Source organism: Lynx rufus, unplaced genomic scaffold (assembly GCF_022079265.1).
Source record: "Lynx rufus isolate CCGP_SWC_20201006 ecotype Redwood Valley unplaced genomic scaffold, mLynRuf1.p SCAF_3, whole genome shotgun sequence".
NCBI lineage: Eukaryota > Metazoa > Chordata > Mammalia > Carnivora > Felidae > Lynx > Lynx rufus.
Window position 1 is genome coordinate 115,712,268 of NW_025814845.1, and position 144,179 is coordinate 115,856,446.

General features: G+C 38.1%; 1 protein-coding gene across 14 annotated transcripts; it reads right to left on the reverse strand.

The window, feature by feature from the left end:
- Positions 1 to 2,022: 2,022 nt before the first annotated feature.
- Positions 2,023 to 96,601, reverse strand: ELF2 (E74 like ETS transcription factor 2). 14 transcript variants are annotated; one of them, XM_047091182.1, is made up of 11 exons: positions 96,519 to 96,601; positions 68,047 to 68,134; positions 66,415 to 66,654; positions 55,463 to 55,628; positions 15,316 to 15,429; positions 13,289 to 13,426; positions 10,715 to 10,753; positions 10,274 to 10,360; positions 5,587 to 5,779; positions 4,629 to 4,976; positions 2,023 to 4,262 (listed from the first exon to the last, which is right to left on the reverse strand). In XM_047091182.1, exons 3-11 carry the CDS (start codon positions 66,484 to 66,486, stop codon positions 3,635 to 3,637), a joined length of 1,785 nt encoding a protein of 594 aa, XP_046947138.1. In that variant the 5' UTR covers positions 66,487 to 66,654; positions 68,047 to 68,134; positions 96,519 to 96,601; the 3' UTR covers positions 2,023 to 3,634. The 14 variants fall into 14 exon arrangements, with proteins under 14 accessions (XP_046947138.1, XP_046947135.1, XP_046947140.1 ...); XM_047091179.1 differs by having other exon boundaries at positions 13,289 to 13,462; XM_047091184.1 differs by lacking the exon at positions 10,715 to 10,753.
- Positions 96,602 to 144,179: the final 47,578 nt, after the last annotated feature.

The following is a 144,179-nucleotide window of genomic DNA, read 5'->3' on the forward strand; positions in this document are numbered from 1 at the left end:
AAGTAAGGTGTCTAGAATGGTTTCTTCTGGCCTGAGTAATGGGCTGCTGGTTATGTCATTTACTGAGCTGAGAACAGATTTCAGAACAGAGCTCAGCTGGACATTCAAGGAGTAAAATCGTAGGCATTTAGATAAACCCAACTGAGCCCGAAAACTCTAGGCCAGAACACATTTGGCAGTAAAAACAGGCATGGATGAAATTATCTTACAATTCAGTTGAAGTAAAATCATAATAGTAAGCACTTACTAGAGTGCTTGCTAGATGCCAGGCACTGACTCTAACAAATTAATTCATTTAATTCTTACAACTACTCTGAAGAAAAGAGCCCCATTGACAGAACCTTAGTGTTAACATTAAATGGGAAAACTGAAGGACAGCAAAGCAGACTAAGAAGACTGACTGGTCAGGTAGAAGGTTGTCATGGAAAACCAAAAGAGAATTTTTAAGAAGCAGGCTAAGGCACAAGGTCACATGAAAAAAACGAAGTGTCTGTTTCATTTTACTACTGTATTATTGGACCTCAGTGAGAACTGTTTCTAAGCCAGAATTCAGCCACTGAAGAAAAAGAGACAGAATGATAGGCTATTAAACTGCTGGAATAGGGGCGCCTGGGTGGCGCAGTCGGTTAAGCGTCCGACTTCAGCCAGGTCACGATCTCGCGGTCCGTGGGTTCGAGCCCCGCGTCGGGCTCTGGGCTGATGGCTCAGAGCCTGGAGCCTGTTTCCGAGTCTGTGTCTCCCTCTCTCTCTGCCCCTCGCCCGTTCATGCTCTGTCTCTCTCTGTCCCAAAAATAAATAAACGTTGAAAAAAAAATTAAAAAAAAAAAAAAACTGCTGGAACAAGGAGACCAAGGAGGTGTGAAAGGAGAGGAGAGGCAGAGTCCAGGAGGAGGGCACACCTGCCGCCTCCTTGAAACAGGTGGGTGAGGAAGGATGCCCGTATAAGTAGATACTCTTAAAGCAAAGGATCCAGATATGGAGGGAGTTCACAGCTCACGACAGACTGCTGATTATTGTTCAAAAGCCCTAGTGAGGCTGGAAAACATAGTGGCATCAAGCTATTGTTATGTGGTTCCTCAATATACCAGACACAAAAAAACAAATGTAAGTTACAGTGGTTTACAGTTTGGAAGGGTTGAGATTAAAAGCCATACCACTGGGGATTTTAATCAGCAGAAACACTCTGATCAGTAATACTGTCTACATACAGGTTTTCAGATCTAGACCTTAGGTGTACTTGTTCTGAGAGCTAGAAAAATGTCTAGGCAGAATGGTAGAGATAAGCTAGGTAGTTCTGGTTTGACCCAGTTAGAACCAATTAATAATATAGCGGGGAGGGGGGTATATTATTCATTGAAAATTTAAGTCTTATCTGTCATTCACAGTATGTGACTTAGATTCTTAGCAAATGTGTTACCAAAACCAATACGTGTCTGAGTGTCCAATATGCTTAGCACTTTGGGAGTGGTGAAGGTATGGTATAAGCTATATATGTACTCTTTGCCCTCAAAAAATATAGAAGATAGGACTCAACAAATGAAACTATAGTGCAAAAAAGAAAGTGCCAAAGAAAACTGAAATACTTAGGAAATGTTTTAAAAGTAGGCAGAATTTGAGCTTAACTCCCAAATGGGATAAGAAGCGAGTTTTTCTTTCAGCTTTTATTAAAAAGTACCATCAGGTAGGGGCGCCTGGGTGGCTCAGTCAGCTAAGCGTCCGACTTCGGCTCAGGTCATGATCTCGCAGTCCGTGAGTTCGAGCCCCGCATTGGGCTCTGTGCTGACAGCTCAGAGCCTGGAGCCTGTTTCCGATTCTGTGTCTCCCTCTCTCTCTCTCTCTGACCCTCCCCCGTTCATGCTCTGTCTCTGTCTCAAAAATAAATAAACGTTAAAAAAATTTAAAAAAAGTACCATCAGGTATATTTATGGAAAAGATCAATGCTTAACAAAGGGTTCGGTTATAAAAAATCTTTGTTGACCTAAGTAGTATCTGATCAAAAGCACAATTAAAGGCCACAAAATATTAAGTATCAGTTTATTTAAATTTCTAAAAGATGTAAAAATAGACAACTTTTCTTTGTAGTAGAAAGAACATGAAGATGTGGAGTCCTAGGACCTAGTTTGGTGTGAAATTAGGAAACTCCTGTAATCCCTCTGGTACCTACCTCCATTTCCTAATTTGCAAAAGGGCAAGAGTATTACTTGTTCATCCTAACCCTCAAAAGGTCTGTTTGAGAAATAACTGGTCTGATTTGAAATGGAAATTCTTTACGTGTGGCCAACATTAAAATAATAAACTCATCACGGTAAGTAGAACATTATAGTTCATGACAGTAATTAGAAATTAAGTGGCAACATGCAGATACTTGCGAATATTAATGTAATGAAACAAAACAGAAGGAATATTTCTTCACACGGTAGTTGGGAAGGAGAAATAAGACTTCTACTACTTAACTAAAACAGTGTCTCTATACTAGCTTTTGAATATTATAAATATCACCAGACACCAAACCACAACATAAATTTCATTTCTATATTTCAGAAAACCTACTTGAATACACTTTGAAACAAGAGTACAACAAAATAGAATATACTTCAAATGTTGAATATACAAACTATTATAGTTCAAATCTGAACACTGGTACTTTCCCTCTTAAACTTCAACTAAAAAAAAAGAAAGAAAGAAAGAAAGAAAAGAAAGGAAGGAAAAAAACAAAAACACCAGGTATTAGAGCTACCTGACAAAAATTCATGCTGAGCCTGAACTTCCAAGTGACAGTAGAACTGGAACTGATATGTCTGCACAGATGCCAGGGCTAAGTGAGTGACACAGGCAGGTTACAGCAAAAGGCCAGAGCAACTGTTAATTTGTCCACAATTAGGAAACTGACAGACTTAAACTACCATATAAAATGTTACATGTAAATTCTATAACAATACTGTGCTAGGTACAAGATTTTTAAAATTTTTCTTTTAATAAAAAAGCTTTACACAAACAAGCCATTAGCTTATTTCGATAAAGAAAACTGAAAATTAGTCTAAGGCCTTTGTTTTAAATCAGCTTAAGCTATATGATATAAAAAAAAAAAATCGCACTAGATCTTTTTTGCTATCTTTCTGAAAAGCTTTTGGATCCATTTTCAATTCACATTCTAAAATACCTATATTAGCAGTCTTCACGTAGCACCAGTTAAGTGAGTTCTGTGTGAACACAGTAATAATTGCTGGTATGCATATAAAATGCATCAAAAATTGCTGTATGTAACAATGAGATCACCCATCCCAACCCCTCCCCACTGAAAACTATATAACCTCTTACAGAATGTTAGTGTTCCAAGTCTTAGTGTAACTTGATATTGTAGTGAGTTGCTTGGTCCCTTTTCAATCCTTTTCCTTATTGATGGGTTCAGTTGTTTCCTACTGTAAGAGGCAGTTTTCTGTCAGCATCTCCGTATGTAGTTCATTTCCCACTGAAACATGGGATAGGTAATTTACTTCCAGTAAGTTTGATTGTTTTCTTATATGCATTAAAAATGTTTTAAAGTCTTCTTTTGACTCTTCTTGATGACCTCCCTTGCAAGTATTTATGTTAGTACTATCACTAACAGTCTTAAGTCCGTGGTAGGGCTGCTATTTTATTTCTCACACGTCACTAGTCCTTCCGTTTTCATAGTTACGGGAAGGGCAATAGCTGAAGGTGCACTGACAACCACTACGTGGGTCACTGTCTTATTTCCATCTGCTGGTTTTTCTTCTTGTACCAGCTGCAAAGTTTTCACGTCATGTTCCTGCTTTTTTGCCACTGCTTCTGATTTTACCTCTGGCCCTTTTATGACCGCACTGATAACTCGGGGAGGAGTCTGGCCAGATGCCTGCTGAGTAGGCACCGATAGTCTCATTACAGGTGTACCATGGGCTATGGAAACAGGAGTAAGTGCTCTCACAGCCAGCGGGGTTCCAACAATGTTAATGCTTCCCGATCCAGTCAGATTTGACTTTGTCTGAAGTTGACACTGTGCAAGTTGTGTAGCTGGGATGGTAATAATTTTGGCAGGCTGCATGGTGATTTTGTCTCCATTTTCAGAAGAGGCTGGCATCACAGTAGGGATTGTCTGAATAACTACCTTTGGAGAGGTTGCTGTTGTTGGACTAGTGCTGGTTATTAACGGTGCACCTGCATTAACTGACTGAACTGCCACAGTTGAAATTTTCTGACCCAACGATGTCATTACAACAGGTACTTGCATTGCGACACGAACTGTCCTAGTAAATTAAAAAAATTGATTTAATGTTAGACAATAGGTTTCTTGAGCAAAAAGATGAATGCAAATCTAAAATGTACAAAACTATTGCTCTCAAACTCTACAGGTGTACTGACAATTTACAGTATGAAATAAATACATTTTAAAAACAAAAGCCCACACTAAGTTCCATCTACAAAACCATAAAAACCAAGTCAAGTTAGTTGAGACATCTACTTTAACAACAACAAAATACATTTAAAAAAGATCAGGCAATTTTCCAAGTCTTGATGACAGTGGGTTCTTAGGCTGGTAACATTAAAAAGGGGACATATTTTTGCTAAGGCACTTTCTAAAATAAATACGAGTAATGGTTTCCTTCACTGACCTTGGAGCTGCCGTTGCTGACACAGATGTGGTAGTAGTAGGGGACCTGGATGGAGCATCGTGACCAGGGGAAGTGATATTCACAACTCTAGCTACACCCTTCTCTGCTCTGGAGCAGTTTAGAGAGGAGTTTTTTCCACCACGAACAGAGGTTGCTGCTTTTAGGAGACTTTCTGCAGACAGTGACACTCGTTCTAATGATTTTTCATCAGTAGCTGCTGCTAAGTCTTCATTACAAGTTTCACTTTTGTCGTCATCTATGACCACTATGTTTTTGGGCATATCCTTGAACTGATATACAAGCCTCTGTCCTTCAACCTTTGCAAGAATACCCCTTTGGTAATAATATCTGTAAGGGAAACAGTACTACATGAATCAAGTGCATTACATTTTTTTACCCCCCAAGAAACACCATGTAGAATGAATAGTAACAGAAACATTCACTTGTTCCTGTTAGAGACCAGAAGGAGCTCCTTTAAAAGGCTGAATCTGTGGAGTATGTGAATACTGTCACGTAAACTATATGTCCATTTACAAACACCCCTAATTACAAGAAGGCATGTATACTGAAAAGTTTTATGGGTTTCCCAAATTGACAAAACTTAGGGGAAATTTTCATATTAAGATAAATCCATTGTAACAAATTCACAGGAACTAAAAAGTAAATTAACGATTTGGAAATCATTTTGTTTGCGTTTTCTTAAAGGTCTTCAACTTTTCTATTAAAGAATGGTCCTAAAATTAAGCACATTTTTCTGCAAAGATGGGTTTCCAGTGATGCTGAAATTTTAGACATCTAGACCAAAATCTTTCTCCCTATCTACCTCCAAATCCAAGAAACTGCTCTAGAATATCCCCCAAATTGTTATAATAAGGGGCTTTTAGAGCTCTTTTTAAACCACTAAGACAATGTTCAGAGGTAATACGTTTTGTTTAAAAATTCACTCTTGTGTTCTTACCTCAGAGCTCGTCCCATAGTTTCATAGTTCATATCTGGCTTATTCTTATGCTTCCCCCAAAGCTTAGAGACAGCCTTGGAATCCACAAGCTTGAATATGCCTTTTTCTCTCTGAGTCCACTTAATATACCGAGGACAAGTATTTTTATCTTGAAGTAGATCTAAGAGAAACTCCCACAAATAGGTTGTGTTTCCTTTGAAAAAGTGATAAGACATTGGTGAAAAATTCTTTAATATAATTAAAAGCAAATATTTAATTATGCTGAATAAAAATTCATTTACTACTGGTAAAATAAATGTACTAAGAGTCTCTCAATAAGTACTTGACTATATGAGCAATCACTTATACAGTGTCAAATTGTGTCGCCCAATTACATATAAACTATCTTTCATTATAAAAGTCCTACATATACTTGTTTGCTGGTTTTCAAAAATAATATCCTATTTATAGTTATGATACTCCTATAATAGAGGTCCTGGGTTTTGTACTATTATACATCACCCTATCCTAAATTTTGAGTTCAGTAAAGGCAAATGCATAATGCATAGCACAAAGTGAACCTGAATTAAACATAATCTAATTTAATCTAATTTATTAATTTACAGATTTAAACCACGAATAAATATGCACCAGTATGTTTATCATATAAGCCCAAATTCCGAGATCAAAATTCATCAAAAGGCACTTATTTACTGAAAAGGCAAGTAGTACACAATGAAATATGCAAAACTTTTAGACATTAGTCCAAGGATCTTTTTATAAGATCTATATATATACTTTTATAAGATCTATACTATATACTATATAATGGCACACCCAACATGAGGCTCAAACCTACAACCCCGAGATCAGGAGTCGCACGCTCCACTGCCTAAGCCAGCCAAGCTCCCCGAAACGTATTTTTCTTTGGTTCACCTTTATGCATGAACTCTGAAGTACATGTCTTATAAAGTATAAATTACCCATGACCCTTTAAACATTCTTTTATCACTATCCTCTGGACTACCAATTTGGATTTGATTATCAATGAATGAGAGCTACTGCCTCTAAAAATAGGGTTGTTGTTTTTTTTTTTTCCTTAACTGCTAATCTCTTTCTACTGATGATACCCGATTCAGTGAAGATAAGCAGTATATCAGGATTTCATTATACACGAACAATTCAGTTAGTAAATACATTTGTGCTTCAGTCTTAAAATATGAACTCCTTAAATAGAAATACTAAGTAGTATTTCTAGCATTTCCTTTAACTGTCAAGTATTCATCAAATGTTAACTGTATACAACATTTGATCACATACTAACGAAATTTGAAAATGGGATATTTCTGCAGAGTAAAATACTTATTCATCACACACTACGTAGTAGGACACAAAAGAGCATTTAAAATGTGGTCCTTCAAGGAATTTACAATCTAGTCGGGAAGGGGGAAAAAGTAAATGACAAGTTAACAACAATACAAAAAAGAAGTAATGGTTTGAAATGACCTAAGATCTATCACAAGGCAATGCATAATTATATTCCAAATGATTGGCAAAGTTTCTGGGGTTTCAGGAATGAAAATAAAGTGGATCAGTAAAGCATGAAGACTTGGAAAATGACTAAGATGTGCATAGAGGAAAAGGAGAGAAACTGGGTAGGTAAGGTAAAGAACTTAATCCCCCAAAGAAGAGTCAATTTTTTTTTCCCCTTTGGAGAACTCTTGAGGGCGGACAAGTAGTGGATGGACAGTGTTTATAAGAAGATCAGGCTTTTCAGGCTGCTGACTTTCTTTTATTCCCCTCATAAGCCTCTAGGGCCAGAGGTTCTTAAGTTGATCAAAGAACAGAAAAGAACACTGAGAAGAAGAAAATTACACACACCACCACTGAGTCACTGGGTCATCTCTAGGCTCCTACTCACTATCCCCTTACTCTCATCAAATCTAGATCCAAATTACAGCCTTCATGAGAAGAACCTTTAAGGGTGGGAGGCTTCCAAATTAAGCCACTGCTACTCAATCTAAATGCTGATGCTCTTCCTCAGGCATTTCATTTTCATTCTGGAATTCTCTGAAAATTCAATAAATTTACTAAGCCATAGTTGAGACCAGTGTGCATCTCTTGACTTGAAAAGATTAACCTTCAACTTTAAAAGGTTATATTTATGGCTCTGAAACCCCACTGCACCAGCATCAACATGTATAAACTATAGGTAACCTTCAACCACATCAAGATGAGTACTTGGGACATTTTTATTTTCTTTGTGATCAGGTCCCAGAAGTGGATATAGTAAAAGTGCAGAGAACTTACTCTGTAAAAAAATGTTTGAATAACAGACAATGCCTTTTATATGGTAGGGATTTGAGTGCATCAATGTTTGTTGAACTAGACTCATAAACGTTCCTCAGGTTACCTTTAGGTACCACTCCACCCCAGTTCCCAACCACAAGTTAAAACTTAAAAGTCTTCATCTCATTTTAAGGAAAACAATTTGGAAAGGGAAGCCTTTATCAGACAAGGTAGTTCATTAAGCCTCTGACATACTGTCAGCATTTACAATGACATTTTACAGAGGAAACACTGAACTTCTTAAAATTTTTATTTTTATCTTTTTTTAATGTTTATTTTTGAGAGACAGGAACAGAATCTGAAGCAGGCTCCAGGCTCTGAGCTGTCAGTGCAGAACCTGATGCAGGGCTCAAACCCACAAACCGTGAGATCAAGACCTGAGCTGAAGTTGGACATTTAACCAACAAAGTCACCCAGGCACCCCTTAAGATTTTATTTTTATTTTTAAAAATTTTTTTAATGTTTATTCATTTTTGGAAGACGGAGAGAGAGCACAAGCAGGGGTGGGCGGAGAGAGAGGGAGACACAGAATCCGAAGCAGGCTCCAGGCTCTGAGCGGTCAGCACAGAGACCGACGCGGGGCTCGAACTCACAAACCGCGAGATCATGACCTTAGCCGAAGTCAGACGCTTAACTGACTGAGCCACCCAGGCGCCCCTCAAGATTTTATTTTTAAGTAATCTCTACACCCAGTGTGGGACTCAAACTTACAATCCCATGATCAAGAGTCACATGCTCTACCGACTGAGCCAGCCAGGTGCTCCCGACTGATTTTTAATCTTTAATCTTCACATTTACCATGCTGCCTCAAGTTTAATAATACAATATGGGAATTTTAACAAAAAGTGATTCTGACTGGCAAAAACAGGTCATCACAAAGGTTTTCTCCAGTGTTAAGCATAAGGTCTTTGAGTACAGGAGACTGCTGATGATGGGAATTATTTTAAAAACAGTAATAATTGTACACAATATAAATTAAAAGATAAAACCTAAGATGTTAGAAATGTAAAATGACCAAAGACAGACAAGGAAATAAGTATCCTAAATCCGTCCTAAATTGAATTATTATTGGTTCCTGAATAAATAACATTTCAATGTAACTTGATTTGTAACGGATTTTTTTTTTTGCCTTTATTTCCTGGCAAACTTATTAGAGAACTTTTTTTTTTTACTAGAGACTTAATTTTTGCTTTAATTATTTAAAATTAGATGTAAAACCACCTGTTGAAGATGGAATAAACTTGAATGTATTAAACCAAAATATATCCAGCTATTAAATATAGATCTGAAAACATTCGTGAAAGTGAGAAATTTTGGTTATCGGATAATCAGAACACACCTAAAACCATGATTAAAATTACCTGAAATCAACTTACTTAACATATTAAGACAACAGAATGTAGAAGTCTTGTTAAAGTTTGTTTTTAACGAAAATATGCCAACTCTAAAGCAAAAATATGGTAAGTTTTTGTTCTGACTCCTGACAGGACTGACACTGGTTGAGTAGGAAATTAAATCCAGTTTGCCTTGGGAATTCTTGCATTACCTCTATCAGTTAAAAATGATGTATCCGAAATAAGTCTTCATTATAAACTCTTTCAATTCTGAGTGGCTCTGTGTGAGGATGAGTGCTGTTACACATACCTCCCCATCAAGAACAATGGCCCTTAAGAAGGGTGTGCAGAAGCGCCTGGGTGGCGCAGTCGGTTAAGCGTCCGACTTCAGCCAGGTCACGATCTCGCGGTCCGTGAGTTCGAGCCCCGCGTCAGGCTCTGGGCTGATGGCTCAGAGCCTGGAGCCTGTTTCCGATTCTGTGTCTCCCTCTCTCTCTGCCCCTCCCCTGTTCATGCTCTGTCTCTCTCTGTCCCAAAAATAAATAAACGTTGGAAAAAAAAAAATTAAAAAAAAAAAAAAAAAGGGTGTGCATAAGACTGCACTTAAGGGGCACCTGAGTGGCTCAGTCAGTTAAGCTCCGACTCTTGATTTCGGCTCAGGTCGTGAGCTCACGGTTCGCGAGTTTGAGCCCTGCACTGGGCTCTGTGCTGAGGATGCAGAGTCTGTTTGGGATTCTCTCTCCCTCAAAGACTGCACTTAAGACAACCTTTCCCAAACATAAATTCCTACCTACTGCCTTTTACTCCCCCATAGCCTATCTCAGGCTACAGAATTTCAGTGGGGTAGGGACTGGGTACAAATTAAAAAAGCTCCCCAGGTGATGCTCATACATCCCTGATTAAGAACTACTACCAAAGACTGTACTTCCGCTTGTACTAGAAATAATTTTCTTACAAATGCAGAAATGTCGACTGGAAAAAAAAAAAAAATCATCTCACCTCCAAAACAGCCCTCCCCAAATTACCTTTGCCTTCTCTGGGTTTCTTCTTTATACCTAACTCAGGAGACCCATTGGAAATTGGTGATTGCTGGGTCTTTGGTTTACGGCCAACTGAAAAAATAAGATTGAAACCATACAGTGAAAACAAGAAAAACAGAAGCATGATCAGCAGACTCTGTGAGAACACATTATTCATGAAATTGACACTAATTTGTGTATTAATATAGTGCAGTGTATATAAAAACTGCATTTAAAATGACCATTAAAAGCACTTCTGCAATTTCAGATTACAGCAGTTAGTTGGCAGTAATTTCAGTGTATATGGCAAATCAGGTACTACCAACCTATTATTTATATGGTCAGAGCCTCAATTTGCTAACCTCTTCCAATAATGTAGCAATGGAAACAAATTCTAGTATTAACTTTTTTCTGTTCTACAGGATTGTTAGAAAAAGCTTTACCTACCTATTGCAGAGGATGTGGTAATCTGCGAAGCCCTTTCAGCTCAAATGAGGAAAAGTAAAAAGTGTTATTTTAAACACTCTATTGCTCTGAGCCAATCAATTCACCAGAATTTAAGCATATGTGTCCAGATTTCCCCACCTCAACGTGTAGGTACATTATAAGGATAAAAAAAAACCTTCCAAATAATTATTTAGTGTGTCTAATAAGGGTGCCCTTCCTCTTGCTTCTCACTTCTGCCATAAGGCTCTCTCAGACAGACTAGCATCCACCGTGAACAGAAAGAAAAGCAAGAGCTGCACTTTATACTAAAACGTGTAAGGCTGAAATGCATTGTTTCCAATCCTTAGCACTGACAGAAGAATTCTGGCAAATGAGGGGGAAGCCTCCACAAAGGCTGGGAGTAGCCAAGCATACTATATTTACAGATTATATTACTAATTTGGTGACTGTCATACATCTGGGATTTCTGATGTCACTCTGTTCTTCATTAGCAAGGATTATTTAGAGCTAAATAGAGACCTAAATTAAAGTATTTTATTTCAAACTACATAGCTTTTGTATTCTAGAATTCATCATGGTAAAACTAATAAATAAGAAGTATGCTCTGACAAAAATTAAAATGGAAAGTTCACTGGTCTTATTAGAACAGAGATTAATTTTTCAATTTAAATAATGTTTAGATGTATAAATCAATCAGTAATAAGTCTCAAGCAAAAACAAACAAAACAAAAAAAACAAAACCAACTTCCTTAATCAAAACGTTAGCCCAGGGATGCGGCCTGGGTGCCTTAGTCGGTTAAGCATCCGACTCTTGATCTCAGCCCAGGTCTCAATCTCAGGGTCATGAGTCAAACTCCATGTTGGGCTCCATGCTGGGTGTGGAGTTTACTTAAAAATAAATAATTTAAAAAGCCCAAAAAGGCTTAATTTGTTTTCATATAAAGTAGTATTTGTGAAATCATACTCCTTAAGAAATAGTTTATTCATCAGTAGAAAACAAGGTTCTCCAAATTAATTTTTAGAATTGCATGTAGTCGTCTCTTGGAGATTCATAACACACATTAGTATATCAGAAGGATCTGTTATTAAAAAACAACCTAATTGGGGCATCTGCCTGGCTCACTTGGTTAGGCATCCGACTTGATTTCGGCACAGGTCATGATCTCATGGGTTTGTGAGACTGATCCCCGTGTGTCCAGCTCTGCGCTGACAGAGCACCGCATGCTTGGGATTCTCTCTCTCCCTCTCTCTCTGCCCCTCCCCCCCACTCATGTGCGTGCACGTGCTCTCTCTCTCAAAACAAATAAACTTAAAAAAAAAAAAAAAAACCCTACCTAACTCTGTATGTCCCAAATGAACTTAAGCACAAAATACAAGGTATATATATTTACAAATACATTATTTATCTTTTAAATGGTCATTAAGACCATCTATTTTCAAATATGTAAAATTAGTGTTAAATTGGCAAATTATTTCCTGGTTTATATCATACCACATTTTGGTTCCCTAAATGATCCCATTTTTCATGGTCTTTTCCATCTTCTTTTAAATCCAAAAATTCCTTAAGTATTTTGTAATAATAGCTCCCATGTGAATACAGCCAGCCAAGGTACAATGGGAAGGTAGGTAAACAGGGCTATTTATATGTATGTCTTTTGTTTTTAAACATTTACAGCAGGAAATAATTCTTTCTAAATCCTCTCTCATTCATAGCTCTCGCAAGATACATGTAATCTACATGTAACACAGGACTGAAGGTACTCAAACTTATTCTTCACTGTGTCCCTCACAGTAATGAGCACAGACCTATAAATACCACAGCAATTTGAAATACCTCAAATAGATGAAAAAGCTACCATTATTTCTAACACAAGTTTTTCTTACTTTTGCCTTTGTTTTTTTCTACTCTAAAATGTGAAGAGATGCAGAAGAAAATGGAATTAGATGAGTACCCATTTATACAGATTTTTCATTTTTTTCAAGTTTTACCTTTGGACCGAAGAGGAAAGAAAAGGACCCAGTTGCTGCACATCCCTTAGGGATGCTGGAGGTGTGCTGGGGCTTTGTACCTCACCCACTGAGATCAGGTCAACAGAAGTTTCAGCAGGAGTCAAATAGTAAGTAGAAAGGCTCTTTATCCATTGGTGAGTTTATTCCACTTAAAAGTCCTTACTGGCAATCTTGGTGTTTTAAGACAGAAGGTAAATAGCATTGGGCTTTCTATTTTAATTCCCACAAAAGAGGGGAACATAAGATTATTAAAAATAGAGAAAATAAAAAATGTTTTTTTAAAAACAGAAAGCAAATAGGCAGTGAATCTCTGATCTTCCATTTTCCAACACTTGTTATTTGCAGGCAACTTACTTTACAGCTCAAATACACACTCCTTTTAAACAGTATGAATATGTTAAAACACTACTTTAATCTCAATTTGTTGATTCTTTGAGAATATCTAGTTAAAGATAACTTCAATCTTAAATCTACAGCATATATTTCCTATGTCCCTTGATGTGGGAAAAAAAATACCAGAAAAAATTTCACCCACTTTTCCAGAAATTTATAAATATACTCTACCTTTTTTCTTTTTCATTGGTTCATGGCTGTCTGGTGATGTGGGAATAGGAGAGGTATCCATTGGTTCGGATTCTTCAGTTGACACCTCCACTACAGTTTCTGTAATGACATCTGGCCTCATAGCAGCATGGATAAATTCTGGAGTTGATACACAAGGAGGGACAAACACTTCCACTATAAAGAAAAGTTGAAAAATTAAAATTTCCCACCCCCATTAACACTTTTTAATGCGGACAATTCAATATTTGATAGAGGTGAGACTTATTAACAATTCATCAAAACAGGATAAATGCCTGAAGTTAATTTGCTGAATATGCAATATGATCTCAAGTACGTAAGGAAATAAATGCAAAGAAAATCAGGCTGAAGGTAAGGTGGTAAAAAGGTGGGGATCATACGAGGTCACCCCCCTTCTTCACATTTTTACATGCTTTCAAGCTTACTGTAGAAGACTTTGAATTATTTTGACAATTGGGAAAACATCTGAAAATAAAATAATAGTATAATATAATAGTGAGTTCTTTAATAATTACTTTCCTTCCTGGTACCCATCATTATGCTCTAACTAGGTAATACATGCACATGGTATAAAACTAAAAACATTTAATAAAGGGACGCCTGGGTGGCTCAGTCAGTTAAGCGGTCAACTCTTGATTTTGACTCTGGTCATGATCTCACAGGTCTTGAGATCAAGCCCCACATCGTGCTCTGTGCTTACAGTGCAGAGCCTGCTTCAGGTTGTCTGTCTCCCTCTCTCTGCCCCTCCCCCACTTGTGCTCTCTTCTCTCTCAAAAATAAAATGTTACAAAAATATTTTAAAAACCATTTAATAAATGTGTCTGCAGTGAAAAGAAAGCACTTACAGATCATTTCAAAATATGAAGAAAAGGAAAACCTCATTACAGCCCAATTAATATCATCTTTCAGTATTTAAAATTTTATTTAATGTAACAGTCCTGATGTTTTGAGTCACTAAACCAATACATACAGACTGCCATTCAGTGTTCTATTACAGTAATGTTGCTCTGGTTTCCTTTCCATGTGCATGAATAATCAGAATAGGACATTTCTATTTCAATTAGGAGACAGTTAATACATACTATTGTGGATCAATACATTGACCAGCATGCCCTTTTTTCTCACATCTCTAAATAATACATGGGATTCCAATTATGAAAAAGGACATTTGCTCTTAGGATTTATTATAAATCCCTATAATAAGAAAGGCCAATATCATTGTATTAAGTCAAATTAACACTTGGACATTAAAACTGGAAGACAAAACGACTCTCAAAGGCAGTCTTAAAGAAAAAACGGGACCAAAAGAAAAAAAACTTGTAGCCTGAGGGAGTATAGGGAAATGGTGGAAGCTCTATCTCCTCTTTCCACCTCTGATGGTTCCCTGGAGCTACTGCCTATTTATCACTGAAGAAAGGATAGAAAGCAGTCTTGGGAGGCAACTCCACCACCCCATGTGCCATTCCCTTAAGGACTACAAAGGTTTCTAATTTACCCAGAACTAGGAAAATAAGACATGACAGGAGAGGTAAAAACTTAACGAACATTTATCTGTCTATAGTGGGCATTTTCTGTATCATTTATTATAAAAATCAAGTATTTCAAGTATTTAAGTCTTGGGAACTTTGACAAAGATCAATTATTGCTGTCACAGGTATTCGTGCATAATAAACCTTGAGAACAACAACAACCCCCATGTATTTAAGAAGAAACTTTCAGGGCACCTGGGTGTCCTAGTCAGTTAAGCCACCGACTCTTGGTTTTGGCTCAGATCACGATCTCGCAGTTCGTGGGTTCAAGCCCTGCGTCAGGCTCCACACTGACAGCACGGAGCACTCTTGGGATTCTCTCCCTCCCTCTCTGCCCCTCTCCAGCTCCCTGCTTGCTCACTCACTCTCTCAAAATAAAAACACATTTTTTTAAATTAAAGACAAAAACAGAAGAAACTTTTATTTTAGATACGTGGAGTGATGTGACATGTTTTATATAAAACAGAACAATTCACATACCAGGACTTCTTGAATCCCTTAAGCAGGTAGGAGATTCCATATGAAGCAGGGCTTCAGCAGCTTCAATGGTCTTATCTGTACAGTGTGCATTACTGCTATGAACTGATGCTTCCACTGGGGGGAAAATAAGTTCTACTCAATTAAAAATATACTGAATACATTACTAAATTAAAACATATTAGTCTATGAGAAACAAATTCACTCTCATATGAATAAATAAGTCATTGATACATATTAGTCCATATAAATTATTTACACAAATAATTTAAAAAAACAATCTGGTATCTATACTTTACAAAATAAGTGTTGAATTATAAAGCAACTATTGAGAATGATTAGAAATTACCAAGAAGTTTCTGAACCTTATCGAAAGGAAAACAAGGACAGACCCTTGAAATCTGAATCTTATATCAACTTTAGAACAAAACTAACTTGGGGGTAGGGGGGTGGATAGTTGTAGTTTAACAATTGGGGAAGTCAATTCTGTATCTTGACATACTGCTACTGAAATCAGGCGAGATACCTTGCAGAATCAGTGGGAAACACACATTTCTACATTAGTTTAATGAATTGGTTTCTTACAGACCCTCCTAGGTGAGTACTCTAACATAGCACCAGAACACTAGGAACTTTCTTCCCAATAACCTTGTCTCTTCTTCAGGACTTCACTGAGCTTTTCTGGGTTTTACCCAATAAATTTGTCTTTAACGTTTCTGTGTTTGTGGGGCGCCTGGGTGGCTCAGTTGGCTGAGCGTCTGACTTTGGCTCAGGTCACGATCTCACAGCTTGTGAGTTCGAGCCCCATGTTGGGCTCTGTGCTGACGGCTCAGAGACTGGAGCCTGCTTCGGATTCTGTGTCTCCCTCACTCTCTCACCCTAACCCACTCGCATTCTGTCTCTGTCTCTCTCAAAAATAAACAAACATTAAAAAAAATAATAAAGTTTCTGCGTTTGTTTTCCCATGAAGCCTTTTCTAATTCTGCCACCTTCTGTAACTCTTTTTTAGCACTGTCTGCTTTGCTGACTGAAATACCTGTGAAACAGTAAAACATAATACAGCAATCATTTGGGCTTTCAAGTCCAACAGCTTGGGTTCTGCCACTTATATGTTACCCTAGACTAGCTCAGTTTCCTCTTTCACAAAACAGGTGTATTACTTACCTCATATAGGTGTGAGAATTAAGTGACGTGCAATACCCATAAAAAACATGTACAGTGCCTGGCATATAGATAAGTATTTAATAAATGATAATTTCTTACCACTCCTATAAGATTATATGTTCCCTGAGGTCAGGAGGGCTATCTTAATTCATCTTTATATCTGCTATAATTTCCAATATAGACTTTAAATACAACAGACATGCAAGTATTTCTTTTATATATTAAAGTTAAAAACAACCCACAGACCTCACAGGGAAATTGGCCATTCAAAGCACAAACTTGCATTAATGACATATTAATTGAACACCCTGACTTAAAATGTTGAATATTCTACTTGGTAAGAGCTTCTGAAACATGAATATGCAACAGTTTCTAATTTGATAGATTTTTCTCAGTATGTCCTATAGAAAAACTGAAACGAAATATTTGTATAAACTGCATAAACCATATGACAGAGCCATACATTCTACACACTAAAGATATGAATCTTTTAAAACTGTTTTCAGGAAACTCTGAATTGAAAAAAAAAAATTCACTTAATCTCAAAATTCACCAAATGCTAAAGCTTTAGCCTTAAACAGTAGTCATTTGGAGAGCATTTATTTAAAGGAAAAAAAAAAAAAATCCAGCGACTATTTTACCACCTGTTGCACATCATCCACACTCTCAAGCAAGGTACTGAGTCTCTCCAGTTGCTCTTTCCATTTATGGAAATCTGCTCAAAGCTAAACAGTTCCAGAGAGGCAGCCAAACCTCTAAGTAAATCTATCTTTAGGTGACCCTGCTTACTCTTTATCTGCAGCTTCACTGAAGCAAAGGATTCAATCAGTCCCAGCTCAACTTTAAGAAACTTAGTAAGTATAAAATATATTACCATTCTCAAGTAGTTTTTTCAAAGTGCCTCCCCCAACACTCACATGTATTAAAGAACCTTGGAAAGCAATTTCTCAGGCTTTTAAAATTTATTCTAGGAACTACATTCTCTTTAGAGTCTGCTTGTGTTGCAATTTAGGTGTTGTCTTATGTGCTATTAATAAACTATCCTGGGTAAACTAATTCCTTATGTAATTGTATTAAGACACACCCTAAAAACCTTACCATATTAAAATGACAGCTTCGAAGCACTTGACAATAAACAGAATTTTACCCAATGTTTAATGTTTTCAGTTATAAACAATGAAATGTGCCTAATGGTTACATATAGTGCTGCTCTGAGTTTTAATGCAGTTTGAGGCACATTTCATGTTAGTCATGTTGCTATTTCTGACCTCAAACTCCCGTCTCCCCCAAATTCAACATATTATTTCCCAGAAATATTTTACATTTACAGAGTAAAACATTACATAACAAACTTTAAGAATTAAATTTACCAATTCATATTTTAAATTTAGGATAAGAATATAAAAAATGCAGATGTTCTTTATGAATTATCAAAGAGAAGATCTAATACTCTGTGTTCTGTCAACAAATGGTTCTTGAGCACTTATCATAGCCAGATCCTGTGCCACAAATCTGAAATACAAGTGTGAATAGATCTCTGGCCTCATGAAGCTTATACTAAGAGTTTAGAAACATAAATGGTAGTATCAAAAACATAAATGAAAATATTTCAAAACTAAAGAAAAGTACAAAATAAAGTTACTCTGTAAACTAACAGTTTATTAAGTAGAACACTGATTTCTTTTTTTTTTTTTGATGCTTACTAATTTTACCTTTTGTCATTTTTATTAACTGAAATAACCCTAAGCACTAGGAGCTCATGCTTAGATCAATTTGCAATATTGTACCCATCAGTATCCAAGAATACTTAACCATTTTGTAAAAGAAAGCACTATCTCCTTTTAATTTAATTTTCTTTTGTTGATACAAGTCTGTAAGTAGTTTCTGATAAAAGAAATTTAAGAAATATTTCTCAGGGTGCCTGGGTGGCTCAGTCGGTTAAGCTCAGGTCATGAGCTCCCAGTTCATGGGCTTGAGCCCTGTGTAGGGCTCTGTACTGATAGCAGCCTGCTTGGGATTCTTTCTTTCTCTCTCTGTCTCTGTCTCTGTCTCTGTCTCTCTCTCTCTCTCTCTCTCTCTCCCTCCCTCCCTCCCTTCCCTGTTTTCTCTCTCAAAATAAATAAAATAAACTTAAAAAAATAAATATTTCTCTTATTCAAGTTTCTGTAATTTTTAAAACCTTTCAATTCCTTTGGTTCAGCTCAGTAATTCAAATACAATTTAAACTAGAATTATGCACAATTCTTAAGGATAAACATGAATTTAACAGTGTTGTACAATCAAAGTAAGCAAATAACCAAACTACATGCAAGGGCTGAAAACTCCTTATCTCTTACTTAAAACTTGATTTACTGGCATCTTTCTAGACCTGTGTATGAAATTAATGGGAGGAAAAAATAAGCAACACATTTTAAAAATTGAAACAATGAAGACAAAAGTAATCTGAAAGGTATCATTTTCTACTTAAGACTAGTAGGTGGTGTTGCTGGTTAATCCCTCTTGAAGAAATAAATGTATCAAATAAACTTCAAAACAATTTCAACTTTAATCATTGTGCCAAAATCAAATTTGCTTTTTTATGCCCTCCTTTAGTATTGGTAAGAGTCTTGTTTCATTTCCAGCTTTCTAATCAACTGGTGTTTGTATGGCAGAGTACTCCAGACTCACTCAACAGCTGTTACAAAATACCAAACTTGGTAATTAAGTCTGACAAGAGACATACCTCTCAGCTTTGCAGAAGAGAATGCTGGCAATGGATCTAGTTCATAAGAAAGTTCTTAAGGTCAAAAATAAAAATTAACAGCAACTTAATTTGAGAGCAATGGGAAAAAACAACAACAACATTTCCTTAAATGATAGTAGTATGCCCCTACAAGCAAGACCATAAACTAGTATTCCAAGGTCATCACTCAAGTGTGCACCTGACTTACTACAGCTTATCTCCTAATGCCCCAAGGTGTCAACAGGTGAGTGAAGAATAAAAAGGAATGCAATAAAAAGGGGGGGAAAGGTAAAAATTTTGGGACACTCCATCTTTTCTTGTTCCTCTTTGACTTTCTAATTACTATAGTTACAATTTAAAAGTTTAAAAGGGAAAAAGAACTAAAATTATTTTTGTAAAATAGAGCTACTTGATGAAAACTTAACATGAGGCACGTTTAGTTTTTAAATTCCTGCAGCCAGCTTTTAAAAAGTAAAACTGAAATTAATGCCTTTCATTTAACCCAGTATATTCAATATATTGTCATTTCAACACGAAATCAATATAAAAGTTTTCCACAGTTTGTTTAAATTAGTTAAAATTTAAAAAAATTAAAAATTCAGTTTCTCAGTCACATTTCAAGTACTCAATGGCCGTATATGGCTAGTGGCTATGGTACTGAAAAGTGCGGACTAAATAAAACTGTAACACAGCTATTCTCAAACTTTTTGGTCAGGGAAACTTTTATACTCGAACTACTGAAGACCACAAAGAGATTTTGTTTATATAAGTCCTCTATTTTTATGAATTTTTTTATTTTATAAAAAAATTTTTTTTTTACTATTTATGGGGGAGGGGGGCAGAGCGATAGGAATACACAGACTCCAAAACAGGCTCTAGGCTCTGAGCTGTCAGCACAGAGCCGGATGCGGGGCTCGAACTCAGACCATCAGATCGTGACCTGAACCCAAGTCAATTGCTTAATTCACTGAGCCACCCAGGTGCCCCTATACAAGTCCTATTTTTAGATATTATTCTATTTGAAATTGAAATTAAGAAGACATTACAATATTTATAAGTTCATTGAAAATAATAAACCCAATACTTATAATATTTTTATGAAAACAGATTTTCTATCACAAACAAAAATCAGTAAGTAGCTTTGTTTTACATTGTAGCAACTTTTTGTTAATACATGATAGAAACACAGTTGAATTCATATTTGCTTCTTCATTCAATTTGTTGTGATATCAAGTCACATAGCCTCTAGAAAACTCTGAACACTTGTGAAAGTGAAAAGGCAAATGTCTTAGCATTATTATGAAAACAATTTTGACCTCACAGACTCCCTGAGCCTAGTTACTCCCCAGATCCTCAGATAAGAGATTTCAGTTTTTAAGAACTGCAACTGTAATTTGTTGCCAAACATAATATCCAAATTCTATCTTAGTGTTTCTGTAACTTTTAGCTTCTAGTGTGTATAGATGAAAAATTATATTCTATTTTCCGTAAGTGCAACAGCATTTTGTCCACTTACACATAAAGGACTTAGCAAGTTTTTCACAAATACTTCTTTGCATCCCTATGAACATTTAAGCTATAGATTAACACAGGGAGTTTAAATAATTATCAAGAACATTCTCCTGCCTGCCCTTTTCAACCAACCACATGTTTCTAAAGATTTTATGTTAAATTATCCTGGTTGAGTACTTAAACATTGATGTTACTCTTCAACTCAGTTTTTATATGAATTTTAGTACTTATGCTGCAATGAATTCTGAAGAGTAATTTCTTAAACACATTTCCAAATAAAAATTTTTTAATGAATGCCATTTTTCCAGGTTTATTTTAACACATGCTTCAGTTTTTCACATCCTAAATTGTTTCCAAATTGATCTTTTCAAGATTGATACCAGATATTTCAATTTACAGTAAACTGGAAATGATTTTCAAGTTCAAATTTCACAATGACCTTTGACAAACTAGACAGATTTGTTTTGTCAGTGAAAATACTTAAGCTAAATTTCAAGAACCCCCCCCTTCCTGCCCCCCCCCCATTTATTAACAGCATTAAAGTAGAGCAAAAGTTCTGGTGACCTTATCTCTCAATTCCAATTTCTTAATTCTCAATTTCTTAAAACAAGTAGAAACAAGTCAAGGGAAGTATAGAAGGTAGAATATTTTAAATTGAAAATCTTCCAGAAAGTCTATAGACCATACACACCCAGTGCTTTCACATAAATGTTAAGAAAGTAACATTCATTTTTCCTATAGACATTTATTTTTCCTATAATTAGCTATATACGTTTATGTGTGTGTATATATACATACTATGTATGTATGTATATATGTATACATAAAAATAAGCCTAAACTATATTATAGTCTCATTCAACATAAAGACCTGGCCTCAAGTTCCAATGTGGCACAAAGACTGGCTAGCAGAAATTAACCCAGTTATGTAATGACCTTACAGACATACTCATTCACATGGTGTAATGTAAAAAAAATCCCAAAAAAATCCTTCACTGTCCATTAAATATTTGAACCACTTATAATTTTAGAGCTTTAAAAATTATTAAAGATCCCCTAGTCAGTCTTGTTCTCTTACAGAAAGTGAAGCCTTAGAGAAGTCAAGTCACTAGCACACAATTAGGTTAGTGACAGTGAGATGCAGATCTTCATCTCCTGACTTCAGGGTCAAGGCTCTTTCTCATACATCACACTGTAAATGAAAGTTTTATAAAGTGTGTCAAGTCTTTACCACAAAAATATTTTCTATGTTAAAATAAAAGTGATTTTTAATAAGTAAGCTTATTTATTTCATTCTTAACTCAAACTCCTCTGACAGCATAAATGGTAATAACTAAAGCTGAAGTTGATAGCTAAAGTTGATAACTTCAAAAGGAGGAAAAGCAAAAGTGTATCCTCAGTACCTTAACATATAACAATATAGTAGTGGTAATATTAAGTGCTTTATAAACTTAGAAACAACAGTTTTGCTAACAATATTCAACTTAAAGCTTACCTCCTTCTACAAGTTTTCATTAGTATCAGTTATTATACACTAATCATCAACCTATTATAGCATTAACATTTATGTATTGCATAGATTTACATCTGTCTCCCCAATTAGACTGTAAAATCTTTATGAGGAAGAATTATGTCGAACACCCGATGACTTCCCCCAAGGGAATAAAAAAGTATCATTCTGTTTTACAAATACAAACTTCACAAACATTACTCCGCCAACATCACTGGAAATTGGCAGCAATCTAAATTTTTATTAATTTAGATCCATGATTCTTCATTTTATGGGTCACGTTTCCTCCCCAACTTTTAACTCACTGAATAATCCTTGGGTAAATCAGCAAACCTATCTCAAGTTTCCTTCTAAAACAGAGCTTGTAAAAGAGCTTCAGATTACGTGAAAATTATTGAGGAAATAATCTGAAAACAATTATATGTAAAACATATTCTTTACAGAATATTATACTCACAAGGAAACTTCAATTGTAAGATTCATAAATACTAAAGAAATGCAGTAAGACTAGAAAACAACATATAACTTAAAAACCTCTTATCAAAGGAGATAAAACTTGTGTTTTCAAATTGCAGACTGCCTATATGTTTCCACTCCAAACAAAATATCTACAGGTCTCGTTCAGCTTCGCTAATTCCAAAAGCTTATGAAAGAAATACCTTCCACTGGGAAAATTAAGCCCTCTAACATTAACAATGTTTTTCCAAATTCTGTGGGGGCTATGCTACCGTTCTCCTGGTATGTTCACAATCACTGAAAACATTTCTCGAAATGTTTCTCACAGAAATATCACTGACCCCCACAATTACAGGTATTGTTAGTACCAGTAACATGAGGCCTAAAATTCCATTCCTTCATATTATTAATGGACTGAACATACAGAAAAGGAACCAAGTTCTCGCTGTACTCTGCCTCTTATTTACTGATACTTAGGTTCTTGCTCTTACAAGAAAATAACTGTCAAATATGTTTTAATCATCACGCAGTAAACTGTGATTTTTCTTTGGGACTTTTGATATGTGTATTACATCTTACAGGATAAAAGGCTAGTCACTTATGTGTTATACAATACAGTTATATTATTCAAGACTTTATTTCAACTTAAAGCCCTTCCGTTAAATTTAGAGATACGCATTTATGTTCATGATTCTCCCCATCCGAACTACTAATTTCACACTCTCAAAGGGTAACATCTTTTTGCAACATTAGTCTTTGGTATTTCCCATCTTCCAACTCCCATAGCTGGCGATATGAAACAGAACCCGGGGAAAAGAAACATGTATGCTTTGTTGTTAGCATAAGTAAATAATATTCAAGCACTGCTACATCGATTCAGGGCCCTCACTGCGCTGTCTGCTATTAAGTAAAGCTGCTTTTTCTATGTAACTTAAGTCCGTGCCCTTCCGCTGCAGCAGTGGCGCTGCACATCCCCCACCCCCGCGGCCACTTCCGTGTTTACACTCCTCTTCCCTCCAATTCCATGCGTACATTGTCAGCTTCACTCCCGCCCAATCTTCATTGGCCCAGCGCGGGCCCAGAGTCCCGCCCCCAGAAATCAACGTTCTTATTTGGAACATCTTAGAGAGCAGATTGGAACCAAAGGCCTGTCAATCCCGCCCGTTCTGTCCTCTCCGAGGCGCTTCCGCTATGGTGGGAGGTTTGGGGGGGAGGGGAAAAGGGGGCAATTCCGTGCTGAGACTTCCCTAGGGCCAAGACTCCCTCTCGCCCGCCCCACTCCTTCACATTCACCCACTGTTTACAAAAATAACCGTTCTTCTCTGATGCCTCAACCGTCCAGGTCAGGGGTACAAAATATATTCCGTGCCCTTCCCATTCTTACCCCTAAAAAAACAACCCACGAGGGAAGGGGCATAAGCCTACTTCTTCACAGCCACCCATTAAATGAGGAAAGGGAGGCGGGCCCCTGAGAGCAACATCAACCCGGGCTATTCCACATTATTCAGTGACCCTTTCCAGAACCGTTACTCCTGAGACTGCACAAGGTGGGGACGTGAAGAGGAGGGGCAGAGCATTTTTTTGGCGGGTATCGGTCTACCGGACGTGGCCCGGGGCTGCATCGTCCACGCGGAAGTCACGGATTTGTGGACCAAGTCTCAAAGGAGAACGGAGCGGGGGTGGCGAGCGTTCACCGGAGAAGCCCGCCGCCCCCGACCGCGGGCAGTAGCGGCCTCTCCGGCCAGACAGCGTGGCAGGCGCAGCCGAGAGACAACAGCCTCACTCACTTCCTGGTTCCTCAGCAACTGGGGTGAAGCGCACAACTCGTCCGCCCCCGAGTCCCCAACTTAACTGCGGCTCGGTTCTCCGGCACCCGCTGCCTGCGCTCCGCCCGGCAGCTGCCGCCGCTGCTCGCCGAACACACCCTGAAGCGACAGCGCCAGATTCGAGGCAGGTTACTCTCCAAGGTGATCACTTCCTGATTCGTCGCCTCCATTACTTCATTCACTACCCCCCTTTCCCCCGGCCGCCCCGGTGACTGAGGTGGACACTGAACCCCCTGCACTGACCGCCACAGGGGAGTCACCCCGCCTTCTGTGCACCCCCTCTCCTGCTGCACCGATGCACAGGAGAAAAGTTCCCTGTCCTTACCAGCCCGGATGAGCAGATCCAGCTGGTTCGTGGGTCCCTCATGCAGAGACGTCGCCATGTTTATCCCGGGGCTGGAGCTGCTGCTTCACATTGACTTACACCGTGAGCAGCGGCAGCAGGGGAGGAGGCGGAACCCACGGCCGGAGATACACGCCGTGCGACCGACACACACTCACGCACTCGCACACACTCAGACGCCCGGATCCTTGCGCGTCCTCCGACAGGAAGCCGAGGCCGGCCCGCCTCCCGCCGCGGGGCTGAGAAACCCCACCACCTAACGGCAGGGGCGGCGGCGGCGGCGGCGGCGGCCGCCTCGGCTGGCAACGCGATCCTTCCGCCCCGCGTTCAGACAGGAAGTCCCGGACGCCCGCCCCGGAGAGCGGCCGCGGCCCACGGCGAGAGACACCTGAGGCTGGAAACCGCCCCGGTAGCCGCGGCTAGGACAAGGCCCCTCGGCAGGAAGAGGCACATTTCACGCTCTGCGGAAGAAAAGTCTGCAATTGTCCCCACTTTGGAAAAAAGCCATTAATCAAATTTTCTTCCTGGAAGAGATCTAATACCTAGTCCAACAGCTGTAAATAAAGGTGGCTATTTAACTTGTTTTGGCCGTTTCAAAGCTTATGCAACATGTAACCCGTCCACTTCAAAAAGCTACACTTTAAAACAGGAATACCAACAACAAAAAAGGCATACCTACAAAATATTCTAAAAGCTTTACTTGGAAAGTTAAGTAGTTTACAACTACTTTAAGAGGCTGGCTTCGTCTTTTTTCCTCTACAGCAGTGTTAAAGAGCACACTAAACAGGTATTTATTAGTAAACAACAGAATTTGCCAACCTCTGGGAGATTAGATTATCCTTCCCCAATTTGCTAGTCATGAAATTCTCTTCTTACCCTTTCATTTCTGTTTGGTTCATTTGGAAACAAACGTATTCATTTGTATCATCTCCTTTTAAAAATCTTTTTCATAGAAACAAATAAGTACATGCTAAAATACAATAGAAGAGCGAGATAAATTGCCATTTAGTGATTTTAAATTTATTGGCAACACAAAATCAAACCAATAAAATGACTCAGATGAATCTTCATTAAAACAACAAAAAATGCTTCCCTGGTTTCAAAATTTCAGAACCTAAGTTTGAAACAAAATGTTGCCCTGAAGTTGTTTCTACATAAAATTTACATAAAACAGTGCCTCCTACAGAGTAAGTGCTCAATAAGTATTGGCTAAATACACACCAAAAAAAAATTTGGCAGTTACAAATTTAAGGTACAATTTTTATGATCTGAATTGAATGAACTGTGCTGATAATCCAAGGGGAAAAAAAGTTTTCCAGTGGTAATATTAATGCAATATTTGGCAAAAGTTTGCCCAACATGTCAGTGCAATTTTAGAATAGACTTGCATAGCCCATGACTTTTTTTTTTTTTTTCATTTATATACTCATTTATTCTCTTGGAGCTTTGTCCTAGCCCTTCCACCATGATACCCACCCTCCCATAAAAGAACTTATATGCCATTTCCAGAGTACAACTCCCCTTAAACTCAATAAGGATCTTTCTTGCATTACGTAAACTTTCACCTGTTGGACAAAAGGGACTATATGAGTGGTAGCTTTTTAAATCTCTAGTCAATTTAAAACAAGGATCATCTACTGATAAGCAGCATCTTAAACTGAGACAGTTTCCAGGTGGGGGATGATAAGGAAAACCAAGAAGCAATTCCTGGCTTTAGGCAAATCACTGAAATTGATAATAAATTTGAATGTCTACTCCTATCAATCAGTAGTTTTTCATGTATTTAAAAAGAAAGAGAAGCTTATTTTTTCTGGAGGCAACAGGTTAACTTGGGCTCAAAGAGGAATACACAACAGAAGAGTCAGTTTGAAGTATGATATATAACTTTTACCTCACGATTTGCATCCTGAGATATATCTTAAGAAGTCAATAGCGTGTATTTTACTCTTTGTACATCTTAATTATATGTATTTACCTCGCCTTATATTTTAAGTTCCAAGAGAAGAGAAGCTGTATCTATTCCTACCTAATACTTCACAGTATTCCTGTGTGTGTGTGTGTGTGTGTGTGTGTGTGTGTGTGTGTGTGTGTGTAATAACAGAAATCAATTCAGAAAGACTGGAAAGTATTACTACATATTTAAAGTTCTTGTAAAAACACAATTCCTTGGGCTTTAATGCAATTCTGCCTTGCTACTGAAACCAGACTTTCAAGAGCCACCAATATTTTTTGCAAACTAAAAATACTATATTGGAAATAGCAAGTAAGGAAAAGCTGCTGCTGGAAATATAAATTGGTACAAACTTTCAGGAAAGCAGTGTGGCATTATATATCAAGAATCTAAAAGAGGTTCATGTATTCTGACCCAGGAGTTTCATTTCCAGGGCCTAGCCTGAAGAAATGGAAGACACTCAATGGATTGATTGCTCCATTAAAAATGATTTGAAGAATTTTTTTTTTTTTTTAAGGAATTGTCAAGCTGTTTTTCCTGGTGACTGTACCATTTTACATTTCCAAACCAGCACTGTATGAAGGTTCTAGTTTCTCCACATCTTGGCCAACACTTAACTATTTTTGGTCCATTTGTTTTTTCTTTTTTCTTTTTTTATTATTTTCTTTTTAAAATTTAGTACTTTTTTTTTTAAGTTTACTTATTTTGAGAGAGAGACAGAGAGAGACAGAGAACGTGCACAGGAGGGGCAGAGAGAGGGAAAGAGACAGAATCCCAAGCAGGCTCTCCACACTGTCAGCTCGGAGCCTGTTGCAGGGCTTGGACTCATAAACCATGAGATCATAACCTGAGCCGAAATCAAGAGCCAGATACCTAACCAACTGAGTCACGTTTGAAGAATTTTTAACAACACAGTAAAATAGTAAAAATATAAATGTGCCAAGATTTAATTACATATGTATTTGTTCCACACAATATGACCCAAACCATGTAGTACATGTGAATGTATGTATATATAATATGTATACGTATATAGTATACACACACATTCACACACATTCATCTGCATTTCTCAAGTCTTCAAGATTAAGCAGGTATTAATAAGCAGAATAAAAAACTGAGTAAGAATAGATAGGTTAGCATGGTAGACACTTTAGAGCAAATTCACATTCTGCTAATAACATTACAGAAAGGTATCTCCTACACTAAAGTTACTGCTCTATATTAGCAAGGGAAAAAAGATAAATAGCTAACTTTTTGGAAAAATTTTTTAATGTTTATTTTTTATATTGGGGGGGGGGGAGGGGACAGAATCTAAAGCAGGCTCCAGGCTCCAAGCTGTAAGTTGTCAGCACAGAGCCTGACAGCCTGCTGCAGGGCTTGAACTCACAACCAAGGACATCATGACCTGAGCTGAAGTTGGATGCTTAACCAACTGAGCCACCCAGGCCCCTGATAAATAGCTAACTCTTATTGAAATAAAAGCTAGTGGTTCCATGGTGTAATGGTTAGCACTCCGGACTCTGAAATAAAAGCTACTATGCTAAATGCTTTACCTTCGCTTTTTTCACATATTCCTCTCTACATTTCTGTGAAATGTATATTACCATTGTGCTCATTTTATAGATGTGGAATCTAAGGTTCCGTGAGCAAGGTCATCGAGTTAATGGGAGGCAGGGCCAGGATTTGAACCCAAACACTGACTCTAAGAGCCCTTACTCTCAAACGCTACCCAAGCACCAAAGTAACAAGGCCTTCTTATCTGTTACAATGCATTTAGTACCTGTCCATTTTCTTTCTTGTCTGAAAATTAGTTTATATTCCTCCCTTCAAAAGGTGGAACCTAATTCCCCTCTCCCTTTGTGTGTGGGCTGGACTTAATGACTCACTTATAACAAATAGCATAAAACTCAAGTGATGATGCAGAACTTCAGAAACTGTCTGCTTGATCTCTTCCTCTTGGGTCACTCTCTCCAAGGAAGCCAACCACCATGTTATAAGTACACTCAAGTAACTATGCAGAGAGGCCTTTCAGGCAAGAAAACAGGGCATCTTGCCAACAGTCTTGTGTCTGAGCTATCTAGAAGACAGACCCCTCCCCCCTACCCCCCAGCCCTAATCAAGCCTTCAGGGGACTGCAGCCTCACGAAAATCCCTGAGCTAGAACCATGCAAATAAGCCACTCCCCAATCCTTAACCTTAAAAACTACCCAGGCCCTTGGGCAGCTCAGTCGGTTAAACATCTGACTTCAGCTAAGGTCGTGATCTCACAGTTTGGCTGGAGAATTTGAGTCCCGCATCAGGCTCTATGCTGTCAGCACAGAGTCCACTTCAGATCCTCTGTCTCCCTCTCTCTCTGCCCCTCCCCTGCTCACGCTCTGTCTCTCTCTCAAAATAAATAAATAAACATCCATAAAGTATTATTAAAATGAAGGCGTTTGAACTCAAAGTCACATATTCATTTATTCAACAAAGAATTATCTAGCACTTACTTTGAGCAAGTTTCTATCATAAGTACCTATTATCACACCTGGTAACACTGCGTTATATTAACAAAAGAAAAGAATTAAGCCTTCCTAATTCACATAGAACTCCCACTAATGGTGAAGTCCTTAGAGACAGTATGATGTACAAAATTGCTTATACATGAAATTAGGGAAGAGTGAGTATATACTACATTTTTAACTACCACCCAGGAAAGTTAAATTATTTATATGTATAAAAGCCTTCATAAAGCATACATTTTTAATGAGGGGTTCACAAAGGCAAAATTTTGTTAGGACAATGTGCATTTTTCTAAGGAGAAGAGTCATGGCTATTTTTAGACTCTCAAAGAAATCTATGACTCCTAACAGTTATTTCATCATAAATTATCTTGCCGTATCCATTTAAGGACCACGAAAACCCTACAGTGAGTAAGGACTCAGTATGTACCGTTTTGAAGGCGGATGGTTTGGTTTAGGTTTTCTGCATTTTACTTAAGTTATTCCCGGGCCCGACTCTTCCTTGAGCTTACTGTCTCTACACTCTATAGTTTACACTGGGTGACACACAGCTTCGGATTCTTAGAAGCCACTCCTAAAAGACCGTCAATTGATTATTGTAGCTGGTTTTTTCTAATGGATATTAGAGAAACAACTCTTTCCAAATAGCATTTATTAAGTGCCCATATGTACAGGACACCCTGCAAAATGAATTTAAATAGTTAACGATCTCTGTATTTCAGATAACATTTATGACAGCTGATTTCAAGGGTTTGGGTTCTTTATTATCATTAAAGAATTTGTAGAATCTTGAATACTCTGTAAAAATCTTTTTCAATTCTTATGAAACTTTCTAAGAGCTAATACATAATTCCCATTTAGCATGTTTATGAAAAAATTAACAACGGAGTTCTTAACTAAGATCTATTGCAACTCTAGGTTAAATTCTATCTTGAGTGATTCCAAAAGGAATATTCGGATTAACTAATTTCTTCCCCTCTCACAATACAGCTTCTGCGTGCTACCTACCAAAAAATTCCTCAGAGGTCAACACTGAGCTTTTAATTGCCAAACCCAGCCAACTCCTCTTAGTCCTCCAAACGAATGACATTATTGGCCACCCCTTAATGAAATCCTTCCCTTCGTTTGATTTTCATGAGAATTAACTGCCTGGCTTTGTTTTTTTTCCTATTTGTTTCTTTTCAGTTGATTTCACCCATTTCTCCACAACCCTTAAAGGTGGCTGTCCTCCCAAAGTGTGATCCTTAACCATCTTCTCTCTTCATTCTTCACTCTCTCAAGAATGTTATTACCCATCCAACACTAGTGTTTTCAATATTATTTCTCTACTGATCAAAAATCAGTATCTCAAGGCCTGACTTATTATTTTTTTTAGCTCTAGGCTCTAATTTCCAATGTTATGGTAAACATCTTTATTGGGCTAACCCACTGGTACCTAAAGGTCTTTTTTTTTTTTTAATATTTATTTATTTTGAGAGAGGTGGGGCAGGGAGGCAGAGAGAGAGAGAAGGAGAGACAGAATCCCAAACAGGCTCCTCCACACTATCAGAACAGAGCTGGACGCAGGGCTCGAACTCACAAACTGTGAGATCATGACCTGAGCTGAAATCAAGAGTCAGATGGACGCTTAACCAACTGAGCCGCCCAAGCGCCCCTAAAGATCTTTTATCTACAAATCTCCTATCAACAACATTACCATCTTCCCAGGCTAGAAATCTGCATCATCTATGATCCTAGTTTAGGTATTCATGTATTATACAATTTTTGAGAAGGATTCAAAACCTACGTGAAATTATAAAACATAATGTAACAAACATTTATCTTTCCAACATCCAGAACAACAACTGTTAACATTTTGTTATTTATGCCTGAAGATGCTTTTTTCCCCCTAAGAAATAACACATTACAGGGTAAGATAACATCTTTCAGGCCTACTCTCAGTTCTCATTCACCATTTCATTTCCAAAGAAACCACTATCATTAAGTTTTATGTATATTCTTCTAGTCTATTTTTTACATTTGCGTGTGTGTGTGTGTGTGTCCCAGAATAATTTATACTATTATTTTGCATGCTTTGGGTACATAAATGACATTATTCTATATACACCATTCTAAAATTTACTTTTTTTCATTCAAGATTTACATTCTATCCATGCCGGCATAAATAAATATTGCTATCTTTTTAGATGCTGCAAAATATTCCAATGCATGAATTTACCCCATTTTATTCATCAAATTATCTACTGGTAGGCAAATAAATTTATTTCCATTTTCACTTTAATGAACAATGCTGCAAAAAATTCTTATCTAAACAAGTATGCTAGGGGTGTCTGGTGGCTCAGTCTGTTGGACATTCGACTTCGGCTCAGGTTATGATCTCATGGTTCGTGGGTTCAAGCCCCACATCGGCTCTGTGCTGACAGCTCAGAGCCTGGAGCCTGCTTCTGATTCTGTCTCCCTCTCTCTGCCCCTCCCTGGCTTGCACTCTCTGTCTCTCTCCCTCTCTCTCAAAACTAAACATTAAAAAAAAACATGTACGCTAGAGTTAGTTCACTGTATACACCTACAAATAGAATTTTTATAGAATAGAATAAGTACATTTTTAATTTTATATGTTACTCTATCCGAAGTATCTATGCAAGTCTAAAATCCCATCAGTGATGTGGTAAAAGTTTCCATTTTTCTCAAATTCTTGTCAATACAAGATATAATCAGACTTTAAAAAGTCTATTGGGTGACAAGAAAATTTTCATTGTTGTATTAATTTGCATATACTTAATAAGTACTGGGGATACTTTTTCATATACTTACTGGCCCCCTATAAATTGCCTAGTCATATCCATTGTCATTTTTCTAGGATACTTTTTGTCTTAATGAGGTATAGAATGTCAACATATCATAGATAATAATTCAGATATGTGTTGCAAATATCTTCTGCCAACCTGCTGTTTGACTTTTAATTTGGTTGGTCTATAGTATCCTTTGTCCTATAAAAACTTTACATTTTGATGTAGTAAAATTAATATGTGTTTTAATGTATGTTAAATAGTCCCTGGAATAAAAAGGAAATCATAAAGAACTTAAGAAATATTTAGAAATGAATTACAATTAAAATATAACATGTCAAACTAGGTGTGGCATAGCTAAAACAGTACTTCAGAGGTCAGGAGATGAAAAGGTTTAAAAATAAGCTAAGCATTCAACTCATAAAGATGGAAAAGTCAACAGAACAAAACCAAAGAAACAGAAGGAAAGACATAAAAAAGAGTAGGAAACATGAAATAGAGAACAATAATTTTAAAAAACAGAAAAGATTCACAAAACCAAAAGATGGTTTTGAAAAGATTAATAAAATAGACCTCAGCAAGAGTCATCAAGAAAAGAAGGTGCAAATATAAAACAAAATGGGAGAAATAACCATAAGTACAATAGATATAGAAAATAAGAAATCAGTATTCTAAACAATTGTATGTTAGGCTTAAATGTGGATGAATTATATAAAGAAACTGTATAAATTATATAAAGAAAAAATGAATAGTAAGTAGTAGAGAAATTAAAATGTAGTCCACAACCTCCTCTCCATATTATTTGTGAAAAGTCCTAAACTTAAAACAGAGCATGGAGAATCCATCAGTTAACTGACCACATCGAAAGATTAAAGGAGAAAAATTGTAACTTACCAAAAAATGCAGAAAAAGCATTGGATAAGACTCCATATTTATGTATAACTAATACAAAAATAAAACCAAAAGCACAGATGGGAATTCTTTATACACTAAAACCTACAACAAACATTACACTTTAGATTGCAACTTTAGGGGCGCCTGGGTGGCGCAGTCGGTTAAGCGTCCGACTTCAGCCAGGTCACGATCTCGCGGTCCGTGAGTTCGAGCCCCGCGTCAGGCTCTGGGCTGATGGCTCAGAGCCTGGAGCCTGTTTCCGATTCTGTGTCTCCCTCTCTCTCTGCCCCTCCCCCGTTCATGCTCTGTCTCTCTCTGTCCCAAAAATAAATAAACGTTGAAAAAAAAAAAATTTAGATTGCAACTTTAGCTACACTCCCTTCAAGATTAGGAACAAAACAGGGATGCCAATTAGTATCACTACTCTTCAACATATTAGAGTTCTTTACCGACATTATAAGAAAAGAAAAAGATGTGAGATAAGCAGAAAAAATAGAAGACCAGTAAGCTCCCAAATGAGCCACAGATGACCACAAATAGGTAAGTAAGTCCAGCCATCTCAGCAGAACCACATAGCTAACCCACAGTCTCAGGAAAATCCATAACTAGTTCTTGTTTCAGGCCAATAAATTTGGGGTTGGTTTGCTATGCAACAATAGCTGATACAAGTAAGGAGTGATGGGTATCCGTTACTGATTAACTTATAAAGGTAAAATGTAATGGGTATCTATCCTGGAGTATTGTGTGGCAACATATTACATATACACAAAGCAACATGCATGGATATTAAGAACAGTACTTACTAAAAAATGTAGCAAACAGATACATAATACCATTTATATAAATGTTAAATATGTACAATAGGATATACACAATGTTACAAAATATGGCTTGATCAAATTAAAGTCAATGCTTATGAGGAAGGGAGATGTGATTGTCGTATACATAAAAAGGATAGAAAGGAATAGATCAATTGAAACAATAAAACGAGGGTGTGAAGTATCCTCTTACTTTTTTTTTTTCCTATGTAAAAAGCCAACTATCTTAATATAATTGATTGATAGCCCATCCTTTCCCACCGATTTATAAATCTATGTCTATTATATACCAGGTTTATAAATACATGCTTACTCGGTTTCTGGGGTTTCTATTCTATTCTATCCTAATGAACTATTTGTCTGTGGGCCAATAACACATTTAAAATTTTTCTAGGGCTATATAATCATTCCTTAAAGATAGGAGCGCAAGTACGCTACACTTTGCTCTTCTGCAGAATTGTCTAGATTATTTTTGATCTTTATCTAAGAGTTTATCAACTCCACCAAAAACAATACCTGTTAAGATTTTGACTGGAATTGTTCTAAATTTATAGATTGGGGAAGAATTAACAGTTTTACCTTGTCCATCTTTCCATGTGTGTTTGTGGGTTAAAGACGAAAGGAATTTCCTCCTAAGTTATATATCTCTTCATTTATTTATGCTCCTCAATAAAGTTATATTCTTATTTTCATGAAAGTATTGCATATTATTGTTAAGATTTATTCCTAGGGGTGCCTGGGTGGCTCAGTCAATTGAGTGTCTGACTCTTGATTTTGGCTCAGCTCATGATCTCCTGGTTCATGGGATCGAGCCACGCTGTGAACAAGGAGCCTGCTTGGGCTCCTCTCTCTCTCTCTCTCTCTCTCTCTCTCCCTCTCCTTCCCTCTCCCTCCCTCCCTCTCTCTCTCTCTCTGCCCTGCTTGCGTGTGTGCACATTCTCTCTCTCTCAAAATAAATGGATGAACATCTTTAAAAAAAGATTTATTCCTAGATACCTAAGGTTTTTTTACTATTATGAATGGGATCTTTTTGTTTCACTTTGATTTTTTTATTTTTAAATTTTTATTATTGAAGTATAGCTGACATACAAGGTTAGATCAGTTTCAGGTGTATAACACAGTGATTCAACAATTCTATATATTACTAAGTGCTTACTAGAATAAGTGTGGTCATCATTTATCACCAGATAATGTTTTTACAATATTATTCACTATATTCTATGTGCATGTATAGCCTCATGACTTATTTATATTTTATAATTGGAGGTCTCTACTTCTTGATCCCCTTCACCTATTTTGCCCATCCCCCCACCTTCCCTCCCCTCTATCAACCAACACTTTGTTCTCTGTATCTATGGATCTGTTTCTGGTTTTTATTTGTTTTCTTAAGTTACACACATTTATAAATGGAACCAGATGATATTTGTCTTCCTCTGTCTGACTTATTTCATTTAGCATATTATACCCTCTAGGTCCATCCTAGAGCCATACTATACCCTCTAAGTTCATCCTAGAGCCATGTTGTTACAAATGGCAAGATCTCATTCTGTTTTTTTGGCTGAGTATTATTCTTGTGTGTGTGTGTGTGTGTGTGTGTGTGTGTGTGTGTGTGTGTGAGCGTTCACACATGCACACATGCATACCACATCTTTATTATTTTCTGATTATTGTTCTTGTATACAGCAACCCTGATGAACTCTCTAAAGCAGATTTAAAATCTATGCATTTTCTTAAATTTTATGTGTTAATTAAACCATTTGTGAATACCAGATTTGTTTCTTCCCTTCTGATCTTCATACTTTTTATTTCTTTTTCTTATTTACATTTGCTAGGACCCCCATAAAAAATGTTAGTTAGTAGAGATGATAGCTGGCATCCTGTTCCCCTACTAATTATGGTATTTGCCATAATTTTTAATATAGATACCTCATTAAGCCCCAATCCAGATTAAAAGTCTCAGAAGATGGTGAATTTTAACAAATGCTTTTATACCTAATGAAATGATTGTACGGGTTTTCTCTTTTAGTCTATTCATATGGCAGATTAACAGATTTTCCTTTTTCTTAATTTTTTTTTAAGTTTATTTACTTATTTTGAGAGAAAGAGAGAGAGAGGATGAGTGGGGCAGGGGCAGACAGCAAGGGAGAGAGAGAACCCCAAGCAGGCTCCACACTCAGCACAGAGCCCCAAGTGGGGTTTGATCTCAGGACCATGAGATCATGACCTGAGCTGAAATCAAGAGTTGGACGCTTAACTGACAGAGCCACAAAGTGCTTCAACAGATTTTCTAATAGCCTTCTTTGCCTCCTAGAATGCAGTTAGTCACTATGTGTTTTTTAATTAGCACTAGATTTACTATTATTTATTTAGAATATTTGTAGCTATGATCATACATAAATTCAGCAAGAAATTTTCTTCTTTTTATATTGGGTCAATTTTATTTTTTTTTTAATTTTTTTTTCAACGTTTATTTATTTTTGGGACAGAGAGAGACAGAGCATGAACGGGGGAGGGGCAGAGAGAGAGGGAGACACAGAATCGGAAACAGGCTCCAGGCTCTGAGCCATCAGCCCAGAGCCCGACGCGGGGCTCGAACTCACGGACCACGAGATCGTGACCTGGCTGAAGTCGGACGCTTAACCGACTGCGCCACCCAGGCGCCCCGTATTGGGTCAATTTTAAAGTAAAGTTATACTACCTCCATAAATGAGTTGGAAAGCTTTCCCTCTTTACTGTTTCCATAATAGTTTGTATATAATAGGGAGTATGTATCCCTTGACATTTTAGTAATAGACCTCGGTCTGGTGGATTTTATTTGAATGAGGGAATACATGTGTAAAATTAAAGAACTTATAAAAGTTGATTTGAATGTTTTCTATTTCTTCTTGAATCAATTGTAACTTATATATATATTTTTTTCATTGTCCATAGGTTTTCAAAATCCTTGGCAATAGGTCATTCATAGTAGTTTCTTATGATTTCCAAACTCTATTCTACTGGTCATTTTTTTTTCTTCATAGTGCTCATTTTTCTTTGGTCTGTCTTTACAGAGGTTCATCCATTTTTTAAAACTTATGGTTTCATCAATAATCTATTTTATTTTCTATTTCATTAATATTGACTTTTATCTTTATCATTTCCTTTCATTTACTTAATTTGATTTATTCTGTTGGTCTTTTATTAACATCTAAATGCTCACTATATCAATCTTTCATATTCTCCAATAAATGCATTTAGAGCTACTAAATTTTCCAGTGAGTTCTATTTCAATTACATCTCAAATTTCTATATGCAATGCTTTCATTGTTATTTCATTGCTAATGTTTTATAATTTTCATTTTCTCTTTCATCAGTTAATGAGTTTTTAGTTGCCAGTGTAAAGTATTTTGATTTTCACTTCATTGTTGGTTTCTAATATATCTTGTATTAGGATGACATGATAAAATTTTGAATGATATGGATTTTCTGGACATCGTTGAGATTCCTCTATGACCTAGTACACAGTTAAAAACTGACCTAAATATATCTGGAAAAAAGTGTATGGGGTTGTATTTTATTAGGTTAGCTACAATGTTCTATTCGCCTGGGTGGCTCAGTTGGTTGAGCGTCCAAGTCTTGATTTCAACTCAGGTCATGATCTCACGGTTTGTGACACTGAGCCCCATGTCGGTTTCTGAGTAAATAAACTTTTTAAAAAATGTTCTATAAATCTCTACTTTATGAAGTCTGTAAGTCCTATGGTTCAAATCTTTGATCCCATTTTTAATTTTGTATCTGCTTGATTTTGCAATTTTGGCTGAGGTGTACCGAAGTCCCATTGTTTTGTAGGAATGTCTACGTCTCCTTGCAATTCTGAAAGGTTTTGCTTTAAATGATATTTCAAAGCTATGTTGTTAGATGCACATAGGTTTATGATGATTTATATTTTCTGGATTGTTCCTTTTAGCAGTCTGAAGAGTCTCCATAGCAATTAAAAATTTTCACCCTAAATTCTATTTTATTATACCAGCTTCCTTTGGTTAGCATTTTTCAGGTGAATATTTTTTTTCTATCCTTTTTATATTATTTACATCATTTTGTTTTGTGTTATCTGTTAAAAATAACACAGGCTCATGTTAAGATCACAACAGGTTATTTTAATATGATTTCTGATGTTTTGGACTTACTTCTACTATCTTGATTTATTATTTGTATTTCCATTTTTTCTCCTTTGTTGCCTTTTGTTAGATTTCATCACGTTTAGTTTATTTCCTACCCCCAACTTAGTATTCTGGAAGCTATACCTTCTATTTCTATTATTTCAGTATGTTCTAGTTGCTTAAAATAAATGTCCTTCTTTTCACTTCTCAATTTCTCCAGCTCACATTTCACCCAGTTCCTAACTATTTTATTCAACGGCTACCATAATCTGGTTCCACTCTATCTTTCTAGCCTTATCTCTCTCTACCATATGCCACTACAAAGCCTAATCTAAATAAAATCCAAAATTCCTGACATTGTTCTGGTTCATGATGTCTTCTCATTCACTCACCCATCAATAAATAATTTATTGAAAACCTATTTGGTGCCTAGCTCTGAGCAATACCAGTAAACACAAAGGATAAGCCCTCTGGTTTTATGAAGCATCATGTGGAAACATTAAACAAGTAAATATAAATAGAACAGAACTTAATGAATACATGAATACATGGTAATGTACTGAATAATGAATACACGGTAATTGGCTCCCATCTTCCACTCTACCCTCAAACCGTCACTGGAGTACACAACTACCCACCAGGTGGCACCAAACCACAGCCGGACCTTAGACTGATCTGGATGCCATAGTCTGAGTCCTGGAACCCCTTTCACACACGTCTTTCTCCACACAGCTTGTCTCGGGCTGTTTTATTAAACTCACAATAATGCCATGTTCCATGCAATTTGAGGTTTTGGGAATTATTTACCCTCACATTGTGGGAGTTTATTGTATCAAAGTTGTAGGTGCTAACCAAAAAAGAAAAATGGGGGGCTATGACAAAAATAACAGAACAGTCCTAATGGAGATTGACTTTTTATCAGCTAAACGCAATATTTCTCTTAGAAAGTGACATTTAAACTGAGATCTAAAGGATGACCAGGAGTAAGAAACTGAAAAATGGAAAGCACTCTGTCCCAGAAAGCAAATGGTGTATATGAGTACCATGTGAAGGTAAATTTTAGATTAATGGAAATGCGAAAAGACAACAGTGTGTATATGTGTGTATATATATAAAAGACAACAGTGTGCAAATGGGGGGAGGGGGATGTATATAATTCATCAGAGTATAAATGCTTCAGAGCTTGGGCTTACAACCTGAATTTAAATCCTTGCTCCACCACTTAAATAGCTGTCCAACCTTGGAAAAGTTATTCACAGCCTAGGGTTGTTGAAAGTATTAAATATATTAATATGTAAAGACCTAAGAACTATTCCTGGCAATATGGTAAATACATTTTAAATGTTACGGTTTTGTTTTTGTTGCTATTATTGTTGTTATTGTTTCTAGATGGATGAGAGGAGACAAAATATTCAGTGTCTTGAAGGCCATGTTAAAAATTATGAATATTATCCTAAGTGCAATTAGAACCCACTGCAAGGTTTTAGGGAAGGGAATGTAATGATTAAATTTATAAATATATATTTTAAATCACTTTGGTTACTATATAAAGAATGGATTGTTTGGAGTGAAAGGCAGAAGGGCCAAGAGTGAAAATAAGAACACCAGTTAGAAGGCCAATGGCCATGGTCATAACTCACATAAAATAACTACAGATTAGTCTAGGCTAGGAGCAATGACGATGGAAAGAAACTGGTAGATTCAAGATATATTTTGGAGGCAAAATTGAAAACTGACATGATCTGGTTTTGGGCTAGGAGGTGAGGTAGAAGAAGGTATAAATGATGACTTCTCAACCAGAAAATCTTTTGCTGCTGAACAAAGATTCTTTGTCTACCAAACTTTCTTTAGTCAGGCTCCTGAACCTTCTCCTAGGCCCATCTGTGTACTTCCTTGTAAAATCCCATTCTAACAAGAACTCTAAGTCAGTTTAGCTAGTCTGTTTAGAATCCCCCATCCTCCATATCTGATTACTCTCCATATCTAATCGGGTTCCTCATCCTTCCCAAATCCCCAGCTAATGTGTGATCATCCTGGCCTGTCTTTAGCAAGAATCTGTTTAACCAGAACCCCCACCCCTCCATTCCTGATGTTTTCTCTTAGAAATTTTCCATCCAATGACTCTGCTCCTTGGCCATAAATTACCACTTGCTTATGCTGTACTCAGAGTTGAGCCCACTCTCTCTCTCCCTCACTGCAAAATCATGTAACAGTGGTCTCTATCCTTATCATAATAGTACCCCCCTCTTGAATAAAGTCTTCCTTATGGTGCTTTAACAAGGATCATTGATTTTTTTTCTTTAACATTTCTCAAATGAAATTTTATTCTCCCAGGCTCAGCTAAAATATGAACTTTCCATCAAAATAAATAATAGCTCTCTCTCTCATTCTTACAACACAGATTTTCTTTGAACCTTCGGTTATAAAGAGTTTTCTTTTCTTTTTTTTTTTTTAAATGTTTATTTTTGAAAGAAAGACAGAGACAGAAACAGAGACAGAGTGCGAGTGGGGGAGGGGCAGAGAGAGAGGGAGACACAGAAACAGAAGCAGGCTCCAGGCTCTGAGCTGTCAGCACAGAGCCTGACACAAGGCTCAAACTCATAGACCATGCATGAGATCATGACCTGAGCCACAGGCAGCCGCTTAGCTGACTAAGCCACCCAGGCACTCCTAAAGAGTTGTTTTCTTATATATTTTCCCCAATAAAAAGCAACATCCTTTACAGTTAGGGCCATATCTAATTTCTTATTCTAGCCACACACACACACACACACACACACACACACAAATATGCTCTGTGTACAACAGCCATCTCAGATAACTCCACAAATGGTCTCAGGTCCTCATGCTCTTTTACTTCCTTTAGGAAGTATAAGAATTCAGCCTGGGGGCGCCTGGGTGGCTCAGTCAGTTAAGCGCCTGACTTCGGCTCAGGTCATGATTTCACGGTTTGTGGGGTTGAGCCCCATATCAGGCTCTGGGCTGACAGCTCAGAACCTGGAGCCTGCTTCAGATTCTGTGTCTTCCTCTCTCTCTCTCTCTGCCCCTACCCCACTCACGCTCTCTCTCTGTCTCAAAAATAAATAAACATTAAAAATTTTTAAAAAAAGAAAGCAAGCAAATGTCTCAGGAAGAAATCAGCACCTTTCCATTTCTTTTTCCTCTTAGAGCAATTCTTGGTTTCCTTTGAAAAGAATTTTTTCATTCTAACTTATTATTCTGACTATCTATTTTCTGAGAATTAAGTTGTAAAAAAAAGGTAATATAGAAGAAGCAAAAGAATTCTGGTTTTCCTAAAAGTCTTGTCAAACATCATGTATAATAAGAAGTACCTTTTCACTAACTAAATTAGAGCTATAACTCTTTCCTTTTTGATGTAAAACTTCCTAGAGTGATCTTTTGCAAGGTTGTCTAGTTTTAAGAAAATCTCTCCCAAGTTCTAACAAGTAATTTGTTTTGTTTGAATATATTGTTAAATAAATAATAAGAAGAAAATAATAAATAAGTTATCCTGGAGAATAACTACCTATGATCACCACCCACCTAATATAAAACATATGAAAAATATTTTCAGTTAAATTTTAAAATTTAACTGTTCATTCAAGTCGGATATGTATTTTGACTGATTTACAAAGTGAAAAGAAATCAAACATCCAGTTATGATCAAATACCGACCTTAAATTAGGAGAATATGGGTTATCTCTTATAAAAACTGGCATTATATCTTAACAATGCCTAAGCAAAAGAGAGGAAATGGGCTACATTCTTTCTTCCCTGGTATACTGATGAAAAAAAATATAGAAACATAAAAAATTTTTTTAAATTTTTTTTTCAACGTTTATTTATTTTTGGGACAGAGAGACACAGAGCATGAACGAGGGAGGGGCAGAGAGAGAGGGAGACACAGAATCGGAAACAGGCTCCAGGCTCCGAGCCATCAGCCCAGAGCCTGACGCGGGGCTCGAACTCACGGACCGCGAGATCGTGACCTGGCTGAAGTTGGACGCTTAACCGACTGCGCCACCCAGGCGCCCCTAAAAAATTTTTTTAAATAACAATTAGTACCATCCCATTTCCTAATCCCATTCCTAAATTGTAGCTAACCACTGCAAACAGGCTGGGTTCTTTCAATGTCCCCTGATTTATGAATGGGAAAAAGAAAAATGGGAAAAAAGTCACTCGTGTTTTGTGGTACTATTTCCACACATAAAAAAATTAAAATGGTGAGATTTAGGAATGCTTAATTCCATTTGACCTGCTCCTCTGCCCCTAAAGCCAGAGGCCTTAACTGTCAGCTATGCCTTTATGATGAAATTTAAAATGAACCACCATATAGCTATAACGCAATCTAGAACTTTTAGATTAGCTACCATACTTGGCAATTCTTTGTGCTTCCTCACCTTTCTGCAACTGTACCTACACCACGGTATTATTTCCTTGAATGCTAGTTTTCCTCAATTTAGGTGGTAAGCTTCCTTAAGGCCAGGCACCATGTCTTATTCGACTTTGAATCACTTACTCTCTAGGAGCCATGATGTTGTTTGTATATAATAGGTACTTTGTGCATGATAAATGTTAAGTTTACCAGTATCTCATCTGTATTTAATAACTGTCACATGAAGGTGGAAAAGGGAGAATTTATCTGCTTCTTCAAATGCTTGAAAAGAAATGATCTTAGCTTAATTGCAAATATTAAATCTACAAAAAACCAGTTTGGGAGATGTTAATTTATATAATCTGATTTGTGACAAAACAATTTTACAGTATGACAAACTTACATGCTTTCTTCACTAAATTCTAAGCACTAGGAATGTAGATACATTGCCTGTCTTGTCTACCCGGCTAGCCCATGCCTAAAACAGTGCCTGGCATATGGTAGATGCTCCATGAATATTTACTGATGAATTAATTAATAGTAATTCATTACATCATCTCATATAGACCTGAAAGAATTTTGGTATCTTTTCACCCCCAATATCAATCTTCTGTGATGGAAATAACACAACATGGTAAGAAGCTACTGTATTAACTGGGTTTTCACAATGGCAGAAGCTCTCTTTCAGTGCTGTCATTCCCAATAGTTTAGATAATGGTTCTCAAAGTATGATCCCTGGGCCAACAGCATCAGCATCACCTGCGAACTTGTGAAACATGCAAATTCTTTTTTTAATTTTTTTTTTCAACGTTTATTTTATTTTTGGGACAGAGAGAGACAGAGCATGAACGGGGGAGGGGCAGAGAGAGAGGGAGACACAGAATCAGAAACAGGCTCCAGGCTCTGAGCCGTCAGCCCAGAGCCTGACGCGGGGCTCGAACTCACGGACCGCGAGATCATGACCTGGTTGAAGTCGGACGCTTAACCGACTGCGCCACCCAGGCGCCCCTAAACATGCAAATTCTTAAGTCCCATCCCTGATCCACTGAATCAGAAATTCTGAAGGTGGGCCTAGCAATCTGTATTTTAACAAGTCCTTCAGATGATTCTGATGTATGGTCAAGTTTGAGAACCACTGGCCACAGAAATTTTTGTCACGGAAATAGATGGATCTCAAACTGACAAATAGGTCATAAAATATTAAATGAGCCTTTAAAGAAATATACTAAATGCTCAAATATTAAGAATGTTTTAGAATAAGTTAAATTAGGTCAATCAATCAACCACTACATAGTTGAGAGGCTTTTTTTTTTCTTAGCAGGGATCATAAAAGTGTATTCAATGGCTTTCAGGGGTGCCTGGGTAGCCCAGTCAGTTAAGTGTCTGACTTCAACTCAGCTCATGATCTCATGGTTCGTGAGTTTGACCCCTGCGTTGGGCTCTGTGCTGACATCTCAGAGCCTGGAGCCTGATCTTAATTCTGTGTCTCCCTCTTTCTCTGTCTCTCCTCCATTCTCCTTCTCTCTCTCTCTCAAAAATAAATAAACATTTAAAAAATTTACAAAAAATATTAAAAAATAAAATAAAATGGCTTCCAGATCCCCACTATGACTTGTTAGGAAAAAGAGAATAGCAGTAGGGCAGAATATAGGCAAGAAAGGATGAGAAAAAGGTAGATGACAGCTAAAATAATAATATATGGATGAAACCTAGAAAAACTGTTTTTTAGATTTTAACTGAAATTAAGCATTTTAATTTTAAATAATGGCACAAATCACAATAGTTTGGGCAGTTTTGTGACTTCCTGACCAATAGATATCATAAATATTTTCATATTATAGTTGTTACAGATATCTCAAAATGTAATTTATGGTCATAACTATCTATCGACATAAATTAGATCTGCCACTAGATCTCATTTTATGATTCATTATTAAAGAAGCATATGTATTAATATATCACAATTAAAAATAGTTCAAAAGCTATATTTCAATATATTTGTTTCCTTTGTAATCCTAGTTATTGTATTTTATATATTTTAAAAAGTTGTTCCGTGAGAAGGTCGACAGGCTGAATTTACCATGTGATCAAAGAGGTACATGACACAACAAGATGAAACAACTCTACAAAAGTTAATAGTTGCGTTGAAAATGTTCTTGACCTCCTTTAAATGATGGGCGCCTTCCTGAACCTGAGAAAACTCATGGGTCTCTTTCCCAGTTTACAAATGGTCATGGAGGATGCACAAGGGACAATGATTCCTCCTCCTGAAACAGCATTGTACCAAAGCACCCAGCTTTGAATTCCAAAAAGAAAGGCTAGATGTGCAACTACTTTAATCTCTGTAATTTTTAGCTTAGTATAGGCGATGAGCACACCTAAAGCTCAAATCTACAGAGGCAGACAATTTAGTGGCAGGTGGATAAAAATAGCTAACTATTAGGGAGCTCTGAACGAGAAGCTACGGAGTTCAGACGTCATTTTCGTCATTTTCGGTAATGCTTTGATTGTCTTGTTTTACTTCTCATTTACAGTACTGTTTGGGAAACAACTAAATTTGTATAAAAAAAACATACTTTTTAAAAAACTCTTAAAAGGCTTCCTATTGGGCTTTAGGTAAGGCCCAACAAACAGATACAAATCTTACAAAGTCCTCAGCCTTACAATTACAAGATACAGTCTTTACAAAGTCCTCAGCAATAAGATTTTTTTACCTCATTAGCTTCATTTTAATTCCCTTTCCCTTTCATAATCCATATTCTAGCCATACTGAATTCCCTTCTGCAACTCAAATAGGCCATGTTCTCCTTCCTCCCAGACTTTCAACCACGCTATTCTCTGCCTGGCTAATTACTTCAAACCCTTCAAATCTGTTCAGATGTCACTTCTCAGGGAGGCATTCTCTGTCCTCCTAGGCATTCCCTAGCTGTATACTCCCTAAACTTTTCATTAATCCTATCATAACAGCCATCACAGTTAGTTATAATAATATGTTTAACTGTTCATTGCCCACAAAGCTGAAGGCATGGTGAGAGCAAAGACAAGGTCTTGTTTACCACAAGATACTCTGAGCCCAACATACTCTGAGCCCAACATGCATCAGCCCTTAGGAAGAGCTGGTAGAGGATGAATTTACCCAGACATGTTTTAAAGCATTCCTACAGTTAAGAACCTTCAGCTATCCCTACTTGGCAACATTTATAACCTTGTGTGCTACTTATTTAAAATTCTTTTTTTTTTTAATGTTTTTTTTTTTATTTTTGAGAAGAGAGAGACAGAACATGAATGGGGGAGGGGAGAAAGACAGAATCCTAAGCAGGCTCCAGGCTCTGAGCTGTTAGCACAGCGCCCGACGCAGGGCTCAAACTCACAAGCTGTGAGATCATGACCTGAGCTGAAGTTGGACACTTAACCAACTGAGCCACCCAGGTGCCGCACTCATTTAAAATTCTATACAATCCAAATTTAGCCCTCTCCTCAGTCTAAAATTTATTACTGGGGTGCCTGAGAGGCTCAGTTCTTTTGAGCATCTGACTCTTGATTTTGGCTCAGGTCATGATCCCATGATGGTGAGATCGAGTCCCACATCAGGCTCTGCACTGAGTATGCGGCTTGCTTAAGATTCTCTCTCTCTCTGCCCCTCTCCCCTGCTCATGTTCTCCTTCTGTCTTGCTAACATAAAAAAATAAAAAACTATTACAAAATAAAAACTAAAAAATTTATTACTCAGACACATTGTTATATAGCAAAATTGAAAGTTAACTAGTGCTTTAAAAAATTAAAAATTTGGAGGCACCTGGACGGTTCAGTCAGTTAAGTGCATCTAACTCTGGATTTCAGCTCAGGTCATGACCTCGTGGTCATGTCCATGCTGATAGTGCAGAGCCTGCTTAAGATTCTCTCTCTCACTGTCTGCCCCTCCTCTGCTCTTTCTCAAAATAAATAAACATTTAAAAACTTATAAAAAAATAATAAAAGTTTGAAAATTAAAAATTAAAACGTAAAAAGTTTGAGTGCAAAGGAATGAATGCTATTAGTTTCCAAAAGTAAACATCCTTTAATGATCTACTTTCTAGATATACTTCTCTTTCCGTTTATATAAAATACATGTTTCTTACAGCATACAAATACCATTTAAAATCATTCCTTTTCATTTCTCCTTTATTAACTGACAGGGTAGTTCTTTACTTTTGGCCACTATTTTTTCCTTCATGTAATAATCTGTAAAACATACATTCAAGTGAACTAAAAATTGGCAGATATTTTAAAGAGCCCTTAAAGGGACACCTGGGTGGCTCAGTCGTTAAGCAACCAACTTTGGCTCCGGTCATGATCTCATGGTACGTGGGTTTGAGCCCCACATTGGGCTCTGTGCTGACAGCTCAGAGCCTGGAGCCTGCTTCGGATTCTGTGTCTCCCTCTCTCACTCTGCCCCTCCCCCATGTGGACTCTCTCTCTCGCAAAAATAAAATAAACATTAAAAAAATAAAATAAAATAACAGTTTAGAAAGCAGAAGCTTCACTTCATTTTCCTTTTGGATCATAAAGTCCAATTATAAAGTAACAATTACGATAAAACTCTATTTATTGATTTAAGTAAATGTGTCATATTAAAACTTTTCATCTTCTATACTCTTCATAATTTAATACCTTCTAGCTACTTTGTATACTTTTAAACAATACAGTTAAATGATTTTCCACTTAAACACCCTCTACTTAGAGACCTTACTCAACACATTTAGGGACTTCCACAACCACAACTCACCTCCAGTTTTTAAAAACCTGATATTTTAATGTCCAATGCCCAGTAAATGGGAATTTCAGGAAGATTAATAATTGCATGATACCATATTTCATTAATTCTAAGATGTACGCTTTTTCACATTTTAACATCTCTGAAACTAGGATGTATCTTACAATTGATGGTATCCTAAAATTTATAATTGGCAGCGTTTTTTTCTTTTAGTGATCTAAAAATGTTTCTTACAATAGATGGCATCTTAGGCTAAATGAAATATACTTACTAAAATATTAAAAACTTTTCTCTAATAATGCTTTCTAACTGATCCAAATCACAGTACAATTATAATTCAAACAGTTCTAGAATAAAAACGAAAGGAACTTCAGATTCACATTTTACCTTTTTAGAAAACTAGTGACTAGGCTAAACTCAACAAAATGGATAACTGGAAGAAAACACTTCTTTAAAAAAATATAGAAAAAGTCTAGATTAGAAGCAACAGAAATAACAGAAATGCAGAAAAAAGGACGGAAGATGTTGGTCAGTAGTAGCATCTAAGTAAGTGGAGGCATGAAACAGCCCTAGAGCTTAATCTATAAAAAGAAACAAATATTAGGAACATGGCAGGGGTTAGCACAGGTAACAAATTGTTTAGGAGGAAAGATACTGTTACATTATTTCTCCCTCCTTAAGGAGAAATCATTGTCACTCTTGAAACAAAAATATGGTATAGGTATATTGAAATAATTGTAATTAAATGGAAAATTGTAAACATTCTTAGTAAATGAAAAACCAACCTACCAGCATTGTCTTCCTTCTGGCTCAATCTGTTTCACCTTCAGGTAATCCTAGGATAGGGGCTCCTTTTCAGATCCCCAGTTTTTCATGTCGATCTTCTACCTCCCTGTGGCAACAATATTTTCTAATTAAAAGAGTCCTTTTGTGCCACAGGGAGGATTTCTGATGGTATAACAAATACAAAAGTTATCACAGCTCATCATGAAGTCAACCTAGTCTTGAGACTTTTCAAGAAAAGAAATTTGGCTCCTGAACTTATTTTTCAAGACAGAAATCTCATTTCTTTTTTTAAACTGCATTTCAAAAAGCTAAACTTCCATGTATTTTTTTTTAAAAGCAGTGCTTTCTTGTTGAGTTATGTAAAAATTCTGATCATTCGTCTATCTTTTCAACTAACCCCTAAACACAATTTTGTTCATAAATGTAGATGCCTAAGTTTTCTAATTTTTCCTGATCATTTCTTTAACTATTAACACAAAATTTTTATGTTTTGATACCTAGTTAAAAACCAAAGTCCTGCTCCCAATGATCAGAAGAGAATAAGAAGCTACCAGACTGCTTTCAGCCAGTTTGTTAGTAAAGATTAATAAATCCACTTGTATTACATAACATTTAAACAAGGCCAGCAGGACATATAAAAAGCAATAGTTACTGTTCCCTTGCTGGTAAGATTATGAGTGATTTTCACTGTTTCTCTTTGCAATATTTCCGAGTTTCTCCAATGGGAATGTATTGATTTTATTGTAAAAAAAATCAAATTTAGGTATAATCACAAATGATTAAAGCCTACTGTGATTTTAAGATGAAGTTAATCTAGTATGACAACATTATGGGCTTTGATATATTTTGGATAGCCATATTTATATTTTTGGATGACTACCTTTTTATATTTTAAATAACCCTAAAGTATTCAACATTTAATTTGGTACCAAAAAAAAGAAAATATATTTAAGATTTTACATAGATGGTTCTTGATTATACTGCAATACTGAGTCAAAACTCAATTTGTTTCAATCTGTATTTCCTAGCAATTATGTGTTAAATACTATATTGTACACTGTATTCAACAAAATAAAAAAGTATGTCTTCAAGGGACTTCTACGTTTACTTTGAAAACAAAAGGAATATGTATACACACAAGAACAGTATAAGAAAGCAATGATCAAGTGCCTAAGTCCAGATGGTCTAACAGAAGATCAGGAAAGGGAGCATTTAATGCAGGCCAGAATCACTGAGGAAAGTTTCGTGTAGCTTGGCCTTAAAAAAATGGATAATACCTGAACACAGGTTGATAGAAAAATGTATTTGAGCAAAAGTTCAGAAGCATAAACAGTCCATGCAAGGGGCAATAAGGAAAACAGCTAGAGTATAATGTTTCAGTAGATAAGAAGGCCAGAACAGGAAGGACCTACTTCTGGATGATTCTGTGGGTCACTGAATTTCACAGAGGAGTGTCTTTTGAAATCTGATAAACAAAGAGCTTCTGGAGAATGATAAAGGTAGGTGCCAAAACACAGTAAGCTAAGGAAGGAATGACAAGGAAAAAGTACACACTGAAGGTATAGAGCACTTGTTTTTTTACAAAAAGTGAAGTGAAAGGAAAGAGAAAAACACAATGGAAAAGTAAACAAATGTTGTTTTAATGTATAAAAGACCTTCTATACATTTGAAGGCACGGGAAAGGACCTAATGAAGTTAAAGGGATACTTACGGAGCACTTACTACATCACAAGCACTGTGTTTTATATATTTATTTTATGTAGTCCTCACAACCTTGCATTACTATTTCATGACAGTGAAACAGGTCCCCAAAAAGTTAAATACTGATAAGTAAGTGATAAATTAGAAGTCTAAAACCAAGACTAACTAACCCAATCAATATTCTTCCTTTTTCTACTAAAGAGAACTACTTAAAAGGCTAGAAGAAAAAAAATATTAATCTCAGGAATAGGATTTTCTATCATTAATTGATTACTCTTGGCTCTTCTTCAGGTTTCTCAAAATGTAAACATTCCCCGGGGGCACCTGAGTTGCTCAGTCAGTTGAGCATCTGACTTCAACTCAGGTCATGATCTCACGGTCCATGGTCTCAAGCCCCGAAGGCTCTGTGCTGACAGCTCCCAGCCTGGAGCCTGCTTCTGATTCTGTGTCTCCCTCTCTCTCTGTCCCTCCCCCACTCATGCTCTGTCTCTCTCCATCTCTCAAAAATGAATAAACATTAGAAAAAAAAATTTTTTAATGTAAACATTCCCTAAGGTCAATTCCTTAATTTTGTGTCCTTTGTTCTTGATCACAGGAATACAAACACGGAATATAAATACCTTCTCCCTTAGAGAAATCTCTCAAACACCTTTCCTTCTGGAGATTCCATATGTTTCCATGGCATCGATGATGATGATTCCCAAATCAGTCTCTCCTTGATCTTTCTTTTATAAGCTTCAACTGTACTAGATATGTTCCCTTTGCCCCTCCAGGTCTATTCTCCACCCTTCTTAATGCTGCTCTCTGTCCCAGAAGGCTGACTTCAACAGGACTCCCATAGCTTTAGATTGCATTTGATCAGTGGATAGCCTTGGCAGGGAATTAGAGGGAAGAAGGAGAACAAAATCAGGGTCCTTATTCCCTGGCTCCTTCCCTGTAGCATCACCCTCAAGCCAGCTGCATCCTTTGACCAAAGGTCCCAGATTCTTCCAAGGTGACCCTCTTTCCAGGGCTCTCTTCTTCTGGGTTCCAGTAACCATGCCCTCCCTTTGGGCCTCAGGCCAAAGGACAGAAGGAGCTCTGCTGCTGCCACCTCTGGACTACTGCCCTATTTCTTATGGGCACCCTATGCTTGCCCACACATTTGTAACTAGCCATTTATTAAGACATTCTAAAAGTTATCCTAATTTGAATATGCCATCACTTTTGCAGTGGGACCCTGACTACACATTTGTACATCTTTAAATACCCAAATATTTCTCCTCAGATCTGCTCTGCTTCAACTCAAAATCAACACACCTACTACCAAACTTACCTGTTTCCCAAAACAGTCTTGCCTTCTTCGAATTCTTGTATGATATTATGGCCATCAAGTTAGGGTCAAAAAAACCGAGTAATATCTTCCCTAACTATGCCTCTCCCCCTAATTTGCCATGTCAAGTATTGTTAGATCTTGCATAGTAGTATTGCTTACATAAGCCCCTTCTGTTCCTGTTGCTTCTACCTTGTTTTAATAGTTCTCAAGTCAACCCTTAACTCATAACCACAACAACAAGTCTGCCTGCCTCATCCCTTCCTCTACAATCATCAGATCCTGAGATACTAATTACATAGTACTTTCTACTCAAAACCTTCCAAATTTTTCTGCTTCTTACACAAGCCTTATCACTCACTCTCGGGTTCAAATCATAATATAGTCACAACTCTTAATGGGACCTCCTGTCAAGGTCTCGTTTACTCACAATATCTTCTAAACATGCCTTGAACTTCAATATTCTACCCATTATTAATTATATTGTCCTCAATCTACAGTGTCTTTCACTTACCTCCTATCTGCCCATCCAAATCCTACCATCTGTCCTCCTTCTTTACTTTCTCTAAACATTCCCTAATCCTGTAAATTGAACGTTCTTCTGAAAATCTCTTTGAACTTGTAAGCAGAACCCAATTGATTCTATACTGCTTTACATTTCCAATCCAGTATATATTATATATGTTAAAACTAAATGATTAACCCCTTGAGGGAAAGAAACATGTTGAAGGCAGTACCTTTGCACGTAAGAAATGCAAAGTATCTGTGATATATTCTCATAAAGTAAAGTGGAAGGTTAAGAGGATAAATAGAGTTAAGGTGCAAGATGAAGAAGCAGATCCTAAACAGTTCAATCTTCTCAGCCGAGCCTTAAAAGATTTCTATCAAAACGTATCTGCTATTGATTGTATTGGTATAAACTTGTTACTTTTTAAATGGTAATCTGTAATAACCTTTTAAAATTCATGTGTTCTCTATCTACCTATCTATCTATCCACCTCAAATCTCAGTAGGGAATCCCAGAGACTCCTCTCCATCCCCAATGTGCCACATCAGTCTATCTAGCAGGCCCCCAGAACTGGAGTGGAGTGGAGTCTGCAGCCACTGGCAAGGGTATTTCCAGCCTGCCAGACTCAAGACGGCACTCATACTTCATTACTATTCCCCAAAGACTCCTTATGATTACTGATCTCCAGTTATCATCAAAAGACAATTTATAGGTTTAGATGAATATGCCTATTTTTAAAGTCTCAAAACATATATTTGGCTTTTCTTATAAAATTTAAGAGAGGATTACTATTGCACATAAGCTCTGTGAGAGAAATGTAGAATTTTTTTGTCTATAGAAAGGTGAAGCAAAATAGCCTATGGTTACTACTAACAAAATGAGAAATCATTTTATACACAAAATAATTAAGATGGCTAACTGTACTTCACTATATAATTTTAGTACTCCTGCCTAGATTTCATCATGAACATGGTTTCTGGTATAAACATATACATATGGTTATATAGCAATAAAAGAAAAACTTTAATGTACACATGCAGAGAATTGCTATATCAGGTCAATAAATATAATTATGAATATTTAATTATGAATATATGAATATTGAATTATGAATTATGAATATAACCTAAGTTATAACATAGGAGCATTCCAGAAAGTATTTCCTAGATGTACAAAAGGAAATCTTATTCTACACAGATCTCATTTCCACCAATTCACCAAATGAAAACCTCTGTAGACATCTTATAAATATTCCTTTCCCTTTTTCCCAACTTCTTCTCCAAAACCTACACGTTTCTGGAATTTAAGTTAAAAATTTATAGCACTACAAAATGAACCTGATCTTCATCCACTACCTAAAAGGAAACATACACTAGGATATGTCATAACAACTTTATTTATCTGTATATGTTCTAGGTATCAGAAGAATGAAAATTTATTCAGATTTTTACTTGTTTAAAAATGCATTTTATTCTTGGGGCACCTGGGTGACTCAGTCGATTAAGCGTCCGACTCTTGATTTTGGCTCAGGTCACACACGATCTCTTGGTTAACGTCAGGCTCTGTGCTCACAGTGAGGAGCCTGCTTGGGACTCTGTCTCTTTCTCTTTCTCTCTCTTCCTCTCTCTCGGCCCCTCCCCTGCTCTCTTTCTCTCTCAAAATAAATAAATAAACTTAAAAAAATGCATTTTATTCTTTATTGGGGCATCTGGCTGGCTCAGTAGGTAAAGCATGGGACTCTTGATCTGAGGGTTTTAAGTTCGAGTCCCATGTTGGGTGTAGGGATTACTTAAAAATAAAATCTTTTTAACAATGCATTTTATTCCTTAAATAAAAACAAAATTAGGTTTGGATTAGCTGATTCTAAACTAATGTATATATATTAACAATTCTTATAAAGTTACATTAAAAACCCATGAGCCATAGTATTTTCAAATAACTTAGTATGTTGTAGTTTCAAGTTCTGCATGCCTTATGATGAATAAATTGGAGTGTTTTAAATTGTTCTAATTATAGATGTATGAGATGTATGAGCCAGCAGTTTTCAGTCTCAAATTGGCATTGCCTTTAAAAGAGTTATAAATGAATTCTAAGTTTTACTGTGTTATTCTGTGAGAGACAAAAATAGCTATATGATACTATATTTTTTGAAGTAATAGAGCAAGCATAGATTTAAAAAAAAAACAGAAACATGAACCAGAATAGAATTAAAAATGTTTAAGATGAACTTCTCTGGTACTTTTAGACTATTTTAGGATAATACAAGTTATTTACTAATAGTTCCTTTTCATGTTGAAGAAAAAAAAATCTAAAAAATATTATCAGCTAGTCAAAAAATGCTTTCAAAATATCACAAAAATAAATGTTCTTTTACCCAGACTATGTATATTCCCTTTTCCAGTATCACGATCGTTCATATCTCTGCCCTATAAATGATTATCATCACCCTCAGAGTTTAAGATGACTAAGAAAATAAAATCCCTTGAACAGATTATATCCACTTCCTATTTGGAATTGTTTTTACCTGAGTAATTGAAATTAATGAAGCAGCAATCATCAATTATACAACCAATAAGATCTGGCTGACCTGCTGTGGTATTTTAATGTGATAAATATCCATAATTTTCTACTTATGCAAATTTGGCACTGTAGTTTTCATATTTTACAAAGTTTCCAATTTGCTACCAAAAGCATAGTCTTCCTTATTTTTTTAATTTTATTTTTTATTTTTTAAATTTACATCCAAATTAGTTAGCAAATAGTGTGTCTTCCTTATTTTTTTGATCAAAACAATTTCCAGGAATTTCAAACAGGTTCTTTTTTTTGTTTTTTTCCATTCAACTTAAGCTATCACACTTTTTTCTTGTGCCATTAGTTTTCTGCTTAGTTATGCTCCTGTAATAAAATCAGTTACAATATCTATTTCAAACTATCACCCTGCTGTTCTTCCTATTCTTTTTCTCAAGAAGAAAATTCATCTCTGCCCCCATGCATCTCGCTTCAGACTGGAAAACTCTCCAAAACCCTCAAAAAACCACACATGTATCTTCCTGCCACTTGCATTATGTACCGTGTAAATCAAGTACCACTTCAGTCCAAGGTCACGAAGCCTGTATGAAGTGCTTAACTACCTATTTTGAGAGAAGGAATTATCACTTCAAGCGGAGTTTGCTGGCCTTGTTGCCATCACTGCTCTGAAGAGCAAGGTAACTTTTAATCCTTCGGCTCAGTAAGAAATAAAACTGGAGGAAGAACAGCCTTAAGCTAGAAGGAGCTAGTGGTCTGAGGGGTGCTAGTGGGCCTCAACAGCAGAATATTCAAAAATGTTAATCATGAGACATAACTACATTTGTAGAAATTTATCTAAATATGTAAGAAAGTTTATGAGAATTGCAAGCCAAGTATAAGGATTTTTTTCTCCATTAAGAGCTAAAGATAAATTTTAACGTTTATTATTACACAACAGTCATACCATCTTTCTGGTGAAATACTCTATTCTCTTTATGGTCAATGGCAAAAATGAAAAGGTTTCCAAGGATTGCATATTATTAATCTCCAATTAAATGCAGACAGACTGAAACACCAAAATTTCTCAGACAACAAAAAGGGAAGAAGATGCTGACCGACTGCTACAAAGACGCGTCTGACCTAAGAAAAAAGGAATCATACTGCTCCACCAATATTGATTCAAACAAACTCTGAATCTGTTATAAAATGAGAGTACTCTACAGATTTTTGAATTAAAAAGTTACCCTCATATACTAGCCTATGGACTTCTATATCTAAATAACTAGTCACACTCTCAAAAAAAAAAAAATGCTAAAGATAATTCTATTATTGCAGGCCTGTAATTTTGTCCTTAGGGTCCATTGTATGAGACCTATTATACTTCAAAGAACTGTGATGTAGGACTTTGTGTATATATATACTATATATATATATATATACTAAAGTCCCTTAAATAAGAGATGTTTCACTGGTTTCTAAGCAAAAAGAGGTTCTTTCGTATGTATCATTCAGTTGGCAATAGTAACATTGACACTTATAAAATGAGAAAGTCACAAATAATGAACATTTTGTGAGATGTCTACCTGTTTCCACATTCTCGGTCTCAACTTCTTGTTCCTCTGCCACATCGTGCATCATGTAAGTCTCATCATCATACACCAGAACCTGGGCTGCATAGCCCTGCTCTAATCTGGCACTTGGGACCGGCTCCACAATCACTGCTGGATACTCAGAAACCTTTTCACTTTCCTGCAAGAGCAAATTTAGAAAACAATCAACTTTTTTATTCACAAATTCTGGATTCACTCATAAATACTTGAGTTCACGTAGTCTCAAGGGGTTTCATGTATTACACAATGAGTTTCACATATTACACAATGAGTTTTATGTATGTTACATAATGAGTTTCATGGATTACATATAAATATGAACGTAAAAACTAAAACAAGAGATGAAAAGGGAACTTTAATAATCTTTTCAAGTCTCAGGAAGTGAGTCTTAGATTAAACTCTTAAATAATCGGCTTCAGGATTAAAATGACAAATTAAAACCATGCATATAATTGCACTATCTCATGAAACCCACTAAAACGAAGTAAAAGACTTTTCAACACAAACCCATAAGGAGAAGAGATAAGTGCAACAAAGGAGAAGAGATAAGAGCAACAAAATCTTAGAAGATTAAAAGTGGATGGGTAAGTGTTATGAAGTAGTTAAGGAGATCCAGGAAAGCCAAATCAACCTGGCAGCAAAAAGAAGCTGAGAAACAACACACCTTACACTGGAAAACCCACAGAAGGCAGTACCCATTACCCCTGAAAATGGAGTAGCAGGTGGTAGAGAAAGAGGAGGGGTTCAAACAGGAAAATCCCATCAAAGCTGTTTGAAAAGCACTCTGATTCCTACACCTGTTCCTCCTCCATGATGTTAAGCAACTGGCCCTCATTTCAGCAGAAGACTGGAGAATTAACTTTCTGGTGAGGGAATAACAGGAGCATTTTCAAGGTATATTAGGCATATTTGTTAGAATTGATAATGTACCAAAAATAAAGGGTTATTTTAACATTTATTTATTTTGAGAGAGAGCATGCACAAGCAGGGGAGGCGGAGAAAGGGAAAGAGAGAGAGAGAGAGAGAGAGAGAGAATTCCAAGCAGGTTCCACACTCAGTGCAGAGCCCGACATGGAGCCTGATCCCACAACTATGAGATCATAACCTGAACCAAAATCAAGAGCGGTGGCTTAACCAACTGAGCCACCGAGGCACCCCCCCCAAAATAGATTTTTCAATCAGCTTTTTAGTCCTCCACTTTTAATCATAAGCAAACAGTCAAGTATTACTAGTAATTTACAGAAAAGCCTTTAACACAGAATACATACATATACACACATACATACATACATCTATAGTCCTATTCCTCAGGGATAGTATATCCATAACAAGAACAGAATACAATTTAATAAAGACATTTAAAAATAAAGAGTTCTTAGAAGTTAAAAACATGTGGGGCGCCTGGGTGGCTTGGTTGGTTAAGCGTCCGACTTCTGCTCAGGTCATGATCTCACGGTCCGTGAGTTTGAGCCCCGCGTCGGGCTCTCTGCTGACAGCTCAGAGCCTGGAGCCTGTTTCAGATTCTGTGTCTCCCTCTCTCTCTGCCCCTCCCCTGTTCATGCTCTGTCTCTCTCTGTCTCAAAAATAAATAAACGTTAAAAAAAAATTAAAAAAAAAAAACATGATAGCTGAAATTAAAAAAAAAAAAAAAAAGAGGCTTGGAAGATAAAATTGAGGCAGTCTTCCAGAAACCAGAGAAAAAAAGATGAGGTTATAAAAAATAGGAGAGAAAATAGAATGATACTAGAGAACCAGTCCAGGAGGTCCAATATCTGAATAATAAAGTTCCAGAAGAACAAAATAGGGGAGGGGGGAAAAAACAGATTGGAAAGAAATGAAAGAATTCCAGAAAATTTTCTAGAGTTGAAGGATATGAGCTGCCCATTTGAAAGGACCTACCAGATATTTAATATAAAAAATTAAGGGAGACCTAAGCTGAGGCACACCACTGTGAAATATCACAATACTGGAGATAAAACGGAAGATTCTGCAAGTTTCTAGAGAGAAAATACAGGTCACATACAAAGAAATGGATTCAGACTTCAGTCTTCTCAACAGTCACATTAGAAGGAAAATGACAAGAGAGCCATTTCTTCAAATTATAAAGGAACATCATTTCTAACCTAGAATCCTTTAGCTAGTCAAATCAACTTAAGAAAATAAGGAGTTTTCTCAGATATGAAAGATCGCAAAACATTTACTTTGCATACATCCTTTCTCAAGAAGCAAATTTTGATTTCATCAAAAGTAAAATTTTAATAAAGACCACAACTTAGGATACAGAATATAGGAGACCCAACATGGGAAAGAGACAATAGTAATCTTTGGGAGGATTGGCAAGAGAGATTCCAGGATGCCAGCTATACACTGGATTTAAAGGGCAACCAGTCTGGATTATACGACCAGGACTCCTGAGACAGCACGATAAACTGTCACCAAGACAACCCCTGGCATGGTTCCTAAGGACAGAGTGTCCAGATAAGCCTACTCCAGGTTTTTATTCATATCTGATATCTGGCTTGCTTTGATGTACCTATTCACTCCACCTTGCCTTGCTACCTGGATTAGCTAAGAACACTCCTTTCACCTCCCAGATGTGTTCTGTTTTGATCTACTCTCAAGTGTTGAAAGAAAACCACAAAAAGTTAAGAAACAAAAACAAGAAGAACAGCATTCTTTCCATGGGACTGTATGTATGTATGTATGTGTGTGTGTGTATATATATATATATATATATATATATATATATATATATATATACATATATATAATCTGTTGAACAAACCTGCATCTGCATCACCAGGTCATACCACTGCCTGAAACCCTATGGCCCTATGTTTCCAAGAACCAACTCATGACATTGCTTATTGATTGCCTGAGTAGAACTTCTTGAAATGCAGTGAACTTGATGCCAAACTAGTCCTCCTTTTCCTGGAAGCTTTAATCTAACTATGGTAATGCTATCCTTCCCTAACTCAGTTAGCTTGGGACATTATTCATATTTTCAAAGTAAACACCGTGTTGTTTACGAACATATCCACAAACAATAAAACTATAAAGAAAAGTAAAGAAATATTACCCCATAAGTCAGGATAATGGCACCTCTGGGGTAGTAAGAGAGGGGCACAGTTAATATTGTAAAATACTAGTAATTTCTATTTTTTAACCTGGTTCATAGGTAATATTTATTCTTTTTGTTGTTCTTAAACTAATATATATGTATATATATATATATGTACACACACATATATATATATATAACGCAGTCTTCATATTGTATCAAATACTGCACAAAAAAACCTTTAAATAAATTACAAAACAAAGGTATGATAAATTAAAAATAAGAAAGCATAAGGGTGTCTGGCTGGCTCAGTCAGTTGAGCCTCCGATTCTTGATTTCAGCTCAGGTCGTGATCCCAGGGTCATGGGATGGATCCCTTTGTCGGGCTGAGAGTGGAGACTACTTAACATTCTCTCTCCCTCTGCCCCTTTCCCCTGCTCACACACACACACACTCTCTAAATTAAAAAAAAAAAAAAAATTAAAATTAAAAAAAAGAAAACAAGCAAGCACATGCTGAACAGTAACACTGAATTTCCTACTCTGTATAAGGCAAAACATTTTTAACATTAAAAAAAATATATCCTTGGGCCACGTGGGTGGCTGTCAGTTGGATGGCTGACTTTTGATTTCGGCTGGGGTCATGATCTCACAGTTATGGGATTGAGCCCCCTGGCCGGCTCCAACTGCACATGGAGCCTGCTTGGGATCCTCTCTTCCTCCCTCTCTGCATGCGTGAAGAAAAAAAAATCCTTCCCCACAAATTAGATATACTAACAGTTGAATCTCCATTCTTCTTGCTCAGCTTTATAACCACAACCTACAGGCAACATCACCTAGCTATAAAATAGATGTTAATGAGGAGCATGCGATAGGTAAAGACTGATGAGGTCCCCACTCATAAATTAAGAAAGCAACATCGTAAGTGGCATTTGAGCTGGTACTGACCCAAGCAGTAAATACCTTATTTATACAGAACCCAAAGGACTGATAACTTCTTTCATTCCTCTGAAATCTAATAGTATCTTTAACAGTAACATTAACCTGAAATTATTTTATACTGTGAACTCTCCACCTCCATCTTACCAGTAGGAAATAATTCAAATTTTCTAAACTATGAAATACTTGAGATGTAGAATTCTGGACAAGGCCAATTCCCCCATCTATAGTCTCTTCCCCCCACCAATTAGGATTCTCGACCCACTGTTCTCTCTTGTATACCTTAGCTGGGTTTTAATATTTCAACAGCTCCTTCTTATTAACTATAAAAAAGCCAAAATCTTTATTAAAAAAATTCAACTCTTCTTTCAAGTGAACTCCAGATCTTTGCATCTTATACCTGTATACATTCTCAAAAGATAGTCTAACTCTTTGACTCATTATCTACATATACCTTGCAATCTGGATTCTACCACTCCAATGAAACTATTCTCTTAAATGTCAGTAAGGATTAAACTATTTCAGTTTTCATCCTCCTTTATCCTTCTGCAGACTCATATACTTACACACTGTTACCTCATTTAAAAAATTGCTTCTTCAATCTTTTTTTTCTCTTTCTACCAATCTACTTTTAAGCATATCCTTTGACTCTTCTTCCATCTCCAGTGTCAGAAATATAGCCAACCTACAAAGGTTCTGTTCTCAGCATTTCCTTTTTACTCTATATTACCTTCCCTGGCAATGCCCCCCATTGTTATGGTTAAAAACAGCACCTCTATGCTGATGATTACTAAATATTTGGTTCTTCTCCAAGCACCTTCTGAACTCCAGAACCAACTTTTAAACTACCAATTTAACATCACTACAGGAATAATCAGCTAATACTCTGAGCTTAACGTGTTTAAATGGAACAAATTATTAACATCTTTCCCTGTGCCCTCACCCTGTGTTCTTCTCTACACGTGTGTCTTCATATTTAACAAAAAAAGAGAGATTATAAATGTTTATATCTCTCAAATTCCCTTGAAAATTAAATATCCACAAAGTACTTAGTACAGTGTTTAGAATGGAGTAAATACTCAGTGAGTGAGGAGGGCATGTCTTCACACTACAATCAAAATTATCTGTATTACTTCTTTGTACAAAAAGCTTTCATGACTCCCCATTTGTCTAAAAGGAAAACTGAACATACTAAACAATGATTTTTAAGACTCTTTGAAATATAACCCTCAACCCTGTTAGGTATTGAATTGATTCAGACTGAGGAACTACAGAAGACTTCCTACAACTGGGCCCTGAATGGATGAAAAGGATTTGGACAGATGTGGAAGGCAATTTCAGGGACAAAATGGACATGAACAAAACTCATGGAAACTCTCACATTTGGGAATTAGGGGCAAAGCAATTAAGAGCTATGTGAGGTAATGTAGGAAATAAGGCTGCAAAGGTGGTATATTAATTTCTTGGAGCTGCTGTAACAAATTATCATAAACTCATAAACTAGGCTATAATATTCCTGTTACTGTCCCTGCTCTTCCTCCCCCTTCTGTTCTATTCTATGTTTGCCTAGGAGTCAATTTACCAGATCACCCAGTAACTGTGCACTTCATCTTAAAAGGACTATCAAATTGTATTATTTTACATTCCCACTATAAATGTATGAGAGTTCCACTGCTCTGCATCCTTTCCAACACATGGTATCCGTCTCATTTTTGCCATTCTGTGTAAGTATGTAGTAGTATCTCTCTGTGGTTTTGTGTTTCCCTGATGGTGAGTAATAGTGGGCATTTTTTAAAGTTCACTGATTTATTTGGTGGGCAGAGAGAAAGACAGAGAGAGAGAAAATCCCAAGCAGGCTTCACATCATCAGCACAGAACCCCATGCAGGGCTCAAACTCACAAACCAGGAGATCGTGACCTGAGCCAAAACCAAGAGTCAGATGCTAACCGACTGAGCCACCCAGGTGCCCCGTTGGGTATTTTTATATGCACTTATTGGCCATTCATTTTATTATCTGTTCAAATCTTTTTCCTATTTTAATGGTTTATCTCCAATTTATTATTTTATGTATTCTGAATATAAATTCTTTGTCAGTATATGTATTGTAAAGGTTTTTTTCCAATCTTTGCTTCATCTTTTCATTTTCTTAATGGAATTTTTTTTCAAGAACAGAAGTTTTTAATTTAAATGAACTTCAATTCATCATTTTTTTTCTTCTAAAGTGTTGTCATGCTTTTGTGTTCAATCTAAGAAACCATGGCCTATTTTAAGATTGAAAAATTTTCTACGCTCAATTTTGAGTTATTCATTGTGTATGATGTGAGAAAGGATTGAGTTCATTTGCATATGGTATCCAGTTATTCCACCATTATTTGTTTAAAAGACTATCCTTTCTCCACCAAATTACATTACCACCATTACTGAAAATTAATCAGCCTTGGGGTGCCTGGGTGGCTCAATTGGTTAAGTGTCCAACTCTTGATTTCGGCTCAGGTCATGATCTCACAGTCATGAGATTGAGCTCTGCGTCGGGCTCTGTGCTGACAGCATGGAGCCTGCTTGAGATTCTCTCTTCTCCCCCCCGCCCCCCACTTGTGTGCATGCACGAGTGCTTTCTCTCTCAAAATAAACTTTAAAAAAGAAAATTAATTAGCCTCAGATGGATCTATATTATGTTCCACTGATCTACATGTCTGTTGGCATATCAATTCCACACTGTCTTAATTACTGGAACTTAATTACTGAACTTCACGGTAAGGTGCGTAGGCCCTCCAACTCTGTTTTAACATAAATTCTCTAATCCATAAACATGGTATAACTCTTCATTTATTCAGGTCTTTAATTTCTCTCATAAGATGCTGTGTTTGCATATACATCTTTTATTTACTTCATTAAACATACCCCTGTGTCATTTTGATGCTGCTCAACAGTACTGCTTTTTAAATTTCCTATTTTGCTAAATTTCCTATTTTGCTAAGATATATAAATACAATTAATTTTTACATAGTCACTTGTTCTAAATTTGTTAGTTCTAACAGTTGTGTAGATTTCTTGGGAATTTCTATAAACATGATTGTATCATTTAGAAATAGTTTTACGACCTCTTTTCCAATCCATACGTCTTTTTATTTTTCTTACCCTGTAGCAATGTTTCCAGTGCAATGTTGAACAGAAGTGGTTAGAGCAGACATCTTTACTTTACTACCAACCTTAAAAGGAAAACATTCCCTTTGTCACCTTTAAACATGATGTTGCCTGTGAGTTTTTCACAGATGTACTTATTAGGTTGCAGAAGATGCCCTTATTCCTAATTTAGGGAACTTGTATAATAAATAGGTGTTGAATTTTGGCAAATGGGTTTTCTGTGATCACTGATAGGATCAAATGATTTTTTTCTTTTTATTTTGTTACTGTGATGAATTACATTGATTAAACCTACCTTCCTGGGATAAACCTTATTTGGGTCATATGATCCCTTTTATACATTACTGGATTTAATTGCTAGTATTTAATCAAGAATGTTTTTATCTATGCCCGTGAAGGATATTGTTTGAGGATTTCTTTTCCTACATATCTCTGTCTGGTCTTGGTATCAAGATAATGCTGGCCTCAAAATGAGTTAGGACATGCTACCTTGTCTATTTTCTGAAAGAGTTATGTAAAATTAGTATTATTTCTTTCCTCAATGTTTGTTAGATCATCAATAATGCCACTTAGCCCTGGAGGTTTCTTTGTGGAAAAGATTTTGACTAGGAATTCAATTTATTTTAAGATACAGTGCTATTCAGATTTTCTATTCCTCTTAGAATGACTTTCAAGGATTTTGTCCACTTCATCTGAGTTGCCAACTTTTTGGCATAAAGTTGTTCAACCCTTTCATTCCTTATATTAGTAATTTTTGCCTTCTATGGTTTTTTTTTTTTGTGCAGTCTACTGAGAGATTTATCAATTTTCTTAATCTTTTCAAAGGGCCAGCTAGCAGATAATTTCTATTTGTCTACTTTTTACTTCACTGACTTATTTTTTTTACTTCCTTCCTTCTACTTTGGATTTAATTTGATCTTCATATTCTAGTTTATTGAAAGCTCAAATGATTTTAGACTTTTCTAACATAAGTATTTGAAACTATAAATTTACCTTTAAGCACTGTTTTAGCTGCATCCTTCAAATTTTGATATATTGTATTTTCATTTTCATTCAGTTAGGATATTCTCTAATTTCTCTTGTGATTTCTTTTTAATCCATGAGTTATATAAAAGTGAGCTGTTTAATATCCAAATGTTTGAGGATTCTGAAAGTGTTTTTTGTTGTTAATTTCTAACATATTTCTGCTTTTGTCACACAGCTTTCTCTGTATGATTTCAATCCTTTAAAAAGTATTGAGATGTATAGGCACACCTGGCTAGCTCAGTCTATTGAGTGTCCGACTTCAGCTCAGGTCATGATCTTATGCTTCATGGGTGCAAGCCCCATGTCGGGGTCTGTGATGACAGCTCAGCCTGGAACCTGCTTCAGATTCTGTGTCTCCCTCTCTCTCTCTCTCTCTGTCTCTCCCCTTCTCATGCTCTGTCTCTCTCTCTCTCAAAAATAAACAAGCTTAAAAAAATTTTTTTTTTAAATCTGGTCTCAGTTATCCCATCACAATCTGAAGTAGAACTCCTAACTTTGTTTGTCTGAAAGAAGATGCTCTCTAAAACTGTATTTGCTGTGTTTTAAAAACTCTATTTAGGGGCTCCTGGGTGGCTCAGTCGGTTAAGCCTCCAACTTCAGCTCAGGTCATGATCCCGTGGTTTACGGGTTTGAGCCCCGCGTTGGGCTCTGTGCTGACAGCTCAGAGCCTGGAGCCTGCTTCGGATTCTGTGTCTCCCTCTCTGCTCCCCTCCCATGCTCACGCTCTCTCTCTTCTTCAAAAATAAATAAACATCAAAAAACAATTTTTTTAAACTCTATTTAAATCCTCTTTTAATTTTTTCCTGCATTAATTCTCATTTCTATGAGACTTACCTGTTCTACATTTCTGTTTCAGAAAACTGCTCTGGCTATTCCTGAATGTATACTCTTCAATCTTTAGGTCATATAACCAATTTCCCCCCAAACTTGCCCTAACATTTTATAGAGGTGGAATATATAGATTAACTGGAAGAAACTGACATCCTCCATAATATTGACTCTCCATTCTCCTATCCAAGTACAAAGCACATCTCTTTGTTTACTAAAATCTAGCCCTGACTTATTCTTTATAGCCATTCTGACATATTTTATTTCCAGTGCCTAGAAACGTACTTGACAATTGGCAGTAAGTGGTCAATTAATATTTGCTGAAGGAACAAATGAATGAAAGTAAGTGGGTTTCTACATAGCATAATTTGAAGAAAAAGTTCCCCAAGAATAATTTCCCCCTTTCTGGTGCCGTATTACCTAAAATGCCTGTGACTACCCATAACGCTACCACATAAATCATTAGTAATGCCTTGGCAAAATGATTTCACTTATCAGATTCTTTCTTCCATAATAATCAGTTCTCCAGGCCATGAACACCTGGGTTCCATGTAAAAGAATAAAAATAAAAAGAGTCTTCCAGAAACAAACTGTTGTACTCTTTTTCCCAAATAATAATGATACCAAACCAGCACAAGGTAAATATATTCTGCCTATTGTTCTTGGTGGCTCACTTCTTAGGGTTAAATACAACAAAGGAAGACTATACAATAAAGGGAAAGCATTGTAAAAAGAAGCAATAGTTGGCCTGGGTGATGTGGAGGGGATGGAAGTCCCCCGAGTCCCTGAACTCTTTGGTGAATCACACCTAGAAGTGATCATACAGAAAGTGAATTTTCAAGGAAGAAGTAGACATTGATTGTTCTGTAGCTGGGGCTTCTCTTAATGGGCTTTGAACCCGTTTTAGATTCAAATATAACAGGAACATTCTGGTTACCAAGTCCACTGAGAACAAAGGAAAAGCAGTACCTTCATTTTATCCCCTTCCCACTGAATTTAACCATACAGCTACCTTGGAAGACTAAACAGACACAAACAAGCAAGAAAAAGAAGCAGACTCTAGAACACACAGCCTGATATCCTAACTTGTTTCTTGGTCCCATCACTACACCACTATGCTGCTACTAAGGACCAGTAACAGCAATATCTTTCATAGAATACAGAGAAAACAGATTTTTTAAAGACAGTCAACTCTCCATTTGTCCACCTCATCTCTGACCAAATATTGTGACAAATTATAATTTAGATCCTTTTCAGTATTCAGTCTTTACTGAATGGTGGGACCAGAAGCCAGGCCATGGAAGTCCATATGTTTCTGGTACTGTTATTTTTCTACTCCTATCTCCTATTCTTTAATGTTATCACAACAAGAAAATAACCAAATATGCTAATGATACAGAGTTCTATATGTATAAAATTTCAAAACCTTTCTTTTCTGATGTACAAATTATCCAAATTCTTAAGTATACATATAGGATTAAAATATAATAGATCCCCCTGCTGAATTAGAAATGATAGAATAACAAAGGAAGCAAAGATGACAACTAAAGGAAATACAAAATTCTAATTTAAGATGAATTTAATTTATGTATTTAGGTACATTATATATCTACAAATTCTGTAATCCAAAACAATGGATTTTATCAGGAATTAAAAGATATCTCTAATACTTTGTGTTCTTTCTTTCAATTTCTTCCTCACAGTTCATTCCAATATATGCATGTTCCAACAATTCAGGTGAGCCTGGCAGTAATTATCTCAACCTTCTATTACCTAAATTATATAAGGGCACATGACACATACATGTACAGTTTCATGCATTGTACATTTCTACCCTCAAATACCTGTTTCCCATTAATTTCAAAATTATTTCACGTATTGATTTCTATGAACAAAACAGAAATGTAATATACATTGGATGCCTAACCTCTTGATTTTCTACTCCATTGCTGGAAAGCTCCAAAACAGAACCTCCACTGTCAACCACTGCTGATGTCATTGTTTATTCCCTGAGGAAGCTTCAAACGCTATTAACCAATATAATGTAAAGGTTCATGGATGATTGCCAATGTTATAGATTTGCATTATCATGTTTTAAAAGTCAATAAACATGGAGTGAAGTAGATATCCAGAAATCCAGTCTTCTAAAGATGATTAACCAGAGAGCCTAAAAAGAGGAAGAATTTGAAAAATTATTAAAAATATACAGGAAGGATATAAAGCACAACCTATTTTACAATCTAATCTTTGACATTTTTGTAAACTAAAAGGGAACTTGGCTTATACAGCCCTGTGTCGAAAGAGGGCAGTAATGAGCATTCTACTTCTCAGAAATGTCAAGCTCATAAGCAATCTATTACAACCAAGCTATTGCACATGGATGACCTTATGATATTTGTTTCTTATTTTAAGAGAGAAAATGTTATAACTTTCTCCTTTTATGAAGATGTACTTTTATTCCTGAAATATTTTAGTAGACATTTTTAAAACCTTTTATGCGTTGGTAACAAAATATACAAAATAAAGTAAAATTATTTTCCTGTTTAACAAATTAAAAGATTTACTGGTTTGCAAATATTTCATTCTTCTTCTTTGGCTCATTTGGTTTATTTACCTAAATAATATAATTAGACTTGTCTTTTGCTTATGGTAGCAATCTTATTCTGTGTTCACATTTTGAATATTCTACTAGGACTAAAAACAGATTAATTTGAGTTGTTTATACTTTCAAATAGTTTAAAAATAAAGTAGTAAATCACTTATAATGCCTTTAGTATTACTTTATCATTCTATCATTCTTTAATCAATAATTTTTTTGCTACTGGTTAAATATTCAATATAGTAAATGGTTTCAAGGAAACATAATCCAAGCTTTTTTTCCCCTAGTAGAGATGACTGTCAATATATACATCATCCAGATTTATGCTTTAGATTATTTCTAAAAGCTTATATTTTACTTGATTTTATGTATGTTAAATGAAAGCTTTTTTTTTTTTTTTTTTTTTTTAAGTAGACTCCATGCCCAGGTGAAGCCCAACGCAGGGCTCAAACTCAAGACCCTAAAATCAAGACCTGAGCTGAGATCAAGAGTCTGACGCTTAACCAACTGAACCACCCAGGCACCTTCTAAGATTTACTTCTTAAAGAATTTTTTCACATAACAATTAAATAATTCAGAGAAATTAAGCATATTTAAAGAGGAACATATATTTCTAATAAATCATTCCATTAATATTATGTCCTACATTAATTTTGACTACTGCTACCATACAGATATGGAAATAAAATAATAAAGAATTTCTATAAATTTATACAATAAAAGAAATACCTGGAAAAAAATTTCACCCTACCTCCTAAGATACATTCAGGACTATGAGTATCCTTCTTGATCTTATCAACAGAAAATGGGATAGGACATATATGTATCTTAACAAAAATTAGTAAAAATCCACAATATACATCACACTAAAGCTCATTATTATCATATAAGGTAACAACTATTTTCAATTTCTTTTTTCTTAACATATAGGTAATATTGGCAGAAATAAAGTTTACTTACAATTTGAATGTTAAGTAGTCTAAGCATCCTTCACTATTTTCACAACTTGGCAAGAGCTAAAATACAAACCAGCAGTTCTTTGGAACTACTATTTGGGGGAAAAAAGACAGTATTAATATAATTCTATTTAAAAATATTTTGCTCAAAACAGGTATGATTCAGACAATATGTACTTATTACAACAAACCATCTGCAAATCCTGATAACACACATTATATAATGGACATAATAAAGAAGTTATTTCTAGGCTATTGAGAATCAAAAGTGTTTATCAAACTTAAAATTTTAAGTCACCACTAAAGTGTCAAATTACTGAATAATGACAGATCCAACATGCGTGGCCTATGCCTCATATTATGGGCTATATTTCAATAAACCAATAGGATTTTAATACACGGCTGCAGGTATAACCCTTGATGCCCAGGAGTTTAAAATCAAGTTTAAAAAGACTAACCCAGAAAACTACTGTAAAACAACACTAATGATATATCATATTGCCTAATAAGTCACTTTCCTGTTCTCTCACCCTCCAAATTTAGCTTGCATACACTTCCAAACATCCCAAGCCTTCTCAAATAGCCCTCTTCCCTTCAAAGGCTAATCTCCAGACCTATGCACTAGATGTTAGGCCTTGTTCCATCGATTATTCCCTCCTTTTCCTTAACCTTCTCTTACTTAACTTTGGGTCCTTTCCCTCAATATCTAAACATCTGTAAGACTCTTTCATCTTAAACATAGAAAAGTCCTCCTCCATGACTCTGCATACCCCTCCACCTACTATTCTAGTTCCTTCTTTTCTCAGAGACGGTTCTAGAAAAAAACATCTATCTTCCGTCTCTACTTCCTAATTCCTCAGGTATTCCTCCTTTTATGGAGGTTTGGCATCCATCACCACCAACTGAAAGTTTTACTCTAAATTCTAATTGTCATTCAAATCCAATGGATACATTTCTGTTTTCATAGGACTTAATGTCTCTGAAATATTTGATACTATTGATCATTCCATCCTTGAAACTCCATCTGGAATTTATCTTCTCCCTCTCTAGCTACTCTTTTTCAATTCCCTTCTGCAGGCCCACCCCTAATTTTCAAGGGGCTCGGAGCAAGAGTACAAATGGAAGCCTACAGTCCACATGCCTAAATATTTTAAAGTTATAAATCAAGCTAACAAGCTGGTAAATTATTATTCTATCCTCCTATATTCACATAAATACTTCTATAACAACCTAAAAGGTTGATTTGGAATTCTGATTTGGAATTCTCCCTGATGTTCTACAGGAGCATGGGAATCACTCATATGTGTGTGTGTGTGTGTGTGTGTACACATACATATATACATACACTCATATGTGTGTGTGTGTGTGTACACATACATATATACATACACACACATGTAGACATCCCATCCCACACATCCAAATTCTGGCCACATGCCTGCAAACAGCTGCAGCTTGGTCATCCCTTGGGCCTAAAGAAGCCCATACATGTGTTCAGTCAAGAGAGGAGAGAATCAGGAAAGAAGCTTTTTTTTTTTTTAATGATTTGAGTGTTTTTTTTTTTAATTTTTTTTAAACGTTTATTTATTTTTGAGACAGAGAGAGACAGAGCATGAGCAGGGGAGGGGCAGAGAGAGAGGGAGACACAGAATCCGAAGCAGGCTCCAGGCTCCGAGCAGTCGGCACAGAACCCGATGCGGGGCTCGAACTCACGGACCGCGAGATCATGACCTGAGCTGAAGTCGGACGCTTAACCTACTGAGCCACCCAGGTGCCCCGGAAAGAAGCTTTTGAAGGGCCACATGGGCAGGGAATTCTGGGGTTCAAATACTCAGAGCTTAATCTAGAAACGGGTACCAGATGGACTTAGTTCCCTTGCGCGTTCCCCCTCCCCCACCCTTGCCCACCAAATCCTCATTCTACCAGAAGGGTTATAGCTGGACAAAGGCTAGATTTGGACCTCTAAAGCACAGGGCCTGGAGCAGGGTTCCTGCTTGGTGAAGTCAAACAACAGTGTTACTCTATGGTCAGCCCTTACGTGGAGGTGTTTTCAGGATCTCATCCCTAATTTTCTTCTGATTCTTTATACTCTTTCTTACTACCTCATATACTGCTATGGCTTCACGAAAATCTCTCTTCCAATCTAAACTATTTTATGGGCTCCAGTTTGTCTACTAGACACTTCCTTGCCTCTACTTCTTTGTGAAATTAAGTAGCGTATAAATAAACAGTAAGCATCTGTTCCAGGATATCCCAGGCACTCCATTAATTGATTCAGTTGTTCAGTAAATACTGAGCACCTGTTATATTATCAGTTTTCAGGGCTAGAGGTGTAGCGGTGAATAAAGGAAAAGTCCTCATTCTTATGGGTCTTAAATTCCAGCAGGAAAAGATGAAAATAAACAAAATATGTTTAGCATACACATAGATAGTGATAAAGGCTAAGGAGACAAATGAACCAAAGAGAAAGAATATTCAGCAGGGAAGAGAACTATAATTCCAAGTTAGGTGGTCAAAAAAGAATTCACTAGAAAACTGACATGAATAAAGACCTAAAAGTAGGAAGTAAGCTGTGACAATGACTGGGGGAAGAGTCCTGTAGTTGAAGGAAAGGGAAATGCAGTATCTTCAGGGGGGAGTATGCCTCACTAGTTCAAGGAGGCCAATATGGCTAGAGTGAAATGAGCAAGAGGAAGAAAGAACAGAAGATGACAGAGAGTTAAGAGGAGGGGGCCATGTAGGCCCTCTTTGAGGACTGTGACTTTTACTCCAGGGAGAAGGAGAGTTTTATACAGAGAGATGACTTATTACAAGAATCATTAAGAAGCTGGGTTGATTGCCATTTGCAACTACATGGATGGAACTGGAGGGTATTATGCTAAGTGAAATTAGTCAGAGAAAGACAAAAATCATATGACTTTGCTCATATGAGGACTTTAAGAGGCAAAACAGAAGAACATAAGGGAAGGGAAACAAAAATAATATAAAAACAGGGAGGGGGACAAAACAGAAGAGACTCATAAATATGGAGAACAAACTGAGGGTTAAGGGAGGGGTTGTGGGAGGAGGGATGGGATAAATGGGTAAGGGGCACTAAGGAATCTACTCCTGAAGATATGCTAACTAATTTGGATGTAAATTTAAAAAAAGAAAAAAGAAAATTAAAAAAAAAAAAAAGAAGCTGGGTTGAGAACAGACAAGGGGACAAGGGCAGAAACAGGGAGATCAGTTAGGAAGCTACTATAATACTTAGGTGAGAAATGATAGTGGTTAGGACCAAAGTGGTAGGTTCTGGAGAGAGTGAAAAGTGGCCAACTGTTGGATATATTCTGAAGGTAAATGGACAAGATTTAATAGCAATTTGGATGTGGATGTGAGATAAAGAATCAAGAATGAATCCAAAGATAGCAGTCAGAGTACACAGGAATAGCCATTAAATGGGATAGGGAAAAGTGCAGCAGGAGAAGTATATGTCCCAAACTAAACACGTTTTCCTGACAGAGGAAACTGTGCTTAGCTAAGTAAGCTACCCTAACGCCCACACAAACAATCTAACATGAAGAGTGCCTGAAGTTCAGAGTTCCTGAAAAACAGAGTTCCATCAACACTATCATAGTTTCTCACTCTTCACCCCATTTCTATAATCTCATATCCTCTGCCATAGCTGAGGTCTTATTATCATTTCTCTGTATTGTTTTAATGGCCTCAGAATTTGCCTCCTCATCTCTAATTTTCCCACCCTTCAACTCCATCTACTGCAATATCAGGATGATCCAAGATGGAATAATGTTAAGCCCCTCTCAAAATTCTTCAATAGTTTCTCATCACGGGAGAAACTCTCAGCCTCTTTGTAAACATCCTAATTTAATAGGAACAAGCAAGGGGTATAGGTCTATTTCTCGGAAGTTATGAAATGTTCATTCTGATATGCTCAGGTATGAAAATCACAAATCTAATCCACACTCACTTGTCCAGTCTCATCTTCCATTTCTCCCTTTATCTAACCTTAAACCACAATTGTTTATAGTTCTCTATATTCTTCTCTCTCTTTCTGTGAACATCCTTCCTTTTGCTTGCCCATCTGCCAATTCCTAGCTGTCTTACAGGTCTCAAGTTGTAAGTACCCTCATCCCCTCAGGCTCAATATCATTTTTGTTTTAATTTTTAAATATTATTTAAATCCAAGTTAGTTAACATATAATGTAATAATGGTTCCAGGAGTAAATTTAGTGATTCATCACTTACATATAACACCCAGTGCTCATCCTAACAAGTGCCCTCCTTAATGCCCATCACTCATTTAGCCCATCCCCCCACCCAACACCCCTCCAGCAACCCCCAGTTTGTTCTCTGTATTTAAGACTCTCTTACGGTCTACGTCCCTCTCTTTTTACCTTATGTTTCCTTCTCTTCCCCTATGTTTATCTGTTTTGTTTCTTAAATTCCACATACGCATGAAATCATGATAGACTCAATATCATTTTCTAGGACTCTCCTTCCCCATCCACACCATGTGCTTCCTTCACAAAAACATCAGGGAAATAACAGCTTCCAGTAGATCCTTCACTTGCCACCTCCTATCAACTGTATCAAGCCCAACACCTATGCCTTTGTCTCAGTGACCTCCAAAACCCTGCTCCTCTTTACCTTCTTAGTCTTACTTCGAACTACTTTCCCCCGAAGTAACAAGTTTTAAAAATCTGTGGTTTATATCACCTAACCAGGGCCTTTCATACAGTAGATACACAGTAAAGATGTGATGAATACAAGAATAAACAAACACGTTCCAATGAAACAAGTATCTTCACTGTTCACATACCATGCTCATCCCCATCCCTATCCCTCTGCTAGTGCTCTTCTCTTACCAAGAAGGTCCTCTTCTTTGGTTATTCAAATTCCACCTATTCCTCAAGGACAACTTTTTCCCTACAACTGAGTAACCTCTTTCTTATCTCTTACTACACCAGTTCTTTCAATAATACAGAAACAATTACAATCACGTAAATGCCATTAAAGAAACTACAAAGTATAGTGGAAACATAAAAAAAAAAAAAAAAAAAATCCAAGTCGACCTTGGAGAGTTCTGGAGAGACTTCAGAAAGGAACCACCATTTGCTCTGATACTTTAAGCCAGGTAGATACTGGCACAGCAATAAGAAGAGAAAGAACTTTGAATAATAAATGCTAGTCTCAGGATTGAAAAGAAACTGTGAAAAATGATAAAAACTTAAGTATCACTCAGGAAATCTCTGCTCAGACTATAATTTAGTTCCTTAGAGTACAAACCACACTCTCATCAAAAAATTGTTTAAGTGTATGACTTCATATAAAGTACAAAAACAAGGAACACTCCAACTATAATATTAGAAATAGGATATTATATTACAACAGGCTAGTATAACTAATATACAAAGAATGCTTAAAATAGAGGAATAAAGGACCAAAAAAACAAAGAAAAAATAAAGAAAACACATAAATATACAATTTACAAAAACACATATAAAGATGGCCTTTAGGGGCGCCTGGGTGGCTCAGTTGGTTGAGTGTCCCACTCGGTTTTGGCTCAGGTCATGATCTCATGGTTCAGGAGATCAAGCCCCCGTCAAGCTCTGGGCTGACAGCATGGATCCTGCTTGGGATTCTCTCTTTCCCTCTCTTTCTGCCCCTCCCCCACTCACACTCTCACTCTCATTCTCTCTCAAAATAAATAAACTTAAAAAATTCTATTAAAGATTTTTATACAATCTACATTAACATACACATGAGTAAATGTGATGTGAATTCTTGTTAAGGTTCCAGTTTTCATGTTGAATTATGGATTCTTGTGTGTTTCATAAACAAAAAGTTATGCTTGGGCTAATTATTTAAGTATGTCATGGATCAAGGACTATGATTCATATGATTTTATATAACTGGGGTCCAAGGAAGGGGGTTTAAAACCATATTAATTTTATTAGTTTCCCATCCAAAGTGTGAAAAACTCAACTGGTTCCCTTTAAATATGTCATGCAATTTGAAAAAATATTTACTAATCCTCTGGCAAATTCTCTTTTTTTCATTTTAACAGGCTATGTTAATTGCTTCTGATCTAATTGCTTCTTTTTTTAATGTTTATTTATTTACTTTGAGAGAGAAGGAGAGCGAGTGTGCATGCGCATACATGTGAGCGGGAAGAGGGGCAGAGAGAGAGAAGAGAGAGAATCCCAAGCACAGTGCAGGGCTCAAACTCACAAACCCTGAGATCATGACCTAAGCTGAAATCAAGAGTCAGAGGCTTAACCCACTGAGCAACCCAGGTGCCCATATTTTCATTCTTTACATGTAGTGTCTGGCACACTATGAACATTGAATGTCAATTTATTATTATGTCTTTGCAGAATCTGTCAGAACTGAATCACATTGCTAAAGCTTCACATAAGAATAAAGCAGTAGCAGAATAGATGATAATTCCTAAAACCTAATTGTTCCTCATGCAAAACGGGGATGTTCATTTTTATAATTTGTTAAAACAAAAATTAGGGGGCGCCTGGGTGGCTCAGTCAGTTGAGTATCCAACTCTTGGTTTTGGCTCAGGTTATGATCTCACAGTTCCTGAGTCTGAACCCCGTGTCAGGCTCTGCTCTGAAAGTGGGGAACCTGCTTGCAATTCTCTCTTACCCTCTCTCTCTGCCCCTCCTTGGCTTGCTCTCTCTCTTAAAATAAAGAAATTAACTTTAAAAAACAAAACAAAAAAAAAAATAGTACAGCCTTTTTTTTTTTTTTTTTTTAGTGCAACATTTTAAAGGGATAAAAAGTAGGGGCACCTACGTGGCTCAGTTGGAAGAGCATGCAACTCTTGGCCTTGGGGTTGTGAGTTTGAGCACCATGTTGTGTATAGAGATTACTTAAAAACAAACAAACTCTTAAAAATAAAGGGATAAAAAATAAACTAATGAATCTTTTAAAAATATTCCCTTGTGAAAATGGGAATGAGATCATTTTGAGGGAACTAAGTCTAAGGAGTATACAGTTTAGAAATATTCGGGCCCATAAGTCAGAACCAGAAATAATTTTGGCAGCAACAGTTCATGTCATGGGACCTACTTTAGGGCAAGGTGATTGATCCAGATATTTAAAATTGGATGTTAGAAATTTATAGGATAAAAGATTGCAGAAAAGCCCTTTTAACCTGGAAGAGATCTTAGCGCTCATTTTACAGAAGAAAAAACACACGGAAGACGCTAATTGAAAAATCCAGTGAAATAACTTGCCAACCATAAAAGCAGTTTTGCATTTCAAGAGTCCCACACCATGGATAACAGTATCTTAACATCCTCATTTACTCATGGCCCTGACATTGTTATCCAATTAAGATATATGTTCTTAATCTTATAGATTCTCATGTGAAATATATATGAATGATATATAGATAAGGAGTGAATTTAGATAATCTGTGACTTCATCTAAATTCCATATATTTTGATGTTTTTCTTACAAGCATGTTTTGTTGGTTTCTTCAACAAAATAATTACAATGGCCAGATTCCTGGGATACAACCTAATTAATGTTAACTTGTTCAACCTATTTTATGATGATTAAAATCTAACAGAGAAGTTATCATCTAAAAACACTCTGAATACAGATATCTTAATAAAAAAAAATTAACATACTCTGAATAATCAAACTTCACAGTTATTTAAAGAATTGATGAGTAAAGAGACAAGACAAAATCAACCTGACTTAGCTGCCTACAGTCACCACTGGAGATAAAAAAAATGATATTGCTGCCTAGCTACACTCCTTTAATATTATTATCCTCCTAATCTCTGTTACCATTTTGCATAATGCTCAAATTCTAGGGCAGCAATAATAAGGGTCAGAATAAGTATACGAAGGAAGCACATTTTACAATCCAACCTATCTTGAGGCTGAAGATAAGCAACAAAGATCTGATTATTTATCAATAACCTTAAATTTATATGACTATTCATTCCCAGATTTACTTCATGAACTATTTGTAAGAAATAGTAAGTTGTGGGAATAAATGTGTTTAGCCAATTTCCAAATCAAGTAAGAACCAGAAAAAAGGACAGGTACTAGGAGGTTTAGTTAGGGAAAAAGTAACAATCAAAGTCATGGCTTATGTCCTGACTTTGCTCAGATGTTTGAAAAGTCTCAAGTCTGGTCACAATAGCCCCTTGTATATCAAAAAGAGATACATAAAAGTCTTAAAAGACTTGTTTCAGGGGCACCTGGGTGGCTCAGTCAGTTAAGCCTCCGAGTTCGGCTAAGGTCATGATCTCACGGTTCATGAGTTCGAGCCCCGCGTCAGGCTTTGTGCAAAGAAAGCCTAAAATCTAGTTAGGTTCTATTCCAGAAAGCAAAAAAGGAATTTTCCTTTTTTAAGGAGGGACAAATTGCCAGCCTAGCAACTGCGATCCTAACTTAGTGCAAATAATTCTAAAACCTTAGCCAACTTCTGCACTTTCATGATTTAAAAAGGAAATAAAACTGCCTTATACAAGAATCTTTTTAATATTCTGATTTGATAGGATATGAATCCATTAAAGTGAATTTATCCTGGACGAAAGTCAACAACTAGCTTAGTTTAGGGTACTTTTTCCTTCATTTTCCAAACAATAATGGGATAATTACAGGTAACATTCACACAGCACTTACGTCATGCCAGGCATTATTTTAAATTCATTATATTATTAATTGATTTAATCAATACAATCCTACAAAACAGGTATTATCAGTCCCATTTGATATTGGGGAAGACTTGAGACATGAGGAAATTCAAATAACTTATCCAAGGTCAAGCAACAGGCAAGTGAGTCACAATATCAACCTAAGTAGTAGGGCTCCAGAATCTTAAGTTTTTCTGCCTTATGATTATACAAGTATTTTTGGTTTTGTTTTACTAAAACTATGAAAGAATCACAGAGCATCTTTCCCACCCCTCCCTGGGAGATTTTTCTATCTACTTTCTTAATTGGCTTATAACATGGGCTAATTAAAAAGGCTTAAAACACATTAAGTGGATGTTACACATATCTTGTCTACATATTTTTTTTTCTCTTTTCCAAAAAAGCGGGGGTGGGGGGGAGGGCAGGAAGATGAATTCTTTAACTCATAAATCCTCTCATATAAATTCTATAGGCCTTAGGGAGAAAGTGACAGCATTAGAAATTTTTTCTACTTTGCTCTCTTCAGGGTTGAGTTTGTTTTTAGAAAGAAATGTTGGCCTGGAATTCTGAATCATCAGCAAACAAAGATTCTCAGATATAAGCCTTATATGCTGATTCAAGTTTACCCATATTTCAAGTAAAAGAACCTGGAACCAAAGTATAAACATTTTCGTAATGCTAAATAAAAAGGCCCCTGCAAGGGCACCTGGCTGGCTCAGCAGGTGGAGCATGTGACTCTTGATCTCAGGGTTATAAATTTGAGCCCCATGCTGGGTGTAGAGATTATTTAAAAATAAAAATTTATAAATCAATCAATAAGCTCCCTGCAGAAGCAACTAGGGGAAAAAGTACACCTACTCTCACTTTGAGGCCTAAACTATTTACAAGGTTACCTAATTATGCTAAGGTTTACAGCTCCCTCCTCAGGGCCTGGAACATGGGTACATATGGGCCTATAGGATGCATAATGAATGGATGTATGAACAAATGCATGCTTATTTTTATTTGAAGGACTAAATATCATCTTTTCCATTGTACCTAGGACTCTAATCACCAAACAAAGGTAAATACACTTCGTCCCCAGAGGTTAAAACACAAATCTTTAGATTCTGCAGAGCAGAATTTCTTTTAGTCTTGCAGAGGTATATCAGGAGTCTCACAGATCTCAGCATATAGTTGTATTCATGGATATACTAAATACACCAACGTACATATGCAATGTTTCTGTCCAGAGAAGCCCATCAGAGACTCAGCACCCAAAGTTTTATTGAGGGTTGCTCACATGGGCACCCTCTACCTCAGGTATACTCAAATTCTAGACCCCTAGGAGGAAAGCAGATGTTCAACATAAACCATATTGTTTGCACAAACAGTCTAGGCACAGTGAATCATCCTTATCAGTTACTGGAAACACTCTGAGAGTCAAGTTCCCCGATGTCAGCTAGAGCCAACCTTGCAAACAGACCTTTCTAAGGAGAGTAGTCTCAGACCTACTATGTTAAAGTTATTTAACTCCTTAAAGTCTCAGACTCATCTGTAAAAAGGAAAAAAAATAACAGAAACTAGTTCACGGCTAACATGATTATTACAGTGGTATTAGTCTCCAGTATGATGGCAAGACTTCATAAAGATCACTTGATAATGATGAGGAGGACTACAGAAAGTTATAGTAATGTAAAACTTCAACTTAAAACTTAATCTTTAGCCCAGCAGCAACTTTTAGAGGAGGATAAAAACCATAATGATCTGGAATGAAGAGGACATAAACCCCACCTTTCTCCTATAAAAGATATGGGAGGATTATTTTATTATAGAATGATATTATGATTGAGTTTAAATGCTTGGATAGGACATAGAATAGCATCTCCACTTCCAAAAATTAAGTAAAAATTCATGAAGGCAGAGTTCCTGGAACATTCTCAACTCATCCAGATTATGAAATAAAACATGAGCTTGCCCTGGAAGTTTATTTAAGCACACTATTAGAGAATGAAAAAGAAAGAGGAAACAATTCACTAATCCTTTTAAAATGAATATACTTTCTATTTCTTACTAATTATCACCTAAAATTAAGATAATCATTAAATTTAGATTTAGAATGGTATATGTTTAACATAGAATTGAGATTTATAAGGAAAACCTATTTTTTAATTCATGTATCTAAATGGTATCCACTGCAAGATTATATATAACATTACTCAAATCGGGCAGTTTGTTCATGAAAACATTGAAACTTTGGCCTTCGAGTATACATAAGAATCCAAAAGATTCTGAGGTTTAATATTTATTCTGAAATCACTATATTATTTGCTTGTTTTATCCCTAATTCATGAATTTAACTTTTTTCTTACATTTTTCATTATTTTTTAATGTTCAGTTTTCAGAAAGAGGCAGACAGAGCATGAGCAGGAGAGGGGCAGAGAGAGAGGGAGACACAGAATCTGAAGCAGGCTCCAGGCTCTGAGCTGTCAGCACAGAGCCTGACACGGGGCTCGAACTCATGAACTGTGATATCATGACCTGAGCCGAAGTCAGACAGTCAATCGACTGAGCCACCCAGGCACCCCTAAAAAAAATTTTTTTTTTAATTTTTGAGAGAAAGAGACAGAGTGCAAGTGGGGGAGGGGCAGAGAGAGAGGGAGACACAGAATCTGAAGCAGACTCCAGGCTCTGAGCTGCCAGCACAGAGCCTGAAGCAGGGACTCAAACCCACGAACCGCAAGATCATGACCTGAGCCAGCGTCCAACACTCAACTGGCTGAGACGCCCAGGCATCCCTTGTCTTACATTATTTATAAAGTTTAACCCTATAATCAATCTACCACAATGTCCCTCTAAGTTTTCTTATTATCGCTAATTATGGCTAAGTAGAAAACTATAGACCATTATAAATTACTGGATTAGAGAAATTTTTTGGTTCTGTTCTTTGGCCAAATTTATAATCCCCAAAATAATGCAAATTAACATATGCTAACTTGGGAACCAAAACAAATTAGCTTTATTCTATTTTATTTTTTTAATTTTTTAGTGCTTACTTATTTTTGAGAGAGAGAGAGACAGAGCGTGAGTGGAGGAGCACAGAGAGAAGGAGACAAAGAACCAAAAGCAGGCTCCAGGCTCTGAGCTGTCAGCACAGAGCCCCACGCGGGGCTTGAACCCACAAACTGCGAGATCATGACCTGAGCCAAAGTGGGACGCTCAACCAACTGAGCCACCCAGGCACCCCCACTTTATTCTATTTTAAATGAATCATATCAAGGATACTAAAGAATGTTTTTTAATTGTCCGGATTTTATCCTGTCCCAAGTCATCTTTTTGTCACCTCCCTATAATGAAGTAAAAGGTGAAGGTATTTTCTTACATGCTTATTGCAAATCTTTCTACCCACCTTACCAACACAAACTAGAATAAAAGCTCCATTAGAGCTGAGCCATAGCTATTTTAATCAGCATTGCATATATATCTCTCAGAAATAGTGCGTAGCACATAACAGACAACAATTTTAACTCCCAACTCAACTTTTCTTGTTCTTGGCTTCCTTTTTCTATTTTACTATCTCTAATACATACACACATGTGTCCTCTGTTAAGCCACTTTAAATCATTTTGGGAAAAAAGTGAGCACCTTTTAACAACTATATATACAATACTGAATATAGTCAGAGTAAGTGGATAGTGATTAAAGGGGCAAAGAAATAAACATTCAGATACACACTATAAGTCAATATTAACACAAAATTAGAGTAATTTAAAAATACCTTCCAAATTATGGCATATCTGAGTTTTTTTTATATAGTTAGCTTATTTGAAATATATTTTCAATACATTTTCAATACAGTAAAACCTTGGTTTGGAGCCTAATTCATTCTGGAAACATGCTTGTAATCCAAAGCATTTGTAGGCCAAAGCAAATTTCCCATAAGAAATAATAGAAATTCAGATGATTCGTTCCATAACCCAAAACTATTCATATAAAAATGACGATGATACTGTAATATAAAACAATAAAGAAAACACAAAACATAAAAAAAATAATAAACAGATTAACCTGCACTTACCCTTGAAAATCTTTGTGGCTGGTGCAAGGGAGACGAGAGAGGAGGGCTACTGTATAGGACAACTTTCACTGCTATCACTAATGGAATCACTGCTCTCTATTGGCTCAGTGGAATCTTTTTCTGCATGGGGGCCCTTGTATACACTCACATGGATGTTGACTACGGTGCAGTATTAATAAACCCTGGTCATACACTGTATTTAATATAACTGGCAATAAGGCAGCAGAGGACAGGTTCTGTATCTGCAGGCAGCCTGACCTAGAATGAAGCAAAGTATTCCCAAGCTTACTCTTGTATGGGAAAGCAAAGGACTGTCCATAGGTGCTTTGAAATGACAAAAAAATACACTAGTGCCAGTTGTGGTCACCTTCCAACATTCTGAAAAATCACTGATTTCTACCAAACACCATGGCCTGAGCCTGAAGCATCTGAACATGGCGGACAATCACCCACAATTCTGCAGTGAGAGAGAGAGAGAGAGAGAGAGAGAGAGAGAGAGAGCGCACACAAGCAAGGGAGGGACACAAAGAGAGAGAGGGAGAGAAAAAGAGCGAGAAGAAACATTGGCTCAGTTGTGATCATGTGATGTTTAGTGTCCCGTACTACTCCTATTGCAAGACATCGCTTGTTTATCAAGTTAAAATTTATCAGAAATATTTGTTCATCTTGCAGAACACTCGCAGAACAAGTTACTCACAATCCAAAGTTTTACTGTACTAAAAATGTATAACTTAAATATTACAGAAAAGTGCATTTTAAATATCAAAAAATACATGACAATTATAAAGGGAAATATTAGAGATATTGAAGGTTACTATTCACTTTATAAAAACTATAGCTCACTTTTTTTTAATGACCAATAGTGGTACTTTGAAGAGGTAGTTTATCTTCAAAAATGTCATTCACATAAAACTTTGGAGGACTATACTCCACACTGTTTAATCTGAAGTAATTTGAGGTCATAATTATTTTGTGTTAATATTAGTTAGCCAAACAAAAATAATCGACTGTTTTTGCTAGTGAAGTGGGGGGGGGAAGTTATATACCGAATTATTTAGAAAGTCAGTCATCAAACAACTAACTACATCATGTTATCTGTATATTTTTCGCCTGTAATTATGAACAGCTCAAAGTCTAATTTTATAATACTAACATGAATTAATTAAAATTGTTATCATAAGAATGCCTGCCATTGCTATAATTGTATTACAAATTTAAAGTTTCATAGATATGGTATTTTATTTTAGTTTTAGGTAGCTAAATTTCAACTAAGAAACATCTGGAAAGTTATTTTCCCTGCTGTTCTTTATGAAGCTAAAATCATTTAGAGAAAATTCTACATATGTTTACTCACACTCAAAAACTGTTAAAGAATAAAGTTACAACCGGGCTGTCAATTAACTCCTTCGTCCAGAATGAAGGTCACTGAAGTATTTCTCCAGTGGGTTCCCACCACATGTAGAAAAAAAAAACCTAGGGGCACCTGTGTGGCTCAGTTAGTTAAACGTCTGACTTTGGGTTTTGGCTCAGGTCATGATTGCACTGTTTGTGAGTTCGAGCCCTGGGTCGGACTCTGCACTGCCAGTGCTTGGGATTCTCTCTCTTTCCCTCTCTCTCTGACCCTTCCCCAATAACCAGCTTGCTCTCTCTCTCTCAAAATAAATAAATAAACTTAAAAAAAAAAAAAAAGGAAAAAATCTAAACTCAACATGGTGTATGTAAAGATCAACCCAGGGCGAGCCCACCCCAATTCTCTGACCTCATTCATCTCTCATCTCTTCTTCACTGGCTTGCTGAGCTCCAACTACAGTGGCCCTGTTCCTGTAACACACCAAGCTTATGCACCTCCTATTCTCAGATTACAGATTCTTTCAGATCATCCACAGACAGAATCTTCCTCACTTATCATGCAGATATCACCTCAAGTCCCACCCCTTCACAAAGACATTTCCATCATGATTCCCCCCCTTCCAATTATATTCCAATTCCATGTAGCTTCCCTATCAGTCTCTATTTGATATCACATTACCCTATTTTGTTTCTTCATTATATTTGTAAAAATTATCCTAAAATTATCCTACTCGTTTATATGTCTTTGCTTCTTGTTTTTTGGGTTTTTTTGTTTTTGAGAGAAACAGCGTGCACACGAGCAAGGAAGGGGCACAGTGAGAGGGAGAGAGAGAATCTTAAGCAGGCCCCGTGCCCAGCACGGTGCCCAACATGGAGCTCTACGTTACAACTCTGAGATCGTGACCTGAGCCCAAATCAAGAGTTAGATGCTTAACCAACTGAGCCACCCAGGTGCCCCCCTTTTTTTGTTTATATGTTTAATGCTTGTCTCCTCCACTAAAATGTAAGTTCCATAAGAACAAGTACTGCATTTATCTTGTTTACTGCAATCTTTCAAGGACCTAAAATGAATTAATATTATTATTATTAAATGTGCTGGCTGATAGGAACATTTTGATATTTTGTAACCATTCTCACACATATCGCTCTTTTAGGCTTCTTCCATTTTTTTCTACCCATTAGTACTTAACCATGAGAGAACTGGTTAACTATAAAAAATATGGACAAGCAAATATATGTTATACTGTATAATCAGTTCAGAAACTGAGCCAAGGTTTCAGATAACGGCATATCTTTCCAATTGTACACTGATCCTACGTATCAATAAACATTAGTAATTTTAAGTAAATTGTTAGTTATGTTTAAATAAAAACTATCAGATGAAATTTAGCATTTATGAGCAATTACATTCACGCACATCATGAAATATAGATGAGAATTATTGAACATAATTTAGAAATACAACAAGTATCATTTTAGGATTTAACACACAGTTTAGATATCATCTTCTATCTAAAATTTAATTTTATCTGCAATTAAAGAAACCAAGTTTAAAGAATTAAAGGAGAGTATGACAACTGTTAACTCAAAAAATGAGCAATCTCAATAAAGATACAGGCACTATTTTAAAAAATAGGAAAATATGGAAATTCTGGAGATGAAAAGTATAATTCAAGAGTTGGAAACTACAACCAAAATTAAAAATTCACTAACAGAGCTCAATAGCAGATTTGAGATGACAGAAGAGTCCGTGAACTTGGAGATATATTAATAGAAATTACCAATTCTGAAGAACAGAAAAAAAGAACTTAAGAAAAATGAACAGAGCCTCTCCGAGATTTATGGGACACCATCAAGCATCCAATCTACGTGTAATGCGAGGTCCAAAAAGGAACAGAGAAGGAGAACAGAAAAAATATTTGAAGAAATTATGGTCAAAACTTACGAAACTTTTGAAAAAATATTCATCCATAGATTCAAGTTTAATGAATCCAAAGCAGAATAAACACAAAGAGATCCACACCTAGATGTACCATTATTGAAAGCCAACGACAGAGAAAGTCTTGACAGCACAAAAAGAATAACTCATTGTAAACAATTGAGGTCAGAAAGCAAGAGACAACATATTCAAGGTGCTGAATGAAAAAATTTCTGTAACAAAGAATTCTATGTCCAGCAAAACTATTCCTCAAAAATAAGGGCAAAAACAGGGGCATCTGGGAAGCTCAGTTGGTTAAGTGGTCGACTTCAGCTCAGGTCATGATCTCACAGTCTGTGGGTTCGAGCCCTGCATCAGGCTCTGTGCTGACAACTCAGAGCCTGTAGCCGACTTCAGATTCTGTGTCCCCTTCTCTCTCCCTACCTCTCCTCTCCTGCTCGTTCTCTCTCTCTCTCTCTCAAAAATAAACATTAAACTAATAATAATAATAAAATAAAGGCAAAATAAAAACAATCCCAAAAAACAAAGATTAAAATAATTCATTTATGACAAACCTGCTTATGAGAAATCCTAAAAGTCCATCCGACTGAAAGAAAATAACCAGCCCATAACCCAACTACACAAAAAGAAATAAGGAGCACCATAAAAGGTCAACATATGTGTTAAGTATAAAAGACTGCGTAAGCATTTTTTTCTTTTACTTGTTGTAAAACACATACAATTGCATAAAGACTATAAAATGGTCCTGTTGGGCTTCTAACATATAAAAACTTAATATGTATGATAATACCACCAGATAGGCTAGGGGAGGAAATGGAGCAAAGTTTCTATATTTTACCATAATTAAATTGTTAATCTGAAGTACAATGTGATAAAGATACATACTGTATTTCCTAGAGCAAAGAAAATAATCCCAAAAATCTAGTTAAAACACTAACAAAGGAATTCAAATGATACTCTGGAAAATATCCACTAACTCCAGAAGAAAAAGATGAACAAAGAAATAAAAAAGAAATGAGACATATGATTGCAGATATAAATCTGACTATCAATGATTATATAAAATGTGAACAGAGTAAACCCTCCAATCAAAAGGCAGAAATGAAAAAAACAAAAGCAGAAATGATCACACTACTTAAAAAAACAAAGCATTTTAACTGCATGCTGTCTGTAAGATACACTTTAGACTCAAAACACAAATGGGTTGAAAACTGAAGTATAGAAAAAAATCTGCCACACAAACAGTAAGTATAAGAGAGCTGGAGTGGCTCCACCAATACCAGATGAAATACAACTAGACAAAGAGGAATCTTTCATAATGATAAAAGGTCTTCTTAATAGCAGTGCCCCCAAACATGAAGCAAAAATTGACAGAACTGAAAGGAAAAATAGACACTCCAGTAATAATAGGGCTTTTAATCTCTCTCTCAATAATTGATAGTATGGCTAGACAGAAAATCAGCACAGACATTGAAGGCTTGAAAACTATCACCCAACTTGACCTGTCACCTACAAAACATTCCGCCCAACAACAGCAGAACACATATTCTTTTCTAGCACACAGGGAACATTTTTCAGAAAGGATTACATACTAGGCCATAAAAATGTCTCAAAAAATTTAAAATGAGAAAATCATACAAAGTATGTTCTACTACTACAGGGGAATTAAATAAAAAATCAAGAACAATGTAATTTGGGGAATCCCCAAATAATTGGAAATCAAATAATACATTTCTAAATAACCCAGAAGTCAAGACATCACAAGAAATTTAAAAATATTTAGAAGTGGATACAAATTTTAAAACGCAGAACTTTAAAAATGTACAGGATGCAGCTACCCCAGTGTTTGAAAGGAAATTTAGAGCTTTAAATGCCTGCTCAGTAAAGAAGACCTCAAATCAATAACCTACACTTCTACCTTAAGAAGCTAGAAAAAGGCACACTAACCCCAAAATAAGCAGAATGATGAAAATTATAAAAATCAAATAGAAAACAGTGAAATAGAAAGCAGAAAATGGAAAAAAATCAATTAAACCAAAACTTTTTTTTGAAAGTAGCAACAAAATTGACATTTAGCTAGAATGACCAAGTAAAAAAGAGAGAATACACATGCTACTAAAATTAATAATGAAAGAGGAACACCACAAACTACACTAGTAAAATTAAAAGCACATATAGGAATACTATGAACTATATGCCAAAAATATTAAATAGCTTAGATGAAATGGACAAATCATAAGGAATACAATTACTGAAACTAACTCAAGAATAAGCAAAAAATCTGAAGAGACCAATAACAAGTAAATAAATTGAATTAACAGTTTAAAATTTTTCCAAAGGAAAAAAATCCAGGCCCGGATGCTTTCACTGGTCAATTCTATCAAATGTATTCAAGGGGGTAATAATAACCAATCATGCACACACTCTTACAGAAAATCAAAGAAGAAACACCTCTCAATTCATTCTATGAGGCTAGTACTACTATGTCACAAAATCCAAAGACATCCCAAGGAAAAAAAACTACAGACCAGTATCTTCCATAAATAGACACAAAAATGTTCAACTAAACATTAGCAAACCAAAGCCAGCAACATATAGTAAGAATTATATACCATGACAAAGTGAGATTTATCCTAGGACTAAGGCTGCTTTAGTATCTGAGAATCAATTAATATAATACACCATATTAATGGAATAAAAGACAGAAACCACATGATCATCTCAGACACTCAGGTGACCAACCATACTAGTTTGTCCAGAACAGAGGGGTTTCCCAAGATGAAGGAATTTCAGTGCTAAAACCAGAACGGTCTTAGGCAAAAGGTGACAGTTGGTCATGCTAACAGATGAAGAAAAAGCATTTGACAAAATCCGATAACGATTCATGATAAAAACTCAGGAACAAACTGGGATTAAAAAGGAATCCCTTACCAAATGTAGAGATCTGCTATACAACATTGTGCCTACAGTAAACAATACTGTACACTTAAAAAGTTTAGAAAATAGATCTCATGTTAAGTGTTCTTACCAAAAGGAAATAAAAATTTAAGTATAAGATTTATGCACTGATATTATAAAATATCACTGAGAAAAATTAAAGATCATTAAATCAAGAGAAATTTTCAAGTTCATATACTAGAAAACTCAATATTACAAGATTTGCAACTCTCCTCCAACTGATCCACAGATCCAGTGCATTCTCATCAAAATTCCAAGCCTGTTTTGCAGACATTAACAAGCTGATTCTAAAATTTTTTAAAATTTTATTTAAGTCAAAGTTAGTTACCATATAGTGTAATAATAATTTCAGGATCAGAATTTAGTGATTCATCACTTACATATTACCACGCAGTGCTCATCCCAAGTGCCTTCCTTAGTACCCATCCCCATTTAGCCCATCCCCCCAACACCTCCTCTCCAGCAATGCTTAATTTGTTCTCTGTATGTAAGAGTTCTCTTAGAGTTTGCCTCCCTCTGTTTTATCTTATTGTTCCTTCCCTTCCCCTTATGTTCTTTTATTTCTTAAATTCCACATACAAATTAAATCATATGATATCTGTCTTTCTCTGACTTATTTCACTTAGCATAATACCCTCCAGTTCCATCAGTGTTGTTGAAAATGGCAAGATTTCTTTCTTTTTGATTGCTGAGTAATATTCCATTGTGTGTGTGTGTGTGTGTGTGTGTGTGTGTGTGTGTGTGTACCACATCTTCTTTATCCATTCATCAGTTATATGGACATTTGGGCTCTTTCCACAATATGATCCTAAAATTTGTATATAGGGCCTAGAAGAGCCATAACTTTTAAAAAGAAGAAAAGGGGGCGCCTGGGTGGCTCAGTCAGTTAAGCGGCCGACTTTGGCTCAGGTCATGATCTCACGGTCAGTGAGTTCAAGCCCTGAGTCAGGTTCTGTGCTGACAGCTCAGAGCCTGGAGCCTGTTTCGGATTCTGTGTCTCCCTCTCTCTGACCTCCCCCCCGCCCCCCCCCCCCCCGTTCATGCTCTGTCTCTCTCTGTCTCAAAAATAAATAAACGTTAAAAACAAAAATTTAAAAAAAAAGAAAAAGAAGAAAAGAAGAACAAAATTGGAGGGCTTATACTACCTGGTTTCATAAGTTACCATAGAGCACAAAAATCAAGTCACAGTAGTAAAAACATAAAGATAGACATATAGAGGGGCGCGTGGGTGGCTCAGTTGGTTGAGCATCCTACTTTTGGTTTTGGCTCAGGTCATGGTCTCATGGTGTGTGGGTTTGAGCCCCGCATCAGGCTCTGTGCTGACAGTGTGGAACCTGTTTGGGATTCTCTCTTTCTCCCTTTCTCTCTGTTCCTCCCCAACGCATGCTCTCTCTCTCTCTCAAAAATAAATAAACTTAAAAAGCTGTAAAAATTTAAAAATAAATTTTAAAAAAAGACAGACATAGATAATGGAACAGAATTGAGTGCCACATTTATAATCAGTGGAGAAATGATATTTTTTCAACATAGATATGTTGTCTTTTCAACAAACTGTGCTAAGAGAATCCATATACAACAGATGAATTTAGACCCTTCATACCATACATAAAAATTAACTGAAAATAGATCCAAAATCTAAAAACAAAAATTATAAAAGATCTAGAAGAAAACAAAAGAGAAAATCCTCAATATCTTGGATTAGGCAAAGAGTTCTTACAACAAAAGAATGATCTATAGGGGCACGTGGGTGGCTCAGTCAGTTCAGCGTCTAACTTCAGCTCAGGTTATGATCTCACAGCTTGTGGGTTTGAGCCCCATGTCGCACTCTGTGCTGACAGCTCAGAGCCTGGATGGAGCCTGCTTCGGACTCTGTGTCTCCCTCTCTCTCTGCCCCTACCTCTCTCTCTCTCTCTTTCAAAAAACTAATAAACATTAAAAAAAATTTAATGATCTATAAAAGAAAAAAAGTGGGAAATTAAACTCCATCAAAATTAAAATTTGGGGGAAGGGGGCTCCTGGCTGGCTCAGTCAGTAGAGCATATGACTCTTGACTGTGAGGTCATGAGTTCAAGCCCCACACTGGGCCTAGAGCTTACTTAAAGAATAAAAACTCTAGGGGTACCTGGGTGGCTCAGTCAGTTGAGTGTCTGACTTCAGCTCAGTTTATCATCTTGCAGTTTGTGGGTTCGGGCCCCATGTCAGGCTTTGTGCTGACAGCATGGAGCCTGCTTCAGATTCTCTGTCTCCATCTCTTTCTGCCCCTCTCCTGCTCTCTCTCTCTCTCAAAAATGAACATTAAAAATCTGAAAAAATTAAAAAATTAAAACTCTAAAAAAAAAGTTTAATTATTGCACTTCAAAGGCCTCCAATAAAAAAATGAAAAGACAAGCCACAGACGAGGAGAAAATATATGCAAATCATGTATCTAATAAAGGACTTGCATCCAGAATATATAACTTTTACAACTCTATAATAACGTTTTTTAAAAACAGGCAAAAGATTTGAATGGCTATTTCAACAAAAGGGATATATGAATGAATAATTACATGAAATCCTCAATGCCTTGAGTCTTTAAGAAAATGTGAATTTAAACCACAATAAGTTAACCACTTCATACCTACTAGAATAGCTATAACAAAAAAGACAGACAATAACTAGAGTTGACAAGGATGTGAAGAAACTGGAACTCTCTTACGCTGCTGTTTGAAACGTAAACATATGGCCACTTTAGAAAACAGTTTGGCAGGTTCTTAAACAGTTAAATAGATAAGCCAGCAATTCTATTCCTAGTATCTACCCGAGAGAATGAAAACATATATTCACATAAAGACTTGTATTCAAATGTTCAAGCTGCATTATTTGCAACAGTCAAAACTGGAAACCATCCAAATGCCTACCAACTGGTCAATAATAAACAAGATGTGGTATATCCATACAGTAGAATACTATTCAGCAATAAAAAGGAACAAAATACTGATACATGCTACAATATTGATAAACCCCAAAAAACATTATGCTAAGTGAAAGAAGCCCGATGTTTCTTGTGTGATTCCATTCCTATGAACTACCCAGAAAAGGCAAATCTATAGAGACAAAACACAAGTCAGTGGTTGCCTGGGATGGGGATGGGGGATTGAGGGTAAATGCAAACAGACTAGAAGTAATTTTGGGGAGGGGACAAAAATGTTCTGAAACTGGCTTGTAAGCTTAAACCAGTCCTGCTGTCAGTCTGTGGGAGTCAGATACTGTGCATCCCACTCAGTCTCTGCCATCACTGTCTCCCACCATGTTTAAGATGGGCTCCACTTCTCCATCCCTAGGATAGACCACCTAGAGCTGGCCTCCCTGGCCTCCCATTGGCCCAGTGCTGAGTCCAGCAACTTCAAGCATATAAAGCTCTGTCCCTGATCACCAAGCAGGACCTGGTGGCCTGAGAAGACCCTGGGCCCTCCCCCTGGCTGGCTGGGCCACCAGGCTCCCTCCCCTGATTCTGGGGAGTCCCAGGGGAGTGTCATCTCCCCAGTCCTCTCTTACAGACCTTTCTTTGCTGAATTAAAGTTTGTAAGAAGAAAGAAAGAAAGAAAGAAAGAAAGAAAGAAAGAAAGAAAGAAAGAAAAAGAAAAGAAAAGAAAACTGGCTTATAATGACAGTATAACAATTCTATATGTTTACTAAAAACAACTGAATTGTTTTTATGGCTGAATAATATTGCATTGTGTATATATATTTATACACTGCATTTTCTTTTTTTAATGTTTATTTATTTTGAGAGAGAGCGCACGCGCACACACAAGAGATGGAAGGGCAAAGAGAGAGGGAGACAGAGAATACAAAGCAGGTCCGTGCTGTCAGCCGAGAGCCCGATGCAGGGCTCAATCTCAAGAACCGTGAGATGAAAACTTGAGCTGAAATCAAGAGTCGAGCGTCTAACTGACTGAGCCACCCAGGCACCCCTATACCACATATTCTTTATCTATTCATCAGTTGATGGACATTTGGCCTCTTTCCATAATGTGGCTATTGTTGATACTGCTGCTATAAACATTGGGGTACATGTACCCCTTTGAATCAGTATTTTTGTATCCTTTGGGTAAATACCTACTAGTGCAATTGCTGGGTAGTAGGGTAGTTCTATTTTTAACTTTTTGAGGAACCTCAAAAAGTTTTCCAGAGTGGCTGTACCAGTTTGCATTCCCACCAACAGCAAAAGAGGGTTCCTCTTTCTCTGCATCCTCACCAACATCTGTTGTTTCCTGTGTTGTTAATTTTAGCCATTCTGACAGGTGTAAGGTAGTATATCATTCTAGTTTGGGAAAAACAAATAAAAATAAAATTAACTGAATTGTGCACTCAAAATGGATTCACTTTGGGCATTAAATAACTCAAGATACTAATTTTTTAAATTGAAGTGTAGCTGACATATTAGTTTCAAGTGTATGACATAGAAATTTAACATTTATATAGATTACAGAGCAATCATCACAATAAATCTAGCTACCATCTATCACCACCATACAAGGTTGTTACAGATTAATTATATTTCTGGTGCTCTACATTGAATATTTATGTCTTAATTTATTTTACAACTGGAAGTTGGTACCTTTTAACTCCTTCCCCTATTTTTTCCATCCCCTTGTCCCCCCTCCCCTCTGGCAACCACCAAATTGTTCTGTGTATCTATGGGCCTGTTTCTGTTTTGTTGTTCATTTGTTTTGTTGTTCATTTGATATAAGTAATATCATACAGTATTTGCTTCTGACTTATTTCACGTAGTATAATACCTCCAAGATCCATTCACGTTGTTGCAAATGGCAAGATTTCACTCTTTTTTATGGTTAAGTAATATTCTGTCTATATACCACATCTTTATCCATTCATGTATCGATGGACACTCAGGTTGCTTCCATATCTTGCCCATACTAGGTAATGCTGCTATGAACACAGGGTGCATATATCTTTTAAAATTAGTATTTTCATTTTCTTCAAATAACCAGAAGTGGATTTGCCGGACTGTACGATAGTCCTACTTTTATTTTGCAGAAACTCCATAGTGTTTTCCATAGTAGCTACACCATTTTGCATTCCCATGAACACTACACAAGAGCTCTCTTTCCTCCACATCCTTGCCAACCCTTGTTATTTCTTGTCTTTTTGATAGTAGCCATTCTAACATGTGTGAAGTGATATCTCATTGTTGTTTTGACCTGCATTTCCTTGACGATTAGGGATGTTGAGCACCTTTTCGTGTGTCTGTTTGCACCTGTATGTCTTTTTGGAGAAATGTCTATTTGGGTTCTCTGCCCATTTTTTAATCGGATTTTTTAATATATTCAGTTGTAAGTTCTTTCTATATTTTGGAATATTGACCCCTTATCAGTTACATCATTTACAAGTATCATCTCCCATTCAGGAGGTTGCCTTTTCATTCTGTTGATGGTCTCCTTCACTAATGGTTTCATCAGCTTTTTTTTTTATTTAAAAAAATGTTTTTTAATGTTTATTTATTTTTGAGACAGAGCATGAGCGAGGTGGGGGGCAGAGAGAGAGGGAGACACAGAATCCAAAGCAGGCTCCGGGCTCTGAGTTGTCAGCACAGAGCCCAACGTGGGGCTCGAACCTGTCAGCCGTGAGATCGTGACCTGAGCCGAAGTCAGACGCTCAACCGACTGAGCCACCCAGGTGCCCCTTCATCAGCTTTTCAGTCTGATGTAGTCCTACTTACTTTTCTTTTGCTGCCCTTACCTGAGGAGACAGATGCAAAAAAATACTGCTCAGGCACATGTCCAAAAGCTTACTGTTTATGTTTGCTTCAGGATTTTTATGGTTTTTGGTTTTACATTTAAGTCTTTAATCCACTTTGAGTTTATTTTCCTATATAAGAAAGTGGTCCAGGGGCACCTGGATGGCTCAATCTGTGGAGTATTCAGCTCTTGATCTCAGGGTAATGAGTTCAGGCTTCCCACTGGATGTAGAACTTACTTAAAAAATAAAAAATAGAGCACCGGGGTGCCTCAGTTGGTTAAGCATCCGACTGCAGCTCAGGTCATGATCTCACAGTTTGTGTGAGTTCAGGCCCCCTGTCAGGCTCTGTGCTGACAGCTCAGAGCCTGGAGCCTGCTTCGGATTCTGTGTTTCCCTCTCTCTCTGCCCCTTTCCTGCTCACACTGTCTCTGTCTCTCTCTCTCAAAAATAAAACATTTAAAAAATTTTAAATTAAATAAGCAATAAAATAATAAAGTGGTCCAGTTTCATTCTTTTGCCATGTAGTTGTCCAATTTTCCCAGCACCATGTATTGAAGACACTGTCTTTTCCCTGTGGTAGCTTCTGGCCTCCTCTGCTGAAGATTAATTAACTTTATAAGCATGGGTTTTTTTCTGGACTCTACTCTGTTCTATTGATCTAGGTGTCTGTTTTTGTGCACGTACCATACCATTTTGACTACTATAGCTTTGTAGTATAGTTTGAAATCAGGGAGCCTGGTATCTTTAGGTTTGTTCTTCTTTCACAAGACTGCTTGGGCTTATATGGGGTCTTTTGTGGTTCTATACAAATTTTGGGATTATCTGTTCTACTTCTACAAAAAAATGCCATTGGAATTTTGATAGAGATTACACTGAATCTGTAGATTGCTTTGGATAATATAGACATTTTAACAATATTAATTCTTCTAATCCATGAGTATGGTTTATCTTTCCATTTGTTTGTATTATCTTTAATTTCTTTCATCAATGTTTTACGGTTTTCAGAGTAATGTCTTTTAACTCCTTGGTTAAATTTACTCCTTGGTATTTTATTCTTTTTAAAAAAAAATTTTTTTTTAATGTTTATTTTTGAGAGGGAGAGAGACAAAGAGAGTGCGCATGCATGGGGGAGGGGCAAAGAGAGAGGAAGACACAGAATCTGAAGCAGGCTCCAGGCTCCACAGTCAGCACAGAGCCTGACACAGGGCTCGAATTCACAAACCACAAGATCATGACCTGACTCAAAGTCGCTCAACTGACTGAGCCAACCAGGCACCCCAGTATCTTAATCTTTTTGATGCAATTGTGAATGGGATTGTTTTCTTAATCTCTCTTTCTGATAGTTCATTATTAGTGTATGGAAATGCAACAGACTTGTGCATATTAATTTTCTATGCTGTGTACATACCTAAGAGAAATGAAAACACAGCCACACAAAAACTAATACAAAAATGTTCACAGTGGCATTGTTTATAATAGCTAAAAAGTGGAAACTCAAATGTCCAACTAATAGATTAATAATGTGGTACATCCATATAATAGACTATTACTCAGCAATAAAAATAATGACACATGCTACAACATGTGAACTTTGAAAACTTTATGCTAAGTGAAAGAAACCAGTCATGAAAAATCACATATTGTATGACTCCATTTAAATAAAATGCCCAGAATAAGCAAATCTATAGAGACAGATGAGTGGTTGCCTAGAGCTGGGAATCTTGGGGGGGGGGGGGGGGGGAGTAACCACTAAACCGTACAGAGTTCCTTTTCCCATAATGAAAATGTTCCAAAACTGATTATGGTGATGGTTGCACAACTCTGTGAATATATTCAAAATTACTGTACACTTTAAATTGGTGAACTGAATGGTATATGAATTATATCTCAATAAAACTGCTACAAAAAAAAAAAAAACCACTTGGTGTACAATCTATGAGTAGGTAAAGCCATCAACACTGGTAGGACTACCACAGCCAAAGTTACCAATCTATTTATTTAGGACAAAAAAAATCTCAAAGTTACAAATACCTTCCAATCATACTGATTATTTTGTAAATGAGTATACATCTGAAATGAGAAGCAATGATTAATCAAAGTAATTAGTTAAGTCACTAACCTTAAAAAATAAATTTGACATTAAATATTCAGATTTCAAATGCCCAAGATACTTCAATTTTCTACTTCATGTGTTTCCTAGGAGATAGTTCATTGACAGTCATACGAACGCCCTGCATAAACTGGATTGCCCTTCATATATATGTGTATGTATACACATATATATGTAAAGTTTAATCATTCCTTAATTCCTTAAATGAAATTCAATAATTTCCAGGCTTATATAAAATCATTCTACCTTTTAAAGAGAGGAAGAAACTCTGATACGAAAATATCCAATTCTACGTTGGTAAACTGTACATTCTTCTGTGATTCTGGCATTATAGAAAGTGCATAATTTGCCTCTCCATACTGACTCATAGGTAAAAAGAAAAGCAAATCTGATTACCAAAGACAAGATTACTGTTTTATCATCACCGGATTAAAATTAAAGCCACACAGCTAAAGTAAAATGTTCATGAACGGGGGAAATTTTAGTTTTAGAATGAAGAGCCCCCCCCCCCTCACTCATTTAAACAAGTACTAAGAACTTAAAGGCTGCTCTGCAGCTAATCTAGCTCCTAGAAAGAGAGCCCAGGATGCTGGCACATAAGAAACTGCAATCGGGATTACTCTTGGCCTTATGGAATATTTTCTCTGTCCTTTATCGACGTGGAATAAAAATGCCCAATGGAGTGGGGTCGGAGGTCGGGGGGGGGGGGCGCCTCGGCTACCCTGCTCTCAAAGCTGCTCCGTCAGTCAGCACCAACCCTAGCAGAGCCCTAACCGTTCCTTTCCCGCGCCCCCAAACATCCAGTAGCACGGTCCCAAGGGGACAGCTTCCCCAACAGAGGATCCAGAAGGCGGTCATTGGACGCGCGTGTTACCGAGCCCGTTTTTGTTTGGTTTAAAAAACAGATTCCTATCACAGCCAAACCTCCCTACCCCCAGGGGAATTGGGGGAAGTGGCAGCAGGGGGCCGGAGTGGAAAGTGAGAATAAAAGAAGAACCGAGTACAACCTGCCAGGCAAGCTAGCCGCGGAGAGAAGGAAAGGTAAGAGGCGGCGATAAGGCCGGACGGGGAAGGAAACTGGTTTCCAGCCCTCCACGCCACCCCGAGCGGCCCGAGCCTTCCAGGACCCGCCCCGATCTCGCTGCCCTGCCCCGGCGCCGGCCGCAGCCTCCCGCCCTACCCGACCCTCCCAGGACGCGCTTCCTCCGGAGCCGGACCCCCGCCCTGGCCTCCCCGCGGGATAAGGCGGGTCAGTTCAGTCCGCTTCTCGGCAGAGGTGACTCGCGCGGAGATGTAAACACAGCGAGACCAGCTGCGCTCGGCCCATCCCCCCCCCCCCCGCCGGGGTCCGTAACCTCTTCCCTCAGCCCTGCCCCGCGCCCTGTGCTCCCCGCGGGCAGGCGCGCAGCGCGCCTTCCCCTTTCTCCAAGTCCCGCTTCCCGACCGTTGCCTGGGGGCACTGAGCCCCCTTCCCCAGTTCCTAGCCGTTGTCACCGCCACAGCCTCCGGAAAACCCTCGGCAAACCCCGGAGCAAACAACACAGGCGCGGGGCGGGGGTGCGGAGGGAGGAGGAGGCACTCGGGACGGCGAGGCTTTATCGCCGCGCCCTCCGCGCTCCCTCCCACCAGCCTCGGCTGCCCGCGCTCTTACCTGCTCTCCGCGTCGCCCGGGAAGACCACGGCGTCGCTTTCCCTCCCGGCAGGGCCGAGGACTAGCACCGCCGCCGCCGCTGGCCGGGCGTCCCGAGGGAGCCGGGGCCTCCCCGGCAGCCCGAGCCGCTCCAGTGGGAGAAGAGGAAACAAAACAGCGGCGAGCCGGCCCGCGCAGCGCCCCCCGCCCGCGCCGCCCCACGGATCCCCAACCGCCGAGGCGACGGCGGCGACACAGAGCCCGGCGCGGGGAGCAATGGTGGCCCCCGCCCTCGCCCCGCTCCCGGCCCCCTCCCTCCACCCCCCGCTTCAGCTCCTCCCCCTCGGCCTCCTACCGCCGCCACCAGGACACTCGAGTCCGCCTCCCCCACCCCGCCCGCTCCGAGCGCTCCTCCCCTCCCCACGCGGCGAGGGAGGGGGGGGGCAGCACAGCCAGTCACCGCTGCGTCTGTCAAACCAGGGCTGGCTATTTATACCCGGCAGGGCCCCACCGGCCCCCTAGCCGGCCAACCTGCTTCGGTGGCTGTCTCGACTCTCGCCCGCCCCTTATCCCCCAACTTCTACCAAACCCGCCTTCTCAGGTAAAGACTCTGGGCACTTGTCCCGCGCCCTGCTCTGGGCTCCCCCATCCCACTCTCCAACCCCGGACTGGTGCCGGAGCCCCAAGACGCGGGCAGGCGCGTGGGGGTGGCGGGGCCGCGCGTGCACCTGCAGCGCCCGCCCGCTTCTCCCAGCTGGCCGGGACCGCACGCACACACCCTCGCCACTCTGAGAAGCCTCCGCGGGCCCTGGCTGTCACTCCATCCCCAGCTCTGGACTCCCGCCCTTCTCCAGGGACTGTTCCGCACTCGGGCAGTCTGACAGTTACCGGGGGCCGGGGGCTGGAGAAACTCCTAGCCATTTCCACTCTCCACTCAGCCTGGGCTAAGTAAAAGGTGGGGGCGCGAGCGCGCCGCCAGCCCCGCCCCGGCCCCTCCTCGGTCAGTGACGCTTGTGGCGCACCGCCCCTCCAACCTCGCGCCCTCGGCGCCGCCCGCTCCTCCTCCTCGCTCGCAGGCGCCCGGCCTTGTACACCCGCGACCCCGCCCCATTCCCAGAAATTACCACCCGCCCAACGGCCGGGCCGCGCGGCGGTTGGTGCCCGCGTTTGCTGACGGTCGGGTGGCGGGGCTCAGCGCGCAGCTGCGGAGCGCGGCGGGCGGCCCCTTGGCGCTGCCCCCCGAGCTGCGGGCGCCCGCACTAAGCCATTGTCGCTCCTCGCTCGGTCAGCTCGGTTGAGTAACTCAAGTCCGAGTATTGTTGGTGAGAGAATGCGGGAGTGTGTTGGTGCGGGGGTATTTTGGTCGCAGTGCCTAACGAATTCGAAAATGAAAACCCAGCAGTAGCTGCACGCTTCTGGTTTCCCCACTTTCACACAAAGGGGAACCTCTGAGCAGGGCACTCACGCGCCTTCAAATGCATAAAAGCCAATGACACGGTGTCCTGGACTGTCCTGCGTTTGGAGCGCCTCACTAATGATCTTTCTTACGCACAGTTAAGCCTACAAACGCAAAGTTGTGGCACAATCTATTTCCCCACCACCACGCTTCGCCGCCGCCGCATTTTCTCGTATTTGTTTCTTTAACAAAGAGCGATGACTGTCCCGGTGCGCGGAGGGACTAATTCTAGCCCTCTCTCGGGCTCCTGCTCCGATAGACCTGGCGCAGTATTCGCCAGGTTCATTTCTGGGCTCCAGCCTTAGTCTTTTTGCAGTTCCAGAACCAGTCAGGAGAGAAAAGAAAACCCTAAGGAATACAAGTGATAGCTGTTCTTGAAAGTAACGTGGGAACCATGGAAATAACCTTAGAGCAGGTCTCAAATGTCGGAGGACCACAGGAGGCCCCACTCATTTGTCTTTGAAGAACCTAAGAATTTAATGATCTCTTTCTTTTTTAAAGCTATTAATGCCTTTTTATTTACTGGGGGTGCGGAGGTGGGAGTGGGATTCTTCCTTTCCTGTCTGAAAAAGCAACTCTGGTGACTCCTTCATAGATTTTTACTTTGAAATGTAGGGGGAGACTGGATAGCAAATAGGGTTAGTCAAAGAGATCTTCTGAACTCTGATGAAGTTTTATGAATTCCTGAGTTCTAAAACATGGCGACTCGGCATTCTTTTGAACTAAAGAATTCAAAACTTTAACACACACACACACACAAAACAACAGAATACTACAAACCTAGCACCCTTTCTAGGGCAGTATTTCTAATCTTCTATTTCCAAAAATAGGGAACCGTTGTCCACTGGATATTTGTAAGGAATTAATTATACTACTGAATGTCTATGACATTAACATGTCATATAAGGAGCATGCAAGGACAAAGCCTAATTCCTATAGTTAGGAACAGATCTCACCTGCTGGGTGAAATCATTCCAGTTTTCAGCTACCATGAGAAGAAACGTCTCTCTCCAACTGCCAATTGGAAGTAAACTGGAAAGTCCCAGGCAGATAACAATGGTAAATAACATCATTGTTTCCAATTCTTCAGTGCTCCTTCCATGCATGTTCTTTAAAATGTGGCTTTGCATTTCTCCTGATTGGAGATAGAAAGTTTCTCCACCCCACTGATGTCGGGCTTAGATTATTCCACTTGCTTTTGGCTGAAGGAATATGGGCAGAAGTGACAGTGTAACAGTTCTGAGCCTGTTCTTAGGAGATTTTGCATGTTTCTGCTTGCCTCCCTCCCACACTTGCCTTTCACAATGTGAAGAACATGACTTGGTAGTCTGCTGGGACAAGAAGAATGAGAGACATGAGGTGGTCTAGAACCATCCCCAACTTGGAGCCAGTGACCTGCAGAAAAAAAGCCTTGTTTTAAACACTGTGTTTTCGAGTGGTTTTTTTACCCAGAATTAGTTTTCCAATCACTGACTAGTGGAATAGGAGACGGAGCAATCTGCTTTCTTAGTACTGGCCTTGAAGGTGCCAAACTTAGGTCTTTGGGGTTAGCTCTTTGAGAGTGGGTCTTGGAAAGACACATCCTTTGTGGAAGCTAGCCAAGTAAGAAACTGAAAAAGTTTGTAGCAAAGCATTCTGAAGACCTCAGGTTCAGTAGGAAAGGGGTGATGTGGTCAGTAGTCCTAGTTAATGATCATAGAATCAGAGGTCTCTGGGTTATAACTCAATTGCTCTTGCCTCTGTTTTTTTTATTATACAATTTATTTTTAATTATGCAAGTGTCTCATTAATACATTCTCATCGTCAATTTTCAAATAATACAAAACAGACTTTTTAAAAACCAAGTCTCCTCATTTCCTTCTCTATTTCCCTTTCCACTCCTCACCCTTCACACATACCTGTCATTACACACCTCTACCCTTCCACAGGTAACCATAAATGATAGTTTAGCATTTCAGCTTCCTGACATTTTCCATGCATTTATATACATATACATGCAATTATGTAGACTAACTATAAATGAAATGGTATAATATGTGTATTAGATAGAATGCTTCTGTACTTCTTTTCTGTTTATTTACCCTTTATTCTCTCTTATTTACCTAAGAAAGTATTTTTAAAGTTCCAGCCTGGCTTTAGTATGGTAGATTAACCAAGAGAAGAGGTTTTCCCCCTTTTATATCAGAATGTTAAATGGGAAAAGGACCTTTTAGGGCCAGTTTAGGGATGGGAGTGATATCATGAGGAACACAGAAGACTAAATTCTCCTACTGGTAGCCAGTAAATCATTGCCCTTCCCAAACTGGAAATTCTCTTTCTTGAGATAATCCTTGGACACTTTGAGTTACAGCTGATTAAATAATGCTATATTCTCTGACAACATTTCGAAGTGAGTAGTCCAAGAGAAGGGGATTCTGTGCTGTGTTTTCTGACCTAGCCTCAAGAGTCACACACGCGCATGCACACCTGTGCCTTACCACCAGTGAAGATCCCTGGGGCCATGTTGGAAGTGAGCTACTACAAGGGCATTCTGCAGTAGTAAATTTTGAATTACTGATACAGCCTTTAAACCTGTTGGATTCCCTCATTACAGATGGGCAAATCCCCAGGTTACCACCAATTATGTAGACTTTCAAGAACAACCAGAAAAATCTCTTCTTTTGCTTCTCCCTAAAGAATGAGTGGTCTGGGCGCTATTGTCCAAGTTTTATTCTGGTATTAGCCTACCTTATTTATAAGCCACTATATCCATCCCTCCCACCACCCCTTTATGGGCTTCTACAAAAATATTATTCATAACTCTCCCATACTCTGGTTCTGAAAGGGACTCAGTCTCCAGACTCACTTTTGTTTGAGGTATCATTTTGCCTTGTATGAATCAGAATCTCTTAAATGTCATATGTTAAACAAGTTATAAGAGGCTTTCTTCAGAGAATGGTCAAAAACAAAATAATTTCAGGGGGGACATGTTAAGTTTCCAGAATCCAATGAAACAATTCTTGAAAATGAAATTTGCATCATCAAATGCCATCAGAAAGTACCAAGTTTTGAATATGGAAGAGAAGTTAAATCTACATGAGTTGCACATGTAATTTTACCATGGAATGTTTTCTAATAAAATAAGTACTTAAAGTCATTTCATACTTTGAGTTCTTGATATATTTTTAAAGCAGCCTTCTCTTTAAGATAGTACTTTACCTGGAAGCATTTTATTAATTCTATTACCAAATAAATTACTTTTAGCATACATTTTATTGCTTTATTAAAATAATTTGAAGTGTCAGGGCACCAAGGTGGCTCAGTCGGTTGAGCATTCAACTTCACCTCAGGTCATGATCATGAGTTCGAGCCCCATGGGGTGGGGGTCGGTGGGGGGGGGGGCTCTGTGCTGACAGCTCAGAGCCTGGAGCCTGCTTTGGATTCTGTGTCTCTGTCTCTCTCTGCCCCTCCCCCGCTTGTGCTCTGTCTCTCTCTCTCTCTCTCTTTCTCTCTCTCAAAAAAATAAACATTAAAAAATATCTGAAGTTTTGAAGATGGATTATATTTTATTCTAGTTAGAATTTCTAATATTTTCCATGATAAAACCAATTTTTGTAAGCAGATTTGCCTACTTATCTTTATTATAAAAATTAAAAATCCAAATGAAATGTACATGAAGACATTTTATTAGTGATTTAAGATCATATTAATCTTTAGAGTCTCTGAATGAAATTGGTTTCTTAATAAAATTCAGGATAAATGTCATAGTAGTTAATTAAAACACAAAGATAAATATATTCCATGGGGAAAGTTCTGAAATAAATTTCCATATTTGTGAGCTGACTAGTTTTCAAGGGCATTTAACTGTTTCTTCCATGATACTAAGTTAAAATGGATTAATAGAAATTTTCCTTTCCATTCATTTCCTGGATCACTCTAAAGAATAGAAAAGCAAACCAAAAGCTTTGTTTTTTCCACCATTTATTTGCTTTCTTCTCTGCAGTTTTTTTCCTACTGGCCAGTGAGTCAGAGTGAGTGACACTATTTTAGCAATAGTAAATAATAACAACAATAACAGGGGCTCCTGGGTGGCTCAGTTGGTTAAGCGTCTGACTTCGTCTCAAGACCTGATCTCACGGTTTGTGAGTTTGAGCCCTGCATCAGGCTCTCTGCTGTCAGTGCAGAGCCTGCTTCAGATGGTCTGTCCCTCTCTGACTGCCCCTCCCCACCTTCTCTCACAAAAATAAATGAACATTAAAAAAACGATAATAACAATAATATTGGCCACCATTAGTATACTGCTAGGTACCTTACATGCTCTTAGGAGCATCTCCATGTCACAATTCACACTGAAGGTAAGAAAGGTTAAGCCACTCATTCAAAGTTACACAGTTGACAATAGAGTTGGCTATTGAATCCTCCAGAGCCTGTCCTCTTAACCACTAGCACTTCTGAAGTGCAGGCATATTTTAACTGTTCATGACCAAACATCAAGGACAAAAGGTATTGCCCTCTGTTTCAGCTTTGACACCAGCCTCAAGCCCTAGTCCCCCAAATTCCCTGGGCTTGGATACCACCTTGCAGTCCTACTCACCTCTGTTTGGGGCCCTGTTCTGCCTAACATAGCAGACACTACTGCAGATGGTTGAGTGTTTCTGGCCGTCTTCCCTATTTCCCTCTCTCCAGACACTCCTTCCTCCACTGGGTGCCAATATATTACCTCTACTCCAGTTCCTGTTTCCTGTTCTTCCTGTCTGCTTCATTGTGTCTCCCGTATCTGCTGATGACACTGACTGCTAAGCAAAAAGAGAAATTAGGGTCAGGATAAGAAGCCAATCAATCTGGAGATGGAAGGGTCACTATAATTAAGAAGAACTATAATTAAACTGTGAATGCCAGACAGAAGAAAATGGAGTAAATGGGAAGATGGGTTGAGAGTTTTAAAATACCATGAATCTATATGAATGACTGGAAATTCCCATAATGTGAAGGAGAAGAGGAAAATAAGAATAATTCTATCATTGATATTCAAAAGTTCATGATAGGTATAGTAATTGATAATATCTGTACTTATATATGGTCAGAGTCCTAAATACCAACAAAATACTTCTGAAATTTTGCATCATCTTAACAGTTTTGATTGAATGTGTACTTTCTTTTAATCTTTTAGGGGCTCCTGGGTGGCTCAGTCAGTTGAGCATCCGACTTCAGCCAGGTCACGATCTCGTGGTCCATGAGTCCGAGACCCGCGTTGGGCTCTGTGCTGACAGCTCAGAGCCTGGAGCCTGCTTCAGACTCTGCGTCTCCCTCTCTCTCTGACTCTCCCCCATTCATGCTCTGTCTCTCTCTGTCTCAAAAATAAATAAACATTAAAAACATTTTTTTAATCTTTTCTTTTAAACCTCTTAACAACCGAATCAGGAAAGTACTGTTATCATTTTGCAGATTATGACACTGACGTGACTGAAGGAGTGAGCAACTTTCTCAAGACCACCAGCAAGTGAGTAATGGTGCCAGGCAAGAAATCCAAGCAGGCTGGCTCCAGACTCCATGCTCCCAGCACTCTGCTCAGCTTCCTCCTCCTCTGCATTGTCCTCTCCAGGGTTGAAGGAGAGACCAGGCCAGCTTCTCCCTATCCTGTCCAGCCTCTCTTTATGAATAAGCCAATACCTCTGACATGTGATTTGACTGGTGAAGGGGCCCAGTTCACAATTCAGCAAGCCTCAAAGTGGATTATATTCTACCAGCAGAATATTTTCAGAGCCCACTTACTAAGTCTGCATTTTTATTTGGTTACCTGGGTGGAGAAAGAAAATTAATATGTTAACAAGGACTAATTTTATTACTACCTGGTGTATCTGAGGAGCAAGTACATCCCTTTGTGATCAGTATAAGCTAGAGAAGTAAGTTTTGACAGGTAGAAGAGACAAGGTTGGAGTCTCCAACCTCCAGCTTTTAGTCTTCTATATCTGTGAGAACTATTATATATTTACTCTGACCCAATCATTCTATGTTGAGAACACTAAGGCCTAAAAATAAGTTACTTACTTTTGTTAACACAGGTGAGCAGAGTTGGAATTTGAATCCAGGTTTTCTTATTTTTACAAGCTCCCTTTTTGAGATCACTGAAGTGAAAGTTGAAGAACAGGAAGGTCTTTGGAAATGATGCCCTTGAGCCTAATGGGGGAAGTTTAGCAATAATAACCTCCCTCTCACTGACTTTGTCCGGCTGAGCAAGAAAGGGAGGGACGGAATAAAAGTCAAGTGTAGAATGACAGAGACAGGCTTCAATCTGGTGAGGCACCGGGAAAGAGTTGGGAAATTAAGGAGCCAAGGCAAATCTCAGGAAAGAGCAAAATTGATTAGGTAAACTGTGGACTCACATGTAGACAGTTGTCTATTTTACAGTTGTGTCCATAGCTAGCCATACCCTTTTGTTCAAAATTATTTTGCTTTTCAGTTTTCCTCAGGGTGTCCTGTATATTTTTATTCAGGTGGTCCACATTTATTATAAGCCAATTTTGGTGTTTTTCCCAACACATATGGTGGAAAGCTTAATCATGTGTATATTGTTCACATATACACATATACACATGTGATATTTCAGTCTTTAATATTTCTTATTTACCATTAACCCAAAGAGCCCTTCAATCACTCATATAGTCCTTTTTGAATTAGACAGGAACTAGATATACTGAACTTCCAAATAACAGTGGTTGAGAAAAGCAAGGGACAAATTTGTATTGAAGTGAGTTACACATCTGGTTTTTAGACCAAATGAGTAGCACTGAGTCTTTTTAAGTGTAAAATTTTTTAATTTTTTTTTAATGTTTATTTATTTTTGAGACAGAGAGAGACAGAGTGTGAGCAGGGTAGGAACAGAGAGAGGGAGACACAGAATCCAAAGCAGGCTCCAGGCTCTGAGCTGTCAGCACACAGCCCAATGCAAGGCTCGAACTCACAAACCATGAGATCATGACCTGAGCTGAAGTCGGACACTTAACCGATTAAGCCACCCAGGCGCCCGTTGAGTGTAAAATTTTTAAATGGCAACAGCAGGTGCTTCTGTAAATGGTCTAGATGTCTTGAAAGAGGATTAATGAGTAGTCCACAGGACAATGGTGCATGTGATTGACTTTGTGAAACCCTCCCCCAACAAAAATAAATTAGCTGGAACCCTGTTTTCCCATAGCAGGTTTTTGGGGTGAGATAAATGAACGGGGTAAAGGTATGAAAAAGTAATATAAGAAAGCAAGAGTCTTTTGTGTACTCCAGGTATACTAGTTGTTTCTATTCTTGTAGGAAAAATATTTCAAAGATCTAATGCAAGAGGGGCACCTGGCTGGCTCAGTTGGTACAGTATGTGACTCTTGCTCCTGTGGTGAAGTTTGAGCCTCAAGTTGGGTGTAAGATTACATAAAAATAAAATCTTATTCAAAAAAAGCGATTGGGGGTGGGGCGCATGAGTGGCTCAGTCGGTGGAGCATCTGACTCTTGATTTCAGCTCAGGTCATGATCCCAAGGTCATGAGATCAAGCCCTGCATTGTGCTCCTTGATGAGCATGAAACCTGCTTAAAATTCTCTCTCTACCTCTGCCCTCTCCCCAGTTCGTGCACTCTCTCTTAAAACATTTTTTTAATCATAATTAAAATTCAAAAAATTTTTAAATTAAAAAAATGCAAGATGGGGCGCCTGTGTGGCTCAGTCGGTTAAGCGTCTGACTTTGGCTCAGGTCGTGATCTCACAGTTCGTGAGTTTGAGCCCCACATCAGACTCTGTGCTGAGAGCTCAGAGCCTGGAACGTGCTTTGGATTCTGTGTCTCCCTCTCTCTCTGCTTCTCCCTGCTCACAAGCTGTCTCTCTCTCAAAAATAAAGATTAAAAACAAATGCAAGAAAAAAAGAGAAAAGAGGGGCGCCTGGGTGGCTCAGTCGGTTAAGCGTTCGACCTCCGCTCAGGTCATGGTGTCGAGGTTTGTGAGTTCGAGCCCCACATCGGGCTCTGTGCTGACAGCTCAGAGCCCGGAGGCTGCTTCGGATTCTGTGTCTCCCTCTCTCTCTGCCCCTCCCCCACTTGTGCTCTGTCTCTCTCTGTCTCTCAAAAATGAATAAATATTAAAAAATTAAAAAAAAAAAGAGAGAAAAGAAATTATGGTAAATCCAGGGCCTAAGGTCATTCAGTATGCTAGGTGACAAACACTTCATGTTCTTTTTTTTCTTTAATGTTAGAACTTCTAAAATTAACATCAATCTGAAATGATTATTATAAGAGTAGTGTATGAAAATCTTCCTGATGAGCTATAAAGAGATGAAATGTTTCTTTAAAAATGTCCTCACGGTTGGGGCACCTGGGTGGCTCAGTTGGTAAGCGTCCAACTCTTTATTTTTGTTTTTTAATGTTTATTTATTTTTGAAAGAGAGAGAGCACAAGCCAGGGAGGGGCAGAGAGAGAGAGAGAGAGGGTTCTTTCAGGAATTTAGAACTGGGACCAAAAAGCCATTTACAGTCTCTTAACGTGTCTGGAACCTCGTGTATATGTATGTTAGTAGCTGTGGGAGAGCCATAGTCTCCCATATGAAAACTCAGAGCAGGGAAAGCCTTCAGCTGTGGCTCAGCCACAAGCAGAAGCAGACAAGAGAGAGCAACAGAGAAGTGTGTGGGTTCCTGGTCTGGATCCACTCCATTCCAGTGGCTGGGGGTGAATCCAACTTTTGTGGGGCCTATAATTTGGGAGTCCTCTTTGAAAAAAATAGAAAATTATGAATACAGAATTAGGTGTGACCAAGCATATTATTTAGAATGAAAAATAAATCACAAAAAAATGACATATTTTTAAAAGCTGAGCAATATCCCAAATATTATAAAACCCCAGAAAAGTGAATTATATGATGTATTTATTAATTTTTATTAATCAACTGCCTGACATACCTCTAAAGTAATTGTATGATATACACTGGCTACATATTCTTTCATTGCTTCTGCCTGTGATGAGTTTGCAAATATTATTTTCAATGGAAAGAATAGAAAGATAATTAAATTTTTTGTGTAGCTTGATTAAATTTGGTTTTTATTGCTGATAATTTAGAAAAGTTTCTAAAAGCCTCATATCTTGTGGTTGATAATGTCATGTAAGTTTTTAAGATTGTTCTCAATTTGGGGTGCCTGGGTGGCTCAGTTAGTTGAGCGTCCAACTTTGGCTCAGGTCATGATCTCACTGTTCATGGATTCCAGCTCCTCATTAGACTTGCCACGGTCAACATGGAGCCTGCTTCAGATCCTCTGTCTCCCTCTCTCTCTACCCCTTCCCTGCTTGCTCTCTTTCTCTCTCAAAAATAAATAAATCTTAAAAAACAAAAAGATTGTTCTCAATTTAAGGAAATTTCCATCACATATTTTTCATGTAGAAGTAGGATTTTACCACATTCCGGTAACACATAGCAGTAACTAATCTTAAATATTCTTTGAACTGAAAACACTTGCTAAATTGCTATTTGATGTTCAGTGAGTAGTGAGTATGAGTTTTATGTTATCTCTTAGCATAATACCCACCAGTTCCATCCGCGTAGTTGCAAATGGCAAAATTTCATTCTTTATGATTGCCGAGTAATACTCCATTGTATATATACACCACATCTTTATCCATTCATCCATCGATGGACATTTGGGCTCTTTCCATACTTTGGCTATTGTTGATAGTGCTGCTATAAACATTGGGGTGCATGTGCCCCTTCAAAACAGCACACCTGTATCCCTTGGATAAATACCTAGTAGTGCAATTGCCGGGTCGTAGGGTAGTTCTATTTTTAGTTTTTTGAGGAACCTCCATACTGTTTTCCAGAGTAGCTGCACCAGCTTGCATTCCCATCTAAATTTCAATTTTAATGAAATTTTAAATATATGTTCAAAAATAAATAACTTTTTAAATGATAAAAGAAGGTACTCCTCATATCCTTCCAAATCAGAAGTCTAATTCTTCTTTGTTTTCTTGAAATGTTCTAAAGTGTCTTTTTTTTTAACTGATTTTTTATTTTTGAGAGAGAGAGAGCATGAGCAGAGGAGAGGGGCAGAGGGGGAGAGAGAGAGAGAGAATCCTAAGCAGGCTCCACACTCAGCACAGAGTCAGGTGCAGGGCTTGATCCCATGACCATGAGTGAGACCACAACCTGAGCCAAAGTCAAGAGTTGGATGCTCAACCAACTGAGCCACCCAGGTGCCCATCAAAATGTCTTTAAAATTACAGTTAAAATGCACATTCAAGGTTTATCAACTTTTTGAGTAAATATTTTGCATCTTGTTTTTATTAGTTTCTCTTCTGAATCTCCAAAAGATTGAGAATCTTCAATTTGTCATTGTACCCATGTAGCAAAGCTTGAACAGTTTATTTGTTTTTTTCTTTTTTAATTTATTTAGTCTAGTAATCTCTACTACTGTCAACATCAGGCTCAAACTCACGACCGTGAGATCAAGAGTCACATGTTCTTCGACTGAGCTATCCAGGCACTCCAAGGATAGGATAGTTTTACAATGGACAGACCATCTTGTTATTTGTAGGCCCTACAGAGAAATACAAATTGGCAGGTGTGTTTAAATGCTGCAACTAAAAATTAGAAATGCTTCATTTAAACCATGATCTAAAAAGAAAACATGTAACTGCTGCAAAATACTGAAGTAGTCTACAAATGGAGGCATTGTGGAGACAGCTTTCCCCAGTTCCAATCCCTTCCAAACAGGAAAAACAGCCAGTGGTGGCACAGACTCCAAGAATAAGTGAATGGAGAGGTGATCTTAACCAAATGTGGTTAAAATGTCTCACTTTTACAAATTTTACAAAAACACTTCACCACTGTAAGTATATATTGGTGGGGCCCATCCCAGGTACTCTACAGCAATCAGCTTAAGCAAGAAACCCTGAAGTTAAATTTTATTAACCTGGGGCCCAACCTGCCCCAGGGCTTTCTGAATCACCTCAGTTCCCCTATAAAATACTCTCCTTTTTAACTTAGGCTACATCAGGTTGGTTCCCATGTTTTGCAAACCAGTGTCTCATACAAGACTCTATTATATTTTTCTCAGACCACTACATTAGACCTGTAGCTGGTATGCTTTCTTTTTTTTTTTAAAGTAAGTTCTGTATTCAACATGGGGGCTCAAACTCAGGACCCCGAGATAGAGAGTCCCATGCTACACCAACTGAGCCAGCCAGGTGCCCCTGTGATTGGTATGCATCACGCTGTTCCCGATTCCAGTTTCATACGTCCCTGCCAGATTAATCTTCCTAAAGCTTAACTCTGATGATGTCATTCCTCAGAATCTCTGAGTACATACTCCCCAACTTGGCGTTAAAAGTAATGGGATTTCAGGGGGACGCCTGAGTGGCTCAGTTGGTTGAGCATCCCACTCTTGGTTTCGGCTCAGGTCGTGATATCACGGTGGTGGGATCCAGCCCCAAGTCCTCCTCAAGCTCAGCACAGAGTGCAGAGCCTGCCTGGGATTCTCCCTCTCCCCCTCTTTCTGCCCCTCCGGGCTCATGCATATGCATGCGTGCACTCTCTCTCTCTCTCTCAAAATAAATAAATAAATAAATAAATAAATAAATAAATAAATAAATAAATAAAAGTGATGGGGTTTAGGACACACTGCACCAAAATATGGCATCTTGACACCTTAAATATTTTAAGCTGAAGGAGTTTGATAAAACAGCAGAAGCAGGAGGGTCACTCTGACCTCCTACCCCCTGTCCCATAAAATGCTCCTATGAGAAGCGTACTCTCTATACCCAGAGGAAAGGAGCATCCTTATCTCTGAAGACAAAGGAACACCAAGAAGAATCCTAATGAACAGGCCTTGCGAAGTTTCCCCCAGTTTGTTACAATTACATCATAATCCTTAACCTATCATATTCTTCCATGACTGTCCTCTCTTCATCAAAGCTAGCATGAAAGATCATAGGTCTGTTTCTTTGGATCTTCACTTCTGCATGAAGATTCCCATGTCATATAAAACTTATATTAAATAAATGTTTATGCTTTTCTCCTGCTAATCAGTCTTTGTCAGTTTACTTTTCAGATGCAGCTAGGAACCCTAAGAGGATAAAGGAAAACTTTTTCCTCCCCTACAAAGGCCTCTGTAAGGGGCGCCTGGGTGGCTCAGTTGGTTAAGCGTCTTGGATTTCAGCTCAGGTCATGATCTCATGATTCATGAGATTGAGCCCCGCATCGGGCTCTGTGCTGACAGTGTGGAGCCTGCTTGAGATTCTGTCTCTCCCTCTCTGTCTGCCCCTCCCTGATCTTTCTCTCTCTCTCCCTATCAAAATAAATAAATAAACATAAAAACACCAGCAACAACAACAAAGGCCTCTGTAAAGTGGCCCACTGCCTATCTTTCCAGGCTTACTTTCCACCACTTGCCTTAATGGAGTCGTGACAACAGCCATGGTAGCTCTCACTCATCATGCCCTGAGCTTTCCCACCCGTGTGCCTTTGCTCAGGATTCTCCTCCTACATATAACTCCCTCTCTTGCTCTGGCTGTCAGAGCTACATATCCTTCAGAGTCTATCTCAAATATCCTCTCCTTCATATACTTTTCCCTAATTTCCCAACAAACCTCCCATCCCCAGCACAAAGTGCAGTTTGACTGTAGGGCTTTATCCCATGAACCATGGGATCATGACCTGAGCCAAAATCAAGATTCAGACAGTTAACCAGCTGAGCCACCGAGGTGCCCCCTGAAGATTTAACTTTTTAAGAATAAAATTGGCCTTTTCTTCTCATTATAAAAGCATCATGTGGCCATTTTGGAAAAGTTTTAAAATTTGAAAGAGTAGGAGCACCTGGGTGGCTCATTTGGTTAAGTGTCTGTCTCTTGATTTAGGCTCAGGTTATGATCTCATGGTTCATGACTTTGAGCCCAGTCAGGATCCTTTCTAAAAGCCCAGAGCCTACTTGGGATCCTCTCCCTGTCCCTCTGCTCCTCCCCTGCTTGCTCGCACATGTGCAGTCTCCCTCTCTCTCTCAAAATAAATTTTTAAAAATTTTAAGAGACTAAATCAATGCCTTTAAGATAAAATTATTTTAGGGGCGCCTGGGTGGCTCGGTCGGTTGAGCGTCCGGCTTCGGCTCAGGTCATGATCTCACGGTTTGTGAGTTCAAGCCCCGCTTGTGAGTTCAAGACAGCGTCAGGCTCTGTGCTGACAGCTTGGAGCCTGGAGCCTGTTTTGGATTCTGTGTCTGTCTCTCTCTCTGCCCCTCCCCCGCTCATGCAACGCATGCGCGCTCTCTCTCTCTCTCTCTCTCTCTCTTTCTCTCTCAAGAGTAAGTAAACATTAAAAAAATATTTTAATAATAAAATAAAATAATAAAAAATAAATTATTTTTAAAATAAATTATTTTATTTTAGTTTTCAAGTAATCTCTGTGTGGAGCTCAAACTCATGATCCCGAGATCAAGGGTCACACGCTTCACTAACTGAGCCAACCGGGCACCCCCATGCCTTTTTAAATTATAAAGTAGATTGATCTCTAGCCTCCCTGGAATGCAAAGATCATCCTCAGTAGTATCTCTGAAGTAAATGGCATATGCTGAGAGTGAATTCGTGGTGAAAGTTATACAACTGACATTGTATCTTTGGGATAAAAGGAGAAAGAATTTTGGGTTTTACCCATTGAATTATCAGGACTCTTGATGGCATGTGACAATGTGAAAATCATTATAAGAAACCTCACTAAAATGGAGCGGGGAGGTTTCAGCAGGGGGAGCTCTCCTGCCCTACCATTCCTAGTCAATTGCAGACACAACGGGAACAGATGGATTTGACCTTACACAGACTCGACCTTGCAAGTTGATCCTATATGGCTATCCCCCCTCACCTCCACAGCTCAGCCAATGAGAAGCCATTACACTTGGAACTCCCAGTTTATTCCAGTGGACTGTTTATAACAGTCTTCCCAACTTGCTCCTTTTCTCCATTAAAAAAGGCATACCTCTCCTTCATTCTCCAGACTCACCTATATGGTTTTGCCAGCAGGTTTTTGGCCTGGATCGCAATCCTCTTTTATTTCTGCATAAGCCCATTTTTGCTGGTAAAATAACTGGTAGTTTTTATATTCAAGGTTAACAACAAAAACTGACTTGAGCCAGCTAAGCCAAATATGGCAATACATTTATTGGCTCACATATCCAACCTATGAGACAGGCAAGAACGATTGTAACAAAGTCTCTCACTTGCAGGTTGCCCACTCCCCATCTTTCTTCTCTGCTTCTTTTAGTGGTTTGGGTTTATTCTCCAAGCCAGCTTGCTACATTAGAGATATTATAGCCTTCAGGCTCACATCCTCAGTGTCCCTGGGCATAATGGACTAATTCTTACCAAAAATAGGAGTGCTATTTCCGTAAGAATAGAAAAATGTTGGGAGAAAAAAATTTTCAGTATCGTTCATTCTTTGGCTACTGCCTACCCCACCAAACACACTCATACACATAACATACCCTTCCCATACATGCAATTCCAAAAGTGTCCTTGCCTAACCACTACACAAGATCCCAGCTATGGGATCTTTATGTCATGTCAGTTCCTGATCAGGATGTTGAAGCTTCTCGTTTCCTTACAACCTACAAATAAACAATAAATCTGAATATCTTTGATAACCCTAAATAAAAAATAAGATAAACATTCCTTCCAAAGCGATGTTCAAAAGAGAGGGAAAATGGAAAAAACAACACACAGAGCATAGGCCACTTCTTCCTGGAGAGGGATAGCAAGTCTTTTGTGGACTCACAGCGTTGAATTGAAGGGAGCTTTATAGAGAGAGGGCAGTAACTACTAAGGCTCTATATGTCTCTAAATATGCTAGGTGAATGGGTAGAATTATGAATTTATAGAGTGCAACTGGTGCAGCTTTCAAGTGATGACTTTTTTATTTAAAAAAATGTTTTTTATTCTTTATTTATTTTTGAGAGAGAGAGAGTGAGACAGAGTGCGAGCAGGGGAGGAACAGAGAGAGAGGGAGACCCAGAAACTGAAGCAGGCTCCAGGCTTTGAGCTGTCAGCACAGAGCCCAATGTGGAGCTCTAACTCACGAACCATGAGATCATGACCTGAGCTGAAGTCAGAAGCCTGACCGACTGAGCCACCCAGGTGCCCCTAAGTGGTGACTTTTTTAGCCCAAAATTTTTCAGAAGCTTCTTGGACATTACTGAACCTAATGGCATTTAAATTAAATGGAGATTAGAAAAAGAAAGAAAGATGCCATGCATACAGATATCAAATCATTAGCCTGTACACTTTAAACTTATACAATGCTACCTGTCAGGTATAGCTCAATAAGAGTGGAAAAAATGAAATTGAAAATAAATTAAAAAGAAAAAAGAAAGGAAGAAGGAAAGACCTAAGCAAGGAAACATGTACTTGATATCTTTCACAATAGACATTTACACCTTATTGTTATATTGTATTCAGGATTTTAGGCAGATCTGAGTAGAAGGTAAAGGAATTCCTAAAGAAAGAGTGGGATGTACTGTTTATTGAGAAGAATATTTGGAATACCATAAGAAATATTATAATTTCCTTATTTTTATGAAGTCACATTATATTAGTAAGTATGAATATTGACCAAGAAAGTAAATCCATGAAATGGCCAGTACCTAAAGAACATCTTGGGAGAAAAAGAGATGTTGATATGGCATCAGAGACAAGCAAATGAACAGTACAGTAAATTATTTCGTTCCGGACTGACCCTTTTAGTATCTAGATTTAAGTTCAGTGGGTCCATTTGAAGCCAGCTGATGTAGTGCTGGACCATACTTAACCCATTTATCTCTGCTGTGGGGTAACTATGGGAGAAGTCTGATACTGAACTTGGCTTTTAGGTGTGCTCCAACTGAAGGATTGGGGTGGAGAGGGCAGAGTGGTGGGGGACAGCCAACTACCAAAGTATCCTCAGGAACCAAGCATGCTAAACAATTCCTTATTTTACTTCAGAGTTCTAGGTTCAATGGATTCATAAAAACATAGTCATCTACACAGAGCATCATGAAATGGCAGAAATTATTATAGATGGTTCAAAAATAAAAAGTTTTATGACAGTTCAGTTCACACAACTGAGAAAACATAAAAGTTAAGTTTTTCGAATAAGAGTTAATACCACATCATTCACATACAATTCTGTCAATTCTGAACGTAAAATTGTAGTTTAAAGAAAACATACAGTGGAATTTACAAAGAAATGTGTTTACTGTATTATTTGAGTTAATTTTTTTTATCCTGAATATTCTACATCCACTTGTATTTATTTACTTAAGAAGAGAAGAATAAAGAAACCTATGTCAGGTTAAAAAAAAATTCAGCATTATGTCGATCTTTATGGAGATATGTAAAATCCATAATAGCATCATCAATATAACTAAAATGTTATTTCAATATTTACAAAATTAATATAAACCATTTATACATTTTGTCCTTAAATTCTGTGAGGTTTTTTTTTTTTTTGTAAGATTTTATTTTTAAGTAATTGCTACTCTCACCATGGGGCTCAAATTCCACAACCCTGAGATGAAGAGTCAAACGTTCCATTGACTGAGTCAGCCAGGCTGCCCCTTAACTTCTGTTTTTAGGTATAGAGCAGTGCCTATTAGACTTTTCTTAGACTTTTCCCGTAGTATTTTTGAGTTTTATGTCTATGAGACTCTCAGATGGTAGGGAAATGACTCCCCAAATACATTTCAAAACTTAATTTTGTTGAAAATGAAAAAAAAGTTACTTTCATATTGAAACTCTCTTGTTCTTATATCCATAGAAAAAAAAATTATGTAAACATTCTAAGTGAAAAGAATAGTCAGAATAGCATGCTCTACCCACTGAGCCAGCCAGGAAGCCCTCAATATTTCAGTAACTTTAATAAATTATTTTAAAAGTTAAAGTAGACTGGGGGTTTCTGGGTGGCTCAGTCGGTTAAGTGTCTGACTTCAGCTCAGGTCATGATCTCACAGTTATGGGTTTGAGCCCCATGTGGGGTTGTGGGGCTCCGTGCTGACAGCTGAGAACCTAGAGCTGCTTCGGATTCTGTGTCTCCCTCTCTGTCTGCCCCTCCCCTGTTTGCGCGCTCTCTCTCTCTCTCTCTAAAAGATAAACATTAAAAATATTTTTAAGAAAAGTTAAGGTAGACTGTACATTTTTAAATGGTTAAGATGATTAATTTTACACTTTATGTATTTTACTACAATAAAAACAATTGAAAAAAAGGTAGAATTAGACTTATAGATGGCAGTGCATCTTCAATACATTATTGAACTTGGTACCTAACTGATTATTTGCATAGTTTTCATGACCAAAAGTTAATATGTTCCAGACCTGTGCTGTCCAATACAGTAGTCACTAGCCACGTGTGGCTTTTGAACACTTGTTGTGGCTTGTCCAAATTGACCTGTAGTATAAGTGTAAAATACTCTAGACTTCAAAGATTTGGTACAAAAAAAAAAAAAAAAAAGGTAAAATAGCTCAGTAATAACATCGTTATTGATAACATGTTGATGATAATATTTTAGATATATTAAGTTAAATAAGCATGTTAAAGTTCATTTCACCTTTTTTTTTACTTTTTAAAAATGTGGATACTAAAGCATTGAAAATTATACACAGAGCTGGCACTCCATTTTCAATAAGCAGTGGCTGCTCTGCACAGATTTTCTGACAGCAGGAAGAGCTGAGCTCTTGTCTGCACATCCTGGGGAAAGGGAGGTGAGGAACAGTGTGGGCAGTTCTCCCAGAAAAGGAAAAGCCCAACATAAAAATCAAGACATTATTCTTACAATGGGATACCAAAATATTTGTTCTGAATTATATGAGCCTAAAATCTGTTCAAAGCCACCATTTTACAAAGTTTTACTTTGTAGGTTTAACCAAAAAAGCTAAATGCTCTAACAATCTACCCAAAATATGGATATAAACAGTAAACTATAGTATTTTTCCTTCTAGAACAGAATTTTACCGAATTTACTAAAAGACTTCCATGTTAAAAAAAAAAAAGAAATTGAAATAGAACAAGGTGGCAATAACACCAAAACAATTTGTTTCATCATAGTCTAGTCTTTGTCCATATATTTAGAAACTGAACACACAGACAGGATCTTTTTCCTTACTTGTTTCCTTTGTTTACGGGTAGCATTCAGATTCAGTGTGCAGTCTACCTCAGTCAGTCCTCTCCAGTCAACCCCTTCTTCAGAGCATCACTCACAAAACCTCAAACCTGATGCCTTGCACCAAATCCCAGGTGCTTTCTAGCATGAAAGAGAACTCACACGAATATTCACTTCCTTCCTGACCTGCAGCTGCAGTGGGGTTTGATTATGAATCCCCACCAGTCAAGTGTCTCTCCATCCCTCTTCTTCAATTTTTTTCCCTCCTCCTCCCCTTACTGTGCCACACCCCCTCTTCCCTGTAGAGCATGGTGTTTGAAGCTCTCAGACTTAGTGCCCTCTTCTGTTTAAAACTTTCAGTGCGCATCCAGGCAATTTGCCCCGTTCTCAAGCAGTCTGAAAAACTGTTGTGAACACAGAGAGAGAGAACTGTTGTGAACAAACCTAGTAGGTTTGTATGCAGCTTGAAAATTGTGTAAATGGCAGCTTCTGAGAAATGTGGGCACAACAAAGGGATTCAAGAACAATATACCCGAAAATTAGATTTGTCTCACTTTCCTTTTCCAAAACTATGCCTAATACTTTTGGATACACCATATTTCTAATTTAGTGAATATCAACACACTTTTATAAATCAACAAAACCAAGTTTACTTGCTTTCTTGTTAGACAGGGCTTATTACCTATTTCATTACACTAGTGTTGAAATGTTTTTAAATTGTCTTGACAAAAGAGAATGTTTGTTTAAATTTGTTCTATGTCCTTGATAACAGTGCCATGGCCTTCTCCTTTACCTGCTGGAGAGGCAGAAGGGGACAGAGGATAACATTCTCCATTCTAATCAGATTATAACTGATGACAATGAGGAAAATACCACTTTAGAAGCATTTGGGACAGAGACAATCATAGGGTAGAAAACAGAAGTACCATAGAGGCCACACTCTGAATGGCCTCCCAGGATTCTTTCCCCAGCATGACCCTTGACTTCATTCCTGTCCCTGGTGACCCAGACTTCCAGAACTACACGTTCTGCACTACAAGAAGTAAGACTAAACTAGCCATCATTTTACGAAGGTTTGCATTTGAAAAGTGACCTTGACCTTGACCCCAATTAAATCATATTGCTAGGCATGGAACCACATGTCTTGGTTATATCTCATGGTCCAAAAAAGTGATAATTCTCAGAGGTATGATTCTCATGGTTATGAAATAAATTTGCTTCCTCATGAAACTGTGATTTTTGCCAAAATATAAACTTTAAGGTTGCTAAAATGAATGTTAACCTGTATGTGCTATATTTATCACTTTCACAGTGGTAGAGCGCTCTCCTGGGAGTTAGGGGATCTATCCAAGTTTCTTTTTTTTTTCTTAAATCTAAGTTTCAATACTCATATCTGCTGCTAACTGGATGTGTGATTCATTAACAGTCACATAATACTCTTCTACGTCCTAGTTTTCTCATCTGTGTTCTTGCGAGGATCAAATGAGCTAACATATAAAAATGCTTTTTAACCTATAAAACCAAAGATGTGGCTAACCAAATTAAAATTAGATAATCCCTTTTGGATTTGAAAATGAAACCACTTGGCACTTAAATAAAGAGAACAAACTGAGGGTTGATGGAGGTGGGGGGTAGGAGAAAGGGGAAAATGGGTGATGGGCATTGAGGAGGGCACTTGTTGAGATGAGCACTGGGTGTTGTATGTAGTGATGAACCACGGGAATCTACCCCCAAAACCAAAAGCACACAGTACACGCTGTATGTTAGCCGATTTGACAATAAATTATATTAAAAAATAATATTAAAATAAAAATAAAAAATAATTATATTAAAAAATGAAACCATTTGGGAACCCAATTTGTTGTTTTGTTTAGTAAAAGGGTTCTGTTGTTATAAAAGTTTAGCAGCGGTATAACTGTCCTAAGTGGCTTAGAGAGACCTTATCAACCATCATGACTGAGATGTTTAAGGAGAAAATTTTCAGTGAAAGTGAATCACATGGTCCCCGGATCTGAGTGGTGTATGTAAGATTTTTCTTTCTTTTTCTTTTCTTTTTTTAAGTTTATTTATTTTGAGAGACAGAGAGAGCGGAGGGGCAGAGAGAGAGAAACAAAGAGAATCTCAGTCAGGCTCCGTGCTGTTAGAGCAGAGCCCATGCAGGGCTCAAACTCACGAACCGTGAGATTATGACCTGAGCAGAAACCAGGAGTCAGACGCTTAACTGACTGAGCCACCCAGGCGGCCCTGTAAGATATTTCTTAGTATAATTTTTAATTTTTAAAATTGTAGTAATAAACACAAAATATGAAATTTACCACCTTGGGACGCCTGGGTGGCTCAGTCGGTTAAGCATTCGACTTTGGCTCGAGTGATGATCTCGCAGTCTGTGGGTTCGAGCTCCACAATCGTCTCTGTGCTGTCAGCTCAGAGCCTGGAACCTGCTTTGGATTCTGTGTCTCCCTCTCTCTCTGCCCTTCCCCCGCTCACATTCTGTCTCTCTCTTAAAAGTAAATAAACATTAAAAAAAAAAATTTTGTAAATTTATCATCTTAACTATTTTTAAGCGTACAGTTCAGTAGCAGTAAGTACATTCACATTGTTAGGCACAGATCTCCAGAATTTTTCAACATGCAAAACTGAAAATCTATATCCATTAAACAACCCCCTGTTTTTCCCCAGCCCCTGACAACCACCACTCTACTCTGTTTCTATGGATTTAGCTACTCTAAATACTTCATAAAAGCAAAATCATACAGTATTGGTCTTTTTGTGACTAGCTTATTTCATTTAACATAATGTCCTTATGTTTCATCTGTGTTGTATCATGTGACAAGGTTTCCTTTCCTTTTAAGGTTGAATAATATTCTGCTCTGTGTATGGGCCACATTTTGTTTATTCATTCATCAGTTGGTGGACATTCGGGTTGTTTTCACTTGGTCTGCGTAGTATTTTTGTCATATTAATATTATGTTCTGAATTAGCTTGTTTAAGATCAAAGGAACACACACACACATATACACACACACACACCAATTTCAGTGATGGGATGGGTAGGAACCTGGGGCTCCAGGAAAGAAAATTCATTCTAAAAATTGCCTCATCCGGTTGCTCATACTTCAGAAGATTGTGTGAAAGAAACGACAGGAACCAGGACATTTATTCACAGCAGCGATCGTGGTAAAATGATTTACCTTCTGTTCGGTGTATCTGGCATTTATGTTTTCCGAAGAGATATTTTATTTGAGACAGTTTATCGCCCTTTATTGTGGAGCATTATCCTGGGGCAAAGTGCTAGCCAGACACCCTGAGGGGCAGCTAGCCCACGTCAGGCCTTCTGTTGTTGCCTTCGGCTTCCTCAGACCAGTTCTCTGTGACTGGGACGGCAGGCTTAGTTTCACCTCAGCGCGGACCCCAAGGCACACTAGCTCAGATAGGAAGCAACATTCAGTCTCCTCCTCTAGGGTGGAGGCCCAAGTGTGTAAGTCTACGCCTTATAGAATATATATGTGTATGTGTATACATGGACTTCAGTTATATGTCTCCTCCATTCTTTCCCTCAGAGCTCATTCATCCATTTATTCATTTATTCACTCATTTATTTGTATTGTCATTCAAAAAAAAAATACATCAGGTCCTCTAGTGTCTGGTGCCTTCATTTCCCCGTCACTCACCCTCTCAAAGGCCCTGAGGGTACCCTGTGCAGGTAGTATTCATGCTCCAGACCTACTCAAGCTGTTTCTTCACATCAAAACTTGGAGGGTCAGTGTTTCTTCAGATATCGGCTCTCTTCAATCAGTTAATTAACACGTTAATTAATATGAGCAAATGGCGTTCACTGGTGTTAATATGGCATGCTTTTCAAGTAAATTATTTGCTCATAAAATAAGGCCCTTCTCCGGACAATGCTTTCACCCAAAGGAGCAGGACCGCATTAACTTGCTACATAATTTATGGGGCCCAGTGCAAAATGAAAACAGGGCTTCTTGTTCGAAAAGTATTAAGAACTTCAAGCCAGCAACAGCAGAACATTAAACCAAGCACAGGGCCCTTCTAAGTGTGAGGACCTCTGTATCTGCATGGGTTGCCCACCTGAAGCCAGCTCTGCAAAGCAGTGGTGTCAAATTGGAATTTGAAGTAACACAGCAGGCCATTAGGGAAGATGATTCAGATGGACAGTCCTTCAAATTTTACCGTGTAGGCGAGTTCGTTGCAACCACTTCTAAAACTATATTTACTGGGGTAGAGAAGAGACTAAACCTCTCTGGAGGTCATTGGGATGTAGGAAGAAAGACTAGTCAAACAATAATAGAATAGTAAAGTGGCTAACTAATGTGCCCAAGGTCGAATATTCACTAGGGTTTGAGCCAAGACTACAAAACTTCTGTTTACCCCTATCTACCCATCTGCCTGCCTCGGGCAGTATAGTGTCCACAGCCTTGGCAACATAGGTAAAACAGCATAGTTTGTTCAGATTGACATTTGGATCCATTGCTTTAAATGTACTTGAAAAGTGCCTAAAAGTTGAAAACAACACATTGAGCATATTTGTTGAAAATGTAACTAACATACTGTTTGAAAAATAAATTTCTCTTATTTGCAATCTCAATTGCACAACATAGTGAATGTACCTTCATGCCAGTAAATTATACACCTAAAAATGGTTAAAATGATAAATGTGATTATGCAGTACAATAAACCTCTTTAAAGTTTTGGTATCTGTTTAGTCTGTTCATGCCCCCATAACTAAATAGTATAGACTGAGTGGCTTAAACAACAGAACATTCCGGAAGTTTGAAGTCCATAATCAAAATGCAAGCAAATTTGCTTTCTGATGAAAGGTCACTTCCTGGCTTGTAAATAGCCACCTTCTACCTGTCTCCTCACATGGCCTTTCCTTTGTGCTCATGTGGAGAGAGAGGGAGAGTTCTGGTGTCTCTTCCTCTTCTTATAAGGAAACTAGCTTTGTGGGAGGGATTAGGGCCCCACCCTTATGACCTCATTTAACTTTAGTTACTTCCCTAAAGGTCCTATCTCCAAGTATAGTCAGATTGGGGTTAGGGCTTTAATGTATTTATTTGCGGGGGGGTGGGGGCACAATTCAGTCTGTAGCAATACCTTTTGTTGACCTATCTTTCAGATAGATTGCACAAATTTATACCTCCGTTCTCTGTGCTGACGAATGCCTACCCTACATTCTGCCCAAGAGTTTTACATTTACAAACCCCGACTATTTTGAAAATGGAACTTTTGGACCTTCAGAGTTGGACGAACATTCATCACTACCCAAATAGGTTCGACTAAGGGGCTTAGGTCAGGATGTATATTTCATTATTAAATGCTTCATAGACTCTCAGGTTCATTTTCTTGCTGCGGGCTCCATAACAGCCACAACAAACCTTGATGCATCCTTGAGCCTAGGAAGCACCCATACCTCAAAACTCAGAGAAAGCTCACGTGCACTTACATACTTTGCTAAAACCCCAATGGAAGCAGTGCCTAGGTGTAAGCTTTAGAAAAGATGGGAATGAATTGCTGAGAAGAAACTAAAAAGTATTCCGGTAGATGATTTGGGTGAAATATTGAAAGAATGTGAAGGGAGGGGTCGTCCTGAGCGAAGGGATTGAGAAGAATTCTTTGATATTGAGTTCCACAGCCTTAGGGTACATATTTGATCACAGCTGCTTTTCTAATCCCTAGTGGCAGCTGAGCCTTCAAGAGTCCTGTTTTCATTCAAATTGATCAGGGAAATGATGACACCCCACCCCACCCCACCCCCCCCCCCCCCGTGTAGACCTCCTTGCCCGTCAGGAGTGGGATATCTATTCCTACCTTCCAGACAGCACAAGAGACTTTTCTGTGTATACTGAGGTCCTCTAACAGACTGCAGAAAGCAGGTAAGAGAGGAGGAAGTGGCTGTGCTCTAGTTTTTGCTCACTTCTCCTCACGCCTGGATACAATGATTTCAGACTTCTTTCCTAATGGACAGAGCCCGGGTGGAAACGGAAGAGCAAAAGTACTTGGAACTTACTTTATTATTTACATTTAAGTACACCTTTACCGCTTTTCTTTTCTTTTTTTAATAATGCATGCCCATTTTAACATATCCAAACACGGGAAAGTGTAAATTACAAAGTAAGAAAATCATGTAGAAATTTATGGAGACTACCAATGTCATAATTGTTAGGATGTCCTTGGAACCACAGTAGAGGGGATGGCCATCTTGCCAGCACAACCCAACGAAAAGCCCCTAGTAGAGGTCAACCAATCACCGAGCGACAGCACGACCTGATGCGAAAAAGACCCACCGGGACCTAAATCCAGAACCGCTGCAGCTTAAAAACCCTACCCCACCACACCTGGGTGCGACTTCCCTGACTCCTCTCTCTCTCTCCCCCCTGAGTCACGGAACCTCGCCCAAGACCTTAGTTCCCAAATAAAGCCTTTGACTGCTAAAATTTTTTAGCCTCTGACTCCTATCTTTACCCTGCCTTACCCCCGACCCTAACAATAATTATAGATATATATAAAATAATTTTACGTAAGTAAGCTCGTACATGTATTCTGTGACCTATTTTATTCAACCATAAGCATGAAATCTTTTCAAGTCCGTAAATATGGAGTAACATCATCATTATTTGTGATTGCAGAGTATTACTCTGAACATATATATAGCATAGTCCACTTAGCCTATTCTCAAGTCGGTCATTTCCAATTTGTGAAGCTACCATAACAAAAATAAAGCCTGATTCTTTGTTTCTAAAAAATAAAAATGAAAACAAAAAGAGGGGCGCCTGGGTGGCTCCGTCGGTTAAACGTCCAACTCTTGATTTCAGTTCAGGTCATGATCTCATGGTTCATGGGATAGAGCCCCCAGTCAAGCTCTGCACTGGCAGTGTGGACCCTGTTTAGGATTATCTCCGTCTCTCTTTCTCTGCCCCTCCCTCGTGCCCATGCCCCCCCTCTCAAAAATAAGTAAACTTCCAAAAACAAGAAAAAAATAAACAATGCTGAGATCAATATTCTTGTACATATATTTCACTACCTTTAAAAATATTTAAATGAGCTTGTCTGATGTCTTTGGGATAAACAACATATTAAAGATTATGAAGTCATGGTTAGAAGAAATTGAAAATATGCACTTCTCTATTCTCTATTTACATCTATAGAAAGTAGTTATCTCTACCCTCCTAGAGAACACAAGGAGCTTGAAGTGCTTTAATTTTGACCACCCCTCATTCTCTCTCTTGTCCCATGTGATATTGTGTTCAGAATTTGGGGTATAATTTGTTATTTTTGCTATTGTCTTACTTTACATTTTTTAACTTGAAAAATTTCAAGCACACAGAAAAGTGAAAAAAAAATCATTTGAAGAACACCTGTAAACACCTCACCTATTTTTAGCAATCGCTAACATCTTCTTTCTCCCCTTTCCAGTTCTCCCTCTCTCTCTCTTTCCCTTAGAGATATTTCTTACTTGTATACAAGCTCAGCTATGCATTTAAAAGAACATGTAGGGGTGCCTGGGTGGCTCAGTTAGTTGAGCGTCCGACTCAATTTTGGCTCAGGTCATGATCCCAGGGTGGTGGGATGGAGCCCCATGTGGGGCTCTGCTCTGAGCGTGGAGCCTGCTTAGGATTCTTTCTCTCTCGGGTGCCTGGGTGGCTCAGTCAGCTAAGCGTATGACTCTTGGTTTCAGCTCAGGTCATGATCTCCTGGTTTGTGAGTTCGAGCCCCACGTTGAGCTCTGTGCTGACAGTGTGGAGCTGGCTTGGGATTCTCTTTCTCCCTTTTTCTCTGCCCCTCCCGTGTGTGGGTGCACACTCTCTCTCTCTCTCTCTCTCAAAGTAAATAAATAAACTTAAAAAAAAAAAAAAAAGATCCTCACCCTCTGCCCCAGACCCCTGCTCACATTCTCTCTCTCTCTCTCTCTCTCTCTCACAGAAAGATCATTTATTATAGGTTACCCAATATGTCTAGATATTCTATGGCAAGAAGTTTTTCAGGTTATCTGGTTGACTGTACAGCCAGAAATGGAAGTTCTAGATGTATCAATTTGTATTCTGCTTTTTTTTTTCACAGAACATCACCCAATTCTTTCATGGTTCCACTAGGGTGATGGGTGCAAACTTATTCTTTAGCGTAGTCTGCAAAATAATTTAAAATAATTAATATAGTATCTCTTCAAAAGCAATAATTGTATTCAACTTGTGTGGTAACATCCTTCTTCATTCTTTACGTGCCTGTTTATACTCTCCCTATATATTTAATTTTATTTTCATAAAAACACTATATTTTACCTAAATTTTGCTCAGTTGAAAAAAAAAAGACATTTAGGGGCACCTGAATGGCTCAGTCAGTTGAGCATCTGGCTTTGGCTCAGGTCATGGTCTCCCAATTTGTGAGTTCGAGCCCCACGTTGGACTCTGTGCTGACAGCTCAGAGCCTGGAGCCTGCTTCTGATTCTGTGCCTCCCTCTCTCTGCCCCTTCCCCACTCACACTCTGTCTCTCTCAAAAATGAATAAACATTAAAAAAAATTTTTTTAATAAAATGAAATAAAGACATTTAGAGTATGTTGAATCGGGAAAAAAATAAACACCAAACTGCATCATGCTGTATTTCTGACATAAAAAAAAAAAGATGCATCCCAGGCAGAGGGACTTGCACAGACAAAAGCCTTGTGAAAGAAAAAATCAAGACACATTTTTGTTTAAGTTTATGTATTTATTTTGAGAGAGAGAGAGAAAAATTGCCAGTAGGGAAAGGGCATAGAGGGAGAGGGAGAGAGAGAGAATCCCAAGCAGGCACTGCACTCTCAGTGCAGACCCTGATGTGAGGCTCAAACTCACAAACCATGAGATCATGACCTGAGCCAAAGTCAGATGCTTAATAACCAACTGAGCCACACAGGCACCCCTTCTAGGAATAGAAAGCACAGTGAACAAAAGGTATAAAGTTAGGCTGAAGAGATAGATGGGGTGACCCTCAGGAACTTGAAGATGGCATTTAAGAGTAAATGCTAAGCTAGGGGTGCCTGGGTGGCTCAGTCTGTTGAGAGTTTGGCTCTTGATTTTGGCTCAGGTCATGACCTCACGGTTTGCGGGTTTGACCCCCCCCCACCTCCGCCCGCCATTGAGCTCCACTTTGATAGTTCAGAGTCTGCTTGAGATTCTCTCTGTCTTCGTCTCTTTGCCCCTCCCCCATTCACACATTTTCTCTCTCTCTCTCTCTCTCTCAAAATAAATAAACTTAAAAAAAGTCCAGGTTGTCACTTGTGCAAAAAAAAAAAGTAATGCTAAGCTAGTTGGCATTTAATTAGACTTGCATTTGAAAAACGACTCTGACTGCATTGGGAAGAGCAGTCTGGAAGGCACAGGAGTGGGTATGGAAGTATGGGCAGACCAGTAGAGATTGTAAGAGTCCTAGCAAGAAACAATGGCTTGGGATGGGGTGCTGGCAGGAGTGATGGAAAGAAGTAAAAGAGAAAGAGAATAGTTAGATAATGATCTTGCTAAAGTGATAAGCAAAAACATTTTCAAGGGTTCACTTGGTCCTGTACTGGGATGGAAAATCAGCTGACAAACAGAAGGTTCCCTACTGTAGAAGCCAAAGAGGGTCCATGCTTGGATCTCCTCTCAAGGAAGAACTTGCTGTTCAGCCTCAGGGAATTTTTCACCTAGCCACACGCTTCCTAGGCAGCCCCAGCCAATGGGTGCATATGGCAATGTCACTAGGACTGATCATTTCTGCCCAAAGCTGGACTCCTCACCAAGCGGTTGGCTCTGGGAGGGTCGGCTGAGACTTGATCAGATCTTCTTAGGCCTAAGGCTCTCTCCGCCTATCCTGCATCCTCCCCCCTTTATCTTTACTCACCAATAGATCTCAGTCTCATTATCTGCTTCCCAGGGGACCCTACTCACATCTGCAAAATAATGACGTTAAGCCACAATTCACTAATTGTCTGCTAAATTTTCTCAGAAGATTCGGCAACCCAACCGAATTCTCCCATGCTTCGGAGGAGTCCTGCGTGTTGTTTTGGAGTAGCTGCTTGGAGATGCAGAATTCAGAGGCGGACGAGTGCAGAAAAGATAGTCAGGTCTTATCTTCTCTTCAGGCAGAAGGAAAGGCTGCGGAAAGAAGTAGCCTAGGCTTGATACAGCGAACTGTGAACTGTGTGATCAATTGGTTTACCACCCATAATATTATAATAAGCCAGATTTTGAGAAAATGTACTTTTGTGCTGCACTGTAAAAACCAAAGGTCAGAATTCACACCTCTACATGGGATGAATTTTTCTCTGAAAGAAAACTCTGCTCGTGCTGTCACTAAGCTTGGGAAAAAGTTGGTTCAGGGACAGAAAAAAAGGTGAGGATTTAGAGAGATGGGCTGTGGCTCAGAGGAGAGAAGGTCTTCCTCTTCTCTTTGGGACTTAGCAGGGGTTGGGGATTGTTGGGCCTGGATTCTGAGGCTGAGATGTGGAGATCACAGTGGTTTAAGCAGGTTTGGTGAGGACAGAGCAAGCTATCCCAGATTAATTACAATAGTGTGGGAACCAAACAGAGAGCTAATGTAGCCAGGGACCCCAGGGCAGATCTGGGACCGAGCTGTAATTCTGAGTTATTTTCTGTGTTGCACTCCCTCCAGGTGCCTCCAGTAAAAGCTTAAGTTGTGCTATGAAGAATTAGATGAAAGTTGTGCCTACATTTGGGCAAACGCTACGTAGAGGAACACAATTCCCAGACTGTACTCCTGTGTGAACCTCATCCACCCCGCATGTCAGAATTTAGAGGGCCCAATGAATGATACCTCTGTTCTCTGCCCAAATGTGGAGGCCACTGGGAGAGAGATGAAAGAGTAAAGCAGAAGGAGAGCAAAAATATCACCTTTATTGCCATTAAAAGCATTTGAAAGAAATGGCTGAGGCGTGTCAGCCAAGGAGTTACCTAATATGTCATCCTGGAATTGAACTTACCTATCTCATCACAGGCAGTGCTGGACAACTTTTACACGGAAAAGCAAAGCAGATTGTGTTCAATCACATTCTATTGGTCATATAGACGAACACTTATTCAATGCGGAAATAGACTGCAAAATGGTATGAATGCCGGGAGATGAGGCTATCTTACAGCCTGACTACTTCATAGGTTTAGATACATATGTCAAGCATGACACCAATTTTTTATATGGAGAGATAGATGTTTAACCATAAGGGGAACCTGGGTGGCTCAGTCGGTTCAACATCTGACTCTCAGTACGGTTCAGGTCATCCTCTCATGGTTCTTGAGACTAAGCCCTGCATCAGGCTCTGCGCTGACAGCACAGAGCCTGCTTGGGATTCTCTCTTTCCCCTCTGGCGTGCTCTCTCGCTCAAAATAAATAAATAAACTTTTTAAAAAATATGAATACAGTAGCCCTACATTACTCACGATTTCACTTTCCCTGATTTGTTACCTGCGGTTAACTATGGTCTGGAAGTAGAAGATCCTCCCGATATATCCTCAGAAGGCCAATAGTTGCCTAATGCTACGTCACAGTGTCCCTGTCGTGTACCTCACTTCATCTCCTCACGTAGGCATTTAATCGTCTCACGTCATCACAAGAAGAAGGGTGAGTGCAGTACAATTAAATATTTTGAGAGAGAGACCACATTCTCATAACTTTTATTACAGCATGTTGTTATCATTGTTCAGTTTTATTATTATTGTTGTTAATCTCTTACTGTGCTTAATTTATAAATTAAACTTTATCATAAGTATGTATATAAAGGAAAAACCATAGTATAAATAGGGTTTGGGACTACCCGTGGTTTCAGACATCCACTTGGGGATCTTGGAACATATCCCCCATGGGTAAGAGGGGACTACTATTGTTTTATTTTTATAGAAATATTTAATACCACTTAATTAATTTTTTTAGGTAAAATAAACACTTTAGCTTATAAAAATGATTTAAATTTTAAAATGTAATATTCATTCATTATAATTTGTATTTTGTTTTTCTGCCTTAATAGATAATTTAAGATATTTTACCAGAAAAAACATTTTGGGGGAATATATAAACAAATAATTAAATTTGATTTTTACATTTATTTTACTTCACAATTGTTTATTAAAGCACTCAAATTTTGTATATTGTGAATGCGGTTACATTTCATTTTTTAATCTTTTAGATCAGAGCTATTATTATCACAAATTTTGTGAAAATCTTATTACAACAGTACTAATTAGTGATTTGCTGAAATGAAGAGCAGAGAAATAAATATATAAAAATTTATGAATTATGATTGCCTTTATTTTATACTTACAGTATAAAATGCTGTACATGTATGAAGATGGTATACTGCATACTTTAACTTGCCCTGTACTTACTGTATTGGAGAGTACAATAATGTAAATTCAAAAGCACCACTGTTTTAGCATAATAAAAGAAAGTCCAAAGAGGAAAAAAAAAAAGCACCCAGATGTGCAATAATAATTAAATTCACTCACCTTTATAATATTTTGTCTAATTTTAGCCATATTAAAAATCACAGGGCCACCTGGCTGGCTCAGTGGGTAGAACATGCAACTCTTGACCTCGGGATTATGAGTTCAAGCCCCACACTGGGTGTAGAGATGATTTAAAAATAAAATCTTAAAAAAAAAAAACAAAACGTAGTTTTACACCTATTTTATCACTCACTCTGAAAGGATATTTTTCAAGGCAGGAGGATAAAATAGATTTTATTAAACAGTTTTTCTGCTGGATTTATAATCTATACATATGTCAACATATGGCACGTGGGCCTATGCTTGCATTCCTTCCCTACTTCCATGATGGCCTAGGAAACCTATAGCTCTGTTGGGGTAAGTTATGGAGGGATGAAGCCTGTCTCTGTCAGTTTACCACAAGGGGTGCTTTTGTTTTTGTTTTTGTTGTTTTGTTGTTTTTTTTTAATATATGAAATTTATTGTCAAATTGGTTTCCATACAACACCCAGTGCTCATCCCAAAAGGTGCCCTCCTCAATACCCATCACCCACCCTCCCCTCCCTCCCACCCCCCATCAACCCTCAGTTTGTTCTCAGTTTTTAACAGTCTCTTATGACAAGGGGTGCTTTTGGACTGACAGCTCTGAGAGAACAGACTTACTCCTTGCTTTTGTGGCAAAAGAAACAAAATCTGCTACCTGGAACTTGGCCAATCATACACAGCAGAATTGAGGGGACTTAACCAACCCCCCCCCCAATATCAAAGGAATTCTATCCTGGCAGGTGGGGCATGTCTGGGGCAGAAGTCTCTTGGTGGGGAGCTGTTATTCAGTGAGGTGAGTGGTAGTGTTGGTGGTCCATCTAGACTCCAGCAGGACTCGAGATAAGCTATAGGGAACAGAGGCCCAGCCCAACCCCTTGAAAAGAAAAATGGCAAGACCCAAGCAAAGTAGTGTCCCAATCCAGTCGGTTAGTATTAAGGAAAAATTCCACTTCTGACAGAGGATCTCAGTGTCTAAAGCAGATACTGTAGCAGAAGATTAGGCACATGTATCCTAGGCAGGCACAGCCAGTGATTGGGAAAGGGGTAGCTTAGAATGTAGATAGTAGAGCACTAGAATTCACCCAGAAGTGTGGAAGTGGCAGAAGCGTAGGGCTGATAACAGAATTAAGCCCAGACCACCTGTAGGTGAAAAGGAGCTCTAGATATATTGCCTGCCTTGGTCAAAACTATCTCCAAAACTGGGAAGTCCGTGTTTATAGGGTTGAATCTGGAAAAGCGACTATGGAGCATCAGTAGTTGCCTGCAGGGGAGCTATTTTTGAGTAGAAAGTCTTTCAGCACCCATCGCATACAGCATTCAGATTGCCCACTCCCACAAAACATTAAATAAATAAATTCTGGTTGCTGAGTGATGACAGTACGCTGCAGAGGGAGAAGTGGGGCGGCTGATCAGAAAGCTGCAGCACAAGTCTCCCTCAGGACCAGTGCACCATGGTGTCTTTAACTAGAGAGGCAATCATGGAGATGAAAGGAAGTAGGATGATGGTAAAGAAGGAAAGCTACCAGAGGTGAAAGATGAAGAAATTAACAAGGCAGGATCTTTGGGAAGAAAGGTGGGGATAACAGCAGAACATGGAGAGGGCTGGTGTGGGTACTTATTTTAGTAGGAAAGAAGGCAGAAAATATTGGAAAGGAGATACTCAAGATGTATTCAACTCCTACTATATCCCAGGACTGTTTAAAGGAGTTCCATGATCTTAATTCACTTAATCCTTACAACAACTGAGACAAATATTATTATCATCCTCATCTTACAGAAGAAACTCAGCCACTGAGTGGGTAACTTGCCCCCAGATCCCATGACTACCAAGTGGAAGGGCTGAGATTTGAGCTTGTGCTATTGGGCTCCACACTTTGAGCTCTTAATAGCAATAGTAAATCCCTCCACATAGGGAAGCTGGTAGACCTGATGGTGGGAAAAGCTGCAGAGAATGAAAAATTATGTCTCCTAAGAAATTTGCTTTATAAAAGACCTCCAATAAACAAAAAAAATAATATTTCTTACATGAAATCCCCAAATGTAATGCCTCTCACTTAGGAGCATCTGAAGAATCTAGGATGTGTTCTGACTAACACAATATCCTTTTTTCATCTTGGCCACTAGGGGGAAGAGTAGAATGTCAAAAAATTAGGTATCTTCATGGATTCCCGATGGCCGATAATTGGTGTTAGTTCTTGCCCTAACATTAGCAGTAGATCAAACTTCTTTTGTATTTTTTAGTTATGAGAGAGCATTTTCAGATAAAACTCGTTAAAGAATCCATAAGTGTTTTTTCTCCACTTTCTAAAACATATATATATATATATTGAGTGAAAGAAAATAGAAGAGACCACATAGTGCATGATTCCATTTATATGAAATGTCCAGAGAAGGCAAAGCTCTAAGGACAGAACGTAGATTAGTAGTTGCCCAGGTGGAACTCAGGGGAATGGGGGTTGACAATGAACATGCATGAGGGATCTTACCAAGTGGCGAAAACGTTCTAAACTGATATATGGTAATGGCCACATATGTAAAATAGTAAAATAAATGTACAAAAAGTCATTGAATTGTACACTTGAAAGGAATGAATTACACGATATGTAAAATACGCCTCAAAAATTGTTGGGAAAAAAGAAGTGTAACATTTTATGAATCAAACAACAGAAAACCCCATAGATTCAAAAAGATTAAAAATATAAGCTTATGTATGCAAAGAAATGTCTAGAGTCACTATTAGCAGTGATTAAATCTCAGAAATGCTATTGTAGGGGAAAACTGGGAACTGTTTTATACTCTGTCTTATGATTTTGGAGCAATAATTAAAAATTTAACTGACAACTAATTTTTAAGAGATAGGAAGTTAAAATGCATGAAATGCAATGAAATTATAGTTATATAATATATCTAATGGTATATATAATGATTAATCATGACCTTTAGGGTAGTAGAATATGGCTTATATTTTTATGTTTATTTTTTAAAAGTGATTATATATTACTTTTATAATAAAAACTGGGAAAAGCTTAACTTAAAAAGCCAGAAAATACTCAGATAACTTAAAAAAATTTTTTTAATGTTTATGTATTCTTGAGAGAGAGAGAGACACATAGTGTGAGCGGTGGAAGTAGGAGAGAGAGGGAGACACAGAATCCGAAGCAGGCTCCAGGCTCTGAGCTGTCAGCACAGAGCTGGATGTGGGACTCGAACCCATGAACCATGTGTGAGATCATGACCTGAGCCAAAGTCAGATGCTTAACTGATTGAGCCACCCAGGCACCCCTCAGATAGCTTTTTTAAAGTTAACTTAAGCACAGTGTTTACTGTATTTCATATATAACAGAGCATTTTTCTTTTAGCTCAACAAAGACCTGGGGCTTAGCCATTTAGATAAAAAGAAGTAACATCCACTGGCGTTTGAGCTTGGACCCAATGTAATGAAGCTGAACGGTATTCCCTTCTCATTTTTATTTGCATCTACAAATTTCTATAGGGATGGTAGGAAAAAACTTTCGTGAGATTAGAAATTGGGATATAGGGGCGCCTGGGTGGCGCAGTCGGTTGGGCGTCCGACTTCAGCCAGGTCACGATCTCGCGGTCCGGGAGTTCGAGCCCCGCGTCGGGCTCTGGGCTGATGGCTCGGAGCCTGGAGCCTGTTTCCGATTCTGTGTCTCCCTCTCTCTCTGCCCCTCGCCCGTTCATGCTCTGTCTCTCTCTGTCCCAAAAATAAATAAACGTTGAAAAAAAAAATTAAAAAAAAAAAAAAAAAAAGAAATTGGGATATAGATCCTTTCTTTTAAGGATCTATATTAGATCACGTATTAGTACATGCGTGATGGCAAAGAGGGCTTTGAGGAGCCTGATAGGAATCAGATAGTTAAAATGACTATCAGATCGTTAAAATGGGAGAGGAAAATCCTTGAGAGGAAATTTACTAGATGGGAGGGACAGTCTGGACTGAAGATGCAGACCTTTCTGCAGGACCTGAATCTTTGGAGGCAGATGTTCACTTGGGGTCCAGTGTAGTTCAGGTTGGAATTTCTCCCTCCCTAGATACTGTTCAAATGCCTCCCAGCAAATGTCAGCTTGTGACGAATTGGAAAAACTGTGCTGAGGAGGCCACTTCTAAGAGGGACGCTGGAGCAAAGTGCCTGGAAGAAATACTGAGCCCCAGCCACATCCACAGGGACCCATATCAGTAGTCACAGAAACTGAGCAGGGCACCAGGGCTAACAGAAATATATCTTAGAATATGATAAGCCTCTTGGGTGGCTCAGTCAGTTAAGCGTCTCTTGATTTGGGCTCAGGTCAGGATCTCACGGTTTGTGGGCTCGAACCCCGAGTCAGGCTCTGTGCTGACAGCGCAGAGCCTGCTTGTGATTCTCTCTCTCCCTCTCTCTCTCTGTCCCTCTGCTGCTCGTTAGAGCATGTGTGCTGTCTCTGTCTCTCTGTCTCTCTCTCTCTCAAAAATAAATAAATAAACCTAAAACAAAAAAAAAAGGACATAAGCCTCTTGAAGATATAGCTTTTTGTCTGTCCTAGTGTCTGCTTAGAGCAGTGCCTGACATGTAGTAGATATGCCGTAACTACTTACGGATGATGAGTGAACGAAATAATGAACATATGAGTGGGAGCGTAGACAGACTTTTGGCCTGTGGTGCTATCATGGTTTCAGCCCACAACAGCTGTCCTGGCAGGAAGGCAAAGGCCCCAGAGGCGACTGGCAAGGGCAGGCAAGGTCTGGAAGTCAGTGATGAATGTGCTGCACACGATTTACACGTAAAAGGAAACCATGTCACTCGCTCATTTTAGAAAGTCAAAAGTGAGAGTGCTCTGTCATCCCTCAGAGGTCTAACTGACCCTCCCTGCTCACGTGTGCCTCCTGGAGCTATGACTCCCGTCCAAGAGAGTGCCCTTGCAGCATTAGACAGAGATGGTTCTAGACATAGCATATGCCAGGTTTCTGAAACAGAGGTGATAACTTTGTGTGGTCCAGAAACACAGTTGTAACCTTGCTTAGAATTTAGGGGGATTTTCTGCAGGGGCGGTGGGTGGGGAGGCAGTCGGAAGGGGAGAGAAGGTGGAAAAAATGCCAGGAAACATGCTTTTTTTTTTTTAATTTTTTTTTTTTTACGTTTACTTATTTTTGAGACAGAGAGAGACAGACCATGAACGGGGGAGGGTCAGAGAGAGGGAGACACGGAATCTGAAACAGGCTCCAGGCTCTGAGCTGTCAGCACAGAGCCTGACGCAGGGCTCGAACTCCCGAACCATGAAATCATGATCTGAGCCGAAGTCAGACGCTTAACCGACTGAGCCACCCAGGCGCCCCAGGAAACATGCTTTAAATAATGATTTTTTAAAACATTACTTCTTAAGTGGGTCACATTTAGAATTTAATGGTTAGGCTATAGATATATGTATGATTCTTCCTGAAAAAATGAAGATTTGAATTCAAAAAGTCTAACAAAATGCCTTATTATATATTTGTCTCTTTTGAGTCAAGAAAATGCCCAAGAATGTCATCACTGTCACAATGTTTTATTGCTTTAGAAAGAAGGGAAACTATTTCTGACTGAAAAGCAGTACAATGCAATCCAGATGGCTTCACTGAGACAGAAGTCAATAAAATGGCAATCAGACTAATGGCAATCAGAGTCGCCCGTAGGTATTGGTGTTCCGATTGCATAACATCCACATTAAAAAAATTAAAAAAAAAGTTTAGCTCATGTAAAAGCATGGAACTGCTTTAGCCATGAATATAGTAGTAACTGTGCAAAAGGACCAGAAAGGCAATGGTCCTGTCTGAAACTGCCCCTACCCTGTGATTGTTATGATTCGATTCCAAGATGTCAGAGCTCCAGGTAGCACTGAAATTCATTCGGCAGGTGCTCTGGCATGCACTCTAATGAACAGTAGCAGTGTCGACAGGAATTACCTACAGGCCCCAAACATCTTAGACTCTGAATGGTCACCTCGACTTCTCCCTTCACCTGGAATGCCCACTGACCCAAGTCCCCACCTCTTCATCTGGCCAATGCTACTCATCCGTCAAAACTCAGGTGAGCGAACTGTCTTTGCCGGGAGCCCTCTGTGGCCACGGTTCCCTTTCCCACTTTTACAGGCTTCCGCGGCTGCTTTCACATTTCTGTGTCCTAACAATTTGATAGCACCTCTTGTTGGTCTTTCTCTCCGACTAGAATGTGAGCTTTTCCGTCTGTCCAGGCACCTAGTACAATGCCGGTACCATAGTAGGCAGTTCCATACATGTCCATTAATAAATGTTATTCAGAGTCTTCAAAAGTAGTGAATTGATTTCACCAAATAAAAGTAGTTGCTGCTTAGAGAGGTTGTATCGACAATAAGCTTTGACGCTGTAAAGCTTTCCAGTGGTCATTAAAAGAGGTAAAAATTAAGTGCTGTTCGGTTTTCTTGCCATTTCGTCTCTCCAAAAGTACAGTAAGGACGCACTATGGCTTTCTTCTTCTACTCAGAAAAATCTAAAATTGAGGATAATTGCCTCTCTCTCTCTCTCTATTCAGCAACGGCTCTTGCTGTGTGGCAGGGAAATGACGGGCAGGAATTCATAACCGGGTACTGCTCTGCAGAGTCTGGACCTTTCCTTCTCTTCCAGGTTCAGGATGGCACATTCTCAATTCCCTCTTGACCACAAAAAATAAGACTCTAGCCTCAAATCTGCAACACCTATGGCTAATGAGAAAGTTTGTTCTTAAATTTCCATTTGGCAGAGAAATGCAGATGCAGTCTTTGATCACTGGTCTTTGATCACTCAGCTACTCATAGAACCTGGAACAAGATCCCAGAAGGGAATCATAGGACGGTATTTGGCCCTACAGGCTGAGCAACCTCAAAACGGAGCTGGAAGCTTTTACCATCCAATCAAGCAAAAGATTTTTAGTTTTCAGTCCAATCTTTTTGACCAATCATAAAAGACAGCCTGTACTTTTCTTGGGCTACTTTAGACAGGGCCTTTTATAAGTATTATTTGTCCTAAAGTCAGGGAGATCTTTCTTAATCCCTAACCCACATTTTACATTTCTGAAACTAAAGCAGGATATTACTTTAAGAAAATCCCTGGCAGAAAATCAAGTATTTTCAAACCATTCAGAGGAAAGGAATTTTTAATCAAAACTTGCCAAAGGGGGAAGAAAAAGCAAGCAATGTCTAATTTTTAATATCCCAAAGCAGGTGCGTGGGGGGAGACTATCACTCTTCTACCTATCCATCATAATTAGACATGATTCATCACTTGTATCTGGGAACGCACTGGGACCCTCTCTGACCTCCTATGTCCCATCAGTCTATAGGAGGTGAAAGGGCAACTTCTGTTCTGCATTTTCTGGCCATGGAGGACACTTCGGCTGTTACCTGCTGCTCTGCTTCCAAGTCTGTAGTGACTGAGGGAGATCGTAGCTGGTTTCACCTTTGTCAAGTGTGGAGGATGCAGTAGGGAACCAGAAACACCTTCCTGAAAAATGCCATTTATTTGCGCAGTCTGTGTATTTCTTTTCTGGAGGCGGAAAAGAATTCTATGACTTTCACTAAGTCCTAAGATTTCCAGAGGTAGTGAATCTCATTCTCATGGTAACTGAATGAATTCTCATTGCTGTGTTTCTTTTCTGTGTTAGATATATCCATGCTCTTTTAAAACTAAAATTACAACTGAAGTCAGTGTAGTGAGTGGTTAGCTTTGAGGAAGGTTTAAAGTACTAGAAGAAGTTAGGGGTGCCTGGGTGGCTCAGTTGGTTAAGCATCTGACTTTGTCTCAGGTCAGGATCTCGCAGTTTGTAGGCTCGAGCCCTGTGTTGGGCTCTGTGCTGACCGTTTATGGAAGAAGAGCTGTGAGAAGTCCAGAGGAAAACACAGTAATTATTAACTGTAAGGCGAGGGGCAGGGAATGGTCAAAATTCCTCAGACATTTAGTCCATGATGCACTTACTTTTCAGTAGGACTCATGGACCCGTAGCATTACAGAGTTCTTGGATCAGATGCAGCGTCTGCCTTTAAGACAGGACCTGCCTATGAGTTTTTAGCCACCTGGCAGCCATATAGCTTCAGAATACATCCCTCATGACATTAAGGATTCTTTCTTCCGTCCACTCTCACAGGTACGGTGATCTCAACTCTTGGGAGTCAGAGGAAAGTTAGAAGACAGTCTAGTTCAATCTTCTCATTTAACAAGGTAGGAAACCAAGGTCCAGGGAGAATGTATGATTTGTTCAAGGCCACACAGTTTGGTCCTGAAGAAGATTAAAACCTAGCCTTCCAAGTTCATGGTAGTGTTGAATGCCAGATGTATGCTTTTTTCTGCTGCAGAAGGGCCAGTTAGCTAATATTCCAGCTTTTGAAAAGGAGGATAAAGTACATAAACATAAAAGAGTGAGGTTTTCTCACTTTTATCTAACACTTTAATTTCAAAATATTTCAAACATACAAAAAAGGATAGAGAATGGTATAATGAATACACATCTACCCACAATCCTGCTTTGAAGTAGAACATTTTGCCATTTTTATTTTACATCTTTTTAAAGAAGTAAAGCAGCTGTGCCTGGCTGGCTCAGTCAGTAGAGCATGTGACTCTTGACTTCAGAGTTGTGAGTTCAAGCCCCACATTGGGCATGGAGCTTACTTAAAAAATAAACTAAAGAAATAAAACAATAAAAATATAAAATTCTCCTATGTGTCTTTCCCCTATTTCATTCCTCTCCTTCCTAAGAGGTAACCACTCTTCTAAAATTGTATGCATCATGTCCCTGCATATATTTATACTTTTATACATGGCTGTCTGTGAATAACAAGGTTTTTCTTCTTTTTAAGCATATGGTATCATACACTACATGTCACTTGCATTTTCTATTCAACATTATATCTTTGAGATCCATGTTGATATATGTAGTTCTAGTTCCTTCCTAAAAGCACAATTATCTTTTTTTTTAGAAAGAAATGTAAGGGTGAATATTATATTTGCATATCAGTTACCAAAAAATTAAAGAAATCTATGTATTTTTTCTTTTTTTTTTTAATTTTTTTAACGTTTATTTTTGAGACAGAGACAGAGCATGAACGGGGGAGGGTCAGAGAGAGAGGGAGACACAGAATCTGAAACAGGCTCCAGGCTCTGAGCTGTCAGCACAGAGCCTGACGCGGGGCTCGAACTCACGGACCGTGAGATCATGACCTGAGCCGAAGTTGGACACTTAACCGACTGAACCACCCAGGCGCCCCTCTATGTATTTTTTCTCTCTTGTCAACAGAAAATTGCTTCTCTAAGTTTGTATACTGAAACAATGGCAAAAAAAAAACCATCTTTCCTATAACATTTAAAGTTTTATTTTAATAGGTAATTATTTTGTTAGAATGTGTGCTGTAGAAAACTGTGTTTGTTCACTTTAAATTATAAATTATGTTTGCAGAGGAGGCTGATTTTGCTCAGTAGCTTTGTTATATTTAATGAACTATCACCTGATTGATAATGTAAAACAAATTTTTTCTTGTTAATCTGACTATATAATTGATATATAATGTATATAATAGGTAGCAGTATTCCCCTTTATAAACAAGTTGTTTTCCTAGAAAATAAATAAGGGACTCAGATTAATTTTAATATCTACACAGAATCTCAATTTTTCAGAATAAAATTGTATCAACAAAGCATAAAATATTTTTCCATTTTCTTTTTTAATGTATTTTTACTTTTTTATAATGTTTTTATTTATTTTTGAGAGAGAGAGAGAGAGAGAGACAGAGCACAAGTGGAGGAGGAGCAGAGAGAGAGGGAGACACAGAATCTGAAGCAGGCTCTAAGCTGTCAACACAGAGCCTGACGTGGGGCTCAAACCCACAAACAGTGAGATCATGACCTGGGGCAAAGTCAGATGCTTAACCAACTGAGCCACCCAGGGACCCCTATGTTTTACTTTTTAAAGTAAGCTCTAGGCCCAACATGGGGCCTAAACTCACAACCCTGAAATCAAGAATCACATGCTCCACTGACTGAGCTAGCCAAGCACCCCTCTTTTTTCATTTTTTACTGATATTCATTTAGGCTATTTCCAATTTTTTCACTATTACAGTGTTTCTATGGTCATTCTGGTACATATTACCTTGAGCACATGTGGGAGTTTCCACAGGATATACACTTAGAAATGGGATTGTTGGGTCATAGAGTATGAGGATCTTCATCTTTACTAAATACTGTCAAATTCCTTTCTAAACAATCTACCAATAAGCTTTGAATATACACAAGCACATGGCTTGGTATTAGATTTTTTAATTTTTTTCAAGTCTGATAGGTATAAATGCTTTGCATATTGTTGTTTTTGTTTGCATTTCATTGGTTACCAGTGAAGGTGAGGATCTTTTCACATATTTATTAGCTATTCATCTTTCTTCTGTGAATTCTTTTTCTTAAATGAAGGCACTAAGGCACTTTATTTTTTTTTTAAGCCCAACGCGGGGGTTGAACTCATGATCAAGAGTGACATGCTGTACCGAATGAGCCAGACAGGTGCCACTCTTCTATGACTTCTTGCCCTTTGTGAATTTCTGCTTAAGATGTTTCTCTGTTTTTTATTCATAGGTAGAAATTCTTCAAATATTCTAGATTCTTATACTTTGTTGGCTTTATATTTTGTAGTTTATCTTTTCATTTCCATCATGGTCACTTTTGTTGTTTAGAAGTTTTCATGTTAATGTAATCAAATTAAACAACTAATCTTTTTATTCTGTTTTATAATTTTGTGTCTGAGGTACCCTTCCCTCTTCTAAAGTCAAAGAAATACTTTCTTCCACAAATTTTAAGTGTTTTCTTTTCGCTTTAAAACTGTTAATCCATTTGGAAATTTAGGGTTGTATATTGTGAGGTAATGGGCTGATGTTATTTTTCCATTTGGATACTCAATAATCCCTACACCACTTACTAAAGAAGTCATCATTTCCTCAATGATTTCTAATCAGTAGTAATTTTTCTTTCCATGTGTATGTAGACTTGTTTCTCAGCTCCCTCTTCTTTCAATAGCCATTTGTTCATCCATTCACCTAACCATTTTACTCGCTATAGCTTTATAGGTCTTTATATCTAGTAGAGTAAGTTCCACCACAACTTTCTTCATGTTTTAACCATATATTTTTAGCCATTTTTTTGTTTTACACTTTATTTATTTTTGAGAGAGAGAGAGAGAGAGAGAGACAGAGCACAAGTGGGGGAAGGGCAGAGAGAGAAGGAGACACAGAATCTGAAGCAGGCTCCAGGCTCTGAACTGTCAGCACAGAGCCTGACACGGGGCCTGAACTCACAGATCGTGAGATCCTGACCTAAGTCGAAGACAGACGCTTAACCGACTGAGCCCCCCAGGCGCCCCAAGCCATTTTTTTATATTAGACTGCAAACAATGGGGATTTGACTCATCCCCACGACAATATTCCACACAGTCCAGATGATGGCCAACTGTGTGCGCAGACAAGAATATGAGAAATTTTGCTTCCAATTTCAATACTGAGCTATGAGGAAACAGGAAATTGACTTTTAGGGAGAAGCAGAAAATATTACTGTAACCAAAATAGCCAATAGGTAAAAAAGAGTTAAGATGATGCTGGGAACCCTGCTTCATTGCTGCTGTATTCATGGATAAATCTTTTGAAGTGAGTTATCATTGGACAAGAAATGTCTTTGCAAGAACTTATATAAGCTCTCGTGTCAGTTTCATTATGTTAACTTGATTTTTGAATGATTTTTAAGGAATACTGTATTTTAAGGAAGACACTGGATATTTCTGTTCAGCGCTCGGCCTAGGAGAAAGCCAGTCACTGTCATGAAGAGTCATGTTTAAATACTTGGGAAGCAATCTCTTCAGGAACAGTGAAGCTAAAATAATGTGAGGTGGCACAAGTAATTGCACTGGAATCTGCCTGCAGCTACAGTTCTCATGTAAATTGATTAATGTGGTGATGCTTGTTCTGAAGCTGAAAAGGCTTCCCAAAGCACTGTTGAACCAAAATGCTACATTCTTCTCTCTAAACTATTAACAAAAATATGATGGGAAACGGTCTACATAGAGACCTGAGCAAGATGTGTATGTATGTAATTCTTGAGGGGGGAAAAATACAAATGGAATGAAAATTCCATCCAGAATAACAAGTAGGCTTTGTACTATGAGGAGAAGTGTATAGGCTGATATCTTTATGGGAAAAAACACATTTATATGTGGGAATATCTTCACTTGGGTTTCCATACAACCTGAGAAAATTCTGTGTTCACATTATAAGCTATTACTATTTTAGGGAAATTAACAATCTGAATTTTTCTCAGGGTTTACCTCTTGGAATATATTTATGAAATCGCCATTATTGTAGGTCAAAATGGCCAAAGAGCAGCAGTTCATAGAGGTCGATACTACACACAGGACCATAACTCTCTGAACCTCATAATTTCATTCAACAAACATTTATTGAGGGCCCTAATATGGTGTTTCTTCTCAGACAACTTCCATTTTGCTTGGAGATTCTAAAATGTAAACAAATGATTGAAAAACAGAATAAATCCAATAATAGAGAAGGTACAGAATGACGCAAAGAAAGGTGTGAAAGATTCAGCTCAGTCCAGTGAGGAAAGGCGTTGCAAAGCAGATGAAGTTGGAGCTGGGTGATTAGAGAGCAGTTGAGCCAGTTGAGGGATTGGGAGTGCCCTTCCACGTGGGGTGAACTATATGTACAAATCTGTGAGGCATAAACAGGATGGCAAGTTCAAGTAAGGATGCTGTTAAATCATGTAGGCTGTTTGGATCATGGGTGAGGGAAGGTGGCTGGAGACCGCAGGAAGATAGGAGTAAGAACAGAAAATAAGAATGGAGAGAGGTGGAACAGGTGTGGTCTGTGGAGGGCCTCAGATGTTATACTATAGAGTAAGAATTTTGACTGTAAAGTCATAACAATTTTAAATGTCAGATGGATAATGGTGGGCTAGTGAAGTTTCAAACTGAGAGGTAACATGCTCAACTTACCATTTTAGAAGAATAACTCTGTAAATTGAATGGTAGGGAGACTCCCTAGACGGCCACAGTGTGAGGAACTGAGGTACAGTAACAGATTGGAGACGGTCTGGGGATGGAGAGAAGTAAGAGGGACCACGGTGGTGAATTCAAAAGAGCTTAGTTCCAGAATACTTTCTACTATTTGAATTTTTAAAAAATGTTACATTTTCCTTATTGAAAGTTTTATATGAGTAAAATAACTGGGTGGTGCCTTTGTAAAATCTGCAGTTCTAAATATCTTTTTTTTAAGCTTATTGATTTATTTTGAGAGAGAGACAGAGAGGCAGAGAGAGAGCGAGAGCGTGCATGAGCAGGGAAGGGGCAGAGAGAGCGAGAGCGAGAGAATCCCAAGCAGGCTCTGTGCTATCAGCATGGAGCCCAATGCAGGGCTCAAACTCACTACTGTGAGATCATGACCTGAGCTAAAATCAGGAGTCGAACACATAGCTGATTGAGCCACCCAGATGCCCCCTAAATATCTTAAAAATAGAATAAAATCACTACATGATTAATTCAATCATCATCTAATCTAAAAATGAATTTTAAAAATCAGTTTAATTGGTCATTCTATTTGGTTTCTGCTTGAAACATAATCAGTATAACCACAGTCTACAGATCTTTCACTCCAAAGGAAGTTCTTTCCCCAGTTCTGAAGGAAAGCATTTCTTTTTTTTTTTTTAATGTTTTTATTTATTTTTGAAGGAGAGAGAGAGAGAGAGAGCATGGGGAGGAGGAGAGAGAGAGAGGAAGACACAGAATTCGAAACAGGCTCCAGGCTCTAAGTTGTCAGCACAGAGCCGGATGCGGGGCTCGAACTCACAAACTATGAGATCATGACCTGAGCCGAAGTCGGACACTTAACCGACTGAGCTACCCAGGTGCCCCCCGAAGGAAAGCATTTCTGATATGGGAGAAGGGATTGCCATCCTTAAAGGGGAGTAATAATGCCCACAGTGTTTTCATCGTCACATCACTTGATAAAGGAAAAAGGTAATTTTCTCTTCATTTTCTTCCCCTCCCCCAGAAATCAGTAATCATAAGAAATAATCTCAGAAAATAAAAGGTAAGTTTTTATATTAGTTTAATCATTAATTTGGGCAATGATTATTTAAAATTAAATATCCATGTGAAAAATTCAAATAATAATATTTAACTGGTTAAATTCCTCCCATTTATCCACTAAAAAATTATCTAAAAGTTAAGTAAAATAAATTTTTTTCTAGAAATTTCTTTAGAGAGATTTTTCACTGATGAAAAACATTGTATATTGTGCTTTATTATAATGGACAGTGTTGCTTCTGGTCAACAGATGTTATCTGACAGGACAAATACTTGGCACAGAAATTACTAACACATTCAGAAACTAATCTGCCCTGAATCCAGCTTCGACTCAAAAGCTGGCTGTGGATTACACTGTATTAGAAAATTCACATTAAAAAAAAAAATGAACAGAGTAGTTATCTCAGATCCATTGTTCAAGACTGCTCCATACATTACTTTCAAAAGTGAAAGTAATATTTAAATTTCAAGGGCTTGTCATTGATTAAAACATGTGTTGTGTTTTTCTAAATTTAGTCCTCATCTTTTTTTTTTTAAGTTTATTTATTTTGAGAGAGAGAGAGAAAGAAAGTGCGATCAGGAGAGGGGCAGAGAGAGAGAGAGAATTCCACCCAGCCTCCACACTGTTAGTGTGGAGCCTGATGTGGGGCTCAAACTCACGAACCATGAGATTAAGACCTGAGCCAAAATCAAGAGTCAGACGCCTGAGCCACGCAGGAGCCCCTTGGCTCATTTATATTCCTGTCTTCATCAAAGAAAACTTGGTTATCTAATTCTGCTGTCATTTTTTACCTTTTGCAATTGGTTTCACATTCTAAGCCCCACACCCTATCCCACTTTGACTTTTTTAAGGCATATTTTTAGTTTTATTAAAATCAGCAAATGGTCTAATAATAAAAATACTGTTTATGAAATACATTATTAAACTTTCATTACAGTGGTTGTTAAAGTCTAAGAAATGTTAATAAAAAAATACAAGCTGCTTTTAGACTTGATAGTTGCTGCTTGAAAAAGTTGGTTTAAATAACTACTAAATTTTAGGGGTGCCTGGGTGGCTCAGTCGATTAAGTGGTCGACTCTTGTTCTCAGCTCAGGTCATGATCTCACAGGTGGTAAGTTCCAGCCTGGCCCTGGGCTCTGTGCTTACAGCACTGAGCCTGCTTCGGATCCCCTGTCTGCCTCTCTCTGCCTCTCCCCCCTCATGCTCTCTCTCTCTCTCTCTCTCTCTCTTTCAAAAAATAAGTAAATGTTAAAAAAAATTAAAAAAAAAAGAAATTTGAAATAGTTTAAAAAGGCAATCTTTCAAAAATAATAGGAAAGTGATTTGAGTTGTGGTATAATTGCACAGAGAGGAACAATTCCAAGTGACTTTAAATCACAGTAATTCAACTGTGTATATATATGTATAGACATACATACATATATATAAGTACTCCAAAAATAAATCCTGAGGTGTTTTTATTAATTACATTGTTAATGACAGTATTTGTTATTTTCAGA

Excerpts from the sequence above, each read along its gene's own strand:
- ELF2 (XM_047091179.1), bottom strand. The coding sequence starts at position 66,486 with ATGACATCAGCAGTGGTTGACAGTGGAGGTTCTGTTTTGGAGCTTTCC. Across the intron at positions 55,629-66,414 it reads ATGGAGTAGAAAATCAAGAG|GAAAGTGAAAAGGTTTCTGA; the intron begins GTTAGGCATCCA and ends TTGCTCTTGCAG. Across the intron at positions 4,977-5,586 it reads ACTATGGGACGAGCTCTGAG|ATATTATTACCAAAGGGGTA; the intron begins GTAAGAACACAA and ends TTTCCCTTACAG.